The sequence below is a fragment of the Malania oleifera genome, chromosome 11 (assembly GCF_029873635.1).
Source record: "Malania oleifera isolate guangnan ecotype guangnan chromosome 11, ASM2987363v1, whole genome shotgun sequence".
NCBI classification, from domain to species: domain Eukaryota; kingdom Viridiplantae; phylum Streptophyta; class Magnoliopsida; order Santalales; family Ximeniaceae; genus Malania; species Malania oleifera.
In genome coordinates, this window is record NC_080427.1 from 19,674,748 (window position 1) to 19,788,628 (window position 113,881).

Below are 113,881 nucleotides of genomic sequence, written 5' to 3' on the forward strand. Positions count from 1 at the left end.
AATGAACAATTAAGTGGATATTTAGGTATCTTAGAAGGACTACTAGTTATGACTTGGTTTGTGACAAGGGTAAGACAGTTGTTGATGTCCTTAGATATTTATATTCAAATTATACAAGTGACTTAGACAAGTGGTTGTCCTTGACATGTTATGTATTTCACTTTTCTTGAAAAAATCATTAGTTGGAAAGCAATTATGCGATCAAGAATAGCTTTGTCAACAATTGATGTAGAATACATGGCTCAAGTAGAAGTAGTGAAGGAAGGCCAGTGGTTAAATTGCTCTATTCAAGGCACAAAAGTTGATCAGGATGGAAGTAGAATTTACTGTGATGGTTGTGATGGTTAAGAGTGCTATACACCTGGCCCAAGTTCCAATGCACCATGAGAGGGGTAAGCACATAAATGTCAAGTATCACTTTTATTTGAGAAGTCACTACCTAAGGTAACTTGAAAGTGAAGAAGATTAAGAGAAAATATACATTATAACTCATATTTTTTGAGAGTTTTGTATTTACTTCTTTTTGTCTATTATCCTAATTAAAATTTAACAATCTGATCCTAACAAATTTGTTTTTAAAATTACACAAATCAAATAAGAAGGTCTGGTATTCATGTTGTCGCTGCCTGTTTTAAGAATCTTATTACCGAACTGCCCTACTAACTTTTCCAAAAAACCCGTACTAAAGGAGGGGTAAAAGCGTGAAATAGAAGGGAAGGGGAATTGTGAATTACACGCTTGGGCTTGGAGGTTCCAGGAAGGTTTTTCATTTTCTTCATTCTTCTTGGTGGGGCGTGGAAGAGGAAGCGGATGGTTGTTCTCAATCTGTGATGAATCCCAGTTGCAAAATTTCCTCACCAGACGCAGAGAGACAACAAAAAACCGAGCGAGAGAGAGGTCGGAGAAAGAAGACTATAGAAGGAACTTGGAACCGAGGAAGGACTGTGAAGCTTGCTGTATTGGGACAAAAAAGCCCTAGCTCTCTGTGACCGTGACTCGACCCCTGTGTTTGGGAAGGGGAAGACGTGAAGAATTTCAGGTACCCACTTGCGCGTTCCTTTGGATTTCTCGCTGCACTTTACATTTCTGCAAATTTCTGAAAATGTAGGCGTCAAATATGCCCTTGATTCCTCTTACTTCGGGGAAAATCTCGAACAAATACTTTTGGATGTACACCTCCAATGTACATAAGCCATGTTTCACCTAGTACTTACACTTCACGGCTATGGGGTTCCTTGATTTCCCAAATGCTTTTTGTTTGTTTATATAAATATTGATCCATCTAGGCTTACTGTATGTGCCTTTTTTTTGTGTGTGTGTGTGTGTGTTTTCATTTATGTGCTCGTCACTTTCAGCTTGAGATCAAGGAGCTGTTACTAAAATTTTGACCAGAGGAATTGAATGAAAAATGTCTTCAAATAGTAATCATAACTGTATCATTTCCTCACATTGTCTGCAAGTTTTATTTATTTATTTTTATTTTTTGCGATTTGAATGCGTGTTATTGGGTTTAATTTCTTTGGGGCCATTTAAATTGCCGATAGCTCAAGTTCTCGATTTTAGGATTTTGGCAACTGATCAAAATTTCGCTTTCCAGTGTTGTGAACCTTATTGCCCTATCCTTGTGACGAATGATTTTGTGATTCAAAGCTTTTATTCATGTACTGTATGTAGTTTAGTGATAAATTTTTCCATTGTAAATTATTTATTAATTTTTAAGGTGCTGCTTTCTTTATTTTATTTTTATGTGATTTTTTTTTTTTTAATTTTATTGGATCAATGATGGTTCCATTTGCAGTTTATGATGTAATTAGGGTTTGTTAGCTACACATGAATTGGGGATTTTGAATTTATTAGGTTCTTTCTTCACACGAGAGATAATTGTTGAAATTGATGTTGAGCAAAACAGCGAAGAAGGTAAAAATGCCTTTCTTTTCTGGATGCAATAAGAAGATTGTTTCCCCTACCTGTTTAGAGTTCAAATATCAAATACATTTAAAACATGGGGTTCAGATCATCTCACTTAAGTAAAAGACATGCCTCTCTAATCTCCCCCACTCCACCCATGCCATGTGGACCCATAGCTTCTTCCACAATTTTGTTGATAATTTGTGATTTCATCTCTTGATTGAGTGATAATGATAGCTCAAACCTAAAAAATGATGGTATGAGCCCTAGTGTGAATTTGATTTGTAGTTCCTCCCTCCCTTGTCTCCTTTTCTCGATTTGGTCCCTCATTTGATGGTTGGTATGAAGGGTTAGATCTTTTTATTCATCATTACTTGTATAGATTATAGATTTCATGTTTGCTTGTGGGGTTATTTGGTATAACTTGGCATTTTCCTGGAGTTGCTGTTATTGGATTTTCCTTAGTGCACTAGACCTTTTTAGGATCACATGTGAATAGTATCTTTAAACCTTTTATTTGGGAAACATAAACTATTTTAATTTTTTGGATGATGAGAAAATTTTTTATGTATTTGGGAGAACAAAACAAAAAAATTACATGAGGTTGGAAGAAAGAGCTGTGAAGAAATCAGCAAGAAAGTTCAGCTTTAACCGTTTAACTTGGATGAAATTCTGTTGGGGTGGGTACACCACTACCCTTTGGATCTTCTCCTATAATGATTCTCTTCTCTGCCCCTTTCTCTCTCCCTCCCCTTTCATGCTGCGAATGATGGTGATACCATCTATGTAGAGCATGATGGAAACACAATCTATGTTTGAAATTCTCTCTCTCATGAGGTACTAATTTGTTTATTCATGTCAAAATCCTTTTATATTTACAAAGCTGGCATCCCTTACTTCTTTGTGAATCCCCCCTCTCTTCCATTATCTCATGAAGTGGGTGGTTTGATCTATATTTGCCTTTCACTAATGCACTTAAGCCATGTCTAAATAAAAAAAATTAGGAAAATAGTTTGATAGAAATAAATTGAAAGTTTTCCATCTATCTGCATTATGATTGTAGTGAAAATCCTTCTATAATGTTTCTAAAAGGACCATTATCCATTGATAATAACTTGGTAATTGAAAGAAACTGTCTTCATTTTTTTTTTAATTAATGATAATGGTATCCCAATATTTGGGTTTCGATTGGTATCAAGAATTTTCTAATATATGGATTTTATTTTTATCTAATGCTTGTTTTATTTATTTTTTTTTTTGAGCCTTGTGGCCCGGGGATGCCTTAAATGCTTATTTTTTTAGTGATAATTAATGGGCAGCCGAAGGCCCTATATAATGGTGTAGATCATTTAAGGGGCGTAGGCAAGGGGATTCTTTATCCTTGTTTTTACTTGTTAGGACTGTGGATAGGGGGTTGTGTGGGGAATTAAGGTGGTTAGGGAGAAAGTAGTAGTGTCTAATTTGTAGTTCTATTGACACCATTTTTTTCTTAGATGACCATGTTAATTATTTTAACATCCTTATCATATTGCAGATTTTCTAGAGGGTCTCTAGTCTTAAGAGTTAATGGGGAAGAGCAGTGTTGGGCTAGTTAATTAAGTTATGCTAGGTATTTGGAGCTGACTTCCCTAGTCAGGTGAGATTTAGAACGGCCCTTGACCTAATTAGGAGTCCTTTTGGGAGTGAAGCCATGTTCTTTTGCTATTTGGGACCTAGGGGTGACCAACATAGTTAAGTGGTCGGATGGTTGGAGAGAAACATTGCTCTTGTGGTAGAATCTCATGCATTCAACCTTTCTACCATTTCTCCCAATTTCTTTTATCTCTTCTTAATTTTCTCTTTTTTGGGGGGGGGGGGGGGAGGGGAGCGAGGGGGGGTTAACTCAAAAGCTTGAGAGGGTTATGGAGAGATTTTATTTGGTAAGGTATAGGGAAGATAGGCGATACAACGACAACAACACCCACTAGATGGGGTTGGTTATATGAACCCTTTTTCGCCTATTTTCTCGATCATGAGCAATTTTCTTTGACAATTTCAGTTTTATTATTATTTTTAGATTACAAAAGAACCTCATTAATGCCAAAATAAGGACATAGTTAAAATAGGAAAAGGAGGACAAGACATCCTCCTTCACAGGAAAAAAAAAAGAAAAGAAAATAAAAGAAACAAAAGATTTACATTGATGCTAGCTTCCAAGTTATTTAAGGTTTCCTCCTATCCTTTATATTGCCCCTAATAGTAACTAGGTTGCTCACTCCTTAGGGGTCCACCATTTGGCCTGCATTTCTATTGGCTGAACCATGTGAACTACCCCTCCTTTATCTATCTTCTACAAGATCTAAGCCTAACGCACCATAGATATGTTCATTCCTTCTTTTTATCTTTTGACATTATATTAGTCATCCACCTTAGCATTCTCATTTTAACAACTTTTGCTTTTTGGATATGTTGTTTTTTTGTTGCCCAACATTTTGACCCAAATAGCATAGTTGGTATTATAGCCATCCTAACAAACTTGCCTTTTAATTTTAAAGGTATTCTATGATCACCCAACACACTCGAAGTAGTTCGAGATTTTACTTGACTTGCTTTAGCACTATGTATTACATCTCTTTCAATTTCTCCTTTTGATTGCATAATATATCCAAGGTATTGAAATCTACTAGTACTATTAATTTCTTGACCATCAAGTTAAATCTTTTCTCCAATATTCCTCCTACTATGACCGAAACCACATTTCATATATTCTGTCTTATTTCTACTTATCTTAAAACATCTAGATCCTAAAGCTTCTCTTTATAATTCTAACTTAGATTTTAGTCCACCCCCCCTTTCATTGATCAATACAATATCATTTGCAAAAAAAACCTACACCATGAAACCTCTTTTTTAATGCTCCTAGTAAGTTCATCCATTTCTAGTGCAAAAAGTTAAAGGGCTCAAAGTAGATCCTCGTGATTTGAAATTCCCTAGAATCTCCATCTATAGTCTTAACGCTAGTCATTACTCCATTTTACATAACCTTAATGAAGTGTATATCTGCTACGTACTCCCCTTTTATAACTTCTAATACCCACTGCAGAACTAAGTACCTGATCATAAGCTTTCTCTAAGTCAATAAAAATCATATGCAAGTGCAAGTCCCTCTTCTTTCTCCTAAAATTTTCCATTAATCTTCTTAAAACATATATAACTTTTGTGGTAGATCTCCCAAACATAAAATCAAATTGATTTTTTGAGACCTTCATTTATAACCTTAATCTTTGTTCAACTACCCTTTTGCATAGTTTCATTATATGATTCATAAGTTTAAATCTACGATAGTTATTAAAATTTTGAATATGTCCTTTATTTTTGTATATATGTGCTAAAGTGCTTTTCCATCACTCCTTTGGCTTTTTCTTAGTTTTTATAATTATGTTAAATAATATGGGTTAACTATATAATTCAATTGAGATGTTATTCAAATTTCAATTTGTGATGTCATCTGGGCCTGTAGCTTTTCTATTTTCCATCTTTTTTGATGCAAACTTAACTTATTAATACAAATTTTGGGAATAAATCTCATAATTTTAGCCTTTTCCTCATTTGTCAATTCTAAGCTTAAGCATTCTACTTGGTTTTCATTAAATAGCTTATTAAAGTAATTCACCATATTTCTTTTATGTCTTCTACCTTAACCTAGGCAATATCATCCTCATTTGTTTTTATACATTTTACATCACCTACGTTTATGCTCTTTCTTTTTCTAGCTCTAGAATATATCTCTTTCCCCTTATTTTGTAGCTGAATTAGCTTGTAAATTATCATATGATATATATTTAGCTTCACTAATTGTCTTTTTCGCATCTTTTCTTGCTTATTGCTACGTTTTAGAGTTTTCCATGTTTCTACATTTTTTGCATGTTTTATATTGAATTCTTTTGTCTTTACGATTTTTTGGACATCTTGATCCCACCACCAACTTTCTTTACTAGCTAAGAATCTTCCCCTATTTTCACCTAGAACCTCCTTTGCGACCTTTTTAATAGAGCTAGCTATTCTACATCAAATAGTGTTTGCATCTATACAATCCCATATTGCTCATCACCAGCTTTGATGATTTTATCTTCAAAAATTATTATATTTTCTCCCTTTACGTTTCCGCCACCTAGTTCTCTTGAACTGATTTATATTACCATCTCTTTTCCATTTTTCAATACATGTATCTAACACAAACTCTATGTTGTGTTGTTAAGCTTACACCTAGGATAACTTTACAATCCTTACATAATAAGTGATCTACCCTCATAGTCAAGAAAAAATCTATTTGAATTTTATTTTGTCTACTTTTGAAGGTAATTAAGTGTTCTTCTCTCTTTTTTAAGGAAGTATTCAATATAATAAGATCATATGACTAGGTGAAGTCTATGGTCATATCCCTAGACTCATTTTTATCTCCATATCTGTGTCTTCCTTGTATACTCTCATGACCTTTATTATCCTTTCCAATGTGACCATTCAAATAAACTCCTATGAATATTTTCTTAGTCCTTGATATCCCTTGTTTACTGCTATCCATATTTTCCCAAACTTGTCTTTTAGGGTTTATGCTAACGGACATGGTTCGAAATCGCGGTCGCGGGTAACGTCGCGTAACAGTCGTGGGACGTTGGAGACGCGGGTGTTACGTAACGGGAAGCGGGTGTAGCGGTCGTGAATTTTTTTCACGCATGCACAACCATGCCAAAATCGAAAAATAAGCATGAAATCCATGAATACATGATTTTTAATGAATTTTAAAGGTCTTCATTCAACCTACAAATGTTTTTTAATAGGCATTATGTTTTTTAGATTAATTTTAGTGCGCTGTTTACAAAAAAAAAATATATATTTTTATAATTTACATTACTTTAAAATTTACAATTTAACAAAATAAATATAGAATTGTAAATCTTTCAATTTAATTAATTAAATGGTAATAGACTTGAACTTGAGTCACTTAAGAGTTGAGACTTGACTAATTGTGTACAAATTAGAATTTATTATAAATTGTAGATCTAATATTAAATTATTAATTGTCAAGGACCTTAAGGTATTAAAAAAAAATATATATATAGAATATTAGTTAATATTTTTTTTACTAAGTCTGTACTCTAAGTTTCTAAGTTCTAAGTTCTAGGTTCTAACTCTCTAAGAGTCTAAGTAACTCTATAAATTTTATATTTTAAAAACTTTATACTATTTTTTTTATTTTAATTAATAAATTCTACTTATACAATCATTATTAATTTACAATTGTTAATTTGTATTCTAATTAAATAATAAATAAACTAAATTTATTTACTAATTATATTTATAAACTGAATTTATAAAACAAAATTTACAATTTATATACTAATTAGTAATTAAATAAACTGAAATTTATAATTTATATAAACTATAAATTGAAATTATAAAACAAACTAAATTTAAAACTGAAATTTACAATTTATATACTAATTAAATGAACTGAAATTTACAATTTATATACTAATTAAATAAACTGAAATTTATAATTTATATAAAGCAATAAAGCATGAATTAAAATAATAAAACAGAATAAATTATTAAGCAATAAAGCCTAAATTGAAATAATAAATTACATACCCACTGGCCACCACCCACGACCCCCAGTTACCACTTACCCAATACCCAATACCCACTCCCGACTCCCACTCCCATGGAAGTTGCGAGCCTGCGCTGCGAGAGAACTGCTGGCCTGCTGCAGCTGCAACCTGCAAGCCTCCAAATTTTGGAGGAATTGAAGGCTTCGAATGGAGGAATCGAAGGCTTGCTGATTTTTGTGTTCTTGGACGAAGGAGATGAATGACGGACCAAGGAAGACGAAGCTCTACGAAGCAGATTTTGGGGGTTTTAGGGATTTCGAAGCTTTAGATCAGTAGATCGAAGCTGTAGGTACGAAGGAGACGAAGAATCGAAGAGTAATTCAAGTGAAGAGGGAACTGAACTCAGCTTGCAGACGACAGATGTAAGGGTTCGAAGGCTCGAAACTGCTTTTCAGTTCTTCGGACTTTGGAGGATTCAAATGACGATATTAGACGAAGGAGAGACGCACAAAGTGGAGCAGATTCGAGGAGACGAGGTACGCTGTAAGGGGCTTTCGGCCGTGACATGGAGTAACGGACGTTACGTTCCGTAACGTTAGTGTAACGGCCGTTACGAGCCGTTATGTCTCCGTAACGGCCGTTACTCATATGAATTTTTGGCTCGCCGCCAATGCGGCCTGTAGCGGAATCAGTGACCTGTTTTTCCGTTACGTAATTGCCGTTATTTAATACCATGGTCACGGACCCCCAAAATGGGACTCAAGTAAGGGCTGTGTGGCACTCGTTGAGAGCTCTCCCTCGACAAGTTAGCCAAGTCTCACGTGTTCAAGCCTGAAATCACGAGCACCCGGTGAGTCTCAATACTCAAGAAAACCAAGGAACAATAGGATATCACACGAGCAATATATTCTTATACATCGAATAAGACTATAACAATCAGAGACATCACAATCCAAGGCAACAAAGCACCACAATGAAAAGGACTACTTGTATTATTCAACTACAAGAGAATAATCATACAAACGATAACACAAATAATCATATATTCATTCTAAATCCCTGGAGAATACAATTATAGCAGTATCTCTCTCCCCTTTTTCCGCATTACATTGTCACTCCCTAACATCCTCCCCCACTCATTTTATCGACGTCCGAGTTGATGTGTTGTAGAAGGCCGTCTCACTCTTCTGATGTCGAAGTTGATGTCATTGTCTTCAAATTTCTGAAATCTTCAATCTTCTGTATGGCATGCTGAAGGTTTTTTGCCTTTTCCCAACTATTCTCTTCTTCCCCCAGCCCTAGCCACTGAACCAGAAGTTGCTGTTGTTGACGACCTTCTGCATTGACGATTCCGTCTGCAATGATCTCCTGGACTTCTTTGTTGACAGGCTGCCTTCTGGAAATTGTTGATCTCCTTAGCTTTTGTCGGTGCGGATTTGCTTCATTTGTGTGGAATGACTTTAAATTGCTTACATGAAACACAGGATGGACTGGACGTCTGTGGCTTTTCATCCACTCGGGTTGCTCAAGCTGATAAGATGCATGTCCCACCTTCTCGATCACTCTAATTGGACCCTCGTAATGGCGTAACAATCTTTTATCCTTGCTGCGAAGAAAGCGAAATGTCTCCGGCGACACTGTTACAAGAACCAGATCTCTAGCTTCAAATTGTTGTGGTCGTCTCCCTTTGTCAGCCCATTTCTTCATGTGCTTCGATGCTTTTTCTAATTGAGCTCGAATGACTTCGATGTTTTGCAACCAATTTTTCGTAAATTGGTATGCTTTTGGGCAATTTCCTTTGTATGGACCATCCAGAGTGTGCGGGAGAGTCGGTTGTTGACCTGTCACGATCTCAAAAGAGCTTTTATTAGTCGCAGAAGATTTCATGGAGTTAAAACAGAATTGTGCTGTGTCCAGTAAAGTAACCCAATTCTTCTGATTGGAGTTAACGAACTGTTGCAAGTATTCTTCCAACATTCCATTAAAACGTTCGGTCTGACCATCTGTCTGTGGGTGATAGCTGGTGGACAAATTAAGGTTTGAACCCATCAAGCGAAAGAGTTCACCCCAAAATCCCCCTGTGAATCTAACATCCCTATCACTGATTAGGCTTTCTGGAACACCCCAATATTTCACCACATGCTTGAAGAATAGCTGAGCTGTCTTCTTTGTTGAACATGGCTTCGAGATTGGTACGAAAGTAGCATACTTTGAGAACCGATCAATCACCACCAAAATTGTGTCATACTCCTCTACTTTTGGCAACAAGGAAATGAAATCCAAAGAGGCACTCTCCCATGGCCTGGCAGGAACTAGCAATGGCTCCAATAAACCTAAGGTCTTCTTTCTTTCTACCTTGTCTTGTTGACAAATCAAGCAAGTTTTGGTATAACTCATCACATCATCTTGCATATTCGGCCAACAGTACCCATGTGTAATCAATGCCTGAGTTCTTCGCCGTCCAGGATGACCAGCCCACAACGTATCATGACACTCTTTTAGTAAGGTTTTCCTCAAGTTTCCAGCTTTGGGCACATAGACTCTCCTGCCTTTAGTCATAATCAGTCCATCTTCTACCCAGAATTTTCGAGTCTTCCCTGTTGGTCTGTACTTAAATGTTCCCTGATAAGATTCTTCAAAGATAACGCCACCCTACTAATTGATAGATGACTGATGAGTTTCAATGGTGCCAATTCGGTTTTTCTACTTAAAGCATCGGCCACTTCATTCGTCTTCCCTACTTTTTATTCAAAATCAAAATTAAATTCAGCTAACTTCTCCTGCCAACGGGCTTGTTCTGACGTTAGTCCAGGTTGTGACAAAAAGTGAGTAACTGCCATATTATCGATTTTTACCACAAATTTGGACCTCAAGAGATAGTGCCTCCACACCCGAAGACAGTGTACCACTGTGAAAAGCTCCTTTTCCTGTGCTGTACAGTTCCGTTCGGCACCCGATAATTTTCTACTTTCAAAAGCAATTGGATGCCCTTCCTGCAAGAGAACTCCCCCTAATGCAAAGTCTGAGGCATCTACTTGCACTTCAAACGGTTTTGTCACATTAGGAAGGATTAGCACAGGATCTCCTACAATCTTTTCCTCTAATTCAACGAATGCTGATTGGCACTCTTCTGACCACCCTCATGGTACCCCCTTCCTCAATAAATTTGTTAACAATACAACTCTTCTGGAGTACCCCTCTATAAACTTTCGATAGTAGTTGGCTAGACCTAAGAAAGATCGCAGTTCTCTAACGGATGTAGGTGCTCGCCACTCCTTAATAGTTTTTACTGTAGCTGAATCCATCCGTATCTGGCCCTCCTCAATGATATGCCCCAAGAATTTAATACGCTTTTGAGCGAAAGCACACTTCTCCCCTTTTACATATAATTGATTTTCTTTGAGTTTTTGAAAAACCTTCCGAAGATGATCTTTATGTTCTTCTAAGGATGCGCTGAAAACCATTATGTCATCAAGGTAAACAACCACAAACTGATCAAGGTAGTCCCGAAAAACCTGATTCATTAGAGAACAAAAGGTAACGGGTGCATTTGTTAGCCCAAAAGGCATGACAAGGAATTCAAATGCTCTATACCGGGTGACACAAGTGGTCTTCGGTTCATCCCCCTCAACAATGTGCACTTGATGATATCCCGACCTTAAGTCCAGTTTCGTGAAATATCTAGCTGTACTTAACTGGTCAAAAATTTCAGCAATCAGTGGAATGGGATACTTGTTGCGCACCGTCACCTTATTAAGAGCCCGATAATCTACACACAAGCGCAAACTACCATCTTGTTTCTTCTGAAATAACACTGGGGCCCCAAAAGGTGCTTTTGAAGGACGGATGAACCCTGCTGCAATAAGATCATTCAGTTGCCTTCTAAGTTCAGCTAACTCCAGCGGCGCCATTCGATAAGGGGCACGTGCTGACGGCTTTACTCCTGGAAAAAGTTCAATTTCGTGGTCAATTTGTCGTCGAGGTGGTAAAACCCTCGGTAGCTATTTCGGGATCACCTCCTTGAACTCTTCTAAAACTTCCTTAATCTCAAGTGGACATTTCCCTACCTCTGCATCTTCTGAGACTATCGGTAGAACGACGAAAGAAGATTCTTCCCTTTTTACTCCCTTTTTGAATTGGAGGGCTGAAAGCAACTTCCTCTCATCGAAATTGTTGTAGGCTGCGGGGACCGCACAAGGTGCACTTCCCATTATCACAAGACAATCCGCAGCTGGGATCGGCATTGAGCGTGTCACTTTAAGAAAATCCATCCCCAATACCACATCAAAGTCGTCTAGGGGTGCCACAGTGAAATCAATTGTTCCAGACCATGATCCCATTTGGCATGCCACTTTAGGTGCCACCCCCACCGTGGTTAACGCTTGAGAATTCACTGCTTTTAACTTGCTCACATCCTTATCTACTTGCAATTCTAACCGTTGAGCTTCAGAATCAGCAATGAAATTATGGGTGACCCCTATATCAATCATGGCCTTGATTTTCTTTCCATTCAAAAGTAGATCAACGTACATTAGTCCCTTCTCCTGAGACTTGTTGTTAATTACTTGACGCTCTAATGCCCCCAAAAATCTCAATGCTCCCACCATATTCGGTTGTTCTTCTGGGGTTGCTGTCGGGGTTTCGGTTTCCCCTCGAAGGGCCTTTATAGCATGCAAAGCCTTACGTTTGGGGCACTCTGCCACTCGATGTGGTCCTATGCAAAGAAAACAAGAGATCGGTCGATGCTCTCCACCCCCCGTTCGTCCGCCCCTCCACTCCTTAACCATGGGCGCTCTTTTATCTTTCCAAGAACTATTTGTCTCCCTATCCCTTCCCCCATTTGTGGGCTTATACACTTTACTGGGTCTGGAATCATTATTGGCGGACGTAGGGAAATTTCGCTTCCTAGAATTATCTGAAAAATCATCCAACCGTTCGATAGCAGCGAGAGCAGAAGAGAGATCACTAGCACCTTGCTGACGCAATTCATTCCTTGGCCATGTCTTCAAACCCCGAAGAAAATGAATTGTCATGTCTATAATGTCCAACATCAAGGCTTGGTATTCTCGTACATAGCTCCTTATTAAGCCGGTCTGTTGTAATTCCATTACTTTGCACTTTGCTATGTACTCCACATTTTTGGGATAGAATTAAGTCTTCAACGCCTGTTTCAACCCCTCCCATGTGTTGATAACACATCTGTTGTGCCGAATATCATTCTATTTAGTTCTCCACCACACTTTTGCATCCCCTACCAGGTATGCCGTTGCCAGATTTACCCGGTCCACTTCTAGATCCACTCGTGAGCATGTGAAGTAGTGCTCCATATCAAAGAAGAAATTATCCAGCTCCTTGGCATCTCGCGTATCCCCAAAACTTTTAGGTTTCGGTACCTTCAATCGAAAACTTTCAATGGGATCTGCAACCGGCCTTCGGGCTATCTGTGCCACTGCATTCACTTTCAGAGTGATCTCTTGTAAATCCCTCTGGACTTGGACCACCGCACTTTGGATATTGCCCATCTCCTTCAAATCTTCCTTCTAAGAAGTAATGGACTCCTTAACATCTTCTGCAAGGAAATCAAAATTATCCGTTAGCTCCTGTAGGGAGGCCTCAAGCTCTATTGGCTCTCACCGTTGGAACGAAAGAGATGGCAATATGCCCTCAATATGTTCCAGCCTACTCTCAAAGGCTTCCAACTGCTCGATACTCTTCTGGAAGGCCTCAAGCTCTCTTGGCCGTTTCTTCAGGAATTTCACACGTGGAATGAATTTTTCAAGTTCCTCAAGTCTCTCTACAACTTTTGATACCCCATAGAGATTTTCTCTAGGGTTTTCTTCAGCGGCCTCAAGCTTCGTTGGCATGCTTTTCTCTTTTATCAATGTTGCCACCAACCCTTGGAGTTCACCACACGTTCTCTCCAGGGTTACAAGTTTCGTCTCAAGCGCCTCAATGTGCTCCACTTTTCCTGACTTGTTTCTCATATTACCATTCATGGTGCTTGCACACACTGTGCTCTGATACCAACTGTCACGGACCCCCAAAATGGGACTCAAGTAAGGGCCGTGTGGCACTCGTTGAGAGCTCTCCCTCGACAAGTCAGCCAAGTCTCACATGTTCAAGCCTGCAATCACGAGCACCTGGTGAGTCTCAATACTCAAGAGAACCAAGGAACAATAGGATATCACACGAGCAATATATTCTTATACATCGAATAAGACTATAACAATCAGAGACATCACAATCCAAGGCAACAAAACACCACAATGAAAAGGACTACTTGTATTATTCAACTACAAGAGAATAATCATACAAACGATAACACAGATAATCATATATTCGTTCCAAATCCCTGGAGAATACAATTATAGCAGTATCTCTCTCCCCTTTTTCCGCATTACATTGTCACTCCCTGACACTAAGCCTATTTGAGGAACATAAGCACTAATGACATTTATTATCTCTTGACCGACGACCATCTTAATTTTTATAAATCTATCCTTTGCTCTTTTAACATTTGCAACAACATCTTTTAAGCCTTTGTCTACAATGGTTCCTACGTTGTTTTTATGTTTTTCTTTTCCAATATACCAAAGTTTGAATCCACATTTTTTAATTTCTATAGCTTGCTCCCCTATCCCCTTTGTTTTTGAAGGCATATTACAAATAATTTTTCTTCTAATCATTGTCTCCACCATCTCCATACTTTTACTTGTAAGTGACCCTATATTCCAATTTGCTAATGTAATTGTAGTCGCTTGAACTAACTGCTTTACTTGTCCATGTCTAGAATGATGCAGGAACCTCGCATATTTGACATCATACCTAGGCGCTAACACGGTGTGTCGCTTTGAGGCGATGACCTAGCACGCCTTCACCCATTTTTTGCTATTCCCAAGTGGTATAAGCTCAACACTTTTGCTCGTATGGCACACCCCAAGCAATAATCATTTAGGATTCATATCATGGAGATCTAATAAGTTTACACTGGTAGTCAGCTACCTAACACAACCATCCTCCTTTATCTAGGCTTGGGATTGACTGTGTTTGAAAAGATTTAGGACATTGAGTTCATCATAGGCGGAGTTAGGGGAGAGGAGAGACTAGTTGGTTGAATGGGAGGTGGTGCGTAGGACAAAGGTGAAAATAGGGTTGGGTCTTGGTAATTTGGGGTCTGAAAACATTATCTTCTTGGCTTAATGGCTGTGGCGGTTTCTCTTGGAGGTGAATTCTCTTTGGCATGTAGTTATGAAAAGTAAATTTTGCATATAAATAACGGATGGGATGCTAAATTGGACTTAAGATGTTCTTCAATGAGTCCTTGGAGGTTCATTTCGCTAGTATACCCTTCTTTTCTTCCTTTAACAAAGTTTGAATTGGGTAACAATAATCGTAGTAGGTTTTGGGAAGATGTTTGGTTGGGGTGATACATTATTTTGTTCCTTTGCTTGATTTTATTGTCTTTCTTCTTGCTACAATGATGTGGTTTCCTTATTTCTTATTCTTGAGAGGGATTCCTTTTCTTGGGACTTTCATTTTAGGAGGGATTTAAATGATAGAGGTGGTGGAGGATTGTGCTGGTTGGAGGGTTGCAGACATCTCCTAAGAGTTACAAACTGATGGTTTTTGGACTCTTTGGGGTATTATTTGTGTAAATATTTCTTTTCTCACATTATTAAGGCTTATACTGTTTCTCCTCTCTATCGGGTTATATGGGAGGCTAAAGTTCCTTATAAAATAAAGGCCCCCCACACCCTCCCCCGGGGGGGGGGGGGGGGTGGCTCTTAGTGGGGTTAACACCCATTATCTGCTGCAGAGTAGGGGGGCCTTCTAAAGCTTTGACACATAGTGTCTCATGCATGGGAATAGTTTTGAAGATGTTTCTACACTGTTCATCTGCAAGGGGCTTTTGGAATACGATTTTTTTGAGGTCTTAGTGAAATGTTTTTGTCCAAGTCAGTGGAGGAGCTCTTGACTATTCCTTTTGCTGGTTGTGGTTGAGGTCTTGAATTACTTGTTTTATCAAACACACATCTTTATTAATTCAATCAATTCACAAACCAATACTAAACACACCACAAGTTAATAAAAACTTAACCAATCAATCAACCAATCAATAACTCAAAATAACCAATCAAAAATACTCAATCAACCACAATTTGCAGCACTTGTGGAATTTCAGCTTTTGAAAATTTTTGCTTTAGCAGCCCTGTGAGTAATTGCAAGCCCTGTATTTGAATGAAATTATTTGCTCTCTCTTAACTAAGATTTCCGCAAACGATTAACCAACGTACTCCCTTTTGCGTTTCCGCAAAGTGTTAATCAAAACGTACTTTCTTTTTATTAAGATTCTTCTTTTAATTTCAGTTTTGTTCTGTGCAGCCTGCACTTAGCATAAAACACAATACAATATATAAATGTGCTGAAAATAAAGAGTAGGGAAAGAAGAACACCGAGATTTTTATGAGGTTCGGCTTATCCCCAGCCTACGTCCTCACCTTTGGCCAATACCACCAAAGGATTCCACTAGGCACTCCTTTCCGGGCGGAGCAAGCCTTATACAATTCCCTCTTTTACAGGTAGAGATCCCTCTCCAAGGGATACCCCATGCTTGGTTACAACGATTCAATAGCCCTGAATCGTTAAGAAACAAGAAACAAGAAGAAGAGAACTTGTGTACAAGATACACTCTCAGATAGAGTAGGTTAGTACAACAATCAGCACAATATACTTCAATGTAAATTCAATATAAAGAAATTGAAGCTCAATAAAACTCTATCACCAGATTAATCTTCCTTTGATTGAAAGATTCAGACTTTAAAGCACAATTTTGTGTGAGATGATCAGCTAGAACTCAGTTGAGATACTAGCAAGATGTGAGCAAGAAAGCTTTTGAGAATTGAGAGCACTTGGAAGTATTAAATTGCTGAAAATATTTCTTGGTAATTAAAATCCTTGTCTTGGGGGCTATTTATAGAGTTTAAAAACTTAATTTCTTGCTCCCCAAGTTTACTTGGAGTGTTGGTCAAGTTTACAAAAAGATTGGAGCCCAAGAAACCAAATGTAAAAATTTTCCTGTTAGTATTTTTAAAAATCTATCGAGTGGCAATCGCCTGGCACGACTAGTCAGGTGCCTGTCTCAGTTAAATTCAAAAGTTAGAACACTGACAGTCGCCTGTCAAAACACAGGCAGGCGCCTTAGATGACAGGGCAGGCGCCTGTCAAGCTATCATCAGGTGCCTAGCACCTTTCTGTCTGCCAATTCTTAAAAAAAAACACAAATATAGTCAGTCGCTTGGGAGTTTTGGGCAGGTGCCTCAGCTTTAAAAAACATTTGTTTTTTAAGATTTGACTTTGAAAACTCTTTTCATTTGAGACCTTCATTATTTATAACTTTGGAAATCATATTTCAAGGTCTTTAAAAATGGTTTCTTAAGATTTTAATTTGTCCTAAAGAGTTTCAAACTTTTTATATTGATTTTTACTTGAAGTACTTACATAAAAACTTCCTTAAGATTCTAAATCCTTCAACTCTTGTAGTCTTCATGCATGTCCTTGCTTTGAGTCCTTTCTTTGAGCTTCATAATCTTTCAAACTTTAGGCTTTCATAGAATATGTCAATCTTTGAACTTTAACAACCTTTGAGCTAAGCTTTGAACTAGTTGTTCGTATGATTTCATTTGCTTGAACTTGAGCTTTCTAACGTTTGATTCCTAAAACATTTCAACTTGGAAACATATCAAATTACCTTGATTTGTTATCATCAAAATAAGAGTCGTAAGCCTTGTTAGGCCAACACAGTTTTCAGTTGTTTAATATAGTTCTAAATCTGTAACTGATTCAGAGCCTGAATTTATGTTCAAATTTTAGCAATTGATTTCTTATAAAAAAAATTAGTAATTGATTTTATCAAAAAACACCTAATCCACGCTCTTTTTTAATTTTTATTTTTAATCTTTTTGGACAGGATTATGAAGTTTCGAATTTTCACCAGTTTGAGGGTCAGAGGGAGTAAGGTGGCAGTGGAAGCTGAAAAGCTTGAGAATCTAGTTTTTTTGTGATGTCTTTAAAATGCAGACAGAATCACAGGTCTCCTTAGGTTGTGAGGCTTGCCTTCAACCTGAGAATATTTCAATTAAGGATGGAGATCCTACTGCAACATCATCCGCCATAAATTATGTTGTTCCACAGCAGCCTGGTATGTTATTAGGATTGTGACTTTTGTAGTCAGTATTTATATATTCTTTTCAGACTATGTTCTTTAGTGGTTGTTGAAGATGTGGCGCTGTTACTTTTATTTTTTGGCTTATTGTCAATGCAGCAAAAAAACAAACTCGACAATGGGCTGCTTGGACACGTCAAGAGGAGGAAAGTTTCTTCACTGCATTACGTCAAGTTGGCAAGGCATGTTTTTTCAACACTTTACTTTTGTATTGGTCTTCTTTGCTTTATTTTGCATCTTATATATATATGTATGTATGTATCATGTCTTGATTACAGAATTTTGAAAAGATCACTTGTCGCGTCCAAAGCAAAAATAAGGATCAGGTAACCTAATCAAAAAATTTTGCTTATATTGGTCCGATGTAACATCTTTCAAATTCAAATGTTCTGAATATCTATGATTTTTGTGCTTTGCAGGTCAGACATTATTACTATCGTCTTGTGAGACGTATGAACAAGCTGTTGGGTCCAGGATTTTGTCTGGATGCGAAGAATTCAAAAGATACTAATGCTGCAATGCTTCGATGGTAACCATTGACCAAAAGTCAACTTGTTTCCTTCAGATCCCTTTATTATATTCATAGGGTATATTTATTAGTATCATCTTATTCATTACAGCAACAACTTCTGAATGTTAGATCTCTTTACCTGTGGTGATATATTTAAGCTAATTCTGAAGCATTAAGAAAAGTTGTAATGAAAAATACTTATAGCAAACAGTTTTTGGGGGAGAAAAGAGGACACTTTCTTGGCTGAAGACTGAAGAAGGCTTTCTTGCATCATGGGAATGGCTTTTCTCTTGATCTGTAGTGGAATTGATTTAACCAGTTCAGGTGCATGGTTAACAAAATTGTGATCTGGATCATAGAATCGTATGATTCTGTGATCTGGATTCACCCAAATGATCCAAATCTCAACAAAAATTGGGATTAAGTAGAATTGTGATAGAATTGAAATAGAACTGATAGAGTCATAAAATTGGTTCGCAAGTAGGATCGTACTGGTTCTACTTCGTCGCCTGGATTGGGTTTCTTCTCTTTTTGGGCTTTAATAATATGGCCCAATACATGACACACAGCTTAGCTTCTTTCTTTGGCGTTCAACAACCAGAATTCTTCGTGTTTGATCAGCAGCAGCCAAGAACAGACCAAGTCAGCAGGCCCTGCAGAGTTAAGCTTCGAAACAGAGAGCTTTGAGTCTAGCTTCTTGAAGGGAACATAGAAGACAGCTTCTGATCTTCTTTTAAGTCTTGTTTCTTGAGGAGCTTTAAGAAAGACCTTGATTTCTTCATATTCTTATCATGCTCTTGGATCTACACTACAACAACAAAACCAAGCCTCGAGTCCCACTAGTAGGGTCGGCTATATGAATCCTTTTCCGCCAATTGATGCGATCATGGACCTTCTTTTGACAAATTCAGGGCCATTAAATCCTTGCTCACTATTTCATTCCAAGTTATTTTAGGTTTATCCCTACCTTTTATACTGCCCTTCACAGTAACTAACTCACTCTTCCTCACTGGTGCACTATGTGACTTACGTTGCAAGTGCCCAAACCATTTGAGTTGTCCATCCCTTATCTTATCTGCTATAGGAGTTACACCTAACTTACCGCAAATATGTTCATTTCTTAATTTATTATTCAGTGTTATACCATTCATCCATCTAAGCATTTTCATCTCGACAACTTTTACTTTTTGGATATTATGTTTCTTTGCTGCCCAACATTTTGATTCATATAGCATAGCTGATCTTATAGCTGTCTTATAAAACTCCCCTTTTAATTTTAAGGGTATTCTACGATCACAAAGCACACTTGAAGAACTTCTCTATTTTATCCAACCTTCTTTCTCTCTATGCATTACATTCTCTTCAATTTCTCCTTCAACTTTTGTTATTGATTCAAGGTATCGAAATCTACAAGTGCTATTTATTTTTTCTTCATTAAGTTTAATTTTGTCTCCAATATTCTTCCTACTATTACTAAAATCACAATTCATGTATTTTGTCTTATTTCTCCTTATCCTAAAGCCTCTAGATTCCAAAACTTCTCGCTATAATTCTAACTTAGCCTCTACTCTGCCTTAGTTTCATCAATCAATACAATATCATCTGCAAACAACGTATATCATGAAACCTCATTTTGGATGCTCTTAGTTGGTTGATCCATTGCTAAAGCTAAAAGATAAGGGCTCAAAGCTGATCCTTGATGTACACCTATGGTGATTGAAAATTCTCTAGTCTCTCTATCTATAGTACTAACACTAGTCATTATTCCATTGTACATATTTTTAATGACATCAATATACCACTACATACACTTTTTTTCCCCCATAAAACCCACCATAAATCTTTCTTGGATACGCTATCATATGCTCTCTCTAAGTCAATAAATACTACATGCAAGTTCCTCTTCTTTTCCCTAAACTTTTCCATTAATCTTCTTAATAGATATATTGCTTCTGCAGTAGATTTCCCAAGCATAAAACCAAATTGATTTTCTGACACCTTCATTTCTAGCTTTAATCTTTGTTCAACTATCCTTTCCCACAGTTTCATTGTATGACTCATAAGTTTAATTCAACGATAGTTATTACAATTTTGAATATCACTTTTATTTTTGTATATAGGTATTAAAGTGTTTTTCCTCCATTCATATGACATTTTCTTAGTTTTTATAATGTGTTAAATAAATTGGTTAATCATATAATTCCATTATTTCCTAAGCATTTCCAAACGTCAATTGGGATGTTATCTGCTCCTATTGTTTTTCCATTTTTCATCTTTTTTAGTGCAAATGTAAATTCGTGACCTTTAATTTTGCGAATAAATATCATATTTTTAGTCTTTTCCTCATTTTTCAATTCTGAGTAAGCCTCTATTTGGTTTTCATTAAACAACTTACCAGAGCAACTTCGCCATCTTTCTTTTATGTCTTCTTCCTTAACCAAGACAATATCATCTTCACTTTTTATACATTTTACATTACCTAAGTTTTTACTTTTTCTTTCTCTAGCTCTAGCAAGTTTAAATATATCTCTTTTTGCTTCTTTTGTCTTTTAATCTATCATACAAATTATTAAATGATCCATGTTTAGCTTCACTAGCGGCCTTTTTTTTGCATCTTTTCTCGCCTTCTTATACTTTTCAAAGTTATCCATATTTCTACATTTTTGCCGCGTTTTATACCATATTTTTTTTTTTTGCCTTTACGGCTTTTTGGACATCTTTATCCCACCACCAATTTTCTTTGTTACTCGTGAAACTTCCCCTTGATTCACCTAAAATATATTTTTCTATCTTTTTAATAGAGCTATCTATCGTACTCCAAAGAGTATTTGTATCTATCCCATCATCTATAGTCTAATCACCATCTTTGATAATTTTATCTTTCAATTTTATTATATTTTGTCTCTTTAGGTTCCACCGCCTAGTTTTCTTATACTGGTTTATTTTATCATTTTTCTTCCATTTTTTAATACATTTATCTAACACTAGGACTCTATGTTGTGTGCTCAAGCTTTCACCTAGAATAACTTTACAATCCTTGCATGATAAATGATCTACCCTCCTAGTTAGGGAAAATCTATTAGACTTTTATTTTGTCCATTATTAAAGGTTATTAAGTGTTTTTCTCCCTTCTTAAAGCAAGTATTCATTGTAATAAAATCATATGACATAGCGAAGTCTAAGATCATCTCCCTAGATTCATTTTTGTCTCCATAACCATGTCCTCCATGTCTCCTCTCATAACCTTTATTATCCCTTTCAACGTGTCTATTCAGATCTCCTATGAATATTTTCTCAGTTCTTGATATGCCTTGTATAATGTTATCCATATCTTCCTAAAATTGTCTCTTAAGATTTTCTGGTAAGCCTACTTAAGGAGCAGAAGCACTAATGATATTTATTATCGCTTTGCCTAAGACTATCTTAATTTTTATAATTTAATCCCCTACTCTATTTACATCTACAACACTATCTTTTAAGTTCTTGTTTACATAATTTCTACCCCATTCTTATGTTTTTCTTTTCCATTGTACCAAAGTTTAATCCTTATTTATCAATTTCTCTAGCTTTCTCCTCCATCCACTTAAAATTTTTGAAGTAGATTATATTAATTTTTCTTCTAGTCACTGTGTCTACAATTTCCATGCTTCTACCCGTAAGTGCCCTTATATTTCAAGTTGCTAATCTAATCTTAGTTTTTTGAACTAACTTCTTTACCCACCTATATCCAGAATGATGCTGGAACCCTCTCATGTTTGATACTGTACCTAGGCGCCGACATGGCATGTCACTGCTGGGTGGCAACCTAGCCCACCCTCGCCCTCTTTTCACTACACCGAGGTGGTACAAGTGCAATGCGTCACTCGTAGAGGACGCCTCAGCAAATATTCTATAAGGATTCATGTCATAATGATCTGACAAATTTTATGCTGGATGTTAGCTACCTAACATAACCCTCCTCCTTTACCGGCTTGGGACCGGCTGTGTGTGAAAATATTAGGACATTAAGTGCATCACAGGCTGAGTTTATCATGCTCTTGAATCTCTCCTAATTTTTTTCTTTAAAACAAAGACAGCCAACTTTTGACACTGTCAGAGACTAGCAGAGAGCTATTTATGACACAGTCTAATTTTCTTTTTTTAAGCATTGTGGCACTGTTAGGCTGTTAGCACTATACTTAGCAGTGAACTCTGTTTTTCTCCTTCTCCTTCTTTTCTTGCTCTTCTTCTTTTTCCTCTTTCTATTGTTTGAATTCTATATATATATATATATATATATATATATATATATATATATATGTATGTATGTATATATTATGCCTTGATGAGTTATGAGTCTGAATTCTAAATTAGCAATTTCTATTCTAATTACAGGCTGTGCAGTGGCAGTCTAACTACTATAGCAGAGAAGCTGGTTACTGCTTACAGCAATCTATTTAAGTTATCTAACTTCATTGAATTCTTATCTCTTTGATTGCTCTCCTTATTTTAGTTGTTAACTTGACAACATCTTGTTCTAGGACTTGAGCTGCATTCCTAAAGTGTATTATTATTATTATTATTATTATTATTTTATATTCTTACTGGGCCTCAGGTCAATGGTAAGGTTGCTCCTTTGTGACCGAGGTCATGGGTTGGAGTCCAAGGAAACAGCCTCTCTGTATAAAAGCAGTTGTAAAGCTGTATAACACTGTGACAACCCTCGTCCTACCTATGCAAAGTGGGCAGCTTTGTTGCCTGGGGACACCATTGTACTTAGTTACTAGCCAAGCTTTTAGTCTTAAGATTTGTCATAAAGTGCCACATAAATAACTTTTTAATATTTGTTTTACATTGTAAGTAGAATCTTGTGATCCTCAATCTGATTCTATCATTCTACAGACCCTTCCAATGATCCCACTTAGGATCCCGATTCTGCCAACCTTGGTCAAGTGCATGATGTTGATGTGTATCCTTCTATTCCACATGCTGATTAGAGATTTAAAGGGCTAAACAATTTGCATCTCTGCTTGGTGTCATCTTCGATGAAGTAGTATTTTACAAGATAAACATGTGAACAAGGTCCATCAGTTTTGTCTGGGTTCCAGATCTGTCCAGAAAAGCAAAACACTCAAATAAGTGTTGGCTATAACCTTATTATTGGGCACTTCTGCTTATCAACTTGAAAAGCTGCACACTTTCAGTCCTGTAATGGCTAACAAACTTTTTATGCTGTTATGGATTATGGTTGTGCTGCTTGAATCAGCTTGATGCGTAATATTGTGAGATGGCATTGGAGATTGATAATTCTTTGGTATGTTTTATTTATGTGCTTTCTATTTTTAGAAAAAATTAACCTCCCTGTACTTTTCTAATAATTGTAAGGACCTCCTCCCTTGAGGTTTGTTGTTTCTACTGTTTACATTCCCCATCTTTTATTGTCAAAATGAAAGATATGCGTAATATTTCATTTTAGAAGGGAAGTTTTGTGAAACACTAGGAGTGGTCCTGGTCCTTGACATTACTAAACAAATCAAGGGACATAAGTGTAGTTATCTCATTTTTTTATATTTACTTTTTGAATTTTTTGGGGGATTTCCTAGTAATATAACTTCTTGATTATTTTCTCTTATGTCCAATTAATTTTGTGATCAAAATTTCTGAACTTAACATTATGTGTGTTCGCTTCTTATGGTGTGTAAAATCCAGCCTATATGAATTTTGGAGGGCTTTTTTTTGGTGTAGCATAATAGTGGAAACTTTTAGGAAGTTGTACAGATCTGTTGGGCAATGAGGAATTCTTTTAAGAATGGAATTCAAATAAAAAAAAATAATGGGGTTCAAAATATTTGCTATTGGTAGACTCCTCTTTTCATTTTCATTGTTGTTTTTTTTCATAGGTAATGTAGTTAATTCTATTTTTGTGTTTTTTTTTTTAAAATATTTTTTTGCATGCTGCTGGGATGAATGGTATATGTTGTGATGGTGCGATGGAATTTGGAAACTTATTGTTGAAACTATTGGAGTTTGGAAACTCATTAAGGAAATTTTATTACTTAATTTTGAAAGTGAGCACTAATTGATAAAAAGGACTACCCTAGAGATGTGAAATGTACAAAGATGATATAATTTATTCATTTATTTTATAACATTTCTCCTTCAATTTCATCTGCTTGTGATGTGGCATGCAAGTGAGAGCTATTTGAGTTTTCTAAATCTTATCTTATTTTCAACTTTTTATTTCAAATATTTTTTGCAGGATCCTACCTTCAAGGTTTAGGGTATTATTATGTTGTAATCAAAATTCCTAGGTACTATTATTTAGGAAACTATCATTTTAGTTTCTTTATGTTCTAAAATTAGTTTTTTATTGTCCAAGAATGGCAAGCCTAAGGCCTCTTAGGTATCGGTCTTAGTCAGACTTGAACTGAGTACTGAAGTTGTCGGATGTTGGACCTGCCTCAAGCAGTATCAGAGCAGACAGGGTTCCCGATTTCAACTCAAATCAACACTGGATGAAGGTGTTTGACAGGGCTCTCTTTGAACTTAAATTGTTTTTCATTGCTGCATCCACCTACCATCTCCTCACTCAAACCATCTTAACAGCAGCAGGAATCACCCAAAAACCTGCACATCCCAGCTCCCTTCATACCCCTATTATCCAAAACAAACCACAAGGGAAAATATTGAGCTTCCCCTCGTCTCTCTCTCTTCCAATAACCAGAGCAGACCCACCAAATCCAGGAATTCTGGAAGGGAAAATCTGTTTTGAACAAAAGAAAAGTGTCCCATCTGTCGAATCTCTTTGACCGCAGTAAAAAATCTTTGCTGTCATCATCCTCCACTATCAACAATTTCAGCTTGAACAAAAATTGTTACTTCTTAAAGCCTCAACGGACATTCATGGATCTCTGCTGGAGCTGTGCTGTCATTGTTCTTCCATGCAACCTGTCAGAAGCCTCTCCCGCCACCAGTGGCTAGATCTGCAAAGGAGAGAATCCTAGCGATCCTTAGAATCCTTCTGTTTGAAGAAAAAAATGTGTAAAAGCCCTGCTCCACATTTAACTGGTTTTACTTGAAGAAGAAGATTTAAGGGCTTTGGACTGACTGGTTCAATCAAGTCAGTCAGAACTGAAGATTTAAGGGCTTTGGAGTTTGGATTGACTGGTTCAATCAAGTCAGACTCAACTGATCCAGCCAAACTGGACCAATCCTGGATCTGCATTTGCTAGACAGCAGATTAAAAAGACCTAGTTGGGAACAAGATCTTAGATTTTGATTTCGACTAAAGTTTTGAGGCTTCAAAACTATGGAATTTCATTGATTTTGAATGTCGATTTTAGAGAATGAGGGAACTTAGTTATAAAGCATTAATTATTTTATGAAACTTTAGAAACTGTTGATAGACATAAAAATGCAAGATGTGGAAATAAATATTATAAATAATAAAATACATCTAGAATATGTATGTGATGTATAAGGTGCAAGGTGCTATACTTGTAATATAATGCCCATATTAAATATTATTTATTTTACAAATAGAGATAATTTAAACATAAATGATCAATTATAATATTATAGTTAATATTTTACTTTAATTTTTCATATTTTTTTAAAAGTCTGAAAGCTATTCATATCCATCTTGTAATAATATTTAGTTTCAATAAAAAAAAAGTTAAATTATGAGAGAAGTTTTAATTTGGGTTTTGAATCCCCTGTAATTGAAATTTTGACAAGTTTTGTCAATTTCAAAATTTCAATAAATTTTGGGAGATTTGTAAAAATGTTGATGGAAAGTTTGTAATATGGAAATCAACTGCAGTCTCAAGTATTTAGAAGAAAAATTAAAAGCCTCGAATATGGAAACTATGGATGCATCAAAATTAGAAGAAGAGCCCCTACTAGTGGACTTCATCTTTCTAAATAACTTTGTCATCTGTACCTCCATGGGCTGTTCAGTCCAGCACTTCAATTTTGTTTTCAAGCTGGGAAATTCAATTGGTCCGCTTCAAGCCTGGTCATGAACCAATGATTGTGGTTCTTCAGCCTTCATATTTTTTTAATGTGCGTTAAATTCTTTGTAATTGGGGGATGTATTATGTAACCAAGAGCTGTTTTGTTATTCTGAATTTATTTTATTTATTTTTGTTTCTTTTTGTTTAAGCTATTTTATTAGGATCATATCTTCAAGATTCTAGGAGGCAATTATTTAGGAAACTGATATTTTAATTTATTTAAGTTTCTTATTAAACTCACACTCTTTCACTTCTCATTTTCATTTCACAATCTAGTTCATGAGTGTCCACTGTAACCCATCCATGTGCCGTCTGTAACTCATGGCTGCCCTAAGGATATTTACCACGCCATGCTTCCCCCCATGGTTAGGGTTGTACGGCCCGAAAGTTGGATCTAAACCGCGGTTGGCCTACCCGGTTAGATCAAAATAAGAAATCCATCAATTCGTTTGTAGTACGATTGGCCTGCCTCTCCTTGATCCGGACCCAGGGGCAAAACTACCCTTCTCACTGGCTCAATCGACTGTCATACCACACTCTCCACGAGACCGTGTGGTTGCACTTATCATCCCACTAGCAATGGTACCGTGCTTTTAGAAATACTCCAGTCCATCAGTGTTCTCATTTCCATATTTCCATTTTCATAATTCAGCATTCACATTCTATTATTCACATTGCAGTATTCACGTTGCAATATTTACATTTCATTGTTCACATTTCAATATTCACAACTTAGTATTCACATTTCAGTATATTTTTCATTTCACGTATTTCAACATTTTTCAATAAAACATATCATCATTTCATATTTCCTCATTTATCATAGAAAACATTTCTATATTTGTAGTTCATATTCCATCACTTCCCAGTAAAATACACGTTGGTATAACATAATTCATCATTCTCAATAAAACAATTTTATTTACCACTTTTCATCATTTCCCATATTTCAAATCCCAAAACATCACAATTCAGTATAAATCATATGCCACACAATTTTATCCGATATTCGTATCATAATAATTTCAAGCAAAATATCATATTCTCATTTTCACGTATTAATTCAACCAGTAGTTCTCAAAATAACTGTTATAATTTATTACCCTTACCTGACTTACTGAGAGGCCTGCTAATAACCCTAAATCCACGCCCCATTGCGTTCGAAGTTCAAAACCCTGAAATTCACGTGTCTTCAATTCAATCAACTACATCCCAGAAATATAATTATTTTAACATTTTCTACGCCCACACACTCCCAATACTAATTAAACTTTAAAAATAAATAACGAATATAATTCTACTATCATACCCTAGCCTTGGAGTGGTGCCTAGGAAATCAAATTAAAAATCTACTCCGGTTAAAATGACGAAGATCGGAGCTAGGACCCCGTGGTGGTGTTTGATCGTCGATTTGGCTAAAGATTTAAGGAGAAATTAAGGAGAGAGAGAGAGAGAGAGAGAGAGAGAGAGAGAGATGTTACTTTACCCTAGGAGTGGTGCCTACGTCGCTCCTACGACAAATCCACTCCGGTTAAAATGTTGGTGGCCAAGATAGGAACCTAGTGGTATTTTCTGTTTTTCGATCGGCTGAGTATCAGAGAAGAAATTGAGGAGAGAGAGAAGGAGGGACGGAGGAGAGAGGAGAGTTGGGACGGAGAGAGAGAGGCGTGAGAGACGGACAGAATCTGAAGGATCCTTCAGGTAACCTTTATATATATATATATGTTATAATATTATTATATTATATTATATTATTAAATTATTAATAATAATTTATTTTTTAATTAATAATTTAATTTAATTTATTTCCTTTTTTTTTTTTACATTTCCATGCATATTATTTTTGGGGTTGTTACATTCTCCCCTTATAAAAATTTCGTCATCGAAATTTGTTAAATACCACCCCAAGTAAAATCCATCGTTAACCTAACAAGTTTTGAGTTAATCTTTTAAACAACTCTATTAGAATTGGTAACTAACCTAAATTGTTGGATGATACATCTTGTCCTAATACACCTTGCTTCAGCACCAACATTCAACAATTTCAATTTTCATCTATAGTCTTCCAAAGATCTAACACCGATGTAACCTTAGAAGAGTCAATAGATAACTATCATTTGATTATGACTTAACCCAAAAATTTTGTATTAGTTGTCTAGAACCCACATTTTCTGTTTAGCATATAACTGATGCTCTCATAATGTTTGTAAAATTAATCAAAAATGGTGTTCATGCTCTTCTTGAGTCTTTGAATACCCTAGAAATCATCCATAAAAATTATAATGAATTGATCCAAAAATGGTTGAATAATTTGATTCATTATATCTAAGAAAATGTAAGGTGCATTGATAACCTCAATTGGTAACACCAGAAACTTATAGCGATCTTACTGTGTACTCAATTTTGTCTTTGGGATGTGTAATTCCCAAATCTTAATTAGTGATAATTTAATTGCAAATCAATCTTTAAAAATTTTGGGATTTTACCAATTAATCAAATAATTCATCAATCCCTGGAAGTCGATACCAATTCTTAATGTAGCGTGATTCAACTTCCAGTGATTAATGCATATCCTCAAGGTCCCATTATGTTTCTTAGTGAATAACATAGGTGCAATCTATGATGATATACTAGGTTGAATTAATTCCTTGTCGAGAAAATCTTCTAGTTGCACCCTAGGTTGCCTTAGTTCAGTTAATGTCATTCTATATGAAGCAGTTGACATGGACTCTGTTTCTAGCACCAAATCAATATTAAAATCAATCTCCTCTTGGAGGTAGCCCCGATAAATCATCTGAGAAGAATATCTAAAAATTCATCACCTATGGGTAAAGAAGTTTGGGATTCGTTGACTCGTATATTTCTTTCATTGCTGTTACAACCCCATACATGTGCCCAAATTCTATCCTTTCACAACCTCTCAGGATGTCAAATATGAAAGCTTGTTAGTTGGAAGGAAACCATCACTCCATTTGGATCTCTAGGTACTACTTTCTTTTGAAAACAATCTACTAACTGTATGATAAATAGATAACCATCAATGGTTAGCCTCATCTTTAAACAGAGAACTTACAATGATGACTCATACTCATCAAGGACCATACCTGCTGGGACATCTCAAACCAGGATAGGTAATCATTTGCTTGCCAGATCAAATGTATAAAAGGCACTTCAAAATTCTCATCATAGCTCTGTAATTCATTTGAGTAAAAATTATATGAGCTTTTAAACATTCTCTGTAATTCTAATCTTCCAATTCCTTTTCAATGCCAAATTAATGCACATGCTTACACTTTTAATTCAGGGTAAAGTATCATTTTTCTACCAAATTGGTTTCTAGATATTTTTTTTCTTGCTTTAAACAATTTTTTTTTAAGGCTCAACTTCTAACCTATGGTGGCACACGTTGAATATCAAAACATAGTTGGAAATATCCTCAATGAAAAACTTGGATTACAATTATGACAAGTCTAAGTCCTAATATACTGACTTCAAGTCAACCATAATCTTGCTCTAGTGACTGGATAAATATGCAATAAATACGTGTCTTGGTTTTTTATAGAATACAATACTAATGAAGTTGTTTAGTCAGCTATGGTCAGTGATTGGACATTGTCTGGTAGCATAAATCTTGTGTGAAATGGACCAGGATGGAAAAGGTGATATTCATTTGTACTAGAGAGTTGCTAATGGTAGAAGGATTAGATTCGGAAGATGGCTTCAAAAGCCATAATCAATTGTAGACAACAACAGAAGATTTCACATTAAGCTATATACAAATCAAATCCCAACCGAACCGATGTCTAAGTGGTTAAATTGGTGTCACATTGTCAAGTAGGATTCGCACAAGATAGAGTAAAAAGATAAAGCTCCAGGTCGTAGCATGTATGGTTTTCCTTTTGGATAGCAGATTACTAAAGGTCCGAGTATCATTATGATTTTTTTCTTCTAAGTAAGTTGCTAAAGATGATTCTGTTAGGTGTTATTTGGTTTACAGGATCCTTTGGAATACTTAGCAATGTGATGCCCATGACATCTTATTCTCATGTTTGTTTTCAAGTTATGATGATAACATCACTTCCCAAGGAATAAAGAATTTCTACAAAACATAGGAGTCCAATTGTTGCCCACTTAGTATCTTATATTCTTATGGGCATCTTAATTTTAGGATTAAATTTTCCTCACTATTTTGACCGACTTATGGAAATATGAAAATATGTAGTCGGTGCACATTCTCATCGACCCATCTTTTTTTTTTTACATACAATATCGACGCTTCCCAGGGTGTCACGCTGGGCCTGATAAACCCCTTATTTAACAATTCCTGTAGCTGTTCTTCCAACTCTTCTAACTCCGACGGTGTCATTCTGCATGGTGCTTTAGAAATTGGCACTGTTCCCAGAACTAGATCGTTAGCAAATTCTACTTCACGATCAGGAGGTAGTTCCAACAAATCCTCAGGGATTACATCAAGAAAATCCCTCATTACCGAGATACCCCTTAATCTCAACTCCCCTTCTGATACCTCCTTCACAAAAGCCAAATATCCCTGACAACCCTCTAGCAACAACCTCCTCGCCTGAATGGCGGATAACAATTATGGTGGGGTGCGCACACGACCCCACAAATTTGTACTCCTGTCGTCCTGGAGGTCTGAATACTACCTCTCTTTGATAACAGTCAATATTGGCGTAGTTAGTAGCTAGCCATCCCCAGAATCAACTCGAACCCATGCATCTCTAAAATCACCAAATTAGCTGGTAAAGAAAGACCTCCCCTGAATACAGATTGAATAGTTTTTGAGTACTTTTCTACACAACACTACAGCCCCAGTCGGCGTAGACAAAGAAAAACTGATATCTAACGGCTGATTTTCTATCCCACGAAATTTAATAAATTTTTGGGTGATAGAAGAATGAGTCGCCTTTGAATCAAATAAGATAGGAGCTTTATATGATAGTATTGAAATAGTACCTGTCACGACATCTTCTACCGCCTCAGCATCTCCTGGCGTCAAAGCATGGACCCATGCCAGGGCGGTAGTCCTGTGCTCACCGCCTTGGGGTGACTGGTGACCTCCTCTATACGGTCTAGGAGCATGCGCAATCGTTGGCGGTGCTCGGCAATCTCTCGCTATATGGCTAGGTTGATAGCACCGGTAACATATCACCTCCTTGACCCGACACTCTCTTGGGTGTCTTCTGTAGCATCTGGGACAGAGAGGGGGCATTTGCCTGCCCTGTACTACTCGGTCTCCCATCCCCTGTCTCTGAACTCTTCTACTATCCTGCCTCCTCCACGGCCTCTAGCTGGATCTTGCCTGAAAATCTGGAGGCGTGGGCCTCTTCCTCTGATTCTGTGCCACAATTCTCCTCTGTAGGCCACTCTCAATCACTGTAGCTCTATCAACTTTCTCTGAAAAGGTTTGGGCCCGGAAGCCTACAACCTGCTCATATAATTCCTAACTCAGGTCCTCCTCAAATTTCCTCACCTTCTTTTCCTCGTCTGGCACTAAGTAGGGAGTAAAGCAAGACAACTTAATAAATATGGTGGCATACTACAACTGACCAAGCCGACTAACTTGCGGAAATTTTAAATTTTAAATAGCAATGAGAAATTTCTAAAATTAAGTTTTTGAATTCTAAACGTTGTAAAAACTTGGGAAACACTCTAAGTAACGTGGGAAACAAGGAATTACTTTCTAAAAATCTATAAATATTCCCTAAACCCAAGGATTTTTACATCAAGCAATACAATCAGCAGTCAAGCATTCATATTGAAAACTCTTCTAAAGCTCCCTTTTGCTAAAACTCTTGCTAAAGAATACAACTGATATTTTGCTAATCAAAAGCCTACGGTTTTTGATTTGCTACTGCATTTCTCAATTCTAAGAAAGAACCTTCGGTGATATTCATTCTTGAGCTTCATATTCTCTATTTGATATTTGATTTGAAGTATATTAGTACTCTAACCTATACTAATCAGCTCTGTTTTGAGAGTGTATTTGTACACCAAGAATTTGTTCTTCTTTCTTGTAGTTCTTTGACGATTCAAGGTTGGTTGGATCGTTGTACCGAGCGTGGGGTATTGCTTGGAGAGGGAGCTCTACCCTTAAGGAGATTGTAAATGGTTTGTTCCGCCCGAAAAGGAACGGTATAGGGGAATCCTTAGGTGGTCTTGCCTAAGGTGAGGACGTAGGTTGGGTATAAGCTGAACCTTGTAAAAATCTCAGTCTCACTCTCTACCCCTTCTCCTTAAATTTCTGCATACATAAATTGTGTAGTGTGTATTTGAGTGCAGGAAATTAAAAGCTGAGATTGAGAAGATTTTTAATTTAGGGGAGTACGTTGATTAATCTTTTGCGGAAACCTTGAAGAGAGGACGTTGATTAATTGTTTGCGGAAACCTTAGTTAAAAGGAAGAAAACAAAATTTTAAACAGGGCTTCAATCAAAATCAATACAGGGCTTTCATTCAAACTCTACTTTGAGTTTTTGCAAATGCTGAATATTGCAAAGAGCTGCAGCTTATACATTGGTTGATTAATTGATTGTTTGGTTGGTTGATTGTCATTGTATTGTGTTGATATTGAATTATTAGGTTGATCAAATTCAGAATTAAAATTAGATAATTCTTGTGTGTTTGCTGAATTTACTAAAGGTTGTGAATTTGTAAAAAGGTTAAAAGAAACTTTTATAAAACCAATTCATCCCCCCGCTTGGGACTACACCTTAGTTTTCAGTAGACATCCTAGGGGTTGGAAAGGATTTGGAGAGCACTAGGGCAGCCCTTTGGAATGGTGTTTGGTTACACAAGGTAAGGTCAAGTGTAAACCTAACATAACTAAGGTCCAAATACCCAAAATTCAGAGTATAGGTGGGCTGTTCTAGACAAACTTGTTATCCAAGCATTGTAAGCCTACAGAAGGTCCTAGGTATTAGTTTTATTTAGACTTGAGAATTAAAGTCGTCAACGTTGGTTCTATCTTCTGCATCATTTTGTATTTTGTTGATAATTTGGTCTACAATACTTCTGTTTATCCCTGATTAGTGGAAAATGTAGTAAATGAAGCTTATTTAGTGATTCTAAAATTATTTGGCATGTTGTGGTTGGTGCTTTTTGGGTTTTGTATGTTTATGTGCATATGATGCACCATTTGTCCTGCCAATGTTTTGTCAAGTAAACACAATAACTTTGTTCCTTTTTCCCCCTTCTCTCTCTCATTCGAGAGTAATAATGACTATTTAGTGTCATACATTTTATTGATGAAGTAGAGTACTTTAGTTTGTGGGGAACATCGTCTGGCATGATTACCATTCCTTAAAAAAAATTGTTTGATTTGTGTTACAGGTGGTCTTTGTTGGAAAAGTATAGCTGCAAAGCTTCAAAGCTTCACTTGAAGCCCCGAAGGTTTAAAATATTTATAGAGGCCTTGGTTAGTCAAGACAGTCTATTCCTTTATTAGTACCTTGCATTTAAAAAAAATTAGTGACTTGCATAAAATTCTGTTACTCTGCATGTGCTGGACTAATAAGTTTATCCTGCCATGAAGGAGCACCAACTCTTGAAAGACCGGAAGAAGAATAAAAGAAAACGACGTTCTGCGGGGGAGAACTGTCCTCCCTCAGTTGCAGCAAATGCCTCAAATCATAGTAGGGCAACAGGGCATGATCCTTGTGCTGTTAAACTGGTTCTTGTTGATAGTCAAAACATTCAAAAATTAGGACCTGGAAAAGGATCTTCATTGAGGCGCAATGTGAATGTAGGCATTAATCGTAACAACAAAGGAGACTCATCAGCCGTGAAAACAGGAAGAAGACGACGGAAACCAGGTGATTGCTAAAGTTTTCTGCTCAATTATTGAGATACAATTTTCACTTTTCTCCATTTTTCTATTTTTATTTTTTTTGAGGAGGGGTCATGGGAACTCAAAGACATTTAAGAGGGTGGGATATCTTGTTGTCCTTCTATGCTTTTGTTGCAAAACATTGCTTGTGCAGACAATTAGGCCGCTACCAAAACCAATATTCATTATTCATTCATGGTTAAGCCATGGTCTCTACACAATATTCAGCATTCGGCTACCAATATTTGCTGCATACGCATGGTTTAGCATGCATATATCATTTCTGAGTACTGTGGCATAAGTTTTTTGAATTTTAGTCTAGCTTGGATTCACATGTCAAAATTGTATGCTTTAGATTTTTAAATGCATTGTGTTGTTTGTATGGTTTTCATTGGTTTTAAGGTGTGTTTTAGAAAATTGTCTATGTGAAATAAGTTTTCATTCAGAGAAAAAAATAGAAGAAAATCTCAAGTTGGTACTTCACTTGTGTAACACAAATTTTCTTTGTACACACAAACAGTCCCAAGCCTGGATAAAGGAGCAGGGTTTTGTTAATAGGTAGCTGACAGCTAGCGTAAAACTTTGTTAGTATAGAACGAGTCAAAGGAATAGATCAAGTCAGTATAGAAGGGAGAAGGCTAAGAAGTTAGTACAAGAAACTAGGATTAGATTAGCAACTTGGAATATGGAGATTAAGGACACTTATGGGCAAAAGTATGGAAATAATGGAAATTAACTTAATTTTTCTTCAAGAGACAAAATGTGTTGGGGAGAAAGCTGGGGAAATTGAAAAATCAGGATTTAAAGTTCGGTACATTGGAAAATAGAAACATAAAAATGGGGTGGAAATTATTGTAGACAAAGATCTAAAAGATAATGTAGTAAATGTTGAAATTATAGGGGATAGGAACATTAAAATTAGGATAACTCTAGGCCTGGAGATAGTGAATGTCATTAGTGCATATGCTTCCCAAATAGGCTTAGTAGAAAATCTTAAATGACAATTTTGGGAAGATTTGGGTAGTATTTTATAAGGGATACCAACGTCTGAAAGGACATTCATAGGAGCTGATTTGAATGGACACATTGGAAAGGATAATGTAGGCTATGAGAGGATACATGGAGGTCATGGATATGGAGATAAAAATGAGGCTGGTGATACAATTTAGATTTTGCCATGTCTTATGATTTGTTTATATTGAAGACTTGCTTTATAAAAAGTGAAGAACACTAATAACTTTCAAGAGTGGACATAATAAAAGTCAAATAGATTTCTTTTTAACTAGGAATATCTACCTTGTAAGGACTTTAAAGTTATCCCCGATGAAAGTTTGACTACACAACATAGACTTCTAGTATTAGATATAGATATTAAAAAATGGAAGGGAAAATGGTAACGTAAATTCACACAAGAGGGCTAGATGGTGGAGTTTGAAGGGATATAATATAGTAAAATTCAAAGATAAAATTATCAAAGAGTTTGACTGGACAGTAGGGGGTAAGGTAGATGCAAATACTGTTTGGAATAAAATGACTAACTCTATCGTAAGCAAGGTATTAAATTTCAATTTTGACTCAAATTTCAAAGCTCTAAAAGTACTGAATTTTGACGAAAATTTTGATTTCGATGTCAATTTTGACTTCGATTTGAAAAAATAATGGAAATCAGTAATAAACTCTTTTGTGAAACTTTAGAAATGGTTAAAAGACGTAATAATATAAGTTTTAGGACTAATATGTTACAAGTTAAAATACATCTATGTTGTGCATGAGGTGGAAAAGTTGTAATATAATTTGTGTATCAAACGTGTTTGTAAGATAATGTGCATTAAATATATTAAGTTAATGCAAATTAAATTCCTAAATCGTTAAATGTTATTTATTATACAAATAATGTTAATTTAGACGTGAATGGTTAGATAAAAAATGTTGTTGTAAGTTTATTTTTCATATAATTTTGAAAGTCCTCGTAATAATTTTTGTTTCAATAAAAAAAAATTAAGAAAGAAATTTCACTTCACTCCTAAATCTCTTATTTGAATTTTGAGGAAATTTCATTCTATAGTTAAAATTTTGACAGATTTTGTGCTAAAATTTTGAGATTCTGATAAATTTCAGATGATTCATTGAAATTTTGGTGGAAATTATGTAGAACGGAAATCCACTGCCATTTCAATTTCGAGGGTGATGGAAATTGGAAATTTAGATGAAAATTTCAACAATTTTGTGGAAATTTAAGACCATGGTTGGAACGTCAGGAGCAGGGGCTAAACAACTTGTTAATGATCTCAAGGCTGATACATCAGGTAATAATACTGATAAAAATGCTTGTGTTGTGATGTTGTCCAGTAATTTTTTTGTGATGAAATGGTTAAGACTTCTCAGTTGGAGCAGGAGCTGCAATCAGATGGAGGCCTGAATAAGGAAAGTTTTGGCAATGATTTTTCCTCAAGAGGTGTGGGTATTATTGGGGAAAGAAAGGATTAAAAAGATTGTAAAAAGGCAGTGGATCTGAAGGTATATTTTGTGTTGAGCAACAAAGACGGAGGGAAAAGGTATGGGAGTTGGTCTGGGATAATATCCAGTTCTTAGTATCATGTGGTGTGTTTGTTTTGGCTTTCTTGGTGGAAATAGTTAAGAGATTGGAGGAATGTGCTGGCCTGTTGAGTTATTCTTTTTTTCTGTAAGTTTTTTGTTGTTTTTTTTTTTCTGGTTTGTTCCAGATTTTATTTGGAGATTTGAGGTTTTTCATTCTCCCGCTTATAAATTCTTTTCCCATTAATATAATTTTCTTTAACTATCGAAAAAAGGCAGTCGATTTGAAGGTGTGTTTGTGTTGATCAGCGAGGAAGGAGGGGAAAGGTAGGAAAAGCTTGCTTCTTAACAATTTTATGAACTTAAATGTGTAGGGAGGAATATTTTAAAAAATAGATGATGTTGGAAATTTTAATGCTGAGGAATCTCAGAATTGTTCTAAGTCTAAGATAAAGGAGAAAATCATTTTTCAGAAGGAAAAAAGAAATGGGGGATATTTTGATGATATTCATTTTTCTTGTGATTGTGGTCTGTTGTTGTATGAGATTCACGAAATGTTTGGATTGTATTTTCCTTTTGATGCTCTTGATGATATTTCATATTGCCCCATTTTTCTCTGCTTGAAGGTTTGGAGGATGTTTCTTTGAGAGGGTTTGGGTGTGGACTTGGCTGTGAGTAAACAATGTAGGGATGGGGAATTACCTACCCCAGTGGAGGAGATTAGTGCGCAGGATTAGGGGTGAGCAAACGGTCGGTTTGGCCAAATTCGGTTAATTAACCGAATTAACCGAAATTTTCGATTAATCAGAACTATTAACCGAACTCAACGAATAGAGGGACCTCACCGAACCGAACCCGACTGAATTACCTTTTCAGGTAATTCGGTTAACCAAATTAATTTGAAATTAATTAATAAAAACATAATATAATTATATATTTTTTACCAAATACTAATTAACATATTAACAAATTAACATATACTAATTAACATATTAACAAATTAGCATATACTAATTAACATATTAACAAATTAATATATACTAATTTATATTTAAATTTTAATTAATTATTAAATCGGTTATTTCGGTTAACCGAATTAACATTCCTCTTAACTGAACCGATTAACCAAACTTTGTAAAACCATAACCGAACCGACCGATCTAGTGTTCTTAACCGAACCGAACTGACCAATTTCGGTTGGTTAATTCGGGTTTCCCCAAATTATGCTCACCACTACGCAGGATGTTTGTGCTAAAAATTTCTAGTTGATTTGGGAATGTGGTTGGCTGATCCTGAAGTTCGTCTGGATTGGGTTTAAAGAAAAGCAACTAAATGTCAGTGTGAACTAGCAAGATTACGGAGCTCTATGAATAATGAAGGGAATGGCTGAAGAGGGCTTTACTTAATTAGGGATGGTTAGTTTTTGTTTTGTTTTATTTTTCTTGTTTTTTTCTAGGTTGTTATACTTTTCTTTTCCTCTCTTAATAATTTTATTCTGTGAAAAAGAAAGTTATGATATGAAACATGAAAGGATTCAAGAAAAAATTTATGGTAAGTCTTGGAAGTAGTATTGTGAGCTGAATAGTTTTACAAGGTTTAATAAACTGAGAGAATACTAGTTGAGCTGAGGAAAACCACTTAGTTTACCACTGGTCATGACACTGCTGTTAGTCATGCATTTGTACTAATATACTATGAAACCCTGGTAGAGTTTGATTTTAGGCTTACAACAAAAATTAAGAGCATTCAGAAACCAGTTTTTTTTCATGCTAGGGAGGTTAACAGAAACTACTTCCTAAATGGAGTCTCCAACTTTGTCTATTTCTAGAAAGGTTGCAAGAGAGGGAAAAAATGACTCTCGCACATGTTTTATTGAGTTGGAAGGTGCATATCTAGTGGCTGTGAATAGACTGTGTAGTGAGTTTTGTAAAAGGAACAATCTATCTTGGGGCGGGCAGGCGGACGGGCGGGCGGGGGTATTTACCTATTGAAAAAAAAGACAACTAGGATTATTATTTGCAGAAATAGTTAAATTGAGGCTCAGGAAATGGCTATAAGTGTGTTGTCTTGGATTAACCATTGACTTATAGATTTAGGATATTGCCACAGAATTTGAGTATAATGGATGAAATGAATTGCATTGGTGAAGTTGTGTTATTGTTGAATACATATAATATTAGAAAATTATAAGGCAACTGTAAAAATTGCTGCACTGCTGCTGGTTTTTGAAATTCTTACTCGAGTTTGTATTTTTTTTTTTTGAATATTTTTTAAAGTTTGTGTCATTTTTATTTTTTTCAAATGGAGTGCGTAACCTCTTTCTCGTATTGTTGTTTTGTCTTAATAAATTTCTTGTTTTATCCCCAAAAAATGCATTATTGTTTATGGTTAAAAAATATTTGGACATTTTAGAAATGACAAAGGTGAACTATATTTTATGGTAGAAATTGTTGAGGAACAACCTTTTCATATATTATGCCCATGAAATTAGGATGGTGGATAATTGAATGCAAAAAAACAATTGAAGGTACACCGTACATGTGGCATTGGTATAAGACAGAATGAGGGAAAGTTGTTTGGGGTGATTTAGTAGATTCAATGATGTCAATGATGGTGCCTGTAAGGAGCCATATGATTCAAGTGAAAGGAGTTACAGTGGACAGTAAAGGGCCAAAAAGAATAAGGATCATGCTGATTAGGAACAAACTTGACTGCTTATAATCTGGTGTGCGGATATGACCCTAGATTGAGCGGAATGTTAGAATTGGTTTTGAGTGTAATAACTTGAGCAGTTGGGTTTATTAGTTTTTTTCGTTTAATTTGATTAAAAGTCAACGTAATTCATTAGTGTTTCTTATTTACTAATATTTCGCAGTTGCATGTGGTGTTTTTTTTTTCCCCTCTCTGGTTGTCAGCTTAACTATTTGCTCTCTGAAGAATAAAACGGTTTTGTTTATTAATTTATCCTGTTCATATTGCCCAACTAAGTCCCCATTTTACTGTGTAAAAACAGCTTTCACTGCTAAAAGTGCTTCAAATAAGTAGCCATGCAAAATGTACTGTTGACTTAACAAGTACTCGCTAACTGACAAGATGCAGACTTCTGCAATGTTAGGTTTAATTTATTGTAACATGAATCAATTTTGGATTGATCCATCGTTTGTTGATTAGCAGGCCCTGTCTCATCAGCTGCATATAAAAGATGGGAAAAAGCTGCAATTGCTGGGGTTTCCTTGGTTGCTGATGCTGCTGAACATTTGGAACGGACAGCCACTGATAAAGAAGTGGAACATGACCAATGTACACTGGGTGAGTCATTTCCTTGGGATTTATATATTTATTTATTTTTTTTAAGACTGATGATACATTTGAAAGGAACTGAAGGCAAGGCTATCTGATTCTATCTATTCATATTTCCAGCACAGAAGGGTTTTGACCCTGTTGCAAAAGCTATGCTCTCTTTGCCTTTTTCAAACAATCTTTTTACTGGGAACAATGTGCAAACATCCATGAAACTTAAGCTCCAGTTATTTCCAATTGATGAAGGTACTCGAAGGGCCTTGGAAATGGTAAGCAACTAAGCATAAATGGAAAATGTGGTATGTTTGATGTGGAAGGAGTTAAAACATTAGTGCCATGGTCCAAAGATTTGAGGGAATCTCCATCTTCATATTTTCACAGGATAAGCATAATCCACACCTGGAACTCACTTTAAGTGTTCGAAAGAAGATATCATCAGTTTTGGACCACCTCAGCCGCAAATGGGGCAATTCCAGCATAGCGTCTGGGGAGCTTATGCTTTTTCCTTACAGTGTTCAAAGGGAAAACCTGGTGGGTTATCCAAGATGGACTCAAGACTCTATTGCGAGTGCAGCAGATGTTCATGTGATGATTGGAAGCCCTCCAATTTTCCGCTTGAGGTTTCCTCTTGGCTTATTTTCAACTTCATGGAATGCTTATATTGTGTTACCAATCACTAGAAACAATGACTGACTGATAATTTTCTTTGAAGGTATGGTTGGTTTTCCATTACTGATGTTGGGTATGTTAACTTGCAATCCACTTTCGCATCTTGCTTCACTCCGGGAGAGCATACTATGAACATAAATTATTGTAAGGCGCCAACTGTGGATTCTATACCAGTATCTGCACCACCAACTGATCATCGATTAGAGAAACCTATGGATTCATGCAGGGATCAAGCAACTATAGTGGCAAAAAAAGTTACTGCCTCCCCTTCCACTGGTGTCCCAGATGAGATGATTGGGAACATTAGTATGGATCCCAACAAAGTATGTGTGGATAGCTCTGATTCTGCAGAAAATATATCTTGTCAGACAAAAGTAGCTGGTGTTAGGAGTATCACAAGACAAATGGAAGATGCGGTATGTGCCCTTTGTCACTTAGCTTATAAGCCTGCTACTATGCCGTTTAAGCATGCAAAAAGCAGTTTTTTCTGCTAAAACCTTGAAATAAGCTCTCTTACAAATTTTAGATCCTCAAGATTCGCTGTTCAGATTCTGCACCTTTCCTTTTTTCTTCACAACCTTTTTTATTTATTTTATAAAAATTTGTTCTAACCTTTCTATCATTTCTTTTTAAATTATTGACCAGTGGCAGATAGGTAGTTCTTGTGTTTTTCTTTAATAATTTATCAACTAGTGTTTCTGCTGTTCTGTTTTCTGCACTGTCTATCTAATTAGTTTCATTCATTTAGTGAAGCAAATCAGAGTCAGAGGGAAGAAAAGAAACGAAAAAATGACAAGCAAGAAAGCACGTCTAAATTCTCAGGATGGAGAGGAAAAGTTTTCTGTAGTGGGCTGACAATAACATTAAATCTTCTAAAAGCTGCTTGATACAACCTGAAACAACACTTTTAAATGATTTTAGGGCTTCCTAGCAAAGAAACCCTCTTAGCCCTTCATTTAGAACTAACTACTAAGCTAAGGACTGTAAACCTGTCTATCAGAAACAAAAACATAAAACTGATCGGCATGGCCTTAAAAATTCATGCAACTTGCTTAAAACTAATGAATTGTAAAAAAAATGTCTACTAACCAAAATAACCAAAATACTAGTGAAAATAAATAAATAAATGAGAAATAAAAGAACATTAATCAGCAAAAAGAAAAAGGGTCCAATTGGACATGTGATTGCATGGTTTGTTTGCATCAGCCCTCTAGTTGAGAGAAAACTTGCCCTTGGGTGAGACCATCTTTACAAGAGGAATTTCTTTCATTCAAATGTCAAATGATTCTTGTCTTATTTTGGGAGAATGATTAACTTCTGATTTTTCCTAAATAGATTGATGAAGGACTCCTGTATAATGTTCCTCTCCCCCCTTGTGCATTCAGAGTCTCCTTCTCATCATCTCGTGCCTTTGAAGCTATGGAATTTCTCACAGTAGCTGATGTTGAATCGTTCGATCCAAATCCTTTGCTCTGCAATTAGATGAGGTGGGGGAAATCTCGTCCTTGCTTATGGTCAAGAACAATGTCTCTTGTAATAGGCGGGTTAGGTTCCCAAGAGGCTGCAGTTTGGTTTGTTGATGGGATGTCCATGTTCAGTCTCATGCGAAGGGATTTTTTTGATCGGTTCAAAAGAGTATCACAAAGATCTGGATGTTGATTAGATGGAAAAAGGTGGGTAATTATTTGGAGAGGATTGGAGTGAAAAGAGAAGATTTTCTTAGTTTCCATTCCTGGGGGTGAAAAATGCGTCGTGAAAAATGCGCTGGGTGGCAAAGCTTTACATGTGTCTTTTGTGAGATAGCTAAGGTTTTTCATAAGGATACTGAGATTACATATGCAAATAACTTTTCACAACAAAAATTGTGTAGTTAGGTGGTGTTGGAAGGCAAAAAACACAAAGGTGATGGTCAATGTACAAGTCCAATCTAAGAAGCTAGGTTTGAAGGTTGGGAAACAAGAGCTGTGTTGTCGATGTGGAGATGTGCCACTGCTGAATGATACTGGGGCCTTTGTGAATTGGTCGGATTCGGTCGATTGGAGTAGGAAGGAAGCTAGGTTCCAGATGGTGCAGATTAGATCACAAAGGTGACTAGGGTTGCGTTTGGGGAGGATGTCATGAAAAGAATTAGGCCGGGCTACATGCTGCTCATTTGGGACCTGGCCCAAGTAATTGAAAAAGGAGGTATTTCTTTTTTGATTAAATTGGGACAATTAGTTGAAGAAGTTCAATGTTTAGGAAAGACTTATTTTTGAGCTTTAGTTTGGATCCAAAGGGAGGCTCTCCTCATATGGGATTCCAGCGTAAGGGTCTCGGCGGTACTTATGATTCGGAAATTAGGGACCCAAGTATTGCCATGTTGGTTCTGGATAATGCACAGGCCCAAAATGTTATTCCTACACTCAAAATACGAGTATCGGAAAGGAGAAAGCTATACCCTTTAGTAATGGAATTTTTATTCAACCCTTAGTTATTAGAAAATATGAATTGAACTTACCAAGAGTTGGGGGAGGCCCAGGTTGCTAGCAAATTAGATTCGAATCAAGTTTGTGGTGATAAAATTCTATCTAGTTCTGAAGACGTATAAGAAGGTGGATTGGAAAAGGGTAAAAAGAAGAAGTGGGGTTGGGGGAGAAATATGATGATTGTTGTTTTTATACTAACAAATTTGAATAATGTTTATGCTCATTGAAAGTGCTGAAATGAAGATGATACTGATGATAAGAGAGGAATTTCTGGTGAGTCATTGACAAAGTTACTAAGGAGAGATTCTAAAGGAGAGTTCAGTATTGTGGATGTCTCTCACACTAAGAAGAATGTCAAATATAGTAATGAGATTATAAAAGGTAAGGTGATAAAGAAGGTTTTTTTTTTTTGGAAGGGGGGGGGGGGGGGGGTTCAGTTTCATAAAGTGATGATATTAGTGATTTTGATTGTGGTAGGGGGTTGTTGTTGGACGAGATTCGAGAACAGTATGGGTACGTCTCTGATTCCTGTGATGAAATAGGGCATTTATCCTTATGTCTGTTCACCCCATTGGAAGGTTTGGAGGGAGTTTCTATTTCTAATCATGATGGGTTGGTGAATAGAAGTTTCAGTACAGGGATGGAATTTGTCCTGCACTAGGGAGGTAAATCGAAGGAGGAGTTGGAAGCTCAAAATCTTCTAGATGAAATGGATTTAAAGCTGAGTGATATTGGAGGAAATGAAGTGCATTTGGATGGTGGCAAAAGTTGAAAGGTGAAGGATCAAAGGGAATTAGAGAATTTGAAGAGTTGGGTAAACTATGATGGAACGGTTTTGGAAAGGGGGTTTCTTGGCTAATTTTTGGGACCTTGTGTAATCTTTGTTTTTTGTTTTTTTGTTTTTTTTGTTTTCCTTTGGTGAGTATTTTTATATGGTGGACTTGTCCCTGCATATTGTACTTTATTTTCTTTCTATCTAATTTATCTTTTTTATTATCAAAGAGAAAAAAAGAAAAGAAAAGAAAAGAAAGCCATGTTATGAAATCAAATGATGCGCAATGAAGGCATCATAGGTGTTTATGTGACTTGGAAGATTCAACTTGTATGTGTTGTCATTGATCCTTTTTAGCACCCCACAAGGACCAATTTTTCTTGCAATTAGCGTGCCATATTCACTTGCTAAACACCTTTTGCTTGTCAAAATAGCTCATACAGTCACCAACATCAAAAGATTACACACTTGCTTCTCTTCTCATACTTATTATACTTTTTGAGTGTTATCATCAATTTGCTTTCTAAGTTGACCTTCATAAATGAAGTCATACTTGACCCTTTCCTCGTCAACCTCGACTTCTCCTCTCAGTGCTTCTGCTTTCCTCGCCGCCCTCCTTTGCTTGTATTCTCCCTCAGATAAACTCTTCTCTCTCCGTCACCCCTTGATTTTGGCTCTTCCCTCATCGTCTGTTTCCTTCGTCCTCACTTTCCTACCCTTGTCTTTGGTGCTCCTTCCCTCGAAAGCTTAATTCGAACTCGATTCTTCTCCTCTCCGAACTTACTTCATTTTCCCGCCATAACTCTTATCCCTCTCTTCTTTTCCTCCTCTCTCAACCTTCTCCCCTCCCTAGCCGCAACCTTGACTTACTTTCCTTCTCCACTCTCTTCCTTGTTTGCAGCCATCTGCCTTTTTTCCCATGTGCTTTTCTCGCTCCCTCTTCCTCCACCATGGCAGCCGCAAATTGTTCTATGTGGATTGAAAGGAAATCTTTTGACCCGGTTTTAGAATGCGAGCTTTTTGACATCGTTAGATTGACAGTATCAAAGGGGCTACTGCAAGTCAATCTTCTTGGACCTTGAGGAGTTCACTTGGTTCCTTTTTGCTTGGGAAGAATTTTGGGCTGTGGGTGGAACCTTTGCCTCTTGGTTTTGCAGATTGAGGATTTGGGACAAAACCCCTTTGCTTACCCTAAAATAAGCATGACAGATTCTTATCCCTTATGGAGACCAATAGCAGTGGTTGGAGATATCTAGTCTTCCCAGAGGGATTTGGTTTGAAGGGATGTAGAAAAGTTTATGATGTCTCAGTCACAGGGCAATGCCTGCCCCATCCATCCTTCTGGAAGCCCAAGGTTTTGACTTTCAGTTCCCTTTCCCGCAGCTCAAACCTGGATACCAAGAAGTCTTCAGCCCATCCTTTAGCTTCTCCAACTTTGGCAGTTCTAATGCCTTACCGCCTGTGCCCCCACTGCATCTGCCCCCACTATGGTGTACCCTTTCAAACGCTCCCTAGAATCGACCAGCGACAAGGGCCACCTGACGCTGGGCTGAAGATTGGAGGCGCTCAATCCTTTGTGAATATTGTTATGAAGAGCAGGAGCTCCTCTGATGTTGGTTTTTTGGGACTTAGGCCTGCCTAAGTCCAATATTTTTTTCTCCTTTGTTGATCTCAGGAAGGACTTGAAAAGGGTTTGAACACTTTGTTCGAAGGGGATCTTCTCTTTGGTCTCCAGCTCTTAAACCTTCTCCACTAGCCAATGCCAATGCCAATGCCAATGCCAATGCTTTTAGATCCTCACCCTTCACAAAGGACCAGCCAAGGCTGCGGTGGGTTGGTGGCTGACCTTTGGAATTCCATCTCGCAGGTCCACCCTTCCTCTCAGCTCGAGGCACCTTGAGTTACTCAAAAGGAGAACACATAGGTTGCGGTCGTAGATTTATCCCTGATGCCAGCTCCCACCCCTCTTGTGAGACTGTGCATTGCAGCCCCAGCCCTGTCAATGTGCAAAACAGCCCCAACTTCATGGTGTTGTTTGGTTATGATCCAGAGAGCACACAATTTAAGGAGTAGGTCCTTGATTGGGTGTTATGGAAGGTGAAATTGGTCCGCAAAACTATTGGGGTATTCTTTGACGGGTTTGAAGATAGCTCTTTGAGATTGTGTAAGGAAATTGAAAAAAAGAGGAGTGGAGTCACTACCCAACTTCAAAAAACCCATGGGCAGCAGCAGGAAATTGGACCAGAACAGTGCTCAGTCAATTATGACAAGTTAGGAGTTTGTATAGACTTGGTGGAGGCAAGCAGCAACTGGGGTTGTATGGTTAAATAATGTTAATCATCTCTTGGAATGTGAGGGGGCTGAACAACAAATCTAAAAAAGTGTAATAAGGTCTTTTCTTGAGGACCGGTGGAGTGACATTGTTTGCTTGCAGGAAACCAAAGTGGAAAATATGGTTCTTCTAGTAAGAGATCTTTGGGGACAGGTGGCTTGTGGATGGGTTTCCCTAGGTGCTGTGAGTAATGCTGGAGGCATCCTTGTTATGTGGAATCTCAATGTGCTGGATTTGTTGGATCATTCCATCAACTCCTTTTCAGTCCCGTGTTTGTGTAAAAACTTGGATGAAAATTTTCTTTGGACTCTCATTGGGGTCCATGGCCTAGGTGAATGACCCTCTAGACATCTTTTTTGGGCGGAGCTCTTGGAAATTAGAAGCCGTTGGGACGCCTCAGGTTATCGGTGGGGATATCAAATGAGATTTTTTCCCTATGAAAGAAGTGGAGGTAGAGTGGAGAGGAGTTGCATAAGAGAGTTTTTGGACTTCATTAATGCAAATGCCCTCATTGATCTTCCACTCATGAGGGGAATGTTTACTTGGTCCAATAATAGAGAACCACCCTCTTTCTCAAGGATAGACAAATTCCTTCTCTCTCTAAATTGAGACATTCACTACTATAGAGCCACTCAGAGACTCCTTCCCATACCCACATCAAATAATTTTCCTATTCTTATTGACACGAGAGGTGTCAAATGGGGACCAATCCCTTTCTGCTTTGAGAACATGTGGCTAAAGCACAACAGTTTCAAAGACCTCATTAAGAATTGGTGGTCCTTGTTTTAGGTTGAGGGGAATACTAGCATCAAAATTGAAGGGATTGAAAGAAAAGCTCAAGGTCTGGTATAAAAGCCCCTTCAGAAATATTCAAGCAAAAAAGACTACCATTCTTAATGACATCAAGGATCTTGATGAATAGGAGATGGGTCAAGGGCTTGGTAATGAAGGAGAGGAAGGGTACTTTCGAAGGAGTTGTTAGAGATCATCAACCTTAGGGAGACCACTTGGAGGTAGAAATTTAGAGCCTTATGGCTCAAGGAAGGAGATTGGAGCACTAAAATTTTCCATCAAACTATGAATGCTCACCATAGGTTGAACACCATTACAAGCATTGAATTGGAGAGAGTACCTTGGCAAAGAAAGGGGATATCAAAAGAGGCATTTGAGAGTTTTACAAAGCCCTTTATTTCAAAATTGAAAGCTGGAGAACTGTTGTGGATGGAATTAATTTTAAATCACTTAGCCCTTCTATTGTCGAGTGGCTAGAGAGACCCTTTGAAAAAGTTGAAATCCTCCAAGCCATCAGAGATTGCAATGGTGACAAAGCACTCGACGCTGATGGCTTCTTTTTATCCTTTTTCCAATCTAATTGGGACACACTCAAATAGGACCTTATTGACACTTTTGAGGACTCCTTTAGATTAGGTACATTCTTGTGCAACATTAACACTACATTCCTTACTCTAATTCCAAAGAAATTTGGAGCTTTTAAGATCAAGGACTTTCATCCAATCAGCCTGATGGGGAGTATGTATAAGATTCTTGCTAAAGTTCTTGCTCAAAGGATCAAGACAGCCATTCGGAAGTTATCAGGAATCACCAACATGCCTTTGTAGCCAGAAAACAGATCATGGATGCAGCCCTTATGGCCAAATGAGGTGGTGGATACCTATTAGAGAGGAAGAAGAAGTGGTGTGGTGTGTAAACTTGATATGGAGAAGGCTTTTGATCACGTCAATCGGAACTTTCTTCATCTTCTTAGAAAGATGGGTTTTGGGGAGCGATATTGTAGTTGGATCGCCCATCGCATAAGTACTTCAAGCTTCTCAGTGCTTATAAATGGATGCCCAAGGGGCATCTCTAGTTCTTGTAGAGGTATGAGACAAGGGAATCCCTTGTCTCCCTTTTTATTCATTGTGGTGATGGAAGTGCTGAGCCTCATGTAGGAAAAATCCACTGTTAGAGGACTCCTTAAAGGCCTTAGAGTTGGCAGTGATGGAAGATCTTTGGAGGTCTCACCTTTTATTTGCAGATGACACCATCATTTTTTTGTGAGGATGACCCTTTATACATTCTAAACCTGCGTTGCATTTTAGTAACATTCGAGGTCGTTTCAAGTTTGCAAGTTAATCTAAAAAAAGGTGAAATCATTTCGATCAGTGTCAGTAAGGAGGATCTCTCCTTGTGGGTCTCTTGGGGGTGCAAATTAGAATCCTTCCTGATCAGTTGCCTCGGGTTATGTCTTGGAGCTAGATTTAAAGATAAGAGAGTCTAGAACACCATCATCGAGAAGTTTGAGAAAAAGTTGGTAGGATGGAAAGGAACTTCTTGACAAAAGGACGGAGATTCATTCTCATTAAAAGAATCTTAACAAACCTTTTGGTTTACTTCATGTCTCTCCTCCCACTCCCAATTTCTATTGCCAAAAAATTGGAAGGGATCCAAGGAATTTCCTTTGGGGGAACTTGGGGGCAGAATTCAAATTCCACCTAGTTAAATGGGGCCTGGTGAAATAGTTGATCAATTCAGGAGGCTTGGGTTCAAAGTCCCTTCACATCTTCAATAAAGTCCTTAGAAAATGGTTTTGGATATTCATGATTGAGAAGATCATCACCTTTGGCGGAAAATCATTGCAATGAAATATGGGCTTGAGCACAATGGGTGGACCTCTTGGGCTGGTAGAGGACCATATGGTGCATGGGTGTGGAAATACGTTAGGAAAGGTTGATGTGTGGATTTATCCAGAGGTCCTCAGTGTCTCATTTCCAGCCATCTACAACATAGCTTGTGAAGGGCGCTAGCTAAAGCACTCTTGCTTAACTAGCCAGCCTATCGTTTACCAACATTCATCCATGAAGCACTTTCATTAACATTCATTTAGATAGCAACGGAAACAATAATCAATTCATGAAAGCCATGGCAAACAAGCAGTAAACATTGAAGCAAACGTAATTCATTAACAAATCCTCCGTTGACATGTTGTACTTAACGAGGGAGGTAAGTAGGCTAAGCACGTTGACAATTGCTAGTGAGTTTTACAATGACTGATGAACACTCACCCTCCCCTAAAGAGGTTTTTATGTAATTATCATCCTGACACTAGGAAACATCAAAGTGACCGAGGAGTCATACTGCCTTATTTGGCTTACAAAGACTCTACTAGCAGAAAATAACCCTACACTAGTATTTACATTATGGAAACCCATCCTAAGTACACGAGATAAGCGGTCACAGGCAAGCATAATGCCCTGAACAAGCTTAGCTCGTGATACTTGTCATAGAGATGCTTGCATTAGTCAGCACCGTCAAGCATCATCACAGGGGTTTTTCTAGAATATCCCCTTCCATAGAAATGTGGAAGAGTGGGAACTTCACCTGCACTGATTTCTAGAGTCCTTAAAACACTCATAACCTTCATGTTTGGTGTTTGGACAAGAAAGGGGTCTTCATTGTCAGATCCTTTTACAAGAAACTTTTTATTTGCGGATCAACTAACATTCACTCCCCTTGGTCTCAATTATGGAAGATAACTGCCCCAACTAAGCCTGCCTTTTTTTTTTTTAATATTATTTTTTTAAATTAAAAAAATACCTGGGAAGCAGCTCTTGGTAACATCTTGACCTGGGACAACTTGCAGAGAAGGGGGTTCCATTGGCCACAGATGGCCATTTGCATGGCTGAGGCTGAATCAGTAGACCATACCCTTCTCCATTGCCCCTGGACTAGAAATCTTTGGAATCTGGATTTGACTCTTATCAGACAAAGGGATGCGAGCTCTGGGCCTGGTGAGGGATTTGGGCAGCAAAGGAAAAGCAGAAGGCTTTGTCTCTCATTCCTCACAATTTTCTGGCGTGCATGGAAAGAGAGGAACAAAAGGGTTTTCAATGATTCAACCTCAATGCTTCAGTTCAGCAAAGAGTAGTGGTTTGCTGCGGTTGGCACAGTAGGCTTGTAGAAAATGAGTTTAATGTCATTTTTGATATTTGTGACAGCCTACAGGGTGTTTGATAGAATAGGTAAATAGATGCAGTATAAGAATGGGATTTTGCCCATTTTGGTGGAGGAGATAAATGAAATAGACTTGGAAGTTCATCAATTGGTGGATGAGATATGCTTGTGGCTGTCTGGTTTTCAAGTTAACAAAGTTCACTTGGATGGAGGTAAAATGAAGATAGTGCGAATCACACGTTTCATTAATGACAGACCCCACTCACGAAAAGTCAAAGCCCCGAAACCAAAACCCAACCACAAGCAAAACCCACTCACACAAGGCTTCTCAAACAGCACCATTTTGACAATAGGCGAAAGCTTCTGGTCACCGCACTTCTTTCAGTGACCTGCTTGTCCACCATCACCTGACAAGGCCAGCAGAAATGTGTTATGAACCGCCTTGTCCTTGTTGCTGACAGAGAAGTACATGAAAACAGGGTCGCTGGAGGACGCGGCAGCTGTGGGGACTCTGAGGCTGATGGAGCAGGGGGTCCATGATGGCTGGATGAAAGCAGTGCAAGAATATGTTGGTTTTGGGTTCAGCCTCCTGCGAGATCATTGCTCTATAAGGGGGACAGTTGGTTAACGTTGTGAGGTGCTGAGGATTATGGGGTTGTGAATGTCAAAGCTTCAGAGAGAGAGAGGGAGAGATGGAGAAGTTTGCTCTGCCTCTGGTGCGGTCGTCAATGCCACTCTTCATCTGCTCTGTTTACTGCAAACTCAAATGTGGCCGATGGAATGTATTAATAAGTGTGAGCAATATATGCCCTAAAATCAAAAGAAAAAAAAATTGATGATGAAAACCAAAAAAAAGATCTGCAGCTTTTCTCCAATGAAGCTACATTTTTGTGCACACATATTTTGATTACATACTATGCATGAAATATTATTTGTATTACCAAAAGCCAAGAAGAACGCGTCATATACATTATACATATATACATACATGCGTACGCACATATATGAGTAGGATTGATGTGTCAAATAAAAGCCAAGGTGCATCATGCAAGCGATGCCAATGTATGATTACTGTCATTAGAGCAAGTGTATGGCAGTCATTCAAATTCAGCCTCAAAAATCTTTTCCTGTAGATCTGTTGTTTAATCCACCAAATTTCAGGCAGTTCCCTTCAATTCACCATTAAAATCTGATCATTTCAGCCTTCACAAAACTCAAAAGTATGAAGGACAGAAGCTATTCCACTTTCTTGTTTGGTAGGAAAATTTTTGGGCCTTTTACCTAGGGCTGCAACTTCGGTTGCTAGCCTATTTAAAGCATTGGTAATGGTTCTAAAGCATTTTAGATATTTTGAATGCTACTGTAAAATTTCACCTGCACAAACAATGCAACGTTTGTCACCATGTTGTAATTTTAGCGTATGATATTGTGTTGATCCCATCAAAATAATGCTATTCCACATAACTGCAAGCAATTTAATTCCTCAAGTCAGAAATCTTCTCAGTGGTTGATGGTTGATAACCAATTTATAAATCCTTCACCATTCAGGTCCCTAGTAAATTCGTATATCCACCTGAAAGCGAGCATCTCTATACCTTTCATTCATGATAGGGAATTAGCACCAGTGGCGGCTCTATTTTTCTATGAAGAGGATTAAAAAATCCTGTTCAGGATAGTTCTCGGTTCTTACACTGTCGTGAGAAGGGGCTGGGTTTTGTAGTATGTGCTGGGTCAAACCATCAGTTCACCTTCATCTCATAGTGTGATCACGTGTTGATCACGTGCTGCATTCTGGTCAGGTTCAACAGCTGGTCTGCAAGGGTGGCATCTTGTAAAATCCTACAGCATGGCCTCCTAATTCCGTACTCAGGTCTGTTGGACCAACCTGCTTTGATGCCAACTGATGGGAATCATGTATGAGAGTGAAGAAAAGCTAAAAAAGGATAGGGAAGATTCAGGACAAGAAAAACCACATCTCAATCCTTGGGAGAAAGGAGAGAATTCTGCTATAGCAGGCTACATAGCATTAAATAATTTAAAAGCTGCCCAATACAGCATGGAACAACCCTTTCAAGTGATTCTAGGTCTGCCTTAGCAAAGAAACCATCTTAGCGTTTGAACTAATCTCAGTGCCTGTAAACCTGCCCAGCAGTAATTAAGCCCTAAACCAACCAAAACAGTCTTAAAATGTAATGACTTCAAATTTTGAATGAGCTTTAAAATATTATCCATTGATCAAAATACCCCTAAAGAGAACCTAAATGACACAGAAATAGAGGAAAAGCAGACAGATAAATTAAGGGCAAAGGACACTAACCTCCTCCGAGGTTTTACTAAAAGACACTAACCTCCTTGAGGTTTTAAAATTTTCATAGACCTTCCCTAAGGTTTCAAACCTCCTAAAGGCTTCCCCTGATATTTGATTTTTGGGACACTTATCCCCCTTAAAACTCGTCTTTTCCAAAATACAAGAGGAGGTTGGTGTATTTTTGGCAAACCTCAGTGGGGGTCTATGGAATTCCTAAAACCTCAGGGTATTTTTTGAAACTTTAAGGGAGGTCAATGTCTCTTTGTCAAACCTTGAGGAGGTCAGTGTCTTTTGCCAAAAAATTAAAGCCAGATTCTGCATGTAAGTCATTTCATAATACAGCTGATTGCCTTGTTAAATTTATTAGAGTGAATGCCTCACGTTTTGGATATCCTGCTGGCCCAGCATCTGCTTTATATACTATCACCAACTCCTCCTGCACGTGCCAAGGTGGTGGCAAGCTAGAAGCAACCTTGCCAGTGTTGGTGTTAGGTGTCTGTCTACATGGACAGTGGGAAAATCACTTATTTCAGTTGCCTCATTTTATTTTATTTTATTTTTATTTTTACTGTAAAATGATAGAAATCTGATATATTGGGTGAAAATACTAACCACAAGAAAGATTGTTCTATGGAAACAGGCAGAGCCTTGGTTTATTTGATTATTTATATATTTAATGAATAGATTATGTGGATGTTCAAAGATTTAGCTGCATTGACTTACTTCCTTGTCGTGACATTTTCTTCTGTGATGCAACTTTCCTCCATGTATAGGATGATATGCGAAAAAGCAATGCCCCTGCACTCTCAGCTGGGGAGTGGGCTGATAGCCTTACCAACATAAGCGTTGGAGATCTACTTTCAGAAGTGTCCCGTGAAATGGATGCCAACTGTGTTGAGCCACCTCTTCCTGGAGGTTCTCTGTGTCTTCAGCAGCTCCCATTCAGCTGTGATTCATTTGATGCTGCTATAGCTGCTCATATATCCAGGCAGCAAGAAAAAACAGGCTGCCAGTCAGCTTTGGTATCCCATGCATCTTCCATTTGGGATGCTGAAGAAACATGTGATGCTTTTTCATTCCAGAAGAATTCTGTTATTCATAAGGAGGGTCCAAGTTTGTCCAGGTTTGCTTCTTTGGAGGCTTGCAAACAGATTGCCAGAACAAGTTCTGTGGGCTCAGGCACTGAGATTAAGGTTTTACTGTATATCTTGATTATGCACAACCAATCTTACTGACTAGAAGAGTGATGGTTACATTATAAACCATATGAGATTTATTTGTGATTATTATTATTTTTTAATTATGTAGGACTTACCTGAAGCAGAGAGGACAGCAAATGATCCTGCTGGGGAAGGTTTGAAGGAGGGATGCCATTCTGATCCTCTTAACCTAGATAATGCTGCAAAGGATCTCAGTGGGCTTACAGATATATATTGGGTATGCTGTCTCTCCGTCTATTTCATGCGTGATCGCGCTCCACATGAGCACACTATAATCTTTTTAGCCTCAGATACCCTTTTTATTTATTTATTTATTTTGCATTTACATTTGGAAGGTTGCCTCTATTGTCTAAGAGGCATGACTGTCTGGAAACTCATGAAATAATGTGTGACCATCCGTACTCTGTTTTGGCACGCTGTGAATGAAATTTGATCATAAAATTGTGAACTCAAGGGATGCAAGTCTTATATCTTTTTACCATTTTTAGCTAGATTCCGTGAATAGTTGACTAATTGCTTGTTCCCAACACTGCAGCCGGACTCTCTGGGGTTGTTAGATTTGGATATACCTTGCTCTAGATACCACAGTGATGACATGATCTTAAGCGATAGCCTTAGTGGTTTGAACCGTCTGATAGCCAGCAGCCTGGATGCATTTCAGAATTGCTCTTTCTTTGGGCTAGACAAGAAAGAATTGGCATCAACTGTTGAGGATCGAGAAACTGCTTCATTTTCAGATTTTAAAATTGGCAGTGGTGTTTGACATATCACCAATGTGAAAGTTGGGATTGTTAGATTTGTCAGTCCAAGAAGATGAGCTTTGTTGTTGGAACTAGTTCGTGGGACCATTTTCCCAGGTTCAGCGACTGATGGGCGTTGAATTGGGCTGGTGCAAACACCGAATTTCGGCTTTGCACGACACTGATCTCTGCATCTCTGAGCCCCGTCTGTACAAAAGTAGGCGTGAAGCTCAAGATTTAGGTCCCAGCTTCTGATATATTTGTCACTCGTGTGTAAATCTTAAAAAGTTTCCTATGTTTCAATGCAGAGTTACCGGGGATGATGAGTAGCTTTATCATCTGAATACAACTTGGCCATCTGCACAGCGTAAAAATGCTAACAAAGGTTGTATTGTAAAATGGGTTTGAATGCTCACTCTATCCCTAATTAAACCGACACTCGAGGGGTACTACAGTGGCTTGTTTTTGGGCAAGCATTCTGAACATAGTTTCCAACCTACTGCTTTGCAATTCATGAAAAAAAGATGTGTTTGCATTTTTTAAAGGTACTTGTATCTAATAAATGGTTTTATTTCTGACGAGGCTCCATTTGCTGCAAATGCAATTCTAATGTTCTTGTCAATTTTTTTTCCAACTGATGCAAATGAGACAATTTTTCTCCTTTGATTATTTGTGAATTTTCAATCATATTTTGAACATGTTTTCATTAATCATACTCGAGGTACGAAATAAAAATGAAGATTTCTCCCCGGGACGCAAAACTAAGTCTCAAATGAAGTAGATGCCGTGATTATTCAACCGTGTTCTAATTTTTTTCTGTTCTATTATAATCTGCATGGATAAAGGATTTTGTTTGAGAAAATAAAAAGAAAAATAAGAAGTATATTTTTGGCCATTTATCTTTCTGCATCAAATAATATTAAAATAAAAAAAAAAAACTCTAATGTAATTAAGAATTCTAAAAAGTGAAATATCAAGTATACATAACATCAAAATTTTATTTATTGATTTATCATACTTTTTATTTATCTTTTCACATCAGTAATACATGGGAGAAAACCTCTCATCCTCGTGCATACACGGTTCTAAACTTCTAATCCCTCCACCTTTATTGCCACAATTGAATATTTGTATATAATATTATAATAAATAAAATTTTTTAAAGTAATTGTAGGTAGTAAAATTAATAAATTAAGGGTTATAGATTGGACTTAGATAAATACATAATTCGGTTTTTCGAATTTTTTAGTTAGGTTTTTCTGTACAATCAAAATCAAAATCGAAAATTGATTTTTTGAAATTGGAAAATCAAAACTGAAAAACCAAATCAAAATATTAAACAGTTTGGTTTCGATCTATTTTTGATTTTTTAGTAATTTTTGTGCACCCAAACAACAACATGTGTAAAATCTACCCCGTATGTAATTTGTCCATGTGATCCATATGAGATTTAGCTCACCTAAATGGAGCCCTTCGAGGCCAAGAGGAAATATAAAAATCATTCATTTATTTAACTTTTTTTGCTTAGCTAACATGGTATTACATTACAGCCAAGCATATCCTAGTTTAGCACCATTGTGCTCTCCTTTTTTTTTTTGGAACACGCACTGGGTATTCACGTATCCGTTTACGGTTTACGTGACTAATCATGCGCCCCATGAAGTTGATCCCACAATTCCCAAGGGAGGGTAAATTCAGGAGTCCAGGAGCGGAAACGAGCCCGGGAGGGTTTGAACACTTGACCTCGTGAAAGGCACTCTCGCAGCCCGCACTATCACCTGAACCACACCCTGGGAGTCCATTGTGCTCTCCTCTTTCTCCTTGTTACCATTGTATCTTCCTTGGATGTTTATTCTGTAATCGCTTCTCCATTTGAGTGCTTTCCTCCTTGCGTTCAAACTGTGCTACTGCAAATAGCCATGATCTGGCCTCCTCTCCTTTGTGACATCTATCATCATCCATCTTCAAGCTCTCAAGTCTACATCCGAATCACCAAAATTACTCTCCAACTATTTTTTTAACAGTATTTACCTTCTCTACCACCTTCTCTTTGACGACCACTCTACTACTTTGCCAAACTAGTGAAACATCTTGTTATACTATTCACTGTGTACCCATAGCTATTGACTCACTCAAAAATTGAGTAGTTCGGAAGTTATTCCAAACATAAAAGTTCAGTCATGTAACAATTAGCCTAAGGGTCAGATTGTCTTCTTAGGGAATGTAGTTTAATTCCAAATTTTGCGTAAATCCCAAAAGAAATTAAGAAAACAAAAGTTTACTGAACATAGTTCAGATTTAGGTTCTTGAGATTTTTGAGATTTTGTGACGAAATTAAAACAACGTCAAATTTAATTTATAAACCTAATACGCACTAAATTAACAATAAGAAATGGAAAACAAGCACAATAAAATAGATGACAAAGAAATTAACTACGGAAAAATAATCTTACGTCTAACCATTCAGACATGGAATAAAACTTACGTTTGAAATTTCGGATATTGCCTAAAAAACGAAAACTTTATCACGTAATTGAAACATTCAACCTTAAAATCTTCAATCAACCACTAACAACCAAAATTAAAATTTTAACACAATCATGAACTTAACAAAACGTAAACTAAAAACCGAACTTTAATAATAACCAGACAGAAATTAAAAATTCCAAGACTTAAATTAAAACACAACTTAAATAAGCAAGATTAACTTAAACAATTATTTAAAGGAAAAGAGAAAATGAAAGAGAGAGAAAATGAAAGAGAGAGCAAAGAAGAGAGATGGAACAAAACTTTATCTAATACAAATATTCATAAATTAAAGAGCTAACTTAAACAAAAATTTAATCCAAACTTAGAATTGAAATAAACTAAATTCTTAACAAAAATTAATTCTAACACTATTGAATTCAAAGAGAGAGAGAGAGAGAGAGAGAGAGAGAAGAAGAAGAAGAAGAAGAAGAAGAAGAAGAAGAGATGAAGTATGCAAGTCGTGTGGAGAGTTGGAGAGAAGCTGCTGCTGCTCCTTTGCGCATGGCCTCCAAGGCCAAAGCCAAAAGAAAAAAATCTTCCAAACCCTACCTACCTATTAAAACCCCCCTAAAACCCTAATTGCCTCTCTTTTTTAAAGCTTCAATTCTGCTACCTTACTGCCTCTTCACGCCCCCACCGCGCACACACACGAGCCTCTCCTCTCTTCTCTTGCATGACCGTGGCACATCATGACTTGGCCCTTTTTTTTTTTTTTCACTTTGGTTCTCAACGCACACACACAGCAGCCCAGCTCACTCTTCATGCATGCACGCAAGCCCAGCCCACTGCTTTGTCCTTGCTTCAGCTCACGCATGGTCAGTAGCCCATCTCACTCACGGCCTAGCCTCCCTTTCTATTGCCAGCCCACGGTTGAAGCCCAACACATGCATGTCACACACGGGCTCCCAAGAACTTCCAAGGCCAGCCTTCTTGGTCTTCAACTTAGCATGCATGGTGTCTCAATTGTCCACACATCACGACGAGTCTACGTCATCACGAACAGGACTCGACTTTCAAAAATTATCCTCAAACACGCACACTTCGACGCAGACATGTTCGTTCACACGACCACGTACAGTTAATTTCAAATTTAATTTCTTGAGTCTTTCTTGCAATAATAAAGTACAAAATTCCATAAATTATCGAATAAAAACTCAAAGATTATAAATTGAGCTCAATGATATGGGACATAATTAGGTCTTTAATTAAAAATATTATCTTTAATGCATGATTTTAAACGTCTAATTACGCAATTTTGACGTGTAATCACACCTCCCAACTAACATTTTGATAGTATCTAGCAAATAACGTGAATGCGATCCAGGGCAATACCCATAGATACCAATTCTAACAAATATTAAATGAATACACATGCGACACAACCATACCATTTCATATACGAGAATATCACCATATTACATACAGCTCATTCATACACAATTCATGCAACTCTGAAGCAAGTCATTTATGCAAGTTTCATCATTATATAGCCATTAAAAATAATATACTCACATCAAGTTAACCAGCAATACAATTAGAGGTAATGTAGTCATATAAATTTGAGTATAAACAGGCGAAATCTTGAGGTATGTGTAATGTGTATCACTTGTTACACCCAGGATACTAGTGGATACCTACAGAACGACCGTTTTGATTTGGCTTAACTAGTATACCCTCGAAAACACTAAAAAGGGATGAGTTCACTCATCATATGTGAGGAGGAGTGTCATGATAAAATATCCCACATATTGCAAGGAACAATGCCAAATGTACGGAGTGGACTAGTTTGAAAAGGATCCAGCCTATCTGTGAGGTGTCGGGTCCTTCATCCTAGCATCTTCTCACCTACTCGCCATATCCAACTAAGATCACCCTAGATTAACTTATTCACAAACTAGGCATGAATACTTCTAAGGCATTAGGCGGTTAAAGAGTCTTCATATATGGAGAATATGTGTCATGTTCCTGACTTTTGTGGTAGTTGTGTGGAGCAGGTATTTATTTTTCACCTCATTCTTGTGCATATCTATTCTTTTTTTTTTTTCTTTTTTCTGCTTATTCTTCAAGTTCTATCTTTTCAAGGTCAATTAGGACAATCATTACACTTCTTTTGTTGTCTTCATACCACCCATGTGAATTAAGTTCGAATAGTAGTTCATGAACTAAGTCTATTTCTAGGGTGTGCTAAGCCTTCATATCTTGAGTAGGCTAGATGACCTATGTTTCTATCTCCCCACTAGATGTTACCTATAGGCTAGCAAGTCAAAAACCGAGATTAGTGTACAAAGAATATCTAGAAAAAAAGGAAAGTTGAGTTTCATAAACTTTGAGTTGATGTCAAAACTCAAAAGAACGATAAATGACTCAACAGTACCTCACAAGGTGTCAAAGTCGCCACAGATGCTCTCTTAGTGCTCACAAGGAACCCTAATTATTATAAGTCACGTGAACGTGTATTTTCATTCTCATGAGATACCATGTAAATAAAAGAGTTTATTCAACTAGATTAACACTAATGAACTACTAGTCAACCTACATAGAGTTACAATTCCTAAATTAGCCATATAAAGAGAAATTACACATAAATAACCCACTATATAGCTTAAGTGTGTAACTCCTAGGTTATACGCAAGTATGTAAATGATATAAGTTAGTGTATGGCTTAATCATCCATATTCAATTTGTTTTTCCAATGTATTTCTCATTCCCCCCCAACTAAAGTGAAACATTGTCCTCAATGTGAAAGCATAGGGGAGACGGAAAAGATGATAATGAGGGAAGTAGAGTGTACCTGGGTGGAGAAATAAAGGAAAAGAAAAACTGAAACTAAGGAAAAATGCACCTGAAAATTAATTAAAAATAAAATAAGGTAAAACAAAATGAAAAGAAGGGAAAGAAAAACATCCAGTCTACGATGCCAAAAACTTGACTCACTCGAGAAATGAGCAGCTCGGAAGCCATCCCAAGTATAGGAGTTTAGTCATGTAATAATTAGCTCAAGGGCCAGATCATCTCCTTAGGGAATGTAGTTTAATTCCAAATTTTGTGTAAATCCCAAAAGAAATTAAGAAAAGAAAGGTTTACTGAACACATTTTGGATTCGAGTTCTTGGGGTTTTTTAGATTTTGTGACGAAATTAAAACAACGTGAAATTTAATTTATAAACCTAACACGCACTAAATTAATGACAAGAAACGGGAAATAAGCACAATAAAATAGATGGTAACAAAATTTGGTTGCCATTTGTTTTCCCTTATAAATATATATACTGTGAAATTTCATTGTCCTGATACTTTTTTATTATAAATCATACCATCATCACGGTCCTAAACTACCTATGTAGTGGGAAGTAGAAATACATACAACCATATCAACATATATACAATACCATAGTGTCAAAATATTTCCCAAAATATGCATACACAACTATTCCCAAAATACCCTCATCTAGACCTAGGGACTACTTAGAAATAATTTCCCAAAAAAACTCACCATACAAAAAGGGCAGTACTGTAGTCCCCTCTATCAGCGAGCCTGATCTGCTCGCCTAATTGGATCACCTGAAAAACATTAAATCACTGGGATGAGACAACGCTTAGTAAGACAAAATAAGCTATTACTAGTGTGTGGCAGGTGAGTTTACATATTTGTAAAAACTGATTTAGAAATACCATAAATAACCGAGTCTGAGAAAACACATATAAATATTGCAATATAGCTCAGACCTAAGTTGCTTAACATAAACTGATTTTATGAATATTCTATTCATAATACTTCTAGTATTTATAAGTAAGTCAACGGTTTCTGTAAAATTGAATATATATATATATATATATATATATATATATAATAACTGAGAAAATTTTCCTAGATGGATAACTAAAAGTCATGATTTAACCCCTCATAACAGGGTTGTGTGACCCAAAGGCGGGACCTATCCTGGCTGGCTAACCAGGATAAGTCAACTGAACTCCGAAAGTCAGATTGACCTCCTCAACCCTAACTGACGAGGAGCTTGTCCACAACATAGACACTATCGACTGTTGAAAATTCACATACTATCAGAGTTATGTGGTTGCACTCTGAACTGAAAATAGCTACGGTACCATGCTCTGCTGACTGAATCTGGTCCATCAGGGTCTGATACTATATAAATAATTAATATTTCTATATTACTGTTTTACCATGATTTTGAAATAACCATAACAGTGTAAAATTAATCTGATTATATGAAAATATGAATAATTGACTGAATGTTTAATATCTGTATAACTGAATATCTGTCTAAATATCTGAGTCTTTGGGTGTCATGATTCTGAAATCATGCTATTCTGAATTTACTGAAAGTATATGTTTCTGTACATATATTGTAAATCATGATATTTTCGAAATACTATAGATCATGGTTTTGAATATATAATATAATTTCTATCTGTATCTATACTGAAACGTCATCGTTCTATAAAACATGTATATATCCCATGATATTTTCTACTAATATACTGTGAAACATGGTATTTGTAGCTGATAAAGTACTGTGCTAATTTTCTATAAGCTCATGCCACATGATTTAAATAAATAAATTCACATGCTCTAAAATCTATATTTTCTGCTATACAAATATTTTATAATTTGCGTAATAATAATATGGTAAAACATATAATTTCTGCTGATAATCATACTAAATTTCCTAGCATAGCATATTTCCTTTACCTAACTATCTGAACACTAGCTGCTATTTACAATCTCACACGTGCGACATTTATAATTTCAACATCCTAAGATAATACACATATAATTTCCCAATCAAACAACCGAATTCATCTAAATAATTATCACATGCATACTTCCCCAAATCCACATATGCAAAATTCCTAAACTATAATCCATATATCATTTTACCTGGGTTCCTGAAATACCACCCACTAGGGTCCTCAACCCTTGCTTGCAGGGTCCCAAAACACCCTATTTCTGAAAATATAATACCTTGATTTCACTTCACAAAACTCCAGTATATTCTTATATAATACAAAATCTCAACTCAGATAAGCCTGCTAATATTGAAAATACCCAAATAATCTACTTATCCTGAAATTGGGATGGTGCCCAGGTTGGCCTAACCAACCAATTACTCTTGCAGATTTGAAGAGAATCTTCCCAAAAGTAACATGGCAGCTTTCGATCATCGAACCGACGAAGAACCAGGCCAGAAAGTTGGAGAGAAGGTAACTAGCTCACTAGTACCCAAACACCTAACAAAAGATTGAAGCCCATCGTCTAAACTCAATTAATCAAACACAGATTGTTCTTTCGTTTATGTGCATTATTAAGGAAAATTTTAAAAAATCATCACTAATAATCCACTAAATTAGTGACGGTTTGTAAAACGACACTAATAATCCACCCCTTTGGGGGATCTTGTGTCGACTTATAAACGTGAAGCTAGCAGATAATTTCAGACTACTAGTGACGGTCTTTCTCTTCAAGCATTCTACTTAAAATGACATGGGTTGCTCATTCTATTTTATCATCAACTCCTCCAGTTTCTAATTTGTGGTGTCAACCACACTGGCAAGGTTTGCCAATATGTCACCTGATATATATCCGATTTTGCTTCTCAGATAATATCAGGAATTGTTTTCATCTATCCATTGCTACGAAGATAGTCTCCTAATGACTCTGTTAAAAATGTAGTTGCCTTCATGAGCAACCCACCCATGCGGGCAGGCAAAGAGAGGAGGGAGGAGGACAGGAGGATTGAGGGAAATAAGGGGGGAGGCAGGAGATTCGGGAAAACCCCCCCCCCCCTCAGCGCAAATTCTATGGTTTTACAAAGTGAGAGTATTACTGACCGTTTAACGATTGAAGGGTAGAAGTAGACCTAGAAAAAAATTGGAATGAGGTTTTACAAACCGTCACTAATAGTTCGTGAGCTAAATGAGGAAAAGATAAATGTTCGTCAGACTTGATAGAAAATGATTCATATAACTAACTCCATCAGTAGTTGTACATCATAATTACCTTTCCTAGTAATAATTTATGGTTCTGCTCTTGAGGTGCTTTTATTAATCCTTTTCATATTCACATATTCTTAATTTGATGTTTTCTGTAATTAGGTGTTCTAAAAGACGCCTCATTTATTTGGAACTAAAATTATCCTTATACGACCAAGATGTCCGTACTGCACACCCTATGTGGGATCCTTACACAAAGGCCCAATATGTTAAAAAACTCTTATAGGTTCATATAATAAATTTATGATGCTAAACTGTTAAATGAACTCCATGAAAACTATCCACATTAGACAATTCAGAACCTGATTGAACTACAAACATCACTTTCAAGAATATTTTAGCATGCAGTATAGCATACTCATTTTAGCGCATGATTTATGGACTTTTGATTATTTTGGGAAAATTCTAACGAAATTTCGACAGCATGCCGTCTGTAAATAGAACATTTCCCATAAAGACATGCTCCGAAAACCTGGTTGTTTACAATAAGTAATTTAGATTAAACATGTGGGAACCTAAAAATATCTACCAACATGCAATACACAAGTTACTGCATCAGCCATGCAGGTGGCATTCAGTTCAATTAGCATACACTTTTATTACCTGAACTATCAACATGCAATGCACAAGTCACTGTATCAGCCATGCAGTTGGCGTTCCAGAAAAATATGCAATTCAGAATATTTAAGCGATTCAGTATAGTCCAATATAGTTGATGTTAAAATATAAATGGGTCAAATTCAATACATGCAATATTGGATTGGGGAACCAACGGGAACAAAGCAACGTAGAGAAACTCTAAAAAAATTTTACCAAGATAAAAGTTAAAACACAATTCAACTAACATTGAACCTTTGCACACATACATGGGCCCCTATTTTGTACTTCATTTCCCCACCTCATTAACAAAGTCGTATCCTCTTCTAGGCACAAATGTCACGCCCCGATCCCCGAAATGGGACCCAAGGGTGAAAATGTAATTTAACCTGTCCCTGTATCTGATAAAACATCCAAGGATATTGTACAATGGATGAGGGTCCGAACCCATGGGGTTCCCAGGCACCCTAAACACATCCAATACAATCATATACATAGCGGAAAAAGGTCATTCTATATAAACATATACAGTACCATACTAGAGTCTATTACAAGAGCAAAACACAGCTCTATCAACAACGTACAAACGGATGCCCAAATACATCTCAAAATGGCAACAAATCAAAATACAGTCTTAGCACTTACCCAAGCACTAACCGCAGTACACCGGCCACTACGCTCCCTACACCAGGATGCTAGTTCCGGTTACTCGAAGGACATGTAAAAATGTACGTACAGCAGGGGTGAGATACCTCTCTGTAAGGAAGAACACAGGTTATATCGGTGTGTGGCATTTGAGTGTTATCATGATACAACATACACGTAGTTAAATGCAATCCAGTACTAGCTCACACAGTGCATACACGCACACACAACACATGATCAGCAATCCCAGTGTCGTCACACCCTTCGGCCCGAAGCTGGTCTGTGACAATCCGGCGTTGGCTCATAGCCAACCCGCGAAGCACGGCGTCATCGGCACATGGCTAGTCCCTGACTCCCATGGCATCGTACCGGCGCTAACTGGTGGATCCACACCCTTCGGCCTGATCTGTAGGAATAAGCTCACGCCCTTAGATATAGAGCCGGACACTCTTGCCTACATGGCAGGTGATAAACACACGCCCTCGGATATAGAGCCGGACACTCTCAGTACTTGGAACAATTTCGGAACCGCGTTCCTACTAGCATTTCAACATATCACACACGCTCATGCATGCTCATATAACCAAACAAACCACACCCATTTGGCAATATAAATCATGGTTTTCCAAAAAAATACAGTTTAAACAAGTCAAGGCACGACCATTCCAATAATCCAGTATAAATCAACATATACGCCTGATTTTCAACAAAACTAGGGATGCAGCCCGTCGCCCCCTTTTCCCAAAACTATAATAATGAAAAACCCATAGTTTTCCCTATTAGATCCCCCCAAATGAGTAGCCAAAACACACACAGGACCGTGAACCACAGTTCCACTGAGTCCAATTTAAAAAATAACCGATATAAACACAATTCCCCTTACCTTTTCCCCGAAAAGCAAATCCCGAACTCTAAGGCCCCTAAACAGTGAATCGAGTTCCAAAACCTACAAATCACAGTACAACATATACTCACAAGACTGTTAACTACAAAAGTACCATATCAAAATTGAAAACCGAGCCTTACTTCAATTTTTTACGCCAAAACTCGAAAATCTCCGAAACGAGATTCCGATTTGTAGAAATTGTAGAGAATCCTTCCACGATCCTCATGGTAACTTCAGATTCTGGATTCCATCAATGATCGGCGAAGGAATCTAGAGAGAGAGAGAGAGAGTAGGGAGAGTTCTAGAGAGAGAGAGAGAGAGAGATATGTTTGAAGTTTCTCAGAGAGGAAGTAAAGAATATTCCTATTTATAGCCCTTTGATCCGGGCAACTTCATTGACGAAATGGTGCACTCGTCGGCGAATCTTCCATTGCCTTCATCGACGAATCGATGGCCTCGTTGACTAGAAGGACAAAGACTTCGTCGACGAAATCTAGCTTCGTCGACGAGGCCTGCTCTTTTACCAAAATGCCCCTATCTTTAAATATTCAAATCCACTTATCACGGTTCGGGTTCTTACAATCTCCCCTCCTTACAAAAATTTCATCCTTGAAATTTGCCATTTCTCATTCGCAGACTCATACATACAATCGAACACATATATACCACTCTAGAGAAAAATTGGCGACCAGTACGGTGTAGCCCCATCCTACACATACACATACATACCCTCACTTTATGGCGGAGGAATACCGTGGTTACATATACAGTTGTCTCAGGAGTTCACAATACACACGCACTCCCGACGACTAACCACCTATCCTAACCCACAGTAGGATCATGTACAAGTTTTCAAAACAACTATGGATACTTCCGACATATTTTTGTTTCCAGTTCCCAAGAAGCCTCCTCAACCTCGTGGTTCCACCACAATACCTTCACTAAAGGTATCTCTTTAGTACGAAGCTTCTGAACTTTATGGTCCAGAACCTGAACAGGTATCTCCTCATATGGTAAAGTATCCCCAATTCTCAACTCATTATAACTAATAACATGTGAAGGATCCAACACGTACCTCCTCAACATGGATACGTGAAACACATCATGGACCCTTGAAAGTGCTGGAGGTAATGCAACTCTGTAGGCTACCGGACCCACTTGCTCAAGTACCTTAAATGGTCTGATATACCTCGGGCTCAACTTGCCCTTCCTCCCAAATCTCATCACCCCTTTCATCGAAGCAATACGCAAAAATACCTTACCTCCCACTTCGAACTCTATTCCACGGCGGTGAACATCTGCATAACTCTTCTGCCAACTCTGAGCTGATCTAATCCTCTCCCGAATCAAACCCACCTTCTTAGACGCCTGCTGCACCAATTCAGGTCCTAACACCTGACGTTCACCAACCTCAATCCAACACAAAGGAGATCGACACCTCCGACCATACAAAGCCTCGAACGGTGCCATCCCGATACTAGACTGGAAGCTGTTGTTATAAAAGAACTCTACAAGTGGCATAAGCTGTATCCAGTTACCACTGAAATCTAACACACAAGCTCGCAACATATCTTCCAAAATCTGTATCATCCTCTCCGACTGTCTATTAGTTTGGGGGTGGAACGATGTACTGAAAGTAAGCTTCGTTCCCAGTGCCTCCTGTAAACTCATCCAGAATAGAGAAGTAAACCTCGAATCTCGATCTAATACAATGGACACCGGTACCCCGTGCATTCTCACAATCTCATGCACATACAAATCTGCTAGCCTACTTAAAGGATAGCCAACTTCCATTGGTATAAAATGGGCAGATTTCGTCAATCTATCCACAATCACTCAAATAGCATTCTGCCCGTGAAGCGCTGGTGGCAAACTGGTCACAAAATCCATAGAAATATGCTCCCATTTCCACACCAGAATAGGCAAAGGCTGCAACCCCTACCAGCCTCTGATGTTCAACTTTCACCTATTAACACGTCAGACACTGCTCCATGAACTGAGCAATCTGCCTCTTCATACCAGACCACTAGAAGGTTTCGCGCAAGTCCTGATACATCTTTGTACTACCAAGATGTACCGTAAACAAAGAACGATGCGCCTCCTCTAGAATCGTCATTCTGATCTCATCATCGTTCGGAACACACAGTCGGGTCCCAAACCTCAACACACCTCCCTCAGAGATGTTAAACTCTGTAGCCAGTCCCTGCTGTACCTTTTCCATAACCTCTGCCAACTCTGCATCATTAGCTTGCGCAGCTTTTATATGCGCAAATAAGGTTGGTTGGACCACCAAACCAGCAAGATAAGCCTGATGATCACCAACCACCAACTCCATGCCAAGGCTTTCCAGATCCCGCCTGACATGATACTGAGTCACAACCATAGATACAGCCGTAGGCCTTGACTTCTGACTCAACGCATCAGCCACCACATTAGCCTTCCCCGGGTGATAACTGATCGTGCAATCGTAGTCCTTAACCAATTCAAGCCACTGCCTTTGCCTTATGTTCAACTCCTTCTACGTAAAGAAATACTTGAGGCTTTTATGGTCAGTGAAGATCTCACACTGCACCCCGTACAAATAGTGTCGCCAGATCTTTAGTGCATATACCACGGCAGCCAATTCCAGATCATGCGTAGGGTAATTCTTCTCATACTCTTTAAATTACCGAGAGGCATAAGTCACTACCTTACCCTGCTGCATAAACACACATCCCAAACCCTTCAGAGACGTGTCGGTATAAGTCACAAACCCACCATCCCCCGAAGGAATGGTTAATACTGGAGTAGTAATCAGTCGGTGGTTCAACTCTTGAAAACACTGCTCGCAATCACTAGTCCATTCAAACTGTACTCCCTTCCTGGTTAATCGAGTTAGAGGCTCAGATAGTTTAGAGAAACCTTCTACGAATCGACGATAATAACCCGCCAGTCCTAGAAAAATTCGAACCTCCTGCACATTTTTTGACCTCACCCAGTCGACCACAACTTCAATCTTGTTAGGATCAACCGATATACCATCCCCAGCAACCACATGGCCTAAAAACACAATCTGACTCAACCAGAATTCACATTTCTTCAGTTTAGCATACAACTTCTTATCCCACAGAATTTGTAACACTAACCTCAAATGTTCCACGTGCTCTTCCGTACTCCTTGAGTATACCAGAATGTCGTCAATGAATACCACTACAAACCGATCTAGGTACTCATGGAAAACCCTGTTCATCAGATCTATGAACACCGCCAGAGCATTCGTCAACCCAAAAGGCATGACCAAAAACTTATAGTGACCATATCTAGTTCGGAAAGCAATCTTCGCTACATCCTCCGCTCTAACCCTCACCTGATGATATCCTGACCGCAAGTCGATCTTCGAAAAAACCTGCGTACCCTGCAACTGGTCAAAGATATCATTTATATGAGGTAAAGGATAGAGATTCTTCATAGTCACCTTGTTAATATGGGTAGTAACATCTAATCTTTTAAGCCTTTCATCCATGCGGTATCACATTCTCCCCCACTTATAGAACGCAACATCCTCGTTGCGAACCCACATTTCCAAACCCAGGCGATGTGAATCTCATCACACTTTTGGCTAGGTGTTGGCTCTGATACCAAGCTGTCATGCCTCAATCCTCGAAATGGGACCCAAGGGTGAAAATGTAATTTAATCTGTCCCTGTATCTGATAAAACATACAAAGATATTGTACAATGGATGAGGGTCCGACCCCATGGGGTTTGCGGGCACCCTAAACACATCCAACACAATCATATACACAGTGGAAAAAGGTCATTCTATATAAACATATACAGTACCATACCAAAGTCTATTACAAGAGCAAAACACAGCTCTATCAACAATGTACAAACGGGTGCCCAAATACATCTCAAAATGGCAACCCATCAAAATACAATCTTAGCACTTACCCAAGCACTAACCGCAGTACACCGGCCACTACACTCCCTACACTAGGACGCTAGTTCCGGTTACTCGAAGGACCTATAAAAATGTACGTACAATAGGGGTGAGACACCTCTCAGTAAGGAAGAACACAGGTTATATCGGTGTGTGGCATTTGAGTGTTATCATGATACAACATACACATAGTTAAATGCAATCCAGTACTAGTTCACACAGTGCATACACGCACACTCAACACATGATCAGCAATCCCAGTGTCATCACATCCTTAAACCCGAAGCTGGTTCGCGACAATTCGGCGTTGGCCCGTATCTAACCCGCAAAGAACAGCGCCACCGACATATGGCTAGTCCCTGACTCCCATGGCATTGTACCGACGCTAACTGGTGGATCCACACCCTTCGGCCTGATCTGCCAAAATAAGCTCACGCCCTCAGATATAGAGCCAAACACTCTTGCCTACATGGAAGGCGATAAACACATGCCCTTGGATATAGAGCTGGACACTCTCAGTACCTGGAACAATTCCAAAACTGCGTTCTTACTAGCATTTCAACATATCACACATACATGCATGCTCATATAACCAAAAAAACCATACCCATTTGGTAATATAAATCATGGTTTTCCAAACAAATACAGTTTAAACAAGTCAAGGCATGACCATCCCAATAATCCAATATAAATCAACATATACGCCCGGTTTTCAAAAAAACCAGGAATGCAGCCCGTCGCTCCCTTTTCCCAAAACTGTAATAATGAAAAACCCATAGTTTTCCCTATTAGATCCCCCCAAATGAGTAGTCAAAACACACACAAGACCGTGAACCAAAGTTCCACCGAGTCCGATTTCAAAAATAACCGATAAAAACATAGTTCCCCTTACCTTTTCCCCGAAAAAGAAAATCTTGAACTCCAAGGCCCCTAAACACCGAACTGAGTTCCAGAACCTACAAATCACAGTACAGAATATACGCACAAGATTTTTAACTACAAAACTACCATATCAGAATTGAAAACCGAGCCTTACCTTGATTTTTTATGCTGAAACCTGAAAATCTTCGAAACAAGATTCCGATCCGTAGAAATTGTAGAGAATCCTTCCAAGATCCTTGTGGTAACTTCAGATTCCTGATTCCATCAACGATCGGTGAAGGAATCTAAAGAGAGAGAGTGGGGAAATTTCTAGAGAAAGAGAGAGATATGTTTGAAGTTTCTTAGTGAGGAAGTAAAGAATATTCCTATTTATAGCCCTTTGACTCGGGCAACTTCGTCGACGAAATGGTGCACTCGTTGAAAAATCTTCCATTGCCTTTGTCGACGAATTGATGGCCTCATCGATGAGTCTAGGATCTCCAATTTTTCTGAAACTCCTCGGCTTCTCCTCGTTGACAAGTTTCTTAGTTTTTTCAATGAGAAGGACAAAGACTTTGTCGAAGAAATTTGGCTTCGTCGACGAGGCCTGCTCTTTTACCAAAATGGCCCTCTCTTTAAATATTCAAACTCACTTGTCACGGTTCGGGTTCTTACAACAAAACCCTAGCCTTTAATTCTACAAACCTCTTCTTCCAAGCCTCAACCTCAGCCTTGGCTCTCCCCTTCGTGCACTCCAAATCCTTCATCTTATTCTTCAAATAAGCAACAACCTCCTTCTCACCCTCACAAGAACTCCTCGAAGGCCCAAATATCCTCTCGCTTCCCTCCTTCCTTTTCTTTTTCCTATCACTCGTTACTATGTTATCCTCTCAAAAACGAATGATCGTCTTGTTAGCGTCTTTGTACTTTTTCTTCAAGTCTTCCAATTGATCTTCAAGCAAGCATTTACTGAGCGCCAGCTCTTGATCAATGCTCCAATATAAGTGCGATATTCACCAAAAGATCACTCACGAATGGAGAGCAAAATGGAGAGCTGGCGCTCAGTAAATGCTTGCTTGAAGATCAACTAGAAGACTTTAAAAGAAATTACAAAGACGCTAAAAAGATGATCATTTGTTTGTGAGAAGATAACAGAGTAACGTGCGATAGGGAAAAAAGGAGAAAGGAGGGATGTGTAAGGTCATTGGGACCTTCGAGGAGTTATCGTGAGGGTGAGAAGGAGGCTGTTGCTCATCTAAAGAATAATATGAAGGATTTGGAGTGCGCGGAGGGGAGAGCCGAGGCTGAGGCTTGGAAGAAGCGATTTGTGGAATTAGAGGCTAGGGTTTTGTGTTTGGAAGAGGATACGATTTTATTGATGAGGTGGGGAAATGAAGTACAAAACAGGGGCCCATGTATGTTGTCAAAGGTTCAAGGTTAGTTGAATTGTGTTTTAACTTTTCCACCCGTGTATGTTTGCATTTATTGGTATGATTGTTTTGCATACACTCCTTTAATTTTAACTTTTCAACTTAATGCTTTTTCAAACTTACACAAATTCATGTTTTTGTTACACTATCCATGGATTTTTTATCATTTTAGTAGAGGGAGATTTTTGGCTATGCATTAGAGATTCTAGTGTAGGCAAACCAAGATAAGAAAACATTAGGAAAATGTAAAAGAATATGATCAAATTCTGACACAAAAGATAATATGTGTCTTTAATGGTGCAAAATAAAAAATAATAAAAAATATATACAAGTTTCAATGAACATTAATTAAATTTCATGTCTCATAAAACTTCTCCACTTTGTTTACTTCTATTACAAACTCAAGAAAAGGGCACATGAAGAATACTTGCATACATGGCACATAAGGCTAATCTATACTTGTAGTAATCTAAACACGCAATGAGCACTACCTCACAAGCATGTAATAAACAAATGTCAATACACTCAAATTCACTCCTAGCACATGGATTGAACACAAGGGGCTTTACCTCAGTTATATATAACTGAACAAATGGCAACTACACTTAAATTCACTCCATAAACATGGAAAAATTCACCCTATGCCATTTTATACTAGTATTAAATATTTTAACCATTTTCGATCTTCTAGTCCTTTTACTCATATAAATTTAGCACTATATTTTCACATAAAAATAAAGTAGTAAATTAGATATGTGACTAAGCCAACTACAAGCATCAAGGAGTAAATTCATAATCAAATCTTTGTTTGTGTTGTAAAATTCTAAAAAAAGCACAGATGAGTATATGTCAATGTTTAATTCAAAATAAGAATCCCGATAGACATTTCAAGAAGATGGGTATGATTAAAGCCTATCAAGTCTGTGCTATGCCCATATTCTAATTGAAAATGAGACTTAAAGCAAACGAGACTCGAACCAACTTCTAATGGAAAGAAAATGGGCGAAAAAGCAGAAAGCAACAACAAAATTCAATATAAAAAAAATACGAATATATTATTTATGAATTTAGATTTCAGACATTGCCTACAAGTGGGGAAAATTAGAAATGGGAAATGAGAAATGTGATATACCGCGTAAGAACAGCGAAGGAGAGGGTTTTTTGAGGACTTGAGTCAGTGTGACGTACTGGCGAGTCAACAAGAGGAGAACGATGAAGTAGCTAGGGTTTGAAGAACCCTAAAGATTTGACCACAAGTGCAAGGGCCTGCGAGTTGGCATGAGGCTGTGAGTCGGCGAGATTAGAATGACGAGGCTGTGGCGAGAGGGTGTCATTGGGGAGTGAAGGACAGAAAGGAGGAGGATATTGGAGGGAAAGGAGGGAGATTGAGGAAAGGAGGGAGGATCAGGTGTTGTGGGCAATGAAGGAAGGAAAGGAGGGAGGATTGGAGGGAAAGGAGAGGGAGATTGGGGGAAAAGGAGGGAGATTGGGGGGACCCACTCTGGAGCCGGTGGCAAACGTGATGGTGATGACAAGTGGAGAGGAGGAGGCTGAAGCACGAACGGAGGGGAGGAGCGTTTTCGAGGGTTTTGGGGGGAGAAGTGGGGAAAATCAGCACGAGTTAGGCCTAAAATATTTCAAACTATTAGTGATGGTCGTAAACCGTCACTAATACGTGTTAAACCGTCACTAATATTTAGTATAATTAGTTATATATTTTTAATTAATACAACAACTATTAGTGACGGTGTCTAAAAACCGTCACTAATATTCTGGCTAAATTTTCCATTTGACTATTTTACTCCTTTTGTTTTTTTTCTATAATAAGTAAATGATAACATCAATATTTTATTAAAATGATATTTTGTAAAATAATTAAAGGTTTTTTTTATTAATTATATATATTAATATAAAAATATTTTTTTTATTTGTACAATTATACTTGTTGGGCCTATTTAATAACGATTTTTTAAAAAAAATTGCGATATTATTATAATTATTTTATATAAGTACTACTATTAGTATTATTATTAATTATTCCATTACTAATTTGTTTGTATAATTTTGGTTTTTATTTATTTACTCATTTATGTATAATTGCAACAATATATTGATAGAAAATCCAAAAAACCATTAATACGTGACGGTCTTTCTCTTTAAGCATTCTACTTAAGCACATGCTTTTCTTGTTGTATTTTATCTTCAACTCATCTAGATTCTAATTTGTGGTGTGAAGCACACTAGTTAGGTTGCCCAAAACATTAATTAATTATTTCTTTCCTGTTTAGATTCCTGGACAATCTCAGCAACTGGTTTTATTTGTCCACCGCTAGCTACAAATTATACGGCAGTAAACGACTAGCTGACCATGGTATGTACACGGTCATTTCAAAATGTATGAAATTGAAAAGGTTTAAATTTAGAGAATCAATCTTTTCAATCAATATTCACTATCAATGATAGCTATTCCATCTTTTTGTCTACAACGTTAAGAACATTAATCCCAGTCCATGGCCATATAGATCATTCTACTCTGGAGTTTGAGAGATGGGTGTTGGTTCAATAGGGCTAGGTGTTTGGCCCAACTCATAAGCTAGGTCAGTTTCCAGGTATTTTGCCAAGGCGAGGTCATTTTTATGTTTGCGTTTCGCTAATTGCACTTGATTGGCCATTTTCGTTGCTACATTAGATCCACCTGCTTGTGAATCAGTCTTGACCATTTTTCCTGTCCAAAAATGCATTATTAGTGATGGTTTATGAGAATAATCAGTACTAGCTAATATAAGACTATTAGTAACAATCTTTCTCTTCAAGCATTTAACTTAAAAAAGAATCCGAACCTTAAACGCGCTATTTCTTTTTTGGTCATCAAATTCCATTTTACTGTGATGAACAGTTTCAAAAGATCTTACCACCTTTATTGCATTTAAAAATCAGTCCAATCATTGCAAAACTTCACTACAGATAATAGAAGAAACCACAAAAAAATCCAAACCAATCCGTGCACCGTAGCTTTCCCCAACATTTTTCAAGCCTTTCTTGGAGTGCAAAACCAAAAAATAGACTACCCACGACCTCCAAAATGTACCCTCTACCTTCCCACAAAATTTCATAACTTTTTGAATTAATTTGTGATTTTTCCTAAATTTTTCTTTTTTTTGAATTCAAAAATATTAGTGACCGTTGAGAAAAACCATCGCAAGTAATAGACTATTAGTGACGGTTGTGCTAAACCGTCACTAATATTATTGACTTTCCCAGGTCAACACTACATTATTAGTGACGGTTACATGAATCGTAACTAATACATGACTATTAGTGATGGTTTCGCAAACCGTCACTAATACTACAACTATTATTCTTGACTTTTACCCCGATCAAGGCTAATGTTTTAGTGACGGTTTTATGACCTGTCACTAATACAAAACTAGTAGTGATGGGTTTCCTGGACCGTCACTAATAATGGCCTAGTAGTGACGGTTTTGTGAACCGTGACTAATAATTTACTATTAAAGACGGTTAAAAAAACTGTGACTAACAATTTACTTTTAGTGACGCTCGAAAACCGTCACTAATAGTATAGAAACCGTCGCTAATATTTTCCTGGGAAATTTTAGCGCCAAAAGTGGCTTCCTGCGATAGTTTAGTGATAGAATTATTAGTGACGGTTTAATATCCGTCACTAAAAGTTCCTTATTAGTGATGGTTTTGAAAACCGTCACTAATACCTGTTTTATTAGTGACAATTATATAAAACTGTCACTAATAAGCACTTTTAGTGATAGTTTTCAAATCGCCACTAGAAATCAGTTTTTTTGTAGTGAATTGTGAAAATAAGCTGGCTTGATTTGGTAATGGGTTTTCATTATCAGCAAGAAAATGGTTGAGAGGCTAATAATTGATGAAGAGCCTGGTTTTTCCTCGAGCTTGTTCAAGCATTTTGTTAACACAAAAAGCTTTAGAAGCCCATTGTGACTTTGTTAGCTCTATAAGTCCGTATTCTTATGATTGGGTCAACTCATTTTGGGTCATTAAATAACGCTCTGGATTCATTCCCTTATGGCTTGCCTTTTGTTTAAGTGTTGGATGATGTTGAACCCAATGAGAAGATCTTTGTTAGGAAGGTTTGACCCAAATAATGTAGCCTTGATTAAGAATTCCAGATGAAGCTTAATAGAGCTACTGCATCAGATCCCCAAATTGGTCATTCTCCATGATCCAATTTATAAAAATATAAAGAATGGTGATGCTATTCAGTGTGTTTGATTAATGAAATATCCCTTAGTGTGTTTCTTGCTCCATTTTTCCTTATTCTAATCAATCTTATGATTGACCCTACACTAAGTGCCCAATTGGTATCTGAGCCATGATAACTTAAAGACTCCTTTGGAGCCTCCATCACTCTTTGAGTGATGGATCTCTTTACCTATAGTAGAGGTTATTATTCTTACTCAGTAGCTATATGGTTGCCACATCCTATATGGATCCTCTAGATCAGAACAATGATGACAAAGCCAGACTGAATATTTCATTCCAATCATTCTTTTTTATTTGAAGTCGTCGGAGAATAAGACCTAAGAAGCCCTTGACCTATTGAAATGTCATGGAAGGTTATGTTTTGGTTGGGCAAAGGTGAATTCTCTGGTGATTAATAGGGAACAAGAATACTTTGATTGATCTGTGCTTTTTTGCTTTACAAGATAGGCAAGAGATTTTTTCACTCATAGGTTGTGAGAAGAGGTTTTGAACTTGTCAATTAAGAAACCATGCCTTCTAAAAGACATGTTCACTCCATCTCCATCCTTTAGCTCTTCTCCCAAATCTTAATATACTTTTAGCTTAGACTGTCCTGATAATATGTATGAAGTAAATTATGTACAAGAAAATGGCATTGTCCCCTAAACCAAAAGTCCCCAAATCACAAACCCAAAATATGTCTATAACAAAACCAAGTATCCTCTAAATCCCCTAAAGAAAATCACTGACAAAACGATTATGCCAAGAGGTGTCAAAGAGATCAATAAGGCATCACCCTTTGATTCTTACCATCTTTTGGAAACTAAAGAAGAACAATTTTTCACCCTGGAGTTCCCCCCAAATCTTCCCTGAAAGTTTCACAACTAGGGATTTATTAATATCCATATTGGTGCAGTCAAGCTGTACCTTACCTTCCATGGGAGGAAAGGTCTTCCTGTTTGATCCAAGATTGCTCTCCTAAATTCAAACTTCTATAAGTACGAACATGCTTATAAAGATTCTCATAAAATGTTAAGAAGATATTGGAGAAGATGATAGTCACTTATAAAGATTCTCATAAAATGTTGCCATTTGCATTACATGCATATCAAATGTCTGTTAGGACTTCAATAGGGGCAACTCTATATTCCTTGGTATATCGAATGAATGTTGTAGTACCAATAGATGTGGAAATACCATCTCTTGGAGTTCTAAGAAGAAGAATAAGAAGAAGAAAGGAGGGAGGAAATAAAAGGGGAAAAAGGAAAAAAGATATAGAAAAGAGTAAGAAAAAAGAAAAGAGAAGTTAGAAAGGAGAAAGAAAAGAAAATGGTCAGACTTGATCCCTCAAAAAGGGTATATAGTTAGCCTAACAAATGAAATGATAGGTTCAGTCTAAATAGTCACAAATTTAGTTTTCTCATGAGAGTAAAACTTGTTACTATAACTTGAAATACAATGTCTTAAGGTCAGTCAAGATTCGAGTTGAATAGTCTTTTTATAAAACATGAATTATCTAATATTGGGGCAAATTTTGAAGCCATTCTTAGGATTTTTCTAATAGAATTAGTTTTAAAGGAAAAGGTGTTATTATCAAAAGTTATCTTTGGTGACCAAGTTCTTTGTCATCCATTTCAAAAAGGATAGTGAAGTGATTTTTTAAAAAATCAATAGTGTATTGTTTAACCCTTGTTTATACCTAATTCTCGGTGATTATTAACCTTTTCCAACACATTTTCAAATCAAAGCTTGAAATACTTGAATATGTTTAGCAATTTGTTATCAATGGTGCAAATTTCAAAATATATGACAATGAAAGAGATGAGAAGAATTTATGAATGGCTTGATAACTTCAGCTAAGTTCCAACACAATTAATGACAGGGGACAAATGGAAAACTAAAACTTTATATTTCTTCATGGAGTTTGGTTCAATTGTTGATAACTTAGTTGAATATAAGGAAAAATTAAGCAAAAATCAAAGAGTGAAGAAGTGTTGCACAAGATGATCGATCGACTACTTGATGGTAGTCAACCAGCTCCTTTTCCTTCCCCATTTCTTCACGCACACATGAAGAGATTTTAGCACCACTTGATAGTGATCGATTGACCTCCATGGGCAGTCAACCAGTTTAGTCAAAATTTGAAATTTGAATTATTTTTATTTGATTTGTCAGTGAATTTGGGTGTGCCAAATGTCTTAGTCATTGCCACGTGTCAGGCAATGACCAAGGTCATTATTGGTTGGCAATTGGTAGCAATAGTGGTTGAGATTTTGAATTTGACATCCAAAATCTTACTTCCATTTCCCTTCACCATGCATGCATGGACCATTTTTTGTGTGTCCAAGTGAGGGATAAGGCAGAAATATGGAGAGTTCAAGTCCTTTGGGGTGTTAAAGGAGTACCATTCTAGGATACATTTTGAAGAGATTATATCAATCTCTTCTTGTCCTTGGGGTCTTTTGGGTGTATGCACTTAAAGAATGAATCTCCCACTTGAAATACATTGCTACACATTTTTAGGCCAGTCCTATTATCCTACTTTGATTTATTTTCAAGTTTCATCATTGCTTTACATAAAATCATGCATTTTGTTATGAAATGGGTTTATATTATGTAAATATTCAATGTCTTTGTACGCTTTTGTGAATTCTTTATGTAGTAAGAAGGGTATACATATACCATGCCAAACCACATCTAGTTTTGGTATTCTATAGTTCAAAAATTACAAATTTGATAAAAGAAAATTTTAATCATTCATTTCTCCATATTCTTACGTATGCATGTTCCAATTTCAAGTCAACATGTTATCTAGGATAGAAGAAGGTAATGTTTGTGCATTAGAACCATCGAATTTCATGCAAAAATTGGAAGAAGAAAACAAGAAGACAAGCAAACCAATTGATCGACCTTTGAACTTTGTTGATGGTCAATTGGCCTTTGAGGTATAGTTGATTGCTCAATTTAAAGGGCAAAGTTTGGCCATTTTTTCTAGATTTTCTAACATTTCAGTAATGTTGATGAGTCAAGAGTCTCACCAAAGTATATGATCGAGTTTGGTTGTTGATATTCTGATGTGATTTTATAGTTTTTCCATGAAAAAAAATCAAAAATTCATTTTTCTAGGTGTTTTCAAAATAAATTCAAAAATCCTGGAATGAATGCTCATGATGTGGCTTTCGGAATTTTCTAGAACTTTTCAAGTTTATTTTTTAACAAGATTTCAAGGTGGCTTGTGGTTCTCCTACTTAAAAATAGAAAGAAAAAAAAAACATTTTTCAAAGTAATCACCTATGAAGTAGCTTGAGGGTGGAGAAATATTTTTTTTTCTAACTTTAGTTTAGTTTAAAGGCTATGGCTTCAGAGTTTTTCTTAAAAAAAACAATATTTTCAAGAAAATAGAGATTTTTTAACCAAAAATCAAAATGTTTCCTAACTAAAATTTGAAAATATTTTTGACAAACTACTAATGAGTTGATTCCTCCCTTTAGTAAAAGTAGGCAATCTACATTGGTAGATTCAACCATAACAACCAAAAAAGTCGAATTCTTCTTCTCTTTTCTTTTGAGTTTATGTGAACATTTGTTCATTTTGAGAAGACACTAAAATAGTAAGGTATTGATGAGGTTAAGTCCTTTATATGGATCTTATGAAAGCTTTTTTGAAAGGGGCTCGGGTAATGAAACTTTGCTGTAAAAATAAAAAAATGATGAGAAACTTGTTCCAAGTGGTCTAGCCTTTGCAAGTGGTTGACTGGCCCCTACTAGTCCTCATTCGTATGAATTTAAAACACCCTGTTCTTTTTTACAAAAAAGAAAAAAAAAAAGAATTTTTTGAAGGAGACACATACATACACAAAGGTAAGAGTGGTTACCATTCATAGAATAGATGTTGTAGGGTGTTAATCCTTAATTTAAACTACATTAAAAAGGAATTAAATGATTACCTTCCATATTCACAATTATACTCTCGATCCTAAAACTCTTTTAAAAGGTTTTCCTTTATTTTACGTTCACAAAACTAAAATAAAACAAAGATTCCATTTTTTGAAACAAAAAGGTGTGTTAGATAAGCTTTAGCTTGATTGTCTATTCTTGGGTTTGAAATTATCATCAAACTTGACAACCAAACAGACGATTGCGAAGGAAACTCCAAGAATGCATCCTTAAGCACCATTCTTTAATCGTAACTGTATTAGAGATTTAGAAGTAGAAAAGAGCAAACTGCCAATTTTTATGCATAATCAAAATTTTACCTATCCTAACTATGAAAATTTTAAATTGCTTTTAAGAGTAGTCCATATTTTTTTGGACAAATTTGTAGAGATGAATGCTTTTTGCCAATTAGAATGCAAAGAGAGGACCATTTGAATTGATTGCAGTTTGTACTACCCAAACAATCTCAAGAGAAGTTATTATGCTTTTTCTTTGCCAATTAACTAGTAATAGGAATTGAGATGGTCATTTGTACTAATTGCAACTACATTACCCAAACAATATTGCAAAATTCTAGGGCCTTTTTAATTTTGAAAAAAAATAAATTACATTCTTTATTTTAGTTTTTTTTAAATATTAAAAATTAATTTATTTTTTATTTTTACAACGCCTATATGAAATAAATAAACATTAATACATTGTTTTGACATATAATTTTCTTTTGAAAATAATTTTATTTTTTAATTTTATTTTTAAATAATTATAGAAATACAACCTTATTTTCTAGTTTTTCAAATTTATATAGAACAATAGAAAACAAACTTTTCATTATCTTTCTAGATTCTTAATTCTTAGTTTTTGTATGTGAACACAGAATTTAACTCTTGGACTTCATTTTATTTTAACATTACCTTATATTAATTTTAAAAAATTAAAAAATTAATTAATTTTTTACGATTAATTTGAAATATGGAAATAAAAAATTAAAAAAATAATTTTCACATTAAAATAAACTCTTAATTTTTTATCTTCTTTATACGAGTCTTGAAAATTTTTAATTTTAAATTTTTTTAAAATTAAAAAATATTTTTCACAACTAAATTAACTACTAAAAATTAAAAATATTTTTCACAACTAAATTGGCTACTAACATTCACTCACTTATACAAGAGTAAAAGCATTTGAGCTAATTCCCACATAAGCAAGCAAAAGCAGGTTTGTCAAATTCTTGGAGTCAACTTTAACGTCTGGAATTTATTTTTCTTCTAGAAGTGTGGAAGGAATAATTACGTAAGATTAAAATACTTTTCCAATATTCCAAGAAATCCTTCACTATGGGTTTTCTTTCTCATTGGCAGCAATTGTATTTGTAGTACATTAGGATGCTATATAATTATTTTTAAATATATTTAAATTAAAAATATGCTTATATTTTTATTAATAATATTTTAAATATTATTAACCAACATTCAAATATGCTTTATTGAATCAAATAATATAAATTATTATTTTTAATTAATAATAATATTGTTATCAATATATATGTATTTATAAGATATGCGCATCAAATTATTTTATGATAAAAATAATATTTTTATTATTTAAATTAAAATTTTTAATTTAGTTGAATGTCGGAGGTCGAGAGCAAGATGGTCATCTCTCAGAAGCAAATTCTCATAGACGGCGCCAACTGTTGCGCAATAAAATCAACGAGATTGCTCTTTCGACTTCCGTTGACCTGAAAAAGGAAAGGAAGAATGACTTGGAAGACCCGGGGTGTACTCTGGGGGATCGTTTCGATGCCTAAATAAGGGAAATGCTTTAGAGAGACTAAATGTAACAAGTAAGAATGGGTGTCGAATGACTTGCCTTGACCTCTTCCACTGTCCCTTCTTATAAGGGTTAGAGTTGATCCTTAAGTTGGATTGTCTTTATTGCGCGGAGATGTGAATCACTACTAGGTCATAAAGTACCGGCACGTATCACTCTGATCGTTTAAGGCGCCGGCGTGGATCTCTCCTCCTCTTTATAGGGTTGGAGTTGATTGCTCTCCCTCGAAGGTTTGATTTGGGGAGTGATGACTAAGTATTGACTTTCTCTTATTAACTAATATATTTTGGTAATGTCTAACTTGGAATGAACTAAATAAGCAATTAATGCTCATTAGGAGTGATATTTCAAATGGTTTTTGTTACAACATCCTTGATGGATGTTTTGTCCCCAGCAGCTTCTGCCATTTTCCTGGAAAATGACCAATTCCACCGGCTGGTTGGAATCTACAATAGGTTTAAGGTTAGGTTTCCTTCCCATTTTTGATTAATAAATTAGTTTCCCTATGTGCAGATCTAAGTGCAGTTTTATTTGAAGGTCGTCTCGTGGAAGATCTGGGTCTCTGAGGCTCAATCTTTTTTGTTGTTCGTAGACTTCCATGAAACCACAGGAAATTTCCATATAACAAACAAAAAACAAAGACTGAAAATAGAAACTTTGACGTAAATCAAGATGCAAAAACTCAAGAAAAATAAGATAAAAAGCTTTAATTTTCACTTGGCAGTCGACCGATCCTCCCTTTATAACTAGCCGTTGCGCCTCTCTTGCAGACGTCGATTAGCCCCTCAAGGCGATCAATCGACTTGCGACAGATTTGAATTTTTTAAGTTGTCTCTGTGCGATTGGCTAGAGATTTTGAGCTAGCCACGTGTCTTATTAATGCCACATGTAAACCTTCGACATAGGCTTGTGGCATTAATGGATGGTAATTTTTGGCTGTTATTTTGTAGCAATAAAATTATTAGGTATTTTTTCTAATAATTTTTATTTGTGTATATTTTTTGAATTTTTAAAAATAATTATAGAATTTTTGTTATGGTGGTGTCAATTGGTTGATCCAAAGCAATTGGACTGTTTGGACCAATTAAATTTGAGAATCAGTTAGATTTGCAATTCGCTTAGTCATCTTTTAAGATATTCTACTAACCAATTTTATAATCAATTTAATTTATTAAATTGATGCTATTTTAAAATATCATTTTATTATAGGTAAAATTATTATTTTTATATATTTAATAGTTGATTAATGGAAGATTCATTTTGTCAACAAAATTAAACTTTAAGGTGATTCTGTAGTAATTTTCGAAAACATAGTGAGGGGGAATGTGTATAAGATCATATTAAGCTTGATCACATTGATAGCATACAACAACTTGAAGAAATATGAAGACCCCGATACATTTATTATTTGTTGTAATATTATTGGGTCTGTAATAATTTCATTTCAAATGGGTCTATAATAATCAACATATTATGCATATAGGACTATAAGCTCAAGACCATAGAGTGACCTTAGGTGTATCACCCTTCGATCGACCGATGCCAGGTTTTTGAGACTAACTTAAAGACCTTAGAAAAACCTTAATTCCTTGCGCAAACACATAAGACAGTCTCCATAATCACTTATATTAATCAGGGAAAATAATTGAAATGAATATAGGACCTTTGCCCAAAATCCTTGAGGTTTCGGGCGACCGAACTTGGCAAGTATATTTGCCTCGGTCGACCGAATCATGGAAAAGTCAGAAAGTTGACTTAGGCTTTGGGTGACTGAACCTAACTGATTGTAGTATCCACGGGCGACTGAACCTTGATTATGACTTTTTCCACCAACTCGGCAGCCCAAACTTCACATTTAAATTTGCCTCGGGCTGGTGAACTCAAAACTGGGCGACTGAACCACAGCCTTTTGAAATTGCCTTTGGTTCAGGAGAGCGAACCCATATTTAGGCACCAGAACGTTCAAAAATGACATTTGTCTGTTGTGTTTGTTTATGCAACAGAACTTCCGGTCAGACACCCAAAACTCTTGGGTTGCACAATTTTTCACTGCGGTTAAAAGAGATTAAATGGGGTTAATTTTCCTAAACATTTTCAAAACAAAGTTAATAATTACCCTTGTGTCCCCAATGACTATATTTTAACCCTTCTTTATATATACACATTCATTTGTCAAATTAAGGGGGGATTAGTATTGTGATTAGGGAAAAAATCCTCTGAAAATTTTCAAAACCTATATTGTTCATACTACTCCCAAATACTCTCCTACTTCATATTCCTTGATTATTCAAGCCTAGAGAGAGTATTTAAATTATTTGTGCTCCATTTTAAATAGCCCTTAACTCTCATTTGAAATTTGTGTTGATTGATTTTTATCTTGAGAGTTAGGCTAGAGTATTTCCCACTGATTTGAATAAATAAATCTTGTGTGAGAAAACTTATTGACTTTAGGGTCTTTGCATTGACATTGTAAGATTCCTTAAGCATTATTTTTTGTGTGCAAAATATTTTGCAAGTTTGATTTCAAACAACTCTTGTGCTTGCTACATTTGAGAAAATACTTTTGACTTTGTTTGAATATTATTGCTAGCATCTTTGAAACACTAATCTGACATTGAGATTTTATATACTTTGCTTTCAAAGAATAGTTTGTTTGAATACTCTTGTGCTTAATTGAACATTGATATTAGATTGAGTGTTATTGCACACATATTGCACTAAGCTTATAATTCATATCTGTTTGAGGTGCATTGATTAGTGCTTGTGCTAAATCGATACACAGTATGCTTAGTTAAGAAATATTTATTTGTACACCACATTTTTATATCTATTGTATTCCAGGCGTGGGCTTGAAGAGGGAGACTAGTCCTGTTGAATAGTTTCAGATTGACTTAGACTTGATTAGGAAAGTTAGGTGCACCATCTTGGTAAGATACGGTTGTAGGTTGAGGTCAGCTCCGTTAATTGACCTGATTATAATCGGTGCTGCTCCACTCATTAAGTGAGCATTAATGGAATCCTCGAACTTGTGAGTTAGAGGCAGGGACGTAGGCGCAATTGGCCAAACCCCAATAACATATCGTGTGTGCACTGTTTATATTTCTGCAGATAATGAGTAGAAACTCACTTGAGCTAAATAAGTTCACTTATTGTTTCTTTAGATGCACCCATATGGAATCTTTGAAAACACTATTCACCCGTGTAATGTGAACTATTAAAACAAATAATATCACAAGTTAAAATGCAACTTTGGTGTTTTAGAAATCATCAAAACAAATTCATTTGAATGACACAAGCACACAAGGTATTTCAATTCAATTTTATAAAATGTCCTCAGGAAAATAACCAAAGAAGTATTTAAAAAATTGAAAGATAAAGAAATATATATATATATATATATATATATATATATATATATATATAAGAGTAATATTTCTATAATATGCACAAGTTTTTTTTTTTTTTTTGTTTTTTTATTTTTTGTTCTTTTCTTTTTTACAATCAATAAATGTTTATTTTTATGAAAAAAAAAAACATGACTGTTTTTTTTGTTGTCCAAAGTATGATATTTTGTGGTTATAAAGGATGCACATTGTTGGCCTAACTGGATTTTTCAATCAGTTTTGGTGATAACAAACAAAGGATATTCTAATTTGGAATGGTTGAGTAATGGTGTTTCAGGTTTGACAAAAAAACAAGGTTTATTATGGACCATCAAGCTACATTAATTAACAAGTGATCCAAAAGAAGCTCAAAACAGCACTAAACTGATCAAAGCATAAAGTGGATGATTTCAAGCTTAGAGTATAAGGTTTTAGGATGAGCAATGTAAGTACTTCAAAGTTAAATATCTATTGAAATATCATTTGAAGCTCTTTAGGGAAATATATGACTTAGAGACCTATTTAAAAACCCCGGAAAACGTTTTATAAAAGAATACAGAAAGAGAGCAAAACATATTTTCAATTGGAAATAAAAAATCAGAAAACAAAACTTCTTAGAAGACTGAAGTTTCTGCTCAAAAGCTTGAAGTGGCAACTTTAGAAGACTGAACTTTAAGTTTGGTCGTCTGAAGAATTACTTCAGACATCTGAAGAATAAGTTCAGTCGTCTGAAGAATTATTGGCGAAACACAGAAACTGGTAGAAGCACCTCATAAGATTGAATTCTAACTTCAGTCGTCTGAACACCTCAGTCACTTGAACCCTAACCTCGGTCATTTGACCCTGTATCTAGTTCAAAATTTTCAAAGGTTAAAGAACTTCAGAAGACTAACTCTGAAGGTTCAGTCGTCTGAACACTGTTAACGAACAAATTTTATAAATATTTCAAATTTTAAATATCAGTTGCTTGTGCTCCAAATTTTCTAAAAACTTGGGAAACACTCTAAGGAAACTTGGGCAACATGAAAACACTCTTAAAAGCCTATAAATACATGGTTTTACAAATCAAAACTCACCAAGAATTAAAAAATCTGCTTTAAGCTCTCTTGTATACAAAGTTCCAACTTGCTCAACTACTTGTAATATGAAAGTACTGGTATTCGGAAAGTGTTGATCACCAATCCTTGAGTTCTACCCATTGATTTCTCATCTGGAGAAAAGGGAACTTGGTGAATTCTAATTTTTGCTTTGAATTGTATTTCATTCTTGATATTTAAATTCTGGAGTATATAGATTTGAATTGTACTAACTTGCTTTGTGTGTGAGCACTCTTTGTACACATCCTCTTGTTGTTTCTCATTTAGTTATTGAACGATTCCAGACTTGTTGGATCGTTAACCGAACAAGAGTACATTGTTTGGAGAGGCGGACTCTAGCCTACTTGAAGGAGTGGTTGTAAAAGGTGTTGTTCTGCCTAGTAAAGGAACTTCGATAGTAGAATCCTTTGGTGGTTTGCCAAAGGCGAGGACGTAAGCTGTGTTGAAGCCAAACCTTGTAAAATCTCTGTGTCTCCTTCTCTTCCTTACTCTTTATTTTTTGCACAATATATTCTTGTGAATGCTAAGTGCAGGTTCCAGGGCTTAAAAATCCATATTTAAAGAAGACTCTTGATTTTTAGAAAGTACGTTTTAATTAATTGTTTGCGGAAACCCAAAAGGGAGTACGTTGGTTAATTTGCGGAAATCTTTAGTAAGAGAAGTGCAATACAAATTTCATTTAAAGCAGGCTTGCAAACAACTACAGGGCAGCTGAAAAAAGGCATAAAGAAATCTTGAATGATTGTTTGACTTTCATTCTTTGGTTGATTGGATTGTATGTTTAATTTTTCAAGTACCTTGTGGTGTGATTTGTTTATCATTATAAGCTGATTAAGTTACTTTCTTGTTATTGCACTTAGACGAGCAAAAAGTTAAAAAGAGGATAAATTTTTAAAATATCCAATTCACTCCCCCCCCCCTCTTGGGAAAGCTATTCTAATTTCAATTGGTATCAGAGCCAAGTTATAGTAAATCCTAACAAGAAGCTATAAAAAGATCAAATGACACATATAGGAGTAGCTCCCTTCGGAGAGGGCCAATCCTCAACCAATCCACCAATCTTTTGTGGACGATAGTAGATGGAAAACGAATTTCTAAAGAGAAAAAGAATATGATTGATATAGATTATAAAATGCTTCAAATAAATTCAAACGCTATAAATGTCTTATATTATGCTTTAGATGCTAATAAATTCAATAGGGTCATGACTTGCAAAATGGCCAAAGAAATTTGAGACAAATTAGAAGTAACGTAGGAAGGAACGGTAGATGTTAGAGATAATAGGGTAGATATGTTAACAAGTGAGTGTTCAAAATGAATTCAGATGAAACAATCTCTAGTATGTATACCAGATTTACTCATATAATAAATTCTTTAAGTGCCTTAGGAAAGACCTACACTACCTATGAAATGATTAGGAAAATATTAAGTGGCCTTCCCTCCATATGGGAACTAAAGGCCAATTCAATTACGGAGGGTAGGAATCTTAAAACCACCTCACTAGATGAACTTATAGGTTCACTACTCACCTATGAAATGACATTAAAAGAAAGAAATCCTGAACCTAAGCATAAGAAGTCCATCGCCTTAAAAGCATATAGTAAAAGCTTAAGTGAAGATGAAAGTGAATCAAGTGACCTGGACCAAGAAGAATTAGCTTTCATCACTAAAATACTTGGCAAGTTCTATACGAGAAATAAAAGGTTCCCTAGAAAAATTAGTAAAAAGAAATCTGAAAAAGGGGAAACAAGTAAGAAAAAAAACAAAAGTAAAATGACCCTCCTATATGTTATCATTGCAAAAAACTAGGACACATCAAGCCTAAATGCCCTTTGCTCAAGAAGGACAAAAAGAAGAAGAAGGAAACCATGAAAGCTACTTGGGATGATTCAAGCTCATGTGAAACAGAGAACGAGTCAAGTGGACAAGAGATAGCATGTGATACCCCATGGATGAAAGACTTAAAAAGGATTAGATCTTACTACCCATATCAACAAAGTGCACCTTTCTTTTCGGGAGTTTTCCCATAAGAACTTCATAGTTAAGTGTGCTTGATTTGAAGCAATCTTGGGATGGGTGACCACCTAGGAAGTTTTCTCAGGAAGTGCTTGAGTGAGGAAAAAACACACTGAAAAGAACACGTGTTGGTTTGTGGGGCAAGTCATTAGTTTGATAAGGCCCGCCCCCTGTTGTCTGGGCCAGGTGGAGGAGGAGAGACATAGTGCTCCCTGACAGACTCAGGTTGGGGCGTTACAAATGGTATCAGAGCCAACACCCAACTGAAGGTGTGATGAGATTCACATCGTCTGGGTTTGGAAATGTGGGTTCGCAACGAGGATGTTGTGTTCTATAAGTGGGGGAGAATGTGATACTCCATGGATAAAAGACTTAAAATGATTAGATGTTACTACCTATATCAACAAGGTGCACATTTCTTTTCGGGAGATTTCTCATAAGAACTCCATAGTTAAGCGTGAGGAAAAAATACACTGAAAAGAACACGTGTTGGTTTGTGGGGCCAGTCATTAGTCCGATAAGGCCTGCCCCCTATTGCTTGGTCCAAGTGGAGGAGGAGAGATGCAGTGCTCCCTGGCAGACCCAAGTTGGGACGTTACAAATGGTATCATAGCCAATACCCAGCCGGAAGTGTGATGAGATTCACATTGCTTGGGTTTGGAAATGTGGGTTCGCAACGAGAACATGTGTTCTATAAGTGGCGGAGAATGTGTAATACCCCATGGATACAAGACTTAAAAGATTATATGTCACTGCCCATATCAACAAGGTGCACCTTTCTTTTCGGGAGTTTTTCCATAAGAACTCCTTAGTTAAGCGTGCTTGGCTTGGAGCAATCTTGGGATGGGTGACCACTTGGGAAGTTTTCTCAAGAAGTGTGTGAGTGAGGACAAAACACACTAAAAATGACATGTGTTGGCTTGTGGGGCTAGTCATTAGTCCGATAAGGTCCGCCCCCGGTTGTCTGGTCCAGGTGGAGGAGGAGAGACGCAGTGCTCCCTGGTAGACCCAGGTTGGGGCGTTACAAAAATGTGTGATACCCTATGGATGAAAGACTTAAAAGATTAGATGTTACTACCCATATCAACAAGGTGCACCTTTCTTTTCGGGAGCCTTCCCATAAGAACTCTATAGTTAAGCGTGCTTGGCTTGGAGCATTCTTGGGATGGGTGACCACCTGAGAAGTTTTCTCAGGAAGTGTGTGAGTGAGGATAAAACATACTGAAAAGGACACGTGTTGGTTTATGGGGCCAGTCATTAGTCCGATAAGGCCCGCCCCCAGTTGTTTGGGTCTAGGTGGAGGAGGAGAGATGCAGTGCTCCCTGGCAAACTTAGGTTGGGGCATTACAAATGGTATCAGAGACAACACCCAGTCGAAAGTGTGATGAGATTCACATAGCCTAGGTTTAGAAATGTGGGTTTGCAACGAGGACGTTGCATTCTATAAGTGGGGGAGAATGTGATACCCCATGGATGAAAAACTTAAAAAGGATTAGATGTTACTACCCATATCAACAAGGTGTACCTTTCTTTTCGGGAGCTTTCCCATAAGAACTCCATAGTTAAGCGTGCTTGGCTTGGAGCAATCTTGGGATGGGTGACTACTTGGGAAGTTTTCTCAGGAAGTGTGTGAGGACAAAACACACTGAAAAGGACACGTGTTGGTTTGTGGGGCCAGTCATTAGTCTGATAAGGCCCGCCCCCTATTATCTGGTCCAGGTGGAGGAGGAGAGACGCAGTGCTCCCTGGCAGACCCAGGTTGGGGCGTTACATAGAAAATATGTGTTTCATGGAAAATGATGAAGAGGTAAATTCTTACTACTCCTCAACGGAATCTAGTAATGAGTCTTGTGATGAATCTTGTGATAGCATGCCCTCCTATAAAGAACTACAAGTTGAGTTATTTTCTTTACATAAGAGATTTATCAAAGTCTCTAAAAGAAACATAACTTTGAAAGAGAAAAATGAAAAACTAGTAAAACAACTTGAAACTTCTAAATCCATTGAAAAGGAGAAAGAATCTTGTATTGAAAAGTTAGAAGAGGAAATAAAAGAGATGACTCAAGAAATAGGCAAAATATGAGTAGATGATTTAAATAAGAAGGATTTAGAAATAATCAAACTTAGGAAATCAATAGAGGATAAAGAGAAAACAATTTATAACTTTACCAAAGGAAAAGAAAATTTTGAAAAAATGATTGGACAACAAAGATTACATGGAAATAGAGAAGGGATAGGATATAATGGAAAAACAAATAAAGGAAGTAAGAAGTCATACATGAAATATTTTGTAAAAGAAGCAAAGCACTATGCTAGTACTTCTTCAAACAATAAACATGAACACACTACTTGCTACATGTGCAAGAATAAAGGACATGTGATGTTTAATTGCCCACTCAAAAGAAAATATGTTAAAATAAAGGAGAATGGAAAGTAAATAATGGAACTAAAAACAATTCAAAGAAAGTTAAGAAAATTTGGGTTCCAAAAACTAATACTATGAATCCTTCATTATAGGTGTGCTTTAGGACAATATCTTCAAGGGAAAAGTGGTACTTGGATAGCGGGTGTTCAAGACACATGACCAGTGATAGGATCAAGTTCACCACACTAAAACAAAAAGATAGGGGATACATGACCTTCGGTGACAATGCCAAAGGTAAAATTGTTGACATTGGTAAAATAGGTAAAGAACTCTCTCTTACAATTAATGATGTGTTGTTAGTAGAAGGATTAAAACATAATCTTTTAAGGATTAGTCAATTAAGTGACAAAGGTTTTGAAATAATTTTTAAGAAAGACAAATATGTTATTCAAAACCCTAAGAACAACGAAACCTTATTCACAGCTTATAGGGTAAATAATGTATATTGTATAAACCTTGAGAACTTAGTAAATCAAAATGTGACTTGTTTAGTTGCCATGAATGAAACGAGTTGGCTTTGGCATAGGAAACTAGGACATGCAAGCATGGACCTATTATCTAAACTATCCAATAAAAAAATAGTAAAAGGATTACCAAATACAAAATTTATAAAAGACAAGATTTGTGATGCATGCCAAAAAGGAAAGCAAGTCAAAACAAGTTTCAAAAAGAAAAAGTATATATCAACTAGTAGACCCTTAGAACTCTTGCACCTAGACTTATTTGATCCTACTAGAACCCTTAGCTTAGGAGGCAAACAATATGCCTTTGTTATTGTAGATGATTATTCAAGATTCACTTGAGTATTGTTCTTAGCAAATAAAGATGAAGCTTGTAACATGCTAATCACTCTATGCAAGAAACTACAAAATGAAAAAGGCTATAATTGAACTAACTTTAGGAGTGATCAAGGTAGAGAGTTCAAAAACAAAGATGTTGATAAATTTTGTGATGATCATGGAATAAACCATAACTTTTCAGCACCTAGGACTCCACAACAAAATGGTGTTGTTGAAAGAAAAAATAGAACCCTCCAAGAAATGGTAAGAACCATGATAAATTAAAATAATTTAGCTAAATACTTTTGGACAGAAATCGTAAATACAACTTGTTATATTATAAATAGGGTATCTAATAGATCAAGTCTAGATAAAACACCTTATGAACTATGGAAAGGTAGAAGACCTAACATAACCTACTTCCATGTATTTGGGTGCAAATGCTTTATTCTCAATACTAAAGAGGATTTAGGTAAGTTTGATGCAAAATCTGATGAAAGTATCTTCTTAGGATATTCCATAAATAGCAAAGCCTATAGGATTTATAATAAAAGAACTCTTACTATTGTTGAATCCATACATATAACTTTTGATGAATCAAATCACTATATCAAAGAAATAAAGAATGATGAAAGAGAAAATATCTCACAAAAAGAAGATAACCTTGAAATAAAAGAAGAAAACAATGATGAAACCTCAAATGAAAACTCCATAGAAAACCAAGAACTACCAAAAGAATGGAGATATGTTAAATGTCATCCAAAAGATCAAATTCATGGAGAATCATCAAAAGGAGTAACCACTAGAGCATCATTTAAAAATATATGCAACCACTATGCCTTTTTATCTCAAGATGAACCCAAGAATATTGAAGAAGCCTTAAAAGATGATTCTTAGATTATGGCCATGCAGAAAGAACTAAATTAGTTTGAAAGAAGTCAAGTATGGCAACTAGTACCTAAACTCAAAGAACATTTAATCATAGGAACCAAATGGGTGTTTAGAAACAAGAAAGATGAAAATGGGGTAGTTGTAAGAAATAAAACTAGGCTAGTAGCACAAGGATATAACCAAGAAGAAGGTATTGATTATGATGAAACTTTTGTCCCTGTAGCTAGAATGGAAGCAATTAGAATGCTCCTAGCATATACAGCCCATAGGGACTTTAAACTATACCAAATGGATGTAAAAAGTGCGTTCTTAAACGGATATATAAATAAAGAAGTTTATGTTAAACAACCTCCAGGTTTTGAAGACATAAAAAATCCAAATCATATATTCAAGTTAACAAAGGCTTTGTATGGTTTAAAACAAGCTCCTAGAGCTTGGTATGAAAGATTAAGCAAATTTCTACTTAGAAATAATTTTTCAAGTGGAAAAGTTGACAACACCTTATTTATAAAGAATAAAAACAAACACATGCTAATAGTACAAATATATGTAGACAATATCATTTTTGGAGCTACCAATGAAGAATTATGTAATGAATTTTCAAATTGTATGCAAAAAGAATTCGAAATGAGTATGATGGGAGAGTTGAATTATTTCCTAGTGTTACAAATCAAACAAGCCAAAAGTGGAACTTTTATAAATCAAACAAAGTACATTAAAGATATGTTGAAAAAGTTTGACATGGAAGGAAGTAAACCCATAGGAACTCCTATGAGCACCTCAACAAGACTTGATAAAGATGAAAAGGGAAAATCCATAGACACAAAACATTATCGAGGAATGATAGAAAGCCTCTTGTATTTGACAGCTAGTAGATCCGATATTATGTTTATTGTATGCATATGCCCTAGATTTCAATTAGCACCTAAGGAGTCTCATCAAGTCGCGGTTAAAAGAATACTAAGGTATTTAGTAGGCACTTCTGATTTAGGATTGTGGTATCCCAAAGAGATTAATTTTGAAATGATTAACTATTCGGATGCGGATTATGCTAGATGTAAAATAGATAGAAAAAGTACTAGTAGCACTTGTCACTTTCTAGGACGTTCACTAGTATCTTGGTTTTCAAAGAAGCAAAATTTCGTAGCATTATCCACAGCCGAAGCCGAATACATAGCTGTCGAAAGTTGTTGTGCACAAACACTTTATATGAAACAACAACTAAAAGACTTCAATCTTGAATACCAAACAATACTGATTAAGTGTGACAACACAAGTGCAATAAATATTTCCAAAAATCCTATTTCACACTCAAGAACTAAGTACGTTGATATAAGACATCACTTTCTAAGAGATCATGTTCAAAAAGAGGATATCATACTTGAATTTATCAATACAAGTGATCAATGAGCAGATATATTTACAAAACCCCTTAATGAAGAAAGATTTATAACCATAAGGAGAGAACTTGGATTAACACATAGTAGAGAATTGTGTTAGAAAAGAAATTATAAAATTTTTTTGAACTTCGGTCGTCTGAACCTAAATCTTCAGACGACTCAACACTATAGAATGCAGGTTTAGAAGACTGAACCTGGAACTTCATACGTCTGGGAGGCTACTGACTTTTCAAATTTCGGGCCTGAAAATCTTTAGACAACTAAAGATAATCCATAGTCTTTTGAAGTCGCGGGGTTTAAATATAACAACTCTTTTGAAAACCCTCATTTCAGACATCTGAAGTTCGTTTTTTCACTCTTCCAAACTCATCTCCCTCTATTTCTCTCCACTCTCACCCAGAAATCATTTAATCTGAAGCTTCATCCACCCCTCCAAGGCCAATCTCATGAAACCTAGGGTTCCTTCAATCAAGTTCCTTCGTCTTTTCGAACTTGCCTCGCACCAAACAAACAACTAATTGCGGTTCTTCTTCAAGAAGGGATGAACAAAATATTGAAAAATGGCTTGTTCCACCACAAGCCAAACTTCGTTATCGTGCTTCTCTCGACTCCACAGATCCTATTCTGGGTGAGGTGTTAGCTGTCTCCTTCCTCATTGCTGAATTTCCAGAAATTCTTCGACTATTTAAAAACATAGGATGATATGATTTTGTTGTTCAGCAACCTAAAGGCATCTTCCCACATCTTATTAAAATATTCTATGCAAATTTGACTTATGAAAATGACATCTTCTCATATGAAGTTAAAGGGAAGAAAATTCTTTTGAACTCTGAAATTTTATTTCCTATCTTCAAAATTACTCCAAGAGAATTTGAATGTCCTACTCCAACTTAATCCTAGATTTTAGAACAATGATTTACTCCCGAAACCTTTCTCTTGTTAATGATGGATAGTGAACTTGTCTACTTTGGGCATCCTCCTTTATATAAACAACTCAGTTTGAAAGCCCAAATTTTACATAAAATTGTTGCCTACAATATTCTCCCCAAACAAGGTTCATTTGACCATCTTTCATATATGGAGTGCTTTGTTCTTTGGTGTCTTCTCAAAGGTAAAAAATTAGATTTAGCTATCTTGATTATTAAATGGATGTGGGCCAAAATAGAATCCACCAAAGTTGTTCTCCCCTACGGTGGTGTTCTCACTATTCTTTTTGCTCACCTTCATATCTCCAGTGCTTTTGAATTCTTTCCTAAATGAACCCAATATGACCTTTTCAATGTTACCACCCTAAAACAAATGGGGCACGACAAAGGAAATACGGGTTGGTACTTTAAAATGGGTAGATCTCAGCGTGTTCCAGTAGCCTCAGCCTCAGCCTCAGCAGCAACCCCTTCTCCTCCTACACATGATCAAGGATCTTCACAAGATACACCCTCATGGTTTTTATCCTTTAAGTAAGACTTCTCCACCTTCTAATATGAAGTTTGATCTGGGCTTCAAAATATCAAGGAGAAAGTTACCTCACTTGATCAATGCATAACTCGGATTGAGGAATATTAGGCTAAATCTTCTAGGGGTGGTGATCCCATGGACATCAGCTCAGCTCCTCGCAGTGAAGTTGATAGCTCTAATGTAGACACTGAGGACAAAGAAGAAGGCTTTGAAGAAGAAGAAGGAGGAGGAGAAGAAGAAGAAGAAGAAGTAACTGAGGAAGAAGGAGGACAAGAAGAAGAAGAAGGAGAAGGACAAGAAGAAGGATCTGAAGAAGAAGAAGGAGGAAGAAGAAGAAGAAACTAGTGTAGATAACTAGCTGAAAATGTAGGAAGAAGAAGGATCTAAGTTATTTGTTTTGTATGCTACTATTTGAATGTTTTGAGATGTTGGTTTTTGAACACTTTTTGAATGTAAATTCTCTTTACGTAAACACTCTTTGCTATTATAATATGAATCTCTTTCCTAGTACTTGTTTTCTTTTTGAATAATGACAAAGGGGGAGAAAATACAGTTAGCAAAGATAAATAAAAAATGATATGATATGCCAAAGTGAAATAATATGCTAAAGTGAAATAACATGCTAAAGTGAAATATGGCATATAACACATAACTTGTAAAGATGCAAGTAAGAAAACGTACTTTATGAGTTAAAAGTGAAATATTGAATATTATATTGAATAAAGTGTGGCAATTGGATGATATGATATTTGCTGCTTACTTAAATTTTTCTTCTTATAGGAAAATGATGCTTATAGTAAGGGGGAGTATTTTTCAAAGAAACCCTTATCTTTGCTCCTTATTTGTCATTATAAAAAAGGGAGAAATTGTTGGCCTAACTGGGTTTTTCAATCAGTTTTGGTGATAACAAACAAAGGATATTCTAACTTGGAATGGTTGAGTAATGGTATTTCAGGTTTGACAAGAAAACAAGGATTATTATGGACCATCAAGCTACATTAATTAACAAGTGATCCAAGAGAAGCTCAAAGTAGCACTAAACTGATCAAAGCATAAAGTGGATGATTTCAAGCTTAGAGTATAAGGTTTTAGGATGAACAATGTAAGTACTTCAAAGTTAAATATCTATTGAAATATCATTTGAAGCTCTTTAGGAAAATTATATAACTTAGAGACCTATATAAAAACCCCAAAAAATGTTTTATAAAAGAATAAAGAAAGAGAGCAAAACATATTTTGAATTGGAAATAAAAAATCAGAAAACAAAACTTCTTAGAAGACTGAAGTTTTTGCTCAAAAGCCTGAAGTGGCAACTTTAGAAAACTAAAGTTTAAGTTTGGTCATTTGAAGAATTACTTCAAACGTCTGAAGAATAAGTTCAGTCGTCTAAAGAATTATTAGTGAAACACAGAAACTGGCAGAAGCACCTCAAAATACTAAATTCTAACTTCAGTCGTCTGAACCCAACACCTCAGTCGCCTGAATCCTAACCTCGGTTTTCTGACCCTGTATTCAGTTCAAAATTTTCAAAGGTCAAAGAACTTCAGAAGACTAACTCTAAAGGTTCAGTCGTGTGAACACTGTTAACGAGAAATTTTTTTTAAATATTTCAAATTTTAAATATCAGTTGCTTGTGCTCCAAATTTTCTAAAAACTTGGGAAATACTCTAAGTAAACTTGAGTAACACGAAAACACGCTTGAAAGCCTATAAATACATGGTTTTACAAATCAAAACTCACCAAGAATTAAAAAATCTACTTTAAGCTCTCTTGCATATTATGTTCCAACTTGCTCAACTACTTGTAATATAAAAGTGCTGGCATTCTGAAAGTGTTGGTCATCAATCCTTGATTTCTCATTTGGAGAAAAGGGAACTTGGTGAATTCTAATTTTGGGCTTCGAATTGTATTTCATTCTTGATATTTAAATTCTAGAGTGTATAGATTTGAATTGTACTAACTTGCTCTGTGTGTGAGCACTCTTTGTACACATCCTCTTGTTGTTTCTCATGTAGTTATTGGACAATTCCAGGTTTTTTGGATCATTGACCGAATGAGAGTACATCGTTTGGAGAGGCGGGCTCTAGCCTACTTGAAGGAGTGGTTGTAAAAGGTGTTGTTCTGCCTGATAAACGAACTACGATAGTGGAATCCTTTTGTGGTTTGCCAAAGGTGAGGACATAAGCTGCGTTGAAGCCGAACCTCGTAAAATCTTTGTGTCTCCTTCTCTTCCTTACTCTTTATTTTTTGCACAATATATTCTTGTGAATGCTAAGTGCGCGTTACAGGGCTTAAAAATCCATATTTAAAGAAGACTCTTGATTTTTAGAAAGTACGTTTTAACTAACTGTTTGCGGAAACCCAAGAGGGAGTACGTTGGTTAATTTTCAAAAATCTTGAGCAAGAGAAGTACGATACAAATTTCATTCAAAGCAGGCTTGCAAACAACTACAGGGCAGCTGAAAAAAGGCATAAAGAAATCTTGAATGATTGTTTGACTTTCATACTTTGGTTGATTGGACTGTGTGTTTAATTTTTCAAGTACCTTGTGGTGTGATTTGTTTATCATTATAAGCTGATTAAGTTACTTTCTTGTTATTGCATTTAGACAAGCAAAAAGTTAAAAAGAGGATAATTTTTTAAGTAATCCAATTCACCCCCCTCCCTCTTGGGAAAGTTATTCTAATTTCACATATTATCATAATAAAGGAGCACCCCTTTTAATATATATTTCTAGTAAATACTTCCCAAAGTAGGAATTGGAAATTTGGTGTGAAAAACAGGATTTAGTGACCATTGTCTAGATAGTACCCTAAAAAAATGAGACAATAATATTGGAAAATAGGGGTAAGGAGTGGAAAGAGGGAGAACAAGAAAGATTATTGAACCTAGATCTAATGCAGTTGCATGAAATGAGATAATAATTGAACAACTTTGTAGAAAATAATAAATTAAAATGACATGTGTTTAATCTTGAGAAAGATGACTTATGTAAGAACCATTTCTCAATAGTGCAGGAGTTCTATAACATCTATGAAGGTCAATACCCTCAAATCTATTGAGATTCTCTAGTTCTATTGAGAAGTACTAGAGAGGAAATCAAATTTTTTACCAATATTTGAACGATGGATAACTTAGGAAAGTATCTTAGTTCTTTAATTGCTTTTGATAAAAGTAGAAGGGAGGCTTATAATTTCGTGTTGAAAAGAATCTCTAACAAATTGGATTCCTAAAGTCAAATTTGTTGAATCTTGTGAGTAAGGTGGCTTTTAACTTAATGAAACTTGACTATAATTCCTTTCTACATCATGCAAATTTCGTGGCTTCCTTAATCAATTTTTGATTCTATAGATTGAATGGTATGTTTTTTTATTTAGCCATCTTCAAGTATCCAAAATATGTTTATCTAATCAATTGGGATACTATTTCTAGACCAAAAAATACAAGAGGACTAGGCATTTGTCAAGCCAAAAGAAACAACATAGCAATGATGTCTTAGTTAAGGAAATTATTTCAAATTCACATTAGCATTGGGTGCAACTTGTCAAGAATAAATATTTGAAAAATAGCAATGTGTTCCATTATCATATCCCTACTTACGTGTCCTATGCTTGAAATCCTATTATGAGAAGTCTTAGTTGATGAAAAATGCATATAGTTACATAATTGAGAATAAGAATGTTGGTTCTATTTGGTATGATCATTAGGTTGTTAATAAGCTCATTATGGACCTATAGTTGACATTAATATTGTGGATGAGGGATTTTTGTTTAGTACTTTCATAACAAGAAGGAAAGGGGATTTGAGGAAGCTTGTTGATAATTACCCCCATAATGTAGCCAAAAAAATCATTTCTCTTCCTCTATCATTGTTTGTTAATGTTGTGAAAAATGGATTGGATACAATAATGAAGATACACAATGGAAATGAAACAACAAGTGAATAAAAATACACAACCAGAATCAACAACACAAAGATTTAACGTGGTTCGGCAAAGCCTACATCCACAGAAGCAATGACACACAGATTTTCACTAAGAAAATTCAAATTGTACACAATACACTTCTTTAATGATCATCTCTCATCCCATATATGCCCAGAATAACATATATAACAGTTTATCGGAGGTTTCCCCCTGCTTTCCCAACCACCTAACATTCAAAATTCAAAAATTCTGAAAAACTGCTCGCAGCTTCGTCGACGAGACCATGAGGCCATCTTGTTGATGAACATAGGGCTTCATCGATGAGACCATGAAATTTGAAAACACCTGCTCTCGATAATTACTCATCGATGAACTTCGGAGTCTTCATCGACGAGCCTCTGTAGTTCCCTCGTCGACGAACACAGGGCTTCATCGACGAGTCTGTGCTGCTGCTGTGCTGTCTAAGTATAAAAGCCACAAATAACATTCTCCACCTTGGTGATTGTACACCAAAAATATGAACAGCTCCACCTTGAACTTAAAAACGTTAGGTTTGGTCTTGTCTCCCTTCAATCACTTAGAGGCACGAAGCAAGTCCAAGCAATGCTTGAACTTCTCTGAAGCAACTGATTTGGTTATAATATCTACTGCATTATCAGAAGTATGAACTTTTTCTAACACAAGTTCACCCGAAGAAATCAATTCCCGAACCCTGTGAAATCTCACATCAATATGCTTAGTTCTAACATGATATACCTGATTCTTTGCCAAGTAAATAGCACTCTGATTATCACAATGCAACACCACACCATTTTGTTGTATTCCCAGCTCTCTAACTAAACCAGTAAGCCATAAGGCTTCCTTTGCAGTTTCGGCGACTGCCATATATTCCACCTTAGTCATGGATAATGCAACCAGAGATTGTACCATGGATCTCCAACATACCGATCCTCCTAGAAGGGTAAACACATATCGTGTTGTAGACCTTCTGTCATCAATATCTCTAGCATAATCTGTATCAACAAACCCCATAACTGTAGGACAACTCTGTTCCTTGCCGAACATGATGCCATATTCCGATGTACCCCGCAAGTATCTAAATATCCATTTAACGACTTCCCAATGCCGCCTTCCTAGATTAGAGAGAAACTTGCTCACCGCGCTTACCGCATGCGCCAAATGTGGCCTTATACATACCATGACATACATTAAACTCCCCACAACACTAGCATAGGGGACCTTTAATATGTCATGAATTTCCTTATTCGAACTTGGGCAATCTGCAATAGACAACTTAAAGTGAACCGATCTTGCATCAATCATGCTAAACCTTTCCAACACCTTCTACACATAGCCACCCTGAGATAACCATAATTTCCCTGCAGTTTTGTCACGACGAATCTCCATCCCAAGTATTTTCTTGGCTAAACCAAGATCCTTCATGTCAAATTCCTTATGCAACAGATCCTTCAACGGATTCACCTATGTTAAACCCTTTGCAACTATCAATATGTCATCGACATACAATAACAAGAAAATAAGAGAACCATCCTCAAGTTTATTCAATAAACGCAGCAATTATACTCACACCGTTTGTAGCCAATCTTGATTATGTAGGAATCAAATTGTTTATACCATTACCTTGGAGATTGTTTCAGCTCATAAATAGACTTCTTTAATCCGCAAACAAAATTTTATTTTCCTGTTTCAATAAATCCCTCCGGTTGTACTATGTAGATTTGTTCCTCCAAGTCACCATGGAGAAATGCCGTCTTCACATCCATTTGTTCTAAATGAAGATCGTAATGAGCTACCAACCCTAACACAATTCTAATAGAAGTGTATTGTACCACTGGAGAAAAGATCTCATCATAATCTATTTCCTTTTTCTGTAACTATCCTTTTTCCACCAACCGTGCTTTGAATTTTTCTCCTTCCTTTTCTGAAATTGCCTCATTCTTCCTATACATTCATTTGCATCCTATCGGTCTCTTTCCATTTGGAAGTTCCAACAAGTCCTAAGTTTGGTTCCTATGCAAAGATTCCATCTCCTCAATCATTGCTCCCATCCACCTATCTTTCTCCTGACCATGCACTACCTCTTGAAAAATAGTTGGATCTTTGCAACAAGTAAGAAAAGTATAAGATACTAATTCATCAAAACCATACCTTGATGGAGGCCTAATAGTGTGTCTGAATCTCCATATGGGAATATCGTCGACTTGCTGGTTTTCTAAGCTAGAGCTCCCTACAACCACCGGACCATGATCATTTTCATTGCTCTGAACTTCCAACTCCACCTGCACAACATGTTCATCACTACCCCAGCTTTCTGGCTCCTATTTCTGATCATCAAACTCTTGAGTACGATTCACCATAGATTTCTCATCAAAGACTACATCTCTACTGATCACCACCTTGTTTGCCGCCGGGTCCCACAGCTTATACTCCTTCGCATCCTCTGGATACCCCAAGAAGATGCAACGATGAGACTTTGGATCAAGCTTAGACCTCTCCTCACTAGACACGTGGACATAGGCTGGACACCCGAATACCTTCAATTTGGAGTAGTCTACTACATTTCCTGTCCAAACCTCTTCCGCCACTTTACCTGCTAGTTATGCCCTTGGTGATCGGTTTACCAGAAAACAAGCCATACTAACTACCTTGGCCCAGAAATTCTTTGGTAGCCCTGCATTCAATCTAAGACACCGAGCCCTATCAGCAAGAGTCTGGTTCATCCATTCTGCCACACTATTTTGCTGAGGTGTCCGGCGAATTGTATAATGTCTCTTGATGCCCTGCTCCATACAAAATTCTGTAAACCGAGAATTAGCATACTGAGTCCCATTATCCGACCTTAAATATTTGATTCTCCTCCTTGTTAGGTTTTCCACTTCAGCCTTCCAAATCTTAAACTTGACAAACGTACTAAATTTGTGACGCATGAAGTAAACCCAAACCTTCTGTGAGTAGTCATCAATGAAACTCACGTAGTACATATGTCCACCCTTTGATGCAACTCTAACTGGGCCCCAAACATTTGATTGTACATAGTCAAGAATTCCTTTCATCTTGTGAGTAGCTGAACTGAATTTGCTTTATTGTGTTTTCTAAGAACACAAAATCTACAAAATTCTGACTGACATGATTTCAAACCTTTCAAGAAAATTTTTTTGTGTAGTTCTTTCATGTCATGTTCTCCTATATGTCCAAGATGCATATGCCATGAAACAGTCTCATCTGATTCAGCATTCACCGCTGCAACTCCACCTACAATAGTAGTTCCTTGCAAGTAGATATTTCCATTTAGTTTCTGTACTTTCATTACAGTAAGATTACCTTTAAATATTGTTAAGACTCCACCTTTGGATTTGTAATTAAAGCCATTACAATCCAAAGTGCCAAGTGATATTGGACTCTTTCTCAACTCAGGTATATGTCTTACATTACACAATGTTCTTACAGCACCATCAAACATTTTTATCTTTACACTTCCTATGCTAACGATCTTACAAGAAGCATCATTACCCATAAGAACTGATCTAGAATTTACTAACCTGTAAGTGCTGAACCACTCCTTATTTGGAGTCATGTGATAAGAACATGTTGAGTCAAGTATCCAAGAGTTCATTAGATTATCTAACTCCGATGAAACTGATAGAACATCACCATCTACTGAATCTTCTTCTTGAACAACATTCACAGATTTTGAAATCCCTTCATGCTTATTAGCATTTCCCTTTTTCCAATCTGGACACTCCGGTTTCACATGCCCCTTTTTACTGCATTAATAACACCGAATTTTCTTTTTCTTCTTGGATTGATTTCAGGATTTCTAATTAGACCCATTCTTAAACTTTCCTTTGCCTCGCTCATTACTACCTTTTATCATAAGTCCTTCTCCTTCATCACAAATCTTTAATCTTTGATGAAAATTCAACAAGGCACTTGTTACCTCTTCTAAATCATGAGTTTCTTTTCCCCACGTAAGAGTGGTCACAAGATTTTCATAGGTATGAGTTAAGGGCAAGGAATTTAACAGCATCAAAGCCTTATCATCCTCATCAAACTTCACATCAACTCTCATAAGATCACTTATGATTTGATTAAACGCATTTATGTGTTGATCTAGACTAGATCCTTCTACCATCTTAAGCCAATATAAATGTTGCTTAAGAAAAAGTTTGTTATTGAGGGATTTAGACATGTACCGACTTTCTAACTTTCGCCAGATAGCCATTGGAGAATCCTCCTCCATCACTCGATAGAGAACTTCATCGGCCAAACACAAGCGTATTGTAGACGCTACCTTTGCTTTCAAATCTACCCATGTTATCTCATCCATTCCTTCTGGTTGAGTATCAAGCAGAGCCTTAGCCATTCCTTGTTGCACAGGAATGTCCTTCACTCTCCTATGCCATAAACCAAAGTTTATGGTTCCATCAAATTTAACGATGTCAAACCTTGCAGAAGAAGATCCTGATGCCATAACAACTTGGCTTAAATACCAATTTGTTGTGAAAAATGGATCAGATACAATAATGAAGAAGCACAGCAGAAATAAAACAACAAGTGAATAAAAATACACAACCAGAATCAACAACACAAAGATTTAACGTGGTTCGACAAAGCCTACATCCACGAAAGCAATGACACACAGATTTTCACTAGGAAAATTCAAATTGTACACAATACAATTCTCTAATGATCATCTCTCATCCCATATAAGCCCAGAATAACATATATAATAGTTTCTCGGAGGTTTCTCCTTGCTTGCCCAACCATCCAATGTTCAAAATTCAAAAATTCTAAAAAACTGCTCACAGCCCAAGTGCCTCTCGTCGATGAACACAGGGCTTCGTTAACGAGACCATGAAGCCATCTCGTCAACGAACATAGGGCTTCGTTGGCGAAATCATGAAATCTGGAAACAATTGCTCTTGGTAATTACTCGTTGATGAACTTCAAAGTCTTCATTGATGAGCCTCTGCAATTCCCTCGTCAACGAACATAGAGCTTCGTCGACAAATTTGTACTGCTGCTGTGCTGTCCAAGTATAAGAGCCACAAATAATAGTTAATAATAAGGATAAATGATATCAGTAGCTTGGTACATATGGATGTTACTTGTTAATTAAGCTTGTAAGGGACTACAGAATATTTTCTTTATTGATGTTTTTTCAGTTTTCTATGTATTTGGATACTTCCTCGTCTTCAAAAGCAAAAATTTTTTCGATGGCTCATTTACCACAAAATGTTACTTTTTAATTGCCTGGATTTACAAGTGAACTAATGAACTCTAATTTTTATGTTGGATGTGATAGTGGAGGAGATGATCCTCCTTCTTTGTGAATTATGAACCCTAATAATCTAAAAGGTTATGAGAAAATCTCTCCTAACTAATCAATTTGCAGTGCATTACTCTTCATTATCACAATTCAATAGTAATTAAAGGAAAAAATAGTATCTACTTATTCTCAAATCAAGGAGATTTTTTCTTTGGAAAATGACTATGCCATGCTTTTAATGCACTTAACTTGTAGCATCGACATTTAGGACCTCATCTAATTAAATAGATCAAGCCTCCAAGAAATCGGTGCAAGGTCAATGTTGATTGTAGCTGGTAGGCTCGCCAAGGCTTGGATCCTTAACTATCAAAAATAATATTTATAAAATTTAACTTAATCCTAAGTTCAGTAGAAAGTGGGAAAGTCGGGTATTGATCCACGGGGATTAGAGTGCAGTTATCAACCTTTTTCTAGATTAGTTTATTAAAGCTTTGTATAAAAAGAAGTGTAAAGGTGGGATTTTTGTGGTGTTTCTAAAAACTAATGGAAATCATGTAAAATCTAAAGTACCCTACTCCTACAAAGCGATGGTTCAACTTGAATCAGACGCTGGACACCTTGCCTTTGATTACACTCCACCAGCTATCCATAAAACTACTAACCCGAGAATCTCAAGCAAGCATGAGAGGGTCATTCAAGGGCACAAAGTAGCAAGGGTGCACCAACCGTCTGGAGCATGGTCGAGAATTAGAGTATACCCTGTCTAAATGATCACGAACACCTTCGTGGTTCTGTAGCCAACTACTTTTATCTGGTAGAGACTGTACTAGTGCTTATCCTTATCTGCATTCTTTCATTAGAATCAAAACAGTAAATCAAGAGCAGTAATGAAAGAGATTAAAAGAAAGCATATAAATGAAAACAGTAAATTGAAAGCATGTAAAAATCATCCCTTGGTATTCGAGTTGTCTCTCACAAACAATTGTCCTTGCAACAAAATGACCATCTAATCCACTCAAAAAATACGAGAGCGTTGTTGGTTGTCACAGGCCGTCAAACACCTCTTGTACAATCCAGAATTGATATTGAAATCTAATCCAACTAATGTACATTGGCTCTCAATAGTGTTCTAGGTCTATCACTAACCTAAAATTAGCCAAAGAGGAACCCCTAGAACATATTCGTAGCTAATATTTATACCCATTAGGGTTTACAAGGTTTGAATTTTAAAATAGGAAAGTTTAGCACAAAATATCACGCAGAAGATCGTCCCTGGAGACCAGATTGTGCCCCTATTTTTGCTGGTCGAGCTACTGGTTGAGATGCTGGTTAAGATCTAGACCTGGTCACCCTTCAAGGTCTTATTGGTTGAGCACTTGGTCGAGACTCTCAATATTTCAATCTTAAGTTCAGCTCAGGAACTCAAACTGGTTGCCTCTCAAGGTCTTTCTAGTTGAGCACTTAGTAGATACTCTTAGTATTTATGGGCTTAATAAGCTTTAGTATCTCGACTTGGTCACCCTTGAGGATCACATGGTCAAACAGAGTCTTTTTCTCTTTTATGTGTGTTGAGGCATTAGGAGTTTGGCTAGATAGCTGATTTGAGCTTTAAGTATCCCAAATACTCCCTTGGCTTCTTGTATTGCTTAACTCCTCGGTTTTAGCCTATTTTTCCTGAAACACGAACAAACCTTGTATAACTCCGAAGTACAATAACGAAGGGCATATACATACTACAAGAAGACAAAACAAAGGTAAATGAGGGCCAAAAATCATGCATTTTAGGGACTCATCACAACCCCCAACATACACTTTGCTAGTCCTCGAGCAAAGAAAAAACTAAGAAAATTAAAGAAATCCTATCTACCTCCTCTTTCGTGGGAAACACGGTTGCATTTACTGTATGCAACAAGGCTTTAAACCCCTAGGTTGATCCTAGTGGATGAATTGTAGTCTCGTGAGGCTTTTTAAAGCAATACCCACAAACACCAACTCAGTGAACATTGGATAATATTACATGTAACACAGTCATACCATTTTACATACAAGAATATAACCTTGTTACATGTAGGCCTTTTCATACATGACTCCATTATACACACACTCCGTAGCAATTTACTCATGCAAGTCCCTACAATACCTAGCCATAAAAAACAATACACTTATAGAGAATCACCCAGAAATTGCAATTCAGAGCTAATATCAAGCATATATAGGTTACATCACAAGGCATGTGTAAAGTGCATGATCTGCCACACTCGGGATACCCTTAGACACCTACAAAATGGTTGTTTTGACTCAGCCTCATTGGTATACCTTCAAAAATAATCAATAAAGATAGGTTTACTCTTATATATGAGGAGAATGTCATGATCAAACATCCAACATATTTTAAAGAATTGACGATAAGCATGGAGTATACTAGTCTCATCTGAATGGGATCCAGCCAAACATGAGGTGTCGGGTCCTTCATCCTAACATCTTCTCACCTACTTTCCATATCCAATCAAGACCACCCTAGATTGACCTATTCATAGACCAGGTGTGAATACAACTCATGCATCGAACAGCTGAAGAGTCTTTTAGAATCATGTGTTGTGTCCCTAGCTTGACCTTTTCATATATAAAGCAAGTATTCTACATATTTTTCATTTCTTTTTCTTTTTTGTCCTCCTCATTCTTAATACCATTTTTCTTTCATGCTTAGCTAGGACATTTTTCACAACTTTTTATGTCTTTATATCACCAATAGGACTTTAAGATTGAAAAGGGGTCCATGAACTAAGTCTATTTCTAGGGGTGGCTCAATTTTCACATCTTGAGTAGGCTATAAGACCTAGGTATATATCTTTCCACTAAACATCACCTCTAGGCTAGCAAATGCAAGAACCGAGACTAGTGGGTAAAGAAAATCCAGAAAGAAATGGAAAGTTGAGTTTCATAAACTCAAAGTTTGATGTCAACAACTCAAGAAATGAACGAATGGCTTAATAGTGCCTCACAAGGTGTCATAGTCTCCACGGTTGTTCTCTCAGTGCTCTCAAGGAACAATAATTGCTACAAATCATGTGTAAGTGCGTTTTTAGCCTTGTGACATACCATGTGAATAAAAAAGTTTACATAATCACATTAACACAAACGCATCACTAGTGAACCCACATAAAGTATTATATTCGTACATAGGCTATGTTATGTGAAACTACGCACAAATAACTCATTACTTCGTTAGTGAGCATAATAAGATTATATAACTGATAAGCCTATGCATGTAACATCTAGGTAGTATAAGAGTATGTAAAGAGTATAATAGATGTTAACATGGCATAAAATACCCACTATTCATGAAAACATTTTTAAAAAGGTGTCATTTTTGTGCTTTGAAATGTGTCATGTAGTGGTTTCCTACCCATTACCCTGAACTTAGAACTTCAGTGTCCTCGCTAAAGTGTGGAAAGAAAGAACCTTGGAATCATAGGAGAGGAAACACGACATGGTGTAATAAAATCAACCAGAGTACTTGCGTAAGTAAGAAAAATAAAATCCAGACATCACATGCAATAATACACTGAAACACAAAAGACATGGAGATACCAAAAACACCATGTGTTTTCATTTATATTCATAGGTAGTACAATGTATATAGATCGTCAAGAGAATAGGTACAACATTTCCAAAAGCATGGTGATGTGCAAGACAAAATAAAATATAAATAAAAGAAAATAAACAAAATAAAAAAGAAAGAAGACAGTATATACACAGAGCGCATCAAAAGAAAATCCTAAGAACTAGCCCTGGCCCAATCTGAGTCAGTAGCACCCCCAACTTACCTATGACCTACTCTAAGGACCCTAAACACTATATACTCTACAATGTAGAACCTACGAACTCAAAGGAGAAAGAACAATAAGAAATACAATTGGGTTGCCTCCCAAAAGTACTAAGTTTACCATCTTTAGCTGGACACAATGAATGCTCAAGTCGAACTCACCTAGGTTTGAAAGGAAGGTTATCTTCCACCATTACCTCCTTAAACCACTATTTGCTTACCTATAGTCTTCCCTTTAAGCTAGAGATCATGGCATCAATAGCAAAATTTTCTTATAAGAGCTCTCCAAGCCAGATATAGAGAGGCTATTAGGCTGAAGTATATCCTCTAGAGGGTCCCACCACAAAATTAAGGGAACCCGGTTACAAAATCCATTCTTACACAAGTACTATACGCAGCTAACCGACAACCACACTCTCATTATGTTAGAACACTAGTGATGGCTACTCGAAGGACTTGAAAAGCATTTGTATAATCGAGGTGAGACACCTCTTAGTAAGAAAGAAACAAGTTATATCAGTGTGTGACATACAAATGTTATTTCGACATAAAACATAACATGATATAGTTCCAGTATTTTCATAATCCAGTTTTAGTACATACAATACAAAACATATGGTTAGTGTCGTCACACTCTTCAGCCGAAACCGGCCGCATTACACGGAGCACCCAATAACTTGGCATTAGTCGAAGCCCCATAGAGATATCATTTCTATTATGATGTCCACTCACACCCATTGATAACCAACCGAAACAAACAAGCGATATTTCAAACCCTCGAATATAGAGCCGGATACTCTCGCCCACGATATTTAGCCGAGACATGGTGTTTGCCCACGTTAATTAGCCGAGACGTGGCAATTTCACAAAACCTGGAACAATTTTGGAACTCATGTTACTATACCTCTCACTTTATGGTAATTAGCCGTCACGATTGTTTTCACACACCTGGAACATTTTACATACAACAGTTCATTCTACACTTATTTGGTATACAACAAATCATATCGTTTTCAATTCGAGAATACAGTTTAATACAAATATAGGTACGGTCATATAAATCTTTTTCCAGATTAGTTTATTAAATATTTGTATAAAAAGAAGTGCAAAGGTGGGATTTTTGTGGTGTTTCTAACAACTAATGGAAAGCATGTAAAATCTAAAGTACCCTACTCCTACAAAGTGATGCTTGGACTTGAATCAGACGCTAGACACCTTGCCTCTGACTACACTCCACCAGCTATCCATAAAAGTACTAACTCGAGAATCTCAGGCCAAGCTAGAGAGGAAAATTTAAGGGCAAGGTAGCAAAGGTGCACCAACCGTCCAGAGCACAGTCGGGAACCAGAGTATACCTTGTCTCAACGATCACGAACACCTCCGTAGTTCCATAGCAAACTACTTTTATCTGGTAGAGACTGTAGTAGTGCTATCTTTCATTAGAATCAAAGCAATAAATCGAGAGCAGTAATGAAAGCGATTAAAAGAAAGCAGATAAATGAAAGCAGTAAATTAAAAGTATGTAAAAATCATCCCTTGGTATTTGAGTTGTCTCTCACAAACAAGTGTCCCTGCAACAGATTGGCCATCTGATCTACTTGGAAAATATGAGAGCACCACCGGTTGTCACAGGCTGTCGAACACCTCTTGCACAATCCAGAACTGATAATGAAATCTAATCCAACTAATGTACATTGGCTCTCCATGGCTTTCTAGGTCTATCTCTAACCTAAAATAAGCCAAAGTGGACCCCTTAGAACATATTTGAAGCTAATATTTATACCCATTAGGGTTTACAAGGATTGAATTTCGAAATTGGAAAGTTTAGCACAAAATATTGTGCAGAAGATCATCCCAAGAGACCAGGTTGCACCCTTATTTTTGCTGGTCGAGATGCTGGTTGAGGTCTAGACCTAGTCGCCCCTCGAGGTCTTACTGGTCGAGCACTTAATCAAGACTCTCAATATTTCAATCTATAGTTTCTCTGAGGAACTCGACTTAGTCGCCCCTCAAGGTCTTCCTGGTCGAGCACTTGGTCGACACTCTCGGTATTTCTAGGCTTAATAAGCTTCAGTATCTCGACATGGTCGCCCTTGAGGATCACGTGGTTGAACAGAGTATTTTTTTTCTTTTATGTCTATTGAGGCATTAGAAGTTTGGCTAGACAGTTGATTTGAGCTTTAAGTAACCCAAATACTCCCTTGGCTTCTCGTATTGCTGAACTCCTCGATTTTAACCTATTTTTCCTAAAACACGAACAAACCTTGCATAACTCCAAAATATGATAATGAAGGGCATATACATAATAAAAGAACACAAAACAAAGGTAAATAAGGGCCTAAAATCATGCATTTTAGGGACTCATCACAACCCCCAACTTACACTTTACTAGTCCTTGAGCAAAGAAAAAACTAGGAAAACTAATGAAATTCTATCTACCTCCTCTTTCGTGGGAAACATGGTTGCATTTACCGTATGCAACAAGGCTTTAAAATCTTAAGTTGATCCTAGTTGATGAGTCGCAGTCTCATGAGGGTTTCCAAGGTGATACCCACAAACATCAACTCAGTGAACATCAGATAATATTGCATGCAACACAATCATACCATTTTACATACAAGAATAAAACCTAGTTACATGTAGGCCTTTTCATACATGACTCCATTATACACACACTCCGTAGCAATTTACTCAAGCAACTCTCTACAATACCTAGCCATAAAAAACAATACACTTATAAAGAATCACCCAGCAGTTGCAATTCAAAGCTAATATTATCATGTAAATTCAAGCATAGATAGGTTACATCATAAGGCATGTGTAAAGTGCATGATCTGCCACACTCAGGATACCCTTAGACACCTACAGAACGGTTATCTTGACTTAGCCTCACTGGTATACCCTAAAAAATACTCAAGAAAGATAAGTTCACTCTTTTATGTGAGGAAGAATGTCATGATCAAACATCCGACATATTTTGAAGAATTGACGTTAAGCATGCAGTAAACTAGTCTCATCAAAATGGGATCCACCCAAACATGAGGTGTTGGGTCCTTCACCCTAACATCTTCTCACCTGCTCTCCACATCCAATCAAGACCACCATAGATTGACCTATTCGTAGACCAGGCGTGAATACAACTCATGCACCGAACAACTGAAGAGTCTTGTAGAATCATGTGTTGTGTCCCTAGCTTGACCTTTTTTGTATATAGAGCAGGTATTCTACATATTTTTCATTTCTTTTTCTTTTTCTTCTACTCATTCTTTTTATCATTTTTCTTTCATTCTTAGCTAGGACATTTTTCACAACTTTTTATGTCTTCATATCACCAATAGGACTTTAAGCTTGAAAAGGGGTCCATGAACTAAGTCTGTTTCTAGGGATGACTTAATTTTCACATCTTGAGTAGGCTACAAGACCTAGGTTTACATCTTCCCACTAGACATCTCCTCTAGGCTAGAAAATGCAAGAATCGAGACTAGCAGGTAAAGAAAATCCACAAAGAAAGAGAAAGTTGAGTTCCATAAACTCAAAGTTTGATGTCAACAACTCAAGAAATGAACGAAGGGCTCAACAGTGCCTCATAAGGTGTCATAGTCTCCACGATTGTTCTCTCAGTGCTCTCAAGGAACCCTAAGTGTTACAAATCCCATGTAAGTGCATTTTTAGCGTCATGACGTACCATGTGATTACAAGAGTTTACATAACCACATTAACACAAATGCATCACTAGTGAACCCACATAAAGTGTTATATTCGTACATAGGCTATGTTATGTGAAACTATGCACAAATAACTCATTACTTTGTTAGTGGGCATAATAAGGTCATATCACTGATAAGCCTATGCATGTAACGTCTAGGTAATATAAGAGTATGTAAAGAGTATAATAGATGTTAACATGGCATGAAATACCCAGTGTTCACAAAAATATTTTTAAAAAGGTGCCATTTTTGTGCTTTGAAATGTGTCATATAGTGGTTTCCTACCCCGACCCCCAACTTAAAACTTCAGTGTTCTCACTGAAATGTGGAAAGAAAGAACCTGGGAATCATGGGAGAGGAAACACAACATGGTGCAATAAAATACAACCAGAGTACCTACATAAGTAAGAAACATAAAATCCAGGAATCGCATGCAATAATACACTGAAACACAAAAGACATGGAGATACCAAAAACACCATGTATTTTCATTTATATTCATAGGCAGTACAATGTATATAGATCATCAAGAGAACAGGTACAACCCTTCCAAAAGCATGGTGATGTGCAAGACAAAATAAAATATAAATAAGAGAAAAGAAATGAAATAAAAAGAAAGAAGACAGCATATACGCAGAGAGCACATCAAAAGAAAATCCCAAGAACTAGCCCTGGCCTAATCAAAGTCAGTAGCACCCCCAACTTACCTATGACCTACTTTAAGGACCCTAAACACTATATACTCTACAATGTACAACCTACAGACTCGAAGGAGAAAGAACGATAAGAAATACAATTGGGTTGCTTCCCAGAAGCGCTAAGTTCACCATCTTCAGCCGGACACAATGAATGCTTAAGTCAAACACACCCAGGTTTGAAAGGAAGGGTGTCTTCCACCATTACCTCCTTAAACCACTATTTGCTTACCTATAGTCTTTCCTTTAAGCTGGAGACCATGGCATCAATAGCAAATATTTTCTCATATGGGTTCTCCAAGCCAGATATGGAGAGGCTATCAGGCTGAAGTATATCCTCTAGAGGGTCCCACCACAAAATTGAGGGAGCCACTTCGTCAACACATTTATTAATAATGTCAACTTCTATAGCTTGCACCTTATCTCGTGGATTTTTGGAAGTAGGTAGGGGCTTCAACTCAAGTAATAGTGGGGCCTTGATGGGAAGACATGTTGGAACGTTAGAGAGAGTAGGATGATTTTTGAACCTAGCTTTCCAATGTGTTTTTTCTAGGTTAGGGGCTGACTCACCAATAGTAGAGACACGCACACACGGTGTAACGACCTGCTTAATTTCCATGTTTTTTTTTCATACTATGACATTTAACATGCTCTGATACCATACTGGGGGTAAACTCAATCATTAGCCTAAGCAGCGAGAAGCAGAAATCAAATAAACATATCCATATATAATTATATACAATACCAGAGTGCTAGAATGTATCCTCAAAATATATATATATATATATATATATATGTTTTCCCAAAACACCCTCAACTGGCTAGGGTTATACAAAAATATTCCCACAATACTCACTTCACTACCAGGGCAATACTGAGTCCCTCTATCTGCAAGCCTGGTCTGCTCGCCTACCTGGATCACCTGAAAAATAATTCAACACTGGAATGAGCCAACACTCAGTAAGGCGAAATATGCTATTACTAGTGTGTGGAAAATGAGTTACAATATTATGAAAATTTGTTTCTATATAATCATGTATAACTGAATATGTAAATACAATACAAGTAATAAAATCCACCACCCTTTCCATGTTGCTTAACATAAAAGCATTGTAGGTTACTATTCAAAATACTTCTAGTATACATAAGTATATTCCCTGTTTCTTTAAATTTGTATATACGTAATAGTAACTGAAAACTTTCTCTGTGGATAACTGTGTGTCATGATTTAACCCCTCATGATAGGGTTGTGCGGCCCGTAAGCGGAATCTACATTGGCTGGCCGACCAGGGTAAATCACTATACTCCATCGGTCTGATCTTCCCACCTCAACCCATATCTGATGGGGAGCCTGTCCACGTCAAGGGCCTAGGTGATCGACCTACTACCACGTATTATCTAAATAGGTGTTTGCACTCATAACATAAATATCCATAGCAATGGTACCGTGCTTTGTAACTGTATGGTCCAACAGAGTCTGATACTATATAATACATCTATGTATATACAATTACCTGATTTACCATGATTCTAAAATAACTGTAATAACCATGATACTGAATAAACTGTAACTGTAATCCATACGTCATGGTATTGAGAATTGTATAATCATAACACTGAAAATTGCATAATCATAGTACTGAAATTCGTATAATCATGGTACTGAGATTTATATAATCATGGTACTAGAATTCGTATAATCATGGTATTGAAATTCTTAAAATCATGATACTGAGATTTGTATAACCT

At 36.7% G+C, this 113,881-nt stretch overlaps 1 protein-coding gene across 1 annotated transcript; it reads left to right on the forward strand.

The window, feature by feature from the left end:
- Positions 1-703: 703 nt before the first annotated feature.
- On the forward strand, positions 704-54,935 carry LOC131167997 (TSL-kinase interacting protein 1). Its single transcript, XM_058127120.1, has 14 exons — positions 704-1,039; positions 17,464-17,694; positions 17,818-17,900; positions 17,997-18,044; positions 18,138-18,247; positions 33,573-33,657; positions 33,775-34,054; positions 39,778-39,912; positions 40,024-40,172; positions 40,285-40,523; positions 40,616-40,988; positions 53,174-53,593; positions 53,709-53,837; positions 54,156-54,935. The coding sequence occupies exons 2-14, from the start codon at positions 17,568-17,570 to the stop codon at positions 54,381-54,383; spliced, it is 2,406 nt and encodes an 801-aa protein (XP_057983103.1). The 5' UTR covers positions 704-1,039; positions 17,464-17,567; the 3' UTR covers positions 54,384-54,935.
- The last annotated feature ends 58,946 nt before the right edge of the window (positions 54,936-113,881 follow it).

Bases quoted from the DNA above. Each gene is read 5' to 3' on its own strand.
- LOC131167997 (XM_058127120.1), top strand. From the start codon at position 17,568: ATGCAGACAGAATCACAGGTCTCCTTAGGTTGTGAGGCTTGCCTTCAA. The intron at 34,055-39,777 runs GTGATTGCTAAA...GTTGATTAGCAG, and splicing joins AAGAAGACGACGGAAACCAG to GCCCTGTCTCATCAGCTGCA. The intron at 53,594-53,708 runs GTTTTACTGTAT...TTAATTATGTAG, and splicing joins GCTCAGGCACTGAGATTAAG to GACTTACCTGAAGCAGAGAG.